At 35.6% G+C, this 124666-nt stretch overlaps 13 protein-coding genes, 1 long non-coding RNA gene and 1 pseudogene across 29 annotated transcripts; 6 read left to right on the top strand and 9 right to left on the bottom strand.

Moving 5' to 3' along the window:
• Window positions 1-8227: 8227 nt before the first annotated feature.
• On the bottom strand, window positions 8228-11685 carry LOC130988165 (uncharacterized). Of its 2 annotated transcripts, none has more exons than XR_009089996.1 (5): window positions 11123-11685; window positions 10894-11039; window positions 10536-10631; window positions 8680-8830; window positions 8228-8505 (listed from the first exon to the last, which is right to left on the bottom strand). It is a non-coding gene; the product is annotated as an uncharacterized LOC130988165 (long non-coding RNA). The 2 variants fall into 2 exon arrangements; XR_009089995.1 differs by having other exon boundaries at window positions 10536-10612; window positions 11123-11681.
• Window positions 11686-30596: 18911 nt separating this feature from the next.
• Window positions 30597-33723, bottom strand: LOC130988163 (uncharacterized). 4 transcript variants are annotated; one of them, XR_009089993.1, is made up of 7 exons: window positions 33363-33721; window positions 33003-33120; window positions 32230-32351; window positions 32061-32132; window positions 31166-31245; window positions 31050-31081; window positions 30597-30840 (listed from the first exon to the last, which is right to left on the bottom strand). XR_009089993.1 is itself a non-coding variant. In XM_057911944.1 (6 exons), exons 1-6 carry the CDS (start codon window positions 33560-33562, stop codon window positions 30803-30805), a joined length of 567 nt encoding a protein of 188 aa, XP_057767927.1. In that variant the 5' UTR covers window positions 33563-33723; the 3' UTR covers window positions 30597-30802. The 4 variants fall into 4 exon arrangements, 2 of the variants coding, with proteins under 2 accessions (XP_057767927.1, XP_057767928.1); XR_009089994.1 differs by lacking the exon at window positions 33003-33120 and having other exon boundaries at window positions 33363-33720; XM_057911944.1 differs by lacking the exon at window positions 32230-32351 and having other exon boundaries at window positions 31023-31081; window positions 33363-33723.
• A 1294-nt stretch (window positions 33724-35017) lies between these two features.
• LOC130988164 (uncharacterized) lies at window positions 35018-35851 on the top strand. The gene has a single exon (XM_057911946.1). The coding sequence runs from the start codon at window positions 35267-35269 to the stop codon at window positions 35660-35662; it is 396 nt and encodes a 131-aa protein (XP_057767929.1). The 5' UTR covers window positions 35018-35266; the 3' UTR covers window positions 35663-35851.
• A 6619-nt stretch (window positions 35852-42470) lies between these two features.
• Window positions 42471-50218, top strand: LOC130988162 (protein S-acyltransferase 24). The gene is made up of 13 exons (XM_057911943.1): window positions 42471-42966; window positions 43972-44112; window positions 44829-44941; window positions 45819-45898; window positions 46033-46196; window positions 46370-46508; window positions 46595-46694; window positions 47188-47245; window positions 47373-47450; window positions 47570-47668; window positions 47923-48001; window positions 48111-48259; window positions 48758-50218. The coding sequence occupies exons 1-13, from the start codon at window positions 42700-42702 to the stop codon at window positions 49229-49231; spliced, it is 1941 nt and encodes a 646-aa protein (XP_057767926.1). The 5' UTR covers window positions 42471-42699; the 3' UTR covers window positions 49232-50218.
• A 965-nt stretch (window positions 50219-51183) lies between these two features.
• LOC130988161 (protein PHOX4-like) lies at window positions 51184-55641 on the bottom strand. Its single transcript, XM_057911941.1, has 3 exons — window positions 52656-55641; window positions 52327-52556; window positions 51184-51572 (listed from the first exon to the last, which is right to left on the bottom strand). The coding sequence occupies exons 1-2, from the start codon at window positions 54892-54894 to the stop codon at window positions 52411-52413; spliced, it is 2385 nt and encodes a 794-aa protein (XP_057767924.1). The 5' UTR covers window positions 54895-55641; the 3' UTR covers window positions 51184-51572; window positions 52327-52410.
• A 1655-nt stretch (window positions 55642-57296) lies between these two features.
• Window positions 57297-64100, bottom strand: LOC130988158 (uncharacterized). Of its 4 annotated transcripts, none has more exons than XR_009089992.1 (9): window positions 61622-62136; window positions 61109-61251; window positions 60734-61005; window positions 60318-60472; window positions 59224-59486; window positions 58868-58930; window positions 58322-58595; window positions 57832-57997; window positions 57297-57608 (listed from the first exon to the last, which is right to left on the bottom strand). XR_009089992.1 is itself a non-coding variant. In XM_057911938.1 (9 exons), the coding sequence occupies exons 2-8, from the start codon at window positions 61896-61898 to the stop codon at window positions 58341-58343; spliced, it is 1428 nt and encodes a 475-aa protein (XP_057767921.1). In that variant the 5' UTR covers window positions 61899-62053; window positions 63962-64100; the 3' UTR covers window positions 57610-57997; window positions 58322-58340. The 4 variants fall into 4 exon arrangements, 3 of the variants coding, with proteins under 3 accessions (XP_057767921.1, XP_057767920.1, XP_057767919.1); XM_057911938.1 differs by lacking the exon at window positions 57297-57608 and adding an exon at window positions 63962-64100 and having other exon boundaries at window positions 57610-57997; window positions 61622-62053; XM_057911937.1 differs by lacking the exon at window positions 57297-57608 and having other exon boundaries at window positions 57610-57997; window positions 61622-62190.
• Window positions 64101-64125: 25 nt separating this feature from the next.
• LOC130988160 (protein OS-9 homolog) lies at window positions 64126-69239 on the top strand. 2 transcript variants are annotated; one of them, XM_057911939.1, is made up of 8 exons: window positions 64126-64471; window positions 65135-65211; window positions 66959-67162; window positions 67377-67448; window positions 67999-68114; window positions 68214-68280; window positions 68355-68461; window positions 68808-69239. In XM_057911939.1, exons 1-8 carry the CDS (start codon window positions 64378-64380, stop codon window positions 68974-68976), a joined length of 906 nt encoding a protein of 301 aa, XP_057767922.1. In that variant the 5' UTR covers window positions 64126-64377; the 3' UTR covers window positions 68977-69239. The 2 variants fall into 2 exon arrangements, with proteins under 2 accessions (XP_057767922.1, XP_057767923.1); XM_057911940.1 differs by lacking the exons at window positions 64126-64471; window positions 65135-65211 and adding an exon at window positions 65289-65815 and having other exon boundaries at window positions 65907-67162.
• A 617-nt stretch (window positions 69240-69856) lies between these two features.
• LOC130988157 (uncharacterized) lies at window positions 69857-75182 on the bottom strand. 3 transcript variants are annotated; one of them, XM_057911933.1, is made up of 11 exons: window positions 74679-75182; window positions 73708-73830; window positions 73501-73597; window positions 73052-73087; window positions 72515-72702; window positions 72319-72421; window positions 71147-71328; window positions 70996-71073; window positions 70642-70744; window positions 70462-70555; window positions 69857-70354 (listed from the first exon to the last, which is right to left on the bottom strand). In XM_057911933.1, the coding sequence occupies exons 1-11, from the start codon at window positions 74990-74992 to the stop codon at window positions 70011-70013; spliced, it is 1662 nt and encodes a 553-aa protein (XP_057767916.1). In that variant the 5' UTR covers window positions 74993-75182; the 3' UTR covers window positions 69857-70010. The 3 variants fall into 3 exon arrangements, with proteins under 3 accessions (XP_057767916.1, XP_057767917.1, XP_057767918.1); XM_057911934.1 differs by having other exon boundaries at window positions 69857-70276; XM_057911935.1 differs by having other exon boundaries at window positions 69857-70273; window positions 74679-75176.
• A 902-nt stretch (window positions 75183-76084) lies between these two features.
• Window positions 76085-78999, bottom strand: LOC130988156 (uncharacterized). The gene is made up of 8 exons (XM_057911932.1): window positions 78338-78999; window positions 77701-77838; window positions 77555-77623; window positions 77395-77466; window positions 77150-77232; window positions 76937-77068; window positions 76612-76825; window positions 76085-76278 (listed from the first exon to the last, which is right to left on the bottom strand). Exons 1-8 carry the CDS (start codon window positions 78761-78763, stop codon window positions 76234-76236), a joined length of 1179 nt encoding a protein of 392 aa, XP_057767915.1. The 5' UTR covers window positions 78764-78999; the 3' UTR covers window positions 76085-76233.
• Window positions 79000-79148: 149 nt separating this feature from the next.
• On the top strand, window positions 79149-83751 carry LOC130988155 (protein ALP1-like). Of its 6 annotated transcripts, none has more exons than XR_009089991.1 (3): window positions 79177-80615; window positions 83225-83408; window positions 83621-83751. XR_009089991.1 is itself a non-coding variant. In XM_057911927.1 (2 exons), exons 1-2 carry the CDS (start codon window positions 79305-79307, stop codon window positions 82877-82879), a joined length of 1392 nt encoding a protein of 463 aa, XP_057767910.1. In that variant the 5' UTR covers window positions 79177-79304; the 3' UTR covers window positions 82880-83159. The 6 variants fall into 6 exon arrangements, 4 of the variants coding, with proteins under 4 accessions (XP_057767914.1, XP_057767910.1, XP_057767911.1 ...); XR_009089990.1 differs by having other exon boundaries at window positions 83564-83702; XM_057911927.1 differs by lacking the exons at window positions 83225-83408; window positions 83621-83751 and adding an exon at window positions 82799-83159.
• Window positions 81685-85043, bottom strand: LOC130988154 (calcium uptake protein, mitochondrial-like; annotated as a pseudogene).
• A 12155-nt stretch (window positions 85044-97198) lies between these two features.
• On the top strand, window positions 97199-98231 carry LOC130988152 (uncharacterized). Its single transcript, XM_057911926.1, has one exon. It carries the CDS (start codon window positions 97479-97481, stop codon window positions 97926-97928), a length of 450 nt encoding a protein of 149 aa, XP_057767909.1. The 5' UTR covers window positions 97199-97478; the 3' UTR covers window positions 97929-98231.
• A 6220-nt stretch (window positions 98232-104451) lies between these two features.
• LOC130988151 (uncharacterized) lies at window positions 104452-105571 on the bottom strand. The gene has a single exon (XM_057911925.1). The coding sequence runs from the start codon at window positions 105295-105297 to the stop codon at window positions 104680-104682; it is 618 nt and encodes a 205-aa protein (XP_057767908.1). The 5' UTR covers window positions 105298-105571; the 3' UTR covers window positions 104452-104679.
• A 717-nt stretch (window positions 105572-106288) lies between these two features.
• LOC130988150 (uncharacterized) lies at window positions 106289-107364 on the top strand. Its single transcript, XM_057911924.1, has 2 exons — window positions 106289-106625; window positions 106699-107364. The coding sequence occupies exons 1-2, from the start codon at window positions 106365-106367 to the stop codon at window positions 107266-107268; spliced, it is 831 nt and encodes a 276-aa protein (XP_057767907.1). The 5' UTR covers window positions 106289-106364; the 3' UTR covers window positions 107269-107364.
• A 2214-nt stretch (window positions 107365-109578) lies between these two features.
• On the bottom strand, window positions 109579-111673 carry LOC130988149 (uncharacterized). Its single transcript, XM_057911923.1, has 4 exons — window positions 111063-111673; window positions 110742-110967; window positions 110148-110633; window positions 109579-109993 (listed from the first exon to the last, which is right to left on the bottom strand). Exons 1-3 carry the CDS (start codon window positions 111591-111593, stop codon window positions 110176-110178), a joined length of 1215 nt encoding a protein of 404 aa, XP_057767906.1. The 5' UTR covers window positions 111594-111673; the 3' UTR covers window positions 109579-109993; window positions 110148-110175.
• Window positions 111674-124666: the final 12993 nt, after the last annotated feature.

Raw genomic sequence — 124666 nt, 5'->3', positions numbered from 1 at the left:
GGATAAATTTAGGACGAGATTATGAGATTTGCTAAGCGGGTTAGCAAACCTTAAGACGGTGGATAAATTAGGATTAATAATCCGATATCATAAGATGAGCTTTAATCCTATAGTCTGGATTATTATTAACAGAACACGAGTCATGCATAATTATTTTACGCATTCTCCTTTACTGAGAATTTTTCTTAAGACAAATGTCTTACTTTATATTCTCGCATTAAAAGGTCAAGTAGGCGAGTAAAAGCTAGTCAGGAGTCACTAAGCTATGACAAAGGTTTGCTTATCAGGTGGGTTTATTTTCATATATATCAAATGAGTTAAATGTTATGTTTCAACAAGTTATTTCGTTTCAAACCTTTAAACTGAAATTATTTCAAGTATTGTCTTGCCATAAATGTTTCAATTTTAGTATGATATCTATATGCTTTGGCTTTGCCAATGATGCAATCGAATTCAGGTCCTGAGCAGTTGATAGCTATCCTGCTAGGACTAGTGTACACACCAGTGACCGTGAGTCATCTAGCGGGTTGGCCGGTCAAGTGACCGTGAGAGGTGGCCACCTCTCCGGCACATAGTTCCAGATATGATAGATTACAAGAGAACTTAGACTGATCAGTCGAACTTTAAGAATCACAAATGAATTTAGTAAGTTTGGGCCTATTTAGCTAAAACTCCCTTGTTGTACTGTTTATGATGGCATGACAATTTACAGTTTCACGAAGCATGTTTATATGTTTACTTAGGCATACGTGTCCACTGAGTATTTTTGTACTCAGCCCTGCATGTATTTCTAAATGTGCAGGTTGAGCAATGGTTGATGAAGATGAAGTGAGGAGCGGAGCTTTTGTCATAAGTTGATTGAATAAACTCTTGGATACATGTCTTCATACATGTAATCAGATTATTATTTCCGCTGCGTATTCTTAAGTAATAAGCCTTTTGAATTAAGTCGGATACATCCGAACTTACTAGTTATTTGAATCTTTGTGGCTAAACATAAGTTATTGTTCGCTATTTTCTTTAACACGCCGCAAGTGTACGGGTGCAATTGTGTACAGTAGCAAGCAAGGTCGTATTCCACAGAGACTGAATTTACCAATTCCTATCCTAAATTATCCTACTCTATCTGGACAATCGAAATTAAGAGTTTTGGTTTTAAAACTAAATAAATAAACAGCAGGAAAGAAAATAAATCAAGCTGTGACACAGAGAAACAGATAAGAGAAGATTTCCCAAGGCAAAGGTTTCAACAGATTCTCCTAACTAACATGTTCAATTCAATTAATGAGATGATTCCTAAGGCAATCTCAAAACTAGTCTATACCCACTCCCGTGGCATACAAACCGTTGATTACATGCAAGGCTACCGTCCCCGGATCGCACTTCTAACATGCAACTCCTAAAAGCTCATAGGATTAACGCCCTCACAAATATCAATTCCCTTTAGAATTAAATATATGTGTTCTATGTTCTTAGTTCAGGTAATAATTATCATCTCCCGATATCAAATTAAAACTATGATTATGCTAAATTGGTGATCAAGCAATAAAGCAAACAATTATAACAAGAACATGTAAAAAGGAATAACAATCTCAATTAATTGAATCAAACAGTCAGAAATTCAAATCATGTCTCCCTAAACCCTGGGAAAAAGGGATTCTAGCCACACATAGACATATGAACTAGAATATAATTCTCAATAAAACTGTAAAACATTCAACAATAAAACCGTAGTAGAATCGAGAATCTTTAGTTCTTGCTGTGGCTCCGTTCTCCGTCTCAGCTCTCAGGAAAAGTAAAAAATGATAAAAGATGATAAAAAGGTGCAGAGAATAAGTTCTTGGGGATTATTTATATGCCCTAGGTCTTGTAGCTCTCAAAAATACCCAAAATCGCTAAAAAAATGAATTTTGGGCGGAAATACGGCGACTCGCGCGGCCACGTCGCGCGGCCGCATGGCTGGCCCGCGTGACGAAACAGAACTCCTGACAGCTTTGCGCAGAGATTTTATTTTGGCTCGTTCTCTCTCGTCCGAACTCCGATTTATGATACGTTTGCACTCACGAACTCCTCTTGAGACGAACTACAACTTGTATTTCAGCCAATTCTTCCAAATTCTGCTTCATTATTTCTGAAAACTCGTTCAAACACAAGCAAGTAACAAGTTCTTGACCATAAACGAATATAAGCTCAAATAGACCATCAAACACACAAAATCCTCACAATTAAGCATCAAAAATGACACACCAAGAGGTAAAAATGCATGTTTATCAGTTATATTATAAATGTCCCCTTCACTGTCAATGATTAAGTTCGATCCTTCATTATATTTTTACCCCTTTCTATCACCGCTTCTAATCTCCCTCCCTTAGTCATGGTTTCCCGGCTTAATTATCCTTAATTAAGTCCGGTCGTGACAGTCCACGTATCAACTTCCCATTTGCCTCCAAAATTTTGTCCACCAATTAACTTTTCACTCTGCTTTTTGGACGTATATACCCTCCCTTACTTTTTAAATTACTACACTCTACCAATTGGACCCACCACTGCTGCTGAAATAGAAATTTTATTGAAAAATAAAGAGAAGTTCAAAACCCTTGAAAGCACAAGCGCAGACTAAGGGCCGAGCCTCCAAAAAGAGAGCTCAAACGAAAGAAAACGACAAAGAAACACCAAAACGGGAGGAGGCGGAAAGTCAACCTCAGAAGCTCCGGCCGAACCATTGCCCCTAGGAAGCCAGCCTCCAAAAACCGGAACCAGAACCCAAAAGCAAAAGCAACGCCTGAGACAGCAGGGACAGTGACGCCAGCAAGACTAAGAGAAGAATTGATCGTCCTCGTAGAACAAGTCTTCGTCGTCTAGCATATCTCCCCATCTCTTAGAAACCACAGCCGACATAGCTCGAGCTGCGTCTGAAGCGGCGCCCTTATTCCTGAGCCGACTTTTGATACTATCAATCGGGTTCGGTGGATCTTGCGGACGTTCCATCCCCTTTTTAGGTCGACCCGGTCGACGCTTAGGGTTGTCAACGAGCATTTGCATCCCCTGACTAACCTGCTCCTCTAATTTGCTAATACGACTAGCCAACTCCTCCTGATTAGAATGTGTAGGCTCAATGACCAACCGAGATGCAGAATCATCTACCATGTCCATGGACGGAACCACGGCAGATTGTATTATGACCTCCTTATGCTGTCCAAACTTCGCAACGTCCTGCAGCGTAGAACCCTCAGACCCGGCCGTGTCCTCCCTCTGTGGTCGTAGTGCCGAGCATGCGGCCTCGCGATCGTCTGCAATGATCTCCTCATCCACGGATCTGTCAGAATCCTCCATAACAACCGTGTCCTCCTTGCAAGCTGGAGCATCCGAATTCTGAACCGGCGAATCCTCTCTACGTGCTGCCTCTAACTCCATACCCTCCAGCACCTCAAAACGATTTCTGTTTTCCACAGAATTCTTCCCAACAGTAACTTCACGTCTGGGCGAAGACTCCTCAAGATTATCCAGCTTAGCAGCACAAGGCATTGCAATCGCGGGCTGTCGAGAACGGCTCCTAATTTTCTTCCATTGTCGAAATCTATTGCTATGCTTCCTGCCCCGCAAACTATTATCTTGTACTTTTTGTTTAGTCGGAGAGGCAGGCTCTATGCCCGATTTCCTGCAGTCATCAGTGGCATGGCCAATCGCAGAACAAAGACTACAGAAGTATGGCAAATTCTCATATCCAAACTCAATTTCATAAATATCATCATCACATTTAACATCAAAAACTCAGGAATTTCCAGGGCCACATTCATCTCAACTAACACCCTAGCAAAATAACCAATTGGACCCACCACACTCCACCATTACTTGTCTAATTAATCCAATTTTGATGTTAATTAAATGGAGTAGGATATTTCGAATTTTCAGTTTATTTAATTTTTGAAAAATTTATTTCCCATTTATTTATTTTCCAGTTTATTTATTAGCTTATTTTCTGAATTTTCAGTTTACTTATTTATTTATTTTTGAATTTTCAATTTATTTATTTTACAGTTTATTTATTTCCAGTTTATTTATTTATTTATTTTGAATTTTTAGTTTTTTTATTTATTTATTTTTGAATTTTAAGTTTATTTATTTTCAGATTATTTATTTATTTATTTATTTTTGAATTTTTAGTTTATTTATTTTCTGAAAAATTTATTTCCAGTTTATTTATTTATTTATTTTCTCAATTATCAGTTTATTTATTTATTTATTTTCGAATTCTCTGTTTATTTATTTATTTTCGAGTTTTCAGTTTATTTATTCATTTTCAAATTTTAAGTTTATTTATTTTCCTGTTTATTTATTTCCAGTTTAATTATTTTCAAGTTTATTTATTTATTTTCTGAATTATTTATTTATTTATTTTGGAATTTTCAGTTTATTTATTTTCTGAAAAATTTATTTCCAGTTTATTTATTTTCCAGTTTATTTATCTATTTATTTATTTTCAGAATTTTCAATTTATTTATTTATTTATTTATTCTTGAATTTTCTGTTTAATTATTTCCAGTTTATTTATTTATTTTTGAATTTACAGTTTATTTATTTATTTTCAAAATTTCAGTTTATTTATTTTCCGATTTATTTATTTATTTTCTGAATTTTCAGCTTATTTATTTATTTATTTTCTAATTTTCAGTTTATTTATTTTCTGAAAATTTTATTTCCAGTTTATTTATTTATTTTCAAATTTTCAGTTTATTTATTTTCCAGTTTATTTCTTTATTTTATGAATTTTCAGCTTATTTATTTATTTATTTATTTTCTAATTTTAAGTTTATTTATTTTCTAAAAAATTTATTTCCAGTTTATTTATTTATTTATTTTCTGAATTTTTTCAGTTTATTTATTTATTTATTTTGGAATTTTTTGTTTATTCATTTCCAATTTATTTATTTAAGTCAAGGCATTAAAATAGTGACAAATATCTAGTGAAAGATTAGTAAAAGTAATCACAATACATTAACACTACCATTTTAGTCTTTTACACTACCTTTATACCACATTTTTCAGCTTTCTTAATTTATGTGCCGACCACCAAATGAGAAGTTGATTGGTGGATGGAGTAAATAATATGTGGAATTATTTTGCCACATAAGATATATATTTTAAAGCTAGAAGCTCTATAATTGCAGAGATTTAAAATACTGAATTCTTAGAAAGCCACGTACGACCTTGAAATAAGGGGAGAGCAGGAATCACTAATCGTATTATATAATGTATAAATGTATGAATTGCGAAAAATAAATTTTTGTTATCTTTAAGATTCGAACTCAGGACCATGAATACCAGGATGATGAATCAACCGTAAATCTTAATAATCTAAGGGCAGAAAATTATTCTTATTTTATATCTTAAGAAGTGTACTTATTTCAGCCATTCGATCATCAAGATCTACGGTGGATGGATTCGAACCCAGGATCTGCATTCATCCAACAAGATGATGCATCCACCGTAGATCTTGATGATCGAATGGCTGAAAATGGTTCTCCGTTCTTCTTTTATTTAGTGGTTCTTTCTTGAACCTCTCCATATATATATATATATATATATATATATATATATATATATTTATATATATTTGAGCATAAATAAAAGATTTGATTAGTTGTAATTAGGAAAATAAATAAATATGGAAAAATTACAATAATTAATGGACGAATGATCACCGTTAGATTAAGCAAGATCGACGCACAAGATTTGGTCTTCATTCTCTATATAAGAAGTGGTCTCTCCTCTATATATATATATAGGGGAGGGCTACAGTGAGCAGTTTTAATAGGAGTAGCATAGATTTCTTTAGGTTTAGAATTTGACTTTGGACGCATCTCTCAACCCTAGCCGCCTCGATTGATGACTTCTTCACTGTCCGGTGGTTCTATAGCCGGCGACAGGTCCGGGCTGAACCTACCGCCGGTGTCTTCCAACTTCCAGCCACCAAATTCACCGTTGTCCAGTGCCGGGGGCCTTTCCTCGGCCAGATTAGGGATGAAGCCACCGCAGATGGCGCCTCCTCTTGTCGCTGCTTTGCAGTCGCCGGCAGGGGCTTCCGACGTCGTTCCTCTGAAGTCGACGGGGAAGGCACGCCATTCTTCGCCGCTGGATTCTTCTCTCGTGAACTTCCCTCCTCTCAATTCTCCAAGTTTGGGCGATCGTGAGGTCACTTCGACTACGATGCAGGTCACGAACTCTACTGATCTGACGGGGGTTATCCATAGCGCCCCTCAAAATCCTAGCGCGGACCAGAAGGCGCCCAACAACAGTAGGCCAAGTACTATTAATTCTGGTTCTTATGCAGTGGTTACCGCTCCCAAGATGGTACGGAGGCCGGATGTTTTTGCACATCGTTTCACTGCTCTTCAGGCCAAAGAATCTGGTCAGGGATACACTTTAGACTTGCCCTCTGATTTCTGTAAAAGGCGTTGGGAAGAGTTCAATTTTTCGGTTATCGGAAGGCTGCTTTTGGAAAAAGGAGACAAGCCTCGCTTAACGGTGGAGCTCAAGCAGGAGCTTCAATCTATATGGAATATCCCTTCCGAGTGGAAATTGATTCCTATGTGTAAAGGTTTCTACATTTTGAAATTTCAAACTATGGAGGATAAACAACTCGTGAAAACCAGAACGTTGTGGGATCTGTCTCATGGATCGCTTCGTTTGCGTGAGTGGGTTAAGGGATTTAATCCATATAAAGAAGTTTCTTCGGTCTGCCAGGACCAGAGCAACGGCGGCGACCAGCGAGTTTCCCACTCGCGAACGAAGATGAAGACGGACTCAGCAGAGCGGAGACCTCTGGCCAAGAAAGGCGCGGCGGCCTTGAACCAGGGCATCGGTTTCACCAGAGCCGAGAGGGCTAGGGCTCGACTCATGCCTCAAAGTGTGAGTGGCGTCGAAGGCGAGGCGCAACCTCACCGGGATTGCGGTGGTTGATTTTGGTTTGCACAGATCTAGGGTTTTGTTGGGCTGATTTTCGTTTGAATTCCTTGTCTTTTTGGGTTGTGCGTGTGTTACAGAGGGAGGGTGAGAGGCGAGAGAAGGGAGAGGCGACGACGCCGGTGACGACACCGGCAACGCCAGTGAGGAAGAAGGGAGTGGCGTCTCTGTGTGGAGAGAGAGAGAGAGAGAGAGAGAGAGCAGAAAGGAGGCAGCAACGTTTTTTTTTTTTTTTTTTTTTAGAAAAACTTGATAAAACGACGTCGTTTTACATGCCCGGCAGTTAGTCCACGTCTGCAATTTTCGGCTGCCACGTCAACAACGTTTAAGATGATGGTCAACGCATGTGCAAATTACAATTAAATCGAAAGGTGGTGTATTCTGGGGCTAATTTTGAAGGTCGTGGGCAATTTACAAATTTGATGATAGTTCATGTATTTTTTGGCTATTAACCCTATAAATTATGAAGATTATTCACTAAAAAAACTGTTAATACACATCAAACTAAAATGAAAAAATAAATTAAAGAAGACTTTCATCCTTAACATGATTTAGCGAAACGTATATTCGAAAAAATTATTTGCCACTCATACCTGCGACACGCGGATACCCGCCATCCGTGGGCTATTCGTCACCCGCTATCCGTTGGAGACCCGCCAACCACTACCCGTCGAGGCTTGGGAGGTAGGGGTGCTGCTGCTTCTCGGCGTCGACATCCTGTAATCAACAACCCAACAAATGTAGTAAACCACCCACAAATAAATCATCACAAAACTGCAACAAATTTTAGAGAAAATTTCAACTTCTTGTACACTATTATTTGTCACCCGTACACGCGACTCACGGATACCCACCACCCGCTGAGTATCCTCCAACACTACCCGTCGAATACCCGCCGAGGCTTGAAAATAACGATAAATACCAGCCCCTCGCCCTCTTTTTATTTGGAACAACTGTCTTTGAATTCTATTTGGAATACTTCTCTCTATTATCATCTTAGGTTTCTTTTCCATTGCCTAATGACCATCACACGTCACAGTGTGAGAAATAAAATAAAAACAAAAACAAAATTTCAATAGACTATTTTTTGGCCTGTTGTCAATTTGTTGATAGATGATAGACAATAGGTCATGGTTTGTTGTCAATTTGTTGATAGATAACAAAGTTTGCTTGTTGCCTATTTATTATGTTACAATAGTTTTTTGCAATTCTATTTAAATTTTTTATAGAATATATATTTCATTAATGCTAAAAACTCATAATAGAAAACTGAAAATACATACATTAATACTAAAAGTCTTACATTAACTCAAACATTGTTCATCCAACATCACATTCAAATATTATTCATCCAACATTACATTCAAACATAACTGACAACACAATAAGTTTATTCAACCTTACATTCATAACTTAAACAAAGCTCTCATCTTATGAAAACTAAGCTCCAATCCAAGCTATAAATGCCAGAACAACATCCCCGCATAGCAATTTGCAACCTAGAACAACGGGAAACAACATCCGCATATAGCAATTTGCAACCTAGAACGACAGGAAACAAAAATCAAGTTGGATCAATAGAATGACCAAGCACTTGGCAGTAGCAGGACCAAATACGTTTGAGAGCATAATGAAGCACATATCTTAAAGGATATATTTTCCTCAACAATTATAAAGTTACAACCAAATTACCCTATCATAAAAGCATATGCATACCTCGTCAGAGTTCATTAGCAAGCAGATTCAACAGGAAGGCCATCTCTCTTTCTTACATAAGCTTTGCTCTTAAATTTCAAACTTCAAGCCTGCTTTAGTTGATAAGTTGGGTACTGGCAGGGAATTATCACTCCATTTACATACTTATCACCTAAAACCATAAAAAACAAATAGTGAGCATGCATAGAGAACGATAAAATGCATGCAAGACCCACAAAACTCCATGCACGTTAACATCCAATATTGTTCAGAATTAATAAACAAACATCGATTATATATTGCTACTGCATGATATTTGCAATTAAGGCAGAACAAATTATGGATCCATCTATTTTAGTAGTTAATCTATAAAACAAACTTAAGTGGGCAAAATGCAACTAACTACTATAAGCCAAAAAAACATGTAAAAGCTATTAGAAACATAAAGACTTTTTCAATGAGGCATGCTAATCAGAAACTGGGAAGAAATAATTGCTGCTTCACTTCGATTTCTACTGAGCAATTTACACACACACACACATACAAACACACTCTTTAAAGCTAAAAATTATATAATCATTTAAGGTTTGAAGTTTTAGAATGACTATCAATTACCAGAAAAGTAAAGATACAATTAAGTTTACACTTCAAACATGTGGCCTCAAAAAACTCTGCTATTTCTTTTCAGTAAATTGATGATCAAATAAAATTTACCCAGGGAATTGATGCAACAAAGAACCGAACACCTACTTTTTATAGATTGCACCAGCAGGGCAGAAAACACAAGTCAGATTTAAGTAGGAACATAACTAAAGGAGAAAACACACTCACAAAAAACACTTCTAAGGTATAAACCAACAGATATCGACAGACAACATTGCCAAATGAATATGTATTATATTTGCATGAAAAGAAATGAAAACAGAGCAAGTAGTTTTCCTAGAATAACTTATTATAACTCCAGCAATAATTTTTTTTAGCCTTAGTTCTCTACGGGGACTTGTCAATATATGTAGTTTGGTTCAGAAACTCCAAAAAGCGAATTATTATATGATTAAATCAGAAACTCCAGAAAGTGTTAAATTATAAACTCCAAAAAGAGAATTATAAATAAAATAAGACGCACACCTTTGATTCCAAAATTTAAAATCAGTTTCTGATTAGCATAACAATAAAGTGAGAAGCCAAAGAGGACAATCAAACTAAGCAAAAAAAAAATTGATAAAAGTGATAATATGATTAGTACAAAGAGTATAGTTTATTCTTAATTATAAACTGATTAAATCCAATTTGTACATATAGTTGTATAAATCCTTCAACCTTTTGATTGTATACATTTTCTAAATTACATATTTGCTATGAAGGTGGGAGGCTCTTAAATGCTAGTTGAAAATTGCAATGGAGTATAAGACTACAACATAGTACATTTAACACATGAAACTGATCCTTTATTTTCTTAATACATGCATAGGATCTCGATTACTCTCTATAGAGTCCAAGTAGAACTTATAGCAATCAACACATATACAATTCTCTCCACAAAGCATTTCAATTTTTGGGATCATACAGACCATTAGACCTCAAAGCTATCAATTTGGGGTGATAAAGTTCTAATACATAAATGTTCAGAATTTCTTAGACTTTGATTCTGATAAACTTTTAAGATATGGTATCTGAACAAGGACCAAAAATTTCATCTCTAAATTTAATTCGTAGTTTGACAACAAACAACACATGAACAAAAGCAACACATGCACTCAATTTTAAGATTAACTAAAACTTCCGTAAACTATGAAACATCTAGTAACTTTATTAGTTTATCAGATATATTGAGATTGGGGAAAAATTATGGCGACTTAGAGGGAGAGCGAGATTACCATTGGAAGTCGGGGCAGATGGATTCATTGGAAGCTGGAATCAATTTTCGACGGTTGGATCCAGAAACAGGCAAAGACTAAGAAACAAAGAAAGTCCTATATCAATGAACAATGATTCAGATTAAAATACAAAGCATGAAAATCTAGGGTTTAAGTTTCCTTTGATAAAATTCTTTCCAAAAAAATTTCTTTCTAAAGTTAATAACCATTCTATATTTACATAATTTGCAGCAACCGAAAATTAATTAACATAAAAATCTAGGGTTTAAGTTTCCATTGTTAAAAAATCATTTCAAAATTTGCTCTTTCTAAAATAATAATCATTCTTATTTAAAATAGTCAAACATTTAATACTTACCATATGGAGGAAGGGAGGTGGCAAATCGATTTCTGTGGTGGGAGGGGCAGATCGGCGGTGAGGATTTTGGGATCTAGGGGCGCGGCGATTCGTGGTGGGTGCCAGCGAGGCGAATCCATGGTTGACTAACACATTCAATTTGTTTCCTGCGGCAATTCACAACTAAAGTCATTTCCAAAATTTCATTATTCTAAAACGCATTCAATTTGTTTCCTAAAATAATACTTACCATGGCTGATGGCGGCGGGGAGGGGAAGGTCAGAGAATCGATGAGGGGGAGGAGAAGGTCAAGAGAATCGATGAGGGTGCTTTCAAATCGCCGCGGCAGGGGAATGAGAGAGTCACTTGAGGCTGGACGACGAATTGCGGTGGGGGGAAGGAAGAATTGGCGAAGCAGATCATGGCGGTGGGAGGGGCGGGGCGCGGTGGGGCAAATCGCTGCGGGGGCCAGGCACGGTGGGTGGAGGGAAGGAGACGGCGAGGCAGATCGCGGCGTTGGGCGGGGCTGGGCACGGTTGGGCAGATTACGGCGGTGGGTGGAGGGTTGGAGACGGGAGAAAAGAGGATGGGTGCCGGCGCGGTGAATCGCGGTGGGGGTCATAGGCAGCTCGCAGCGGTGGGTGGAGGGATGGAGACGGGAGAGAAGAGGTGGAGCCGTGGAGGGATGGAGACGACGGGCACGGTGGGGCAGATTCGCCGCGGTGGGTGGAGGGGTTGGAGACGGGAGAGAAGAGGTTTTACAGATTTAGATGGCTCGTTAGAATGGAGATGGAGGTGGTGTAGAATCTTAAATGTACAATTTAAAATTATTTTTAAAATATACTATTACGTGTGGAATTATATTGTCACGTCAGCGATAGAGAATTGAGCTAGAGGCTCTAGAATTGCAGGGATTTTAAATCTTGAATTCTTAGATAGGCCACGTAGGACCCCGGATTAAGGAGAGCGCATGAATCCTTAAATCGTATTATATATTGATTTTAAGAAGTGTTTTTATTTTAGCTCTCCCCTATATATATAGGGAGAGGTTCAAGAAAGAACCTGTAAACACAAATTTTATGTATTTAATTTAATAAATACAAAATTGCGTACAATTTCAATATTTGTAGATCAAATGTATTTGTGCGGGTTGCTATCTCTATTTGTTCCTCTGATTCTTCTCTTCAATTTGATTCTTGATAGTCTTTGAGTAGTCCTTGAGATTTGTTGGAGAAATATGCCTCCGATCTTCTTGGACTTGATCTTTGAGCTTTATGACGTTGACATGGAGGACTTTGTCTTGCTTCCAAAGTATACGCCGATGTGGAGGGCTTCGCCTTGCTTCCAAAGTATGCGTCGAGCTTCAAGCTTTATAACGCCTACGTGGATGACTCTCGCCTTGCTTCCAAAGTATATGTCGGTGTAGAGGACTTCGTCTTGCTTCCAAAGTATATGTCGGTGTAGAGGACTTCGTCTTGCTTCCAAAGTATGCGTCGAGCTTCGAGCTTTATAACGCCTACGTGGATGACTCTCGCCTTGTTTCCGGATCAACTCCAACTTTAAGAAGATTCCACCAAAGAACTTCGTCGGGACACCTTGAAGAACATCTTGAATGTTGGAGAGAATTCGTAGAGAATTTATCTTCAACTCTTGAGCTCTTGAATATAATTTTTGGTGTGTTTAGAATTGATATGAGGACCCCTATTTATAGTTGTAGGAAGAGTCAGGCTTTGGGCCAAAGCCCGCATGATTATGGACTTAGGGCTGACGTGGCACGATTCTATTGGCTCTTGAAGATTGATATTAGAGTTGACTTGTTGCCAAAGAAATTGATCTCTATCTTTTGAAATATGGTAATATCTTTATTAATAATATATCATATTTAGTCTTGGATTTCATAAAATTCCAAAATAAACAAAGATATAAAATCAATAAGATATATTTATTTTCTTATAAAATTTTCGTGCCTACAAATGCCCCCTCGAGACTTGTTCATAGACGACTTGTCGTGAAAATGAACGAGTCTCGACAATTTGAATTATTAGATACTTTATACTCATATCAAGGAGTTCTTGGATTCAAATTTGTGAATAGTTTATACTCATATTCAAGAGTTTTTCAATTTGAATTTAAATTAAGATAGTTTATGCTCGTATCAAGGATTCTTCAACTTGAATTTGTAGATATTTTATACTCGTGTCAAGGAGTCTTCACTTGAATTTGTAGACATTTTATACTCGTGTCATGGAGTCTTCACTTGAATTTGAATTTGTAGATATTTTATACTCGTGTCAAGGAGTCTTCACTTAATTTTGAATTTGTAGACAGTTTATACTCGTGTCAAGGAGTCTTCACTTAATTTTGAATTTATAGACAGTTTATACTCGTGTCAAGGAGTATTCAACTTGAATTTGAGTTTGTAGACATTTTATACTCGTGTCAAGGAGTATTCAACTTGAATTTGAATTTGTAGACATTTTATACTCGTGTCAAGGAGTCTTCAACTTGAATTTGAGTTTGTTGACATTTTATACTCGTGTCAAGGAGTCTTCACTTGAACTTGAATTTGTAGACATTTTATACTCGTGTCAAGGAGTCTTCACTTGAATTTGAATTTGTAGACATTTTATACTCGTGTCAAGGAGTATTCAACTTGAATGATCATTTTGCTCGTGTTTGGGGGCTTCGTTGATAGTTTAGGCTCTTACCAAGGAGCATAATTGATAGTTTAGGCTCTTACCAATGAGCATTTGACTTTATGAATTTCAACTTGAAGATTGGCTTGTGGTTACAGTTGAAGTTTCTTCATCATCTTCACTTGGGATTTCTTCAAGAGATTTGCCCCCATGACTTGCTTCTTCGTCTTCTTGAAAGTCGTCTGACATTTGCATGTGTAGATCATCAACTTTATTTGCGATCATGCTTAACTCCATGTCATGAGCTCTAGTAGTCAATTCTTCAAACGTATTTGGTCGAATTCCTTTTAAGATGTATTGAAGGCTCCAATGCATGCCTTGAATGCACATCTCGATTGCTGAAGCTTCAGATAGTCGATCTTTACAATTTAAGCTCAAGTCCCTCCATCGGTTGATGTAGTCGATGACTGACTCTTCTTTCCATTGTTTTGAGTTTGTAAGCTCAACTATGCTCACTGTTCTTCGAGTGCTATAGAAGCGATCGAAGAACTCCTTTTGTATTTGCCCCCAACTATCGATGGAATTTGGCTCCAAGTTGACATACCAATCAAATGCATTGTCTTTCAAGGAACGAACAAATTGCTTCACCAAGTAATCTCCATATGTTCCTGCATCATTGCATGTCTCCATAAAGTGAGCCACATGTTGCTTTGGATTGCCTTTGCCATCAAATTGTTGAAACTTTGGAGGCTGGTAGCCCATTGGCATCTTCAAGGAGTCAATCCTTGTAGTATATGGCTTGCTATAAGTCCATGCTGATTTCGAGGTCCCTTCGAACTTGTCTTTGACCGTTCCCATGATGAAGTCTTTGAGTTGATTGATGTGAATGAAGCCATCGGCAGAAACTTCGATGTTCTTAGGAGACGTCTTTTCTCCATGGTGCTTCTTGACTGACTCTGAATCATCGCTTTTTTTATCTTTTCCGTCATTCACTCGACTTCCTTCTCCTTTCTCTAAGATGAGCTTTGAGATCTTGGCGTCTTGCTCCAATATACGCTTGTTCATGTTTTCAAGAAGCTTAGCTATGCTAGCAACTTGTTCCTCCAGAGTAGAAGCGTTTGTCACCATAACAGGAGCTTCAAGATAGTAGCTCACAGTTGAATGCTCTTCCATTGCTGAAGCAGACTTGAAAATCTCCTCCAATTGCATAGCTTTGTCTCGAGTGATAACACCAATGTTCTCCAAAGTGATGTTTTGGGCAGTGCTTGAAGCTTTGTTCTCCATTTGAATTTGCTTGAGTTGTTGTTGGTGAAGAGGAGAGATGAGAGGTAAAGATGTCCCACCGGGCGTGCCAAAATTTGTAAACACAAATTTTATGTATTTAATTTAATAAATACAAAATTGCGTACAATTTCAATATTTGTAGATCAAATGTATTTGTGCGGGTTGCTATCTCTATTTGTTCCTCTGATTCTTCTCTTCAATTTGATTCTTGATAGTCTTTGAGTAGTCCTTGAGATTTGTTGGAGAAATATGCCTCCGATCTTCTTGGACTTGATCTTTGAGCTTTATGACGTTGACATGGAGGACTTTGTCTTGCTTCCAAAGTATACGCCGATGTGGAGGGCTTCGCCTTGCTTCCAAAGTATGCGTCGAGCTTCAAGCTTTATAACGCCTACGTGGATGACTCTCGCCTTGCTTCCAAAGTATATGTCGGTGTAGAGGACTTCGCCTTGCTTCCAAAGTATATGTCGGTGTAGAGGACTTCGTCTTGCTTCCAAAGTATGCGTCGAGCTTCGAGCTTTATAACGCCTACGTGGATGACTCTCGCCTTGTTTCCGGATCAACTCCAACTTTAAGAAGATTCCACCAAAGAACTTCGTCGGGACACCTTGAAGAACATCTTGAATGTTGGAGAGAATTCGTAGAGAATTTATCTTCAACTCTTGAGCTCTTGAATATAATTTTTGGTGTGTTTAGAATTGATATGAGGACCCCTATTTATAGTTGTAGGAAGAGTCAGGCTTTGGGCCAAAGCCCGCATGATTATGGGCTTAGGGCTGACGTGGCACGATTCTATTGGCTCTTGAAGATTGATATTAGAGTTGACTTGTTGCTAAAGAAATTGATCTCTATCTTTTGAAATATGGTAATATCTTTATTAATAATATATCATATTTAGTCTTGGATTTCATAAAATTCCAAAATAAACAAAGATATAAAATCAATAAGATATATTTATTTTCTTATAAAATTTTCGTGCCTACAGAACCATAAATAAAAGAAGACCGGAGAACCATTTTCAGCCATTCGATTATCAAGATTTACGGTGGATGCATCATCTTATTGGATGAATGCAGATCCTGGGTTCGAATCCTGAAGGGAGCATTTTTTTTAAATTTTTTTAGTGCATTAATTTTAACAGCGAATGCATTAATTTTTATAGTGGATGCATTAGATTTGATGGTTCTCCCGTTCTCACAAATAATGTAGTTCTCTCTAGAACCACACCCTATATATATATATATATATATATATATATATATATCGATAAAACTGTCAAAATATTCCATTTATTAAATCATGATATATTGATAAAACCGTCATTTAAACATCTTTTAATCAAATAGAATGTAAGAAATAATAATTAATGAGTAATGGGGTTGTATAGATTGTACGTATAATTCGATACTTGTCCAAATTAAATTAATTAGTAGAGTTACATTGTTGCATGTAATTTCTAACAAAAGATAAACGTGGTAGAAAAATCTAGACGACAAAAACAAATTAATTGCTATATATAGAGAATAAAAATATTCAAACACAAACATATTTTATTACTCCATATGACATATGAACATATATATGCATATAGATATAAGAAATTACAGAAAATGACATCAATCTAACCAGAGCTTATTCATTATTATTGATATATATATTATTCCACGATATGATATAAGTATATTTTAAGAGTGAGAGTAATAAATATTTTATGATTGATCATTTAGAAGGTGGAGGTGCTCCTCCCAAAATATCCCCAAGAGGAAGGGGAAGATCACCGGTAACACTTCCGATGATAGTTGTAAGAGGATCGAGGACACCACCACCAAGAAGACCAGACGACAAATGACGACTTGTTGCATGACATGTGGCAATGCTCATCATCACCACCATCACACAAACAATCACAACTTTGTTGCCCATCATCTTTAACATTTTGATCACAATATATGTTTAATTACAATATTATTATATAAGGAAGACACTAGCTAACTTTTGTGATGAAATATATGTATACATGTATGGGTATTTATAGGGATAATATTTCATCTTCTATAATTTCAAGCTACATTTAGGTCTTAAGAGGTGTCAAGTTGTTTGGCATATCTATGCTAGCTAGAATTATTTGTTTATGCTAATTTTTCATCTTCTATAATTCCAATTTCCAACCTGCATTTAGGTCTTAAGAGATGTCAAGTTGTTTGGCATGTCTATACTATACTTATTTTTCAAATAGAATATCGAAATTATTCTTCGAGTGAAGAAGGAGAATACTATAATGTGATCAAACTATGGCCGCTTAATGTAGTGGTGCCATCAGGCCGAAAACCGTCGGTTCCGGGCCGACAGGAGCATGAACCTAAACCGGCCCGCCTTATTGTTCAAGGGCCAGTTTTCGGACCCTGAATCGCCAGTTCCGGGCCGGGCCAAAAAACGACGGTTTCCGGGCTTTTATTTCTTTTTTTTTTAATTTATTCTTTTTTATGAAATTAAATGATTGTGATTAAATTTCAAAATTTTTACTTAACTTAAAAATCGTAAATAATATAATAACTTACAAACGAGTCAAGTGACAATCAAAATAATTCTTATATAGTTATATTATATGTGTGGAAATTTAGAATTGTGGAAATTTATAATAAGTTATAAACATAAAAAACATGTAATATTTTTTATGTCATCTTTTTAAACTAAATGACTTGTGTTGAAAATTTATAAACATGACAATTAATATCTATGCTAGCTAGAATTATTTGTTTATGCTAATTTTTCATCTATCTATAATTCCAACCTACATTTAGGTCTTAAGAGATGTCAAGTTGTTTGGCATGTCAATACTATAAATATTTTTCAAATAGAATATGGAAATTATTCTTCGAGCGAAGAAGGAGAATACTATAATGTGATCAAACTATGGCCGCTTAATGTTATTGAGACAATTTTTATGTTATTGAGAATACTATAATGTGATCAAACTATGGTCGTTCAATTGAATATGGAATTTTTTTTATTTTTTCTTTTCTTTGATTCTTTTGGTTGGTCGGATCATTTTTGAAATCTCATCATAAAATGTATCGAGACAATTTTTATGGTTATTTAAAAATATTTATTCAGTTAATAAGGCCTTGCTCTAGTGGCAAAGCTGAGGCACCCAAAGACTCTCCTTTATGAGATGTCTTGGGTTCAATCCCACTTCGTGTGGTGATGTTTTCTCATCTCTGGATGATGTTGTATTTTCACCTGCGTGCGGGTTGCATATTTGATTATATTTAGATACCTCTTGTAATTCTAATTCAAAAAACTGTTTTCCCACCTTTGGGTGGTGTTGTAATAACGCATGCGTGCAGGTTGCATATTTGATTATATTTAGATACTTCTTGTAATTCTAATTCAAAAAAAAAATCCTTTAATCTCGACTTAAGGTTTTATTTTTCCTATTTAGTTTTTACTTATAAAGAATTTATTCTTAGATTGACATCCAAAAGCCATTTTGCATTAGTATTTAGCTGTACTATTTTCTGTATTTTTTCCATTGGAAAGTAAAGACGCTACAGTAATTATTTCCAGTTGGTTAAAAGTTGAAATTTATGCACTAACTTTCAAAAGTGTTCATTAATAACCAAATTTAATTAATTAATTAGCCATTTCAAAAGATTCCACGCTCTAAGGTTGTAATACCTCAGTATTACCAAACAAAATAACATATATACTCCCTCTGTCGTGCAAAGTTTGAGCAGAATTCATTTTTGAGTTGTCCCGAGAAGCTTGAGCACTTTTCTTATATAGAAAAAAGTTTTTTTCTTTGTTCACCTTTTCACTTTTTCACCTACCACGTTTAACATACAAAATTCTAATCCTTAAAATCTGTGCTAAAAAGAAATTGCTCAAGTTTCGCGGGATGGGAGAGTACTAATTTATGTAATTATTTAGGATTTTGCAGAACCCGAACTAAGTAACCATGTCAACACTAATAGCCAAATATGTGAAGTTATTATACATGCACACTCGAATTTTTGGATGCTAAATCAGTCGAGGTGTTGGTGAATGAAGTCAATATGGGATGTGCATGAGCTATAATAATAATAAACTTCCCCATCAGATTACCAACACAAACTAATAATTTGCAGATTCCATCGATATCTAAACATCAGCTGAAAACCATATGCAACATAAATTTGTGAATGCATAGAAGGCAAACCCATGACCAAAGAGTCTTCAGTTACCATGTGGAAACACTGCAAAGACTAACCGAGTATTATTATTACATTCACTACTTAATAAATAATTTGTGTTTTGTCACACCTTAATTCTTGAAGAAATAATTACAATTGGGGTGCAACTAATTCATATAAATAACATAAGGGAAAATCTTTGTTGAAATCGAATAGAAGATAACAAATCGGGCTAGGCCCCTTTGGATCACAAGTTTTGTTTTATGCTTCTGATAACCAGTGTTCATTATGTTAGGTCCAGAGGGTCTCGAATAGGTGTATGGGGGGGGGGAATACACCTATGGGCTATTTTTCAAACTCCTCAATAAGAGGGATCTCAGATAGAGATCAAAACGAAACTTTACACGCAAACACAGACTCCTGTTTTACTGAAAACAATTTTGACCAAACAGGGTTGACGACTAATACTGAAAGCTCTTCAGTAAAGAGTTATCAGTTAAGTTGCTGGAACTTAACTGATGCAAGTAAGGGCTTCAGTCGGGTTTGCTAAAACAGAGATGATAACACTCTTCCTGACTATCAGAAGATAGATAAGTCAGACTGATATCATACGCAGCGGAAATTAAACTTAGTTTCGCAATAGCCTCGGTGGAGCACGTTGTTGGTTTTTAGGTTTCTCTTTGCAGTTAGTCAGTGTTCAGTTTATCAGTTGAAATAACACAAGTAAGAATATAAACTGAAAGCTGTAAACAACACAGAGACTTTTACGTGGTTCGGAAAAACCCTTTCCTACATCCACGGTTGGTTGATCAGACCAACAATCCACTCTGCAAGTGCTTAACAGGTGCACTGCAAACCAAACTGTGTGCTTGCCGGGTGCACACAACCGTACCACTGAAGAAAACCCTTCTTCAGTACCCACGCTTCACTCGCGTCGGATTTCTCTTGCTCAGCACAACCCGTGCTAAGACTTCTCACTCAGAGTCAGAGTACCTTCCTGAACTCCGAATCACTCAAACACTCTTTTGGGGGGGGGAGGTTTGAACAAGTGCCAACTATACTACAAAGAACAAGTTCTTTGAAGCAAATTTGACCTTTGGCTTCTAGGTAAACAGAGGTTTGCCTAAGGTCTAAGAGAATATATGTAATCAGCAGTGACTGATTTTGGCTTTGGAATTCTCTTCTTCGATTCAAGCTTTGGGGAGTTTAAGCTTTAGGCTGAGTAGCAATTTCGGCAGAGCTTCAGCTTATGTCGTTGAATCGGTGAAGGTTGAAGTGATCATCGAGCGCTATTTGTAGGAGAACTCTTGAATAGATCTGTTGGCGTAGAACGTCATCAAGATTTCTTCCGTTGGAGAGCAATTCGAATTTGGGCTGAGGCTTCAATCTTCGAGGTTCCTTGTCTGGGTGGAAACGGCTCTCTTGATGGACAGGAGATGTGACGTCTCTAAAAAGTAACCACCAGATAGGAATGACCTCTGCAGAGATAAGGATATCCTGAGATCTCTGCATTTAATGCGGCTGTACTTTGTGAGTACGTGGCTTCCTCTGAACGTTGGAAGATCAGTCCGAGGAGGAATGTTCAACTGATACTTGACTTTAGTATCAGTCCATTGCGTGCATTAAGTAATCAGTTCCTAACTGATTCTTCAACTGATACTTCAGTTGGTATCTGCAGTCTTCAGTCTTCAGTCCTTCGTTCTTCAGTCTTCAGTCTTCGACACCGCAAGCTAAACTAGAACTGAACTCTAACACTTGAGGTCAAAACAATTCTAGTCTATTACAATTACGACCTATGAATTTTGGTATCATCAAAACAAGGGTTAGGATTAGGGGTGGGACGGTACGGTATACCTTATTAAATCAACCATACCTTATACCTTACCTTACCTCCGGTATGGAGAAAATTCATACATTTACCTACGGTATATCTTAGTTCGGTATACCTTAAGTACAGTATGAAGATTATACAAAACCTTTACCGTACCTTTATTTTGGTATATCTTACCGAATTTCGGTATACCGTACTTTCACGGTATACCGCACGTTAACGGTATACCAAAATAATCGGTATTACCAAAATCGAAAAAATTCAATACGGTAAAAAATTGATAACTTATTTATTTAAAACATGTTTAGATAATGAATAATATTTAACAAATATAATAATGACATAATAATTAAAATATATCACAAATAAACAAAAAGTAATACATTTATTATTAATGATATCAATGTAAATTAACACCCATCAGGTGTAATTTTTATTATATTTTATATATAGAAAAAGAAAATCCTAAACTTTAGAAAATATATTATATTTAGTTCATAAAAAAAATAGAAGAGATACTGAATGAAATCAAAGACTCCAATGCAGAACATATACTTAAAACTAAAATCACTATTAATCAATCATCTCATGTCCAAGTATTCAATACTTTCATATAATTAGTCTCGTATTTAAAATTCAAAACTGAATGCATTCACTTTTATATTGATATAACTTACATACTATATTATATTTTATTCACTTTTATATCATTTGATGATATTTATATTCGCATACTTGTATGCATTCATGTAATATATAGTAAATTATATAGATGTTATAAGTTACATATAATTTATATGTTAGACGTAATATTATTTATAATATAATACTAATATTATAAATTTATAACCATGTATAAGTTAGATGTATAATCTATTGTAAAACAATAATTTTAGTTATATATTATAACTATACTATAATATCAAAATAAACAATTTTATTTTATTGTATGACTTATACTATATACTATATTTTATTTGTTTTTGTTATAAGTTATATACTATATACTATATAGATGTTATAAGTTATATGAGATTTATAATTAGTTAGATGTAATCTAAGTTATAATATAATATCAATATTAATTATAACTATGCTATTATATACATAGATGTTATACGTCATATGTATAATTTATTGTAGAACAATAATCTTAGTTATAATATAATATAGAATATTATATTATAATTGTACAATAATCTTAGTTACATAATATAGAATATTATCTTATAACTGTGTTATGATATCAATATAAATATAATATTAAATTATATAACTTACATACTATATTATATTTTATTCACTTTTATATCATTTGATGATATTTATATCCGCATACTTGTATGCATTCATGTAATATATACTCCATCCGTCCCAAACGAAATGTCATATTTCTTTTCGGCACGTAAATTAAGAAATGTGTATAAAGTAGATAAAGTGGGTTGGTGGAAATTATTTAAATATTAAATATAGAGAGAGTGTATTGCCAAAAAAAAGAAACAGGACATTTCGTTTGGGCAGCCCAAAAAGGAAAACAGGACATTTCGTTTGGGACAGAGGGAGTAGTAAATTATATAGATGTTATAAGTTACATATAATTTATATGTTAGACGTAATATTATTTATAATATAATACTAATATTATAATTATGCTATTATATATGTAACTATTATAAGTTAGATGTATAATCTATTGTAAAACAATAATTTTAGTTATATATTATAACTATACTATAATATTAAAATAAACAATTTTATTTTATTGTATGACTTATACTATATACTATATTTTATTTGTTTTTGTATCATTTGATGATATTTATAAATTCATGTACAATTGTATATATTTACATAATATAGATTATATACATCATTTTATAAAATTTATAAATATTTTTAAAAATATAAACATAAAAATATATATTATATATTTTAAAACTATAGATTTTGATACGATATATACCGCGATTTTCGGTATACCAATATATACGGACAACTGCGGTATATCAGAATAAGGTATTGTACCTTATTACCGGTATATACCGAATATTAAGGTATACCAGAATAAGGTATGATACCGCATCACCGGTATATACAGTAATATTCGGTGTACCAGTAATACGGTATCATACCGTGTTCCGGTATATACCTTTAATACGGTATTTATTGATTTTTTCGGTATATACCGCGGTATCGGTATACACCGGTATACCCCGGTATCTGGAAAATTCATACCTTTACCTTACCGTAAATCTTTTTTACGGTATCATACCTTACCAAAAAAATCGGTATACCTTAAATTCGGTATTTTACAGTATTTTACGGTACGGTATGGCCGGTATACCGAGTTTTCGGTATATTTTTCCAGCCCTAGTTAGGATATTCCACAAGGTTCCCAACACATTAGCATAAAACTAGGAGTTAAGTGTTTAAGCTTAAACAGAGATGTCATTCTAAATCTAACATGAAAGTCTTAAGTTGAGAAAACAAAAGACAAATAAGAGTTAATGCTACAGCGGAAGTCTAAATAGAAATTGAACCCTAGTCTCAACTCCGTCCCATCAGCACTAGCCAGCCAACCTGAAAACATTTGAAAGTATATTTGGGCTAAATACTAATGTACTCAGTGAGCAAACATTTTCTAAAATATTTCATATTTTCATAAAGACAGTTTATCCAATCATAACTGACATAACTTAGAAGGTTTTAAATTGAAAGAACTTCTAAGTATGTTAAAATAATTTCTTTCATTTGTGCGCACATATCACACTCTCTTTTTGTTACTCGCTGTGATCCCGGACCTTTTAGCCACCGACGGATTAATTTCTCTCCATGATACTTGCCCTGAGGACGTAACTCAGACAAGTTGAATTGACCTCGGGACGCTACCCAGGCAGGCCTTACATGATACATGCTCCGAAACACATCCAGCCAAGCACCCTTATAACGCCTCTTACATGAATTAGTGCCCGATGGAGATCAACCCACTAAAACAACTAACAAGTGTACACAATTCTCAAATAACGGGTTAGACCATAAGAGAACCTCGATCAATCCATGAATTGCGAACCTTAAACAGAGCAGAGTGCACATAAACATTTTATTGGATAAACAGTTTGCATTTCATTAAATAAACAGTTTGCATTTCATTGAAATATTTAGAGCTTAGTAACTCAATCATACTTTATATATTTGGAAAGTAAGCCCACCTGTATAGGCAAAGCCTGTCGTGTAATCATAACTCTGATCGGAATAGCAGCTCTAATCCTCCTGATCTACAAGCCTACAAGAAATCTATTCTTAATAGGTCTCCTGAATCTAATCTTAAGTCATAGGAAAAATGTTTAACATTCTATGGTTCATCACGCCGGTTTTTTAAAATTTAATAATAAAGATTTAAAACTAATTCTTGAGTTAAGGGCACCAACAATATCCTTACTCGATTTTCTTTAATAATTGGATTTACAAATAAAACCGATTAAATTGTAAATACTTTTTATTGCATAATGCAAATGCAATTTCATGTCATTCTTAAAACATATACTCCCTCCGTCTAATCCAAAAACATGAATATTTTTTTCATTTTGGGGTATCTCACAAAAACATGAACATTTCTATTTTGGTACACTACCCCACCACAATCCATTTACTTTTCATCTCTACTTTTTATAAAGCGGGATCCATTTTCCACTCACAATACACTTTTATCTAACATTTCTTAAAACCCGTGCCCCACTTACAAAATGTTCATATTTTTGTGAGACGGATGGAGTAATAAGTACTCCCTCCTTCAGCCAAAAATAGGGCAATTTATACAAAAACTGGGCACGGGATTTAATAAAATTGATGATGATTTTGATGTAGTGGAAAAATGGTCCCATCACTTTATGAGATGTTTGGTTGAGATTGAATTTGGAGTGAGTTTTTTTGTAAATAAAGAGAGTTTGTAAGGATAAAAGATTAAAGTGGATAGTAGGACTATTTCTTTAAAAGGAAAGTGGTACACTCTTTGCGGACGCCCGCTACTCCACTTTTAGCGGACGGAGGGAGTAATTTCTTAAAATATGCACATAATAATAATACAATATTATTATGCAAATAACTCTTTAAAATAATTAATTAAAGTAGTTATAGAGTCTAGTTAATTAAAATGGTGCAGCCCATTTAAAAAAATTAAAATGCAGTTTATGTTTTAATAAAATCAGGCCCAATCTTGAATTTATAAAATAAAGAAGCCCAGCTTAATAAATAACTCAATGGCCCAAAAAGGAGAAAATAAATCTCAGCCCAACATCCCAGGCCCAAAAGCCACACTCTCTCTCCTCCACCCTTAACCTCACGCTGACTCGCCTCTCTCTCGGCTCTCACAAGACAAAATCCGCCCCTCTCTCTCAGCCGCCACCGCTCCTGCCTCGGTTTCCCCCTCTCTCTCCGACAACGACGGCGACCGCCGCCACCAGTCACCCCTCTCTCTGTCTCCTTGAAGTCCAACGACCACCTCTCCCTCTTCTGGACAGCAGCGGCTTCACGCCACTGCCACCGTTGGCTCCCCTTTTCTCACGCCCATGTTCTCTCTTCCCTGGTCCGGTCGACACCGTGAAGCCACTGCCGCCGTCGGCAGTAGGCCACCCAACTACTCTCAGACCCGACTCAATTCTAAAGTTAAACAAAAGTTCATATTTGTAGTTCGATAGCTTTCTGTTAAAACATTATCTGTTCCTAAATGTCAAATGATGTACATTTCGCATATGCAGATATATATGTATATAACTGAAATGAATGTATGTATGTTTGTTTTAAATTCTTTGTTTGGGCAGCAGAAGTTCTCAAAATGAGATAGGAAAATTAAAGCTTTCAGCATTTGCTAGAAATATGAGACACTATGAGAGTTTAAAGTGAAACCTTGTAGATAGTTGAAATGGTGGATTATTGGTATGTCTGATTTGAGCTCCTTCTTGAAAGATAAAATTTGAGAATTATGGAATCTTTCGTATTGAATGGAAATGGGAGATTTGTTGTAGTAACTTTGATGATGGAGGAATGGCTTTGCAGAGGTAAGGTGTGTTGGTAAGGTTGGGACTTGGGAGGGAGTAGTTGTGGAAAAGTTGGTGATATGACAATTAAAAACTCTTCTAATAAAAATTGGATCTGTAATGTAATATCGGGGTATCACTAATTAAAATGATCGTGTAAAAATCATTAAATAATCAAACTTAAATAAATATGTCATGCACAAGAATTTGAATAATTAAAATTTTACAAAAGTTTTATAAATCATTTTTGTTGGAATTTAAAATAAATCAATTTTTTTTTATCCGGCGTGAATCGTCTTAACTTTTAAGTTCAAAATATTCTAAATTTAGCTATGGAAAAGCGGGGCATTACATGTTCTTTCTAAAGTTCACAATCATTATATATTTACATCGTTTATGAATATTTTGTGTATCAACAATCGATCGAAAATTAGTTAAGGTATGATTAATTATTAATTAATTTTGTTAAATTAGCAAATAAAAAAATACTTACCATGGAAGTGGTCTTGAACCACTGCGGCCGTCGGCATCTGTAGATAGGGGGAAGGGCGAGGGGGAACCGGGGGTTGAGACGGCGGTGGCGGTTTCAATGTTTCTCGTCGGGAACTGCAGGAAGGGAGGAATGGGCTGGGGAGTCTGGTCGGATTGGCAGGAATTGGGGAGGGAGAATTGGATTGGCAGGAAAGGGGATCGACAACAATTGGGATGGGGGGAATGGTGCTGCGAACAGCGGCGTCGGCGCGGCTGGCGGAGAAGAAGCGCTGCCATTGGTTGAGAGAGGTGAGGCAGCGGGGGAATTTTATTCATAGGGAAGAGAAGTGGGGCGAAGGAATTGTATTCGCAGGGAAGAAATAATCAACATTTGTGTTTTTTAAAATAAAAATAAAATAAGCCACATATGATAAAATTAGCCACATAGGATATATATTTTAAAGCTAGAAGCTCTAGAGTTGCAAGGATTTGAAATACTGAATTCTTAGACACGCCACGTGGGACCTTGAATTAAGGGGAGCACATGGATCTCTAATCGTATCTTGAATTAAGGGGAGCACATGGATCTCTAATCGTATTATATATTTGATGATGATGATGAGAGTAAATGAGTAATTAATACACAAAGTCTGATGCTTAAGAAGCAATTACCAGTTAATGTATTGATTCAGAAATGTGTAAGATGATATATCCATTTTGGAAAAGTAAGAGTCTCCAAAGTCATTTATACGTTTCTTCTCTTTTAGTGAAGATAATCAAGTTATTATTGTCTTACAGATAAAGAGTCCAACTCTTTCCTCAACTCTTCAATACAAATATTATTATACTAGTATTTTCCATTTCGCCTTTTGTTTATTTCAATTCTGTCTATCTTCATTGTCTGCTTAGTATTTTCAACACATAATTTAAATAATTAACAATTATAAAAGGTTTAAATTTATAGAGACATTAAAATATGAGAGAAAAAATTTAATAATTCTTGTGTGGATATCACACAAAAATAGCACCGCATAAATTAATAAACTAATGAATCTCAAGACTAATCCTTAGTAATATATACCATGCAAACTAGTGAACATATAGACCTTCTCTTCGCTGAGTCCCAGGCCTCTCGCCATTTTGGCGGTTTACTGAAATTCAACATTTTGCATGTGTGTCTGCAAAATTAGGAAAAATCAAAATAAAATTCAAAAGAATATTAATTGCTGAAGTTATTTTTTTTCATGCAAATTGAGGAAAGATTAGAAGCAAAAGAAAAAAAAAAAATCAAATCTTGAATAAAGTAAATATTTTCACCTCGAAATTTTTAATTTGGTGAGGTTCGTTGTAACCTCTTATCGACTGTTTTCTTGGCTTCTCTCACCGCCGCATCAAGCTTCTCATCATCACGCGCCGCCCGCCTTATATATGATGTTCCTCTCCTGTTTTTTTCATCATAAAAAGCAATCTTAGAATCAAGAGAGAGAGTGGTTATAACATGCATGATTCGAGAGTAGCTGAAGTGAAAATTCCTGGCGTTTGGTTGCATATAGACTGTAAAACGGGAGCCTGGAGGCGGTGGCGCCGCCGTCAGTTAAATGAAATTTTCTTTCGTCTGCGTCCTCGAAGCCGCCGGTCATTTATCAAAAACAACCAATTTTCGGCCAGAAAATGAATGGTTTATGCATATACAAGTTCTATTTATTCATGTTGTTGCAAATGAATGGGGGAGAAAAATACGAGTGTGTTTATTAAAGAGTGAGATAACAAATTTGCTTAGCATTTGAAAGTTTCTCACTCGTTCCCTCATGATGAAAATTGAAATGTAACGGAATTGACCTAAGAATAGTTGGATGAATCCGAATTTACGATTTCCGAATCTATTTATTCCACTTAATTGTGATAAACCCATCTATATAGCTCCTTCGTATTTATATAGTCTAATTAAAATACTTCTATGCTTAAAAATGAATTTCTTTCTGTTCATGAATCGAATACTGCAATGATTTTCTTAATACTTATTAGGTAACCTATTCTCTGAAATAAGGTTATTTCGGTTTTAAGAAAATGTTGTAATCATATTTTCTATGTATGAGGTTTTCATTTATTTAAATTTTTATGGTGTACATGTATGTCATGTTATACATAGATCTCTTTTGCCATAGTACATAGTCTATTGACATGTACCATATTCACCACAACAAAATTCATTAGGAGGAGAGTCCTATGTACACTAGTCACAATATGTAATGATAGGACTCTCAGGAGTGTCTTGTTATAGGCAGTTCAAATCCCTTGTCCCCAAAACTCTGTCCCACTTTATGTCTAAATCCAATACTACATCGTTTTAGTCACAATAGATTCACCCATTATAATTGAACAAAATCTATTGATTATCAGCTCGGCTCATTCAAGCCGTGAATCTACATGCATCTTTCTCTTTCCTTTAGCATATCGAATTCATATCCAATCAATTGTTCGATATTCTTACATACTTTGCGCAGATAATAACTTTGGAAGCCATTAGAGCTTTCGGTTAACAAACAAGGAATTTTCAGGAACAGAAGCTAATGATGTTATTCTCCTTCGAACTAAAAGAATTAATTTTATTACAAGAACACAACAATAATTCTCACTCAATTAAGAATCACAATAATACAAAAATATACATTATGAGAGGGGGGGAACCAATCCATGACCTCAGGCCAGAAAGGAAAATCACAACAAAAATTTCAGCCAACCACAACACTATATTCTTCACCCAAATCCCGTGAATTATTTAGCGAGAGAAATTTTCATTTTTCAGTGCAGAATATGAAATTCTCATTTTTCGATGGAAAGATAAATTTTTCAAAAGAGAAAAGAGTATATTTAGTTAGAGAAAGAAAGAGAAAGAAGAAGATTTGCGGCTTCAAGTAGTAGAGCCAATCTTTGCATATCAATCAATTAAATGTTAACAAAAGAAAAAAGAAACGACCTAAATCAAAAACAATGTAGTTTTGGATTGGGACATGAAGTATGACAGGATTTTGGGTACCAGAGGATCCAAATTGTATTATAGGAACCTTGATAACTCATTTTAGGACACCGAGGCTTGCCCTATTATAGTTTTGCGTGAAAATACACAATTTTTTAGTTGATGTGCATCCTATAGCTCGTTAAATTACAACCCCCCTCCATCTACATGATTATTATATACTACAAAAGATCATAAAACTGAAGAACAAGCTCATTATACTCTAGCCAAAATAAATTAATTAAAAGTGATACATCAACATATCTCCTAAAGTAAATGAACAAACCTATAGATAATTTAATCTAAGCTTTGAACTAATAGAAATAAGTGAAATAAATAAATGATATAGATTATTTTTGGATACATCATAAGGGGAGGCAAAAGCTCCAAAGTTTATCTCTGCCCGAAAAAATTGATCTTTTAGTTTTGCAATAGTCCTCCTAGCCTTGAACTGCATTGATCATATGAAGAAGAATAAATTAGCTTTTGAGGGGAATTAAGAGAATTAATATATAAAGAACAAAGCACAAACTTGAAGAGTCTTTTCTAGCCCCATTTCAACAGCCAACATGCTTTTTCTTTTTCAAATCGCTCATGCTCCATCTCTTTTGCCAAGTTATATTAATTGACTCTTTCTCTTCAACGAGTTTTCCTGTGAAGCTCATCAAATTCTCTGGCCTCAGAATATAAACAGGAAGGGGGCATAGGGAAGAAGAAGATGGAGACAACATATCATAATCTATCTATACATGCATGGGCACTACTAAAAAAAACGCTCATACGTAACGGTAAATTTCCGTTATGTATGTACCAAAACTACCGTTGTATATAGTGGTGTTATATATGAGGGCGCTCATACATAACGGTCATATACCGTTACCTATACTATGTATACATAACGGTAAATGAGATATACATAACACTTTAATTACCGTTCTATATAAATGTAATACATAACGGTAAAATCTGTTATAAAATGTATTTTTTCCGTTATGTATTGTAACTATACATAACGGTTTTTTATATTTTACATAACGGTTAATTACCGTTTTCTTATGATAGCAAACATAACAATTTTTCACCGTTATAAAATTTATTTTTTCCGTTATAAAATATATTTCTTACGTACTGTGTGTAGTTATACATAACGTTTTTTTGAATTTTACATAACGATCATTTCTGTTATCTTTTGTTATGAAACATAACAGTTGTTTTTTCGCTTATTTTTATAATTTCCCAAATATAAATTATACAATAGCCTCAAACACAACAAATACTACAATCTAAAACATATATTATATAAATAATTAATCATCCAAACATTGTACTAAAATAAACATTGTAATAAAATTCTCATCCGAAGATAATCAAAATGCTAAGTACAATAGTTCTATCTGAAGTCAAAAGAAAACAAAAATAACATTAAAAAAAAACTACCATAAACCAATATGCCCATACAACACCTTACGAAACTAACTCTGTCCATGTCAACACCACTCAATAGATCCATGTACAGCAAGAGTACCTGAGATTGAGAGTCATTCACGATAGCTTTCAAGTTTCAACTAATAGCAAACATGAACAAACAAGCAGACAACATTATAATTTTATAATCCAGTTATGCCATCAATTTTGCTGTTGTAGGAAGAAACTTAGAACTTTTAACTCATATTAAAAAACTAATAATTGATATTTTCAATAACTTACAAAGTAGGTGGATGTAAATAGACTTACTTAGGAGATTCTTGTATAGAAGGTTTTTATATCTGCAATCATCAAATTTTGACACTCAAAATCAAATGTACCAAAAAAGAATGAGCAAGATTTTGAAGGCCAATGTCGATCCATACTTAGCAACAAAATTGTCTGAGGTTGAACCATAGCTTAATTGTGCGTCATAACACGAAAGCATAAATCCCACATGCCCATTCTGCACATCAAAAAATTACAAAAATCAGAAAAATATTTACATCAAGAAAATGGAGCTACCTGAGGTAAGAGCTATAACTCCTAGCTTATCAAGAAGTTTCTAAATTTTAACTTTCCTACAGCAAAGACAAAGACAATAAAGTAATGAGCAAAATTTAAATAAGGAGGTAAAGTCCAATGTACAGAAGCTGCAACTGTATATAGGATCACATATAAAAGATCCAATTAGGAATAAGATTCACTCAAAATTCATCCTCTATCATCTCTTATATCTAGAGCAGGTTGTTGCGTGGATCCAATTTTAATTGGGTAGATGCATTGAGGCAACAACATATGGTGGTAGGCATGGAAAGGAAGAAAGGCCCTATCTAGAGATGGAGAAATAGGAAAATTTGGTTGAATCTTATTGTTGTTTAATGAAATAATAATCAAATAACAAAACTAACTAAGAAATAATAATTAAATAACAAAACTAACTAAAGGAATAATAAAACAACTAATCATAAACTTAGAAAGTAACCTGTCAACCACTTATAATATTATTGAAGTAGTACTTAATTGTTTTCAGATCTAACATACCCTTCTGAATTCATTCATTCTGATTTGAGTGATCATAATTATAGTCTCTGATATATTAGAAGTGAATAGGCATAATATTTCTTTTTTGATTTACGTTTAAAGAAGTATCTGCATCAGCAGTTATAAAGCATAATATTTCTTTTGAATAGCATCATTGGAAAGAAATGGCAGAGCACTGGATAAAGGATGGACTCAGAGTATGACAAATTATTCATTATTAAGTAGTAGCTATCTCACCATACAACGAAGAGCAATAGGAGCCCATTGACTTTCTACGCCCAACATCAAAGATGATCCAACACTTTTTTTCTGAAAGTAACAAAAAAAGTTATTTGTGAGACTTATGCAAAGTCAGACACTTAGTCTTTAACAAGAGGAATACAAATAGTGGAGAGTAACAACCTACCTTTATTCACTTAGGATTAAGGAATGTATCTATCACACAATCTGCAATGTGAGCAACACGAAGATAATGCCTATGTATTGCCTTTGTGTTGACCTCCATTAATAACTCAAAACATAAAGTGCCTGCAAAAGCCCCATCATACACAAATTAAACATACAAAAACACTGCCTCTCTCTACTCTCTACCATGCATTCACTTGCTTCTTCTGTAAGATGAAAGAAGACTTCGATATCTACGACAAATCCATCAGAAACTGATATTTCCTCTACTCCAGCTCTCATTTTGTCAAAATCCATCTTTGCTTATTTTTATTAGGCGAGATTTACTTTAGTTGCAGATCATAAACACTATGGAAATTCAGGACCAATAAGATTGTTTTTGCCAAGACCCCTGATTCTACTCTCTGCAGTAAGTCAAATTTACTTAGTTAATCAAACATATGACTGTGCAACCAGTTCTGTAGAAACCCTAACTAGACAGCTCATATTACCCCTCCCACCCACCCCCACATTCACTCTAGAGCATATGAAGACAGGGATCGATATAAGAATCTTAGTATAATGAAATTCTAATGCCCAACAAGTTACGAAAATGACAAACCAACAACAGTGAAAATCTACTAATTTAACCAAACTTATAACTGTGCAATCAGTTCTGAAGTTCCTACTTTTTTACGACTATATAAACTAGAACTTCTGTCAAGAGATGTTGAGAGACTACTAGATTAACACTCGAGTTGATACCATTGAGTGTACGATAAAAAATGGAGCTACCTGAGGTAAGTAAATTGCTACTGCAACAGAACCAATGTAGTTTATCAACAGGAGCCTAGTTCCAAGCAATGCCATATTTCTCAGACCAAGCTTTGTTTCCAAAGTATCAATCAGAAACCTATCAATTTATACTTAAATGTGAGATTTCAGTTATCAGATAAACCTCTTATATCAGATAAACCTCTTATATCAGGAGCCCTAATTTGAATTTTACAGCATCCACACAACCACAATTACACAAACAAAAGAAATTCGAAATTCGGAGCCCTAAATTAAATTTTATAGCATCCATACAGCTACAATTATACAAAAACAAAAGAAATTAGCAATTCGAGCCCTAATTTGAGGCAAACAACTAACCTCTGGCTGGGCCGGTGACTGCCGTTGGATGGAGGTGACAGAGGTGGCGATAGCGCTTGCTGCTGATGCTGACATCGATGGTGGCGGACGGCGAGCGACGATGGAGGCGCGCTCGCTTGTGTGTGCCTGTGCGGGTGCGGCTGTTTGAGGCGAGCACTCGTCGAGCAGCTGTTCGTCGAAGAAGAGAGAAGGAGAATCATGGAGGCGCCGAGCTGATGAGGAGGCGACGGCAGCGGGGGTATCGGGCGGTGGCGGGCGACAGTCGGGGATGACAGGCTGCGGCGGCGGATGGGAGCAAAGGGAGGAGCAGTAATTTGATAAAAGTATTAGTTTATGTAATAAGGAGTTTTAATACACAAAGTTAGTTTTAATAGATATTATATTTTAATTTTAAAAGATGATAAAAATATATACTGTATATAAAAAATGCTCATAAATAACAATAGGGGATAACAGTTGGAAGTATTGTTATAAATGAATGCTTATATATAACGGTTGTCTTAACGCTAAAACAACTGTCATTAAATAAACGTTCATAGATAACGTATAGTTTAACGGTTCGATTATACTGTTATATATATCACTAATAGATAACGCTAATAGATAACACTTAATTTCATACTGTTATAAATATATTTGGATAACAGTACATATATAACAGAACTTTGTAAAACTGTTATGTATTATTAAAAGTGCGCTCATACATAACGGTTTTTGACCAAAACCGTTATGTATGAACCGTTATCCCTATTTCTTTTTTTAGTAGTGGGGTAATAACTCATTCGATGTGAGCCAAGATAATGCAGAATCTTGGAATAGAGAAAACTAACATATGCAACCAAATCTCTTGACTAAATATATTTCTAATGTCAGTTCAGAAAATTCTGAGACATGAGCAACTATGTGCAAGGATAAAGTTGAAAATAAGAATTTGATAGGTAATTATAAAAAGTTTCACTTCTTAGAGATCAATTGACGCAGTTTAGACCTAAAATAATTGCCTTCCGCTAAACCAAAAAATTAGCTATTGTTATACTAATTCTTTTGAGCACATCATGATTGATGAAAAATTGAAACTGGTCCCCCATTGTTTGAGCAACAATCCAACAATTTGCATATAGAGAAAAGATACATTTCTGTATCACCTGATTGAAAATCAGAAAATTACTATCAATGAATCACTGCTTTCTTTATGTGCCATCAATAAGAGCCATTGTTTAGCTTCAAAAGTTTCATCTTTAGAAAATCATACTAACTCATGGAAAAGATAGAATATAAGCACCTGACTCATACTGTAGTGCAATCTAACTCATGCATAAGTTTCCGGTCAAGAGCTTCTCAAAACAAACAAAATTATAATGTAAAATAACATGATGATGCTTGCTTTTTTCATATCCTAGATCAAGCTTAATTGCAAACAGGAGTAGATAATAATTAAGGCCTCCATAAGTGTTGACTCGATTTAGACATTCGATCTGGGCTCATGGCCCATCATTAGAGCATGATTTCGAGAGCAAATTCATAGTCACCCTTCTTATTTATATCATCTTACTCCAATTCAATTTAAATTTAATCTCTGGTATTATATTGTAAATATAGTTTTTTTTTTAAGTCATTTATAATTTAAATAGTTAAAGTTGTGCTAACATAAGATTGAAGACAATAAAAGATGAAACATAAGATAAATGATAATAACAGAGAAACCCAAACGCTACAAATCCTAATCCTAATGCGCATAAAAATGAGAAAGTGGATAAGATCGAAACCAGCAAAAAAGGCCACACCACGATGTATACACGGACAGCCCGCAGTATTCTCCGTGCCCTTTTTCGTCTTTTCAGCCCCTTATAAATACCAACACTCTTTCTGCACACTTCACTCACTCTCCTCTCTGTGCGCTAAAAATGGAAGACGATTCCAACCCACCGTCGCCCCTTTCCTTCAAACACAAGCTCAAGGAATCTCTCTGCTTCTCCTGCTGCTTCCGCCGCCGCAACGGAGCCCACTTCTCCCTCCACCACTCTCCGCCGTCCCCGTCCGACGACAACCCCGCGGTGGTCTGGATCAAAGCTAAAGGACCGCACGACCACTCGCTATCGGAAATCAAAGAGAAGTGCCGCACGATTCTAGGGTTGCCGGCGGCTAAGCATAAGAGGCAGTCGTCGGTGGAATTCCGCTACGATCCGCTGAGTTACGCGATGAATTTCGAGGACGGATTTGATTGTGACGATGAAGCGCCGTTGCGGAATTTCTCCGCCCGGCTGCCTCCGACGCCGCCGGTGCCTGCCGCCGTTAGTTGAATCCGTTTGGCGTTACTGTTTACGATAAGAAACTGCTCGGGGTCACGGTTTTGTCTGTAAATATAAATTTCTTCTTTTTGTGATTTCTTGGAATTTACGAGGGCAAAATTAGTTTGGTAAATTTCTTGTCTTTGTGTATTTGTGGATGAAAGAATATTTAATAATCTTTTCTTTACGGCATTATTAAAAGCTGTGTAAAGCTATAAAAGGCGATTGTAACAATTACCTTGCTTATCCAAAAATGTAAATGCAATAGTTACTTGTTCAAAATTATTAAAATTATTGAAAATAGAAAAAAGATATTAAAATTATTGTAACTAGAATAAATATATAATTTATAGGAGTTTGTTTGTACAAAACATTATTAGTTAAAAAATGAAATAAAAGTACAATTTATAGTTAAATATAGGAGAAAATGTATAATTTGATGATTCAAAAAGTTAAAGGAGATTTTTTTTATGGACAAAAAAAATAGGTAAGTATGACTCTTTTTCGTAGACGGATGAAGTACTAAATATATATATATATATATATATATATATATATATATATATATATATATAGGGTTAGGTTCAATGAAAAAGGCCTAAATGTAAGAAAGAAGAGAGAAGTAATCTCATCCGTTGATCTTATCTAATCTAACGGACATGATTTGTTCACGCCATGTTCAACGGATTTTTTCGTTGAACATATACAATATTTTTGGGGGTTATGGGTTTCGACCCCCCATATGTTCAACGAAAAAATCCGTTGAACATGGCGTGAACAAATCATGCCCGTTAGATTAGATAAGATCAATGGATGAAATTACTTCTCTCTTCTTTCTTACATTTAGGCCTTCTTCATTGAACCTTGGCCTATATATATATATATATATATATATATAGGGTGTGGTTCTAGAGAGAACTACATTATTTGTGAGAACGGGAGAACCATCAAATCTAATGCATTCACTGTAAAAATTAATGCATCCGCTATTAAAATTAATGCACTCAAAAAAAAAAAAAATGCTCCCTTCAGGATTCGAACCCAGGATCTGCATTCATCCAACAAGATGATGCATCCACCGTAGATCTTGATGATCGAATGGCTGAAAATGGTTCTCCGGTCTTCTTTTATTTATGGTTCTTTCCTAAACCTCTCCCTATATATATATATATATATATATATATATATATATATATATATATATATGGTCGCTCCAATTAGACCCCCTAATTTTAGTGAGATCTAAGGCACGATTTGGTGCGTTTATTTTATCAATCATATGGCTGATATTGTATTGGAGGGTGATTTTTTTTCGCAGGGTTCGAATCCTGAAGTGAGCAGAATATTTTAAATTTTGTTATTCATCAGTATATACTGCATTGTTCATCTGTATATACGGCCATGATCATCAGTATATATGTCTTATTCATTACGAATTTTTTAAATTTTATTTTTCATCAGTATATACATCTTGTTCATTAGATATACGTTTTGTTCATTAGTATTATATGTCTTATTCATTGTACTCATTGTACTATATAGGGGCGCGCTCCAGTGAGACCCTCTGTTTTTCGTGTAACATGAGTACAATGAATAAGACATATAATACTAATGAACAAAACATATATCTAATGAACAAGATGTATATACTGATGAAAAATAAAATTTAAAAATTTCGTAATGAATAAGACATATATACTGATGAACAGGGCCGTTATACTGATGAATAACAAAATTTAAAATATTCTGCTCCCTCCAGGATTCGAACCCTGCGAAAAAAAAAATCACCCTCCAGATACAATATCAGCCATAGAATTGATAAAATAAACGCACCAGATCGTATCCTAGATCTCACTAAAATTAGAGGGTCTCATTGGAGCGGCCCCCCCTATATATATATATATATATATATATATATATATATATATAGTTTTTAGTGGTCATTTTGTTAGTACAAAACATTATTAATTAAAAAATAGAATAAACATACGATTTATAGTTAAATATAGAAGAAAATGCATGATGTGATGATTCAAAAGTTAAATGAGATTTTTTTTTTTCGTGAAAAGAAAATAGGTAAGTATGACTCTTTTTCGTAAACGAAATAAGTATCAAGTACTCCCTCCGTCCCAATAAAAGTGGCCACTTTTATTTGGGCACGGAAATTAAGGAGGAGATAGTTATGTTTAATTAATTGTGGTCCACCAAATTAAGGATTTAATTAAAACTTCTTCTTCCTCTCATTGCATCTGGGCGACGGCGACGGCGGCCGGCGCCGGTGGTTGGCCCTCGCCGTCCTCTATCTGCCGTCGAACCAGCCGCCTGAAATCATCCCCAAATCAGACTTTCCGGCGATAGCAGAAATCATCCACAAAAAAATCAGCACAAATCATCCACAAAAACTAGGAAAACCCAAATCAATTCCCAAAAAATCAGCGGAGAGACGGAAGTTACAGAGCAAAAATCAGCACAAATCAATTCCAAATCCACAAATCATCCCAAATCCACAAAAAAATCTAGCAAAAATCAATTCGACGGAAGTTACAGAGCGGCGGAGAGGCGGTGGACTGGAGCGGCGTCGACCGATCTGACTTCTTCTCCTTCTCACTGCACCGTCAGACGACGGCCACCGCTCCCATCAAAAGCCCTAGCCCCCAAATCGGCCGCGGCGGCAAAGAGCGAACCCGCGCCGCCCTCGCGGCCCTTCGATTCGAGCGGCGGTGACATCAACGATCTACGCCTCGCCGCCATCAACCACGCCACCTCAGATCTAGGCGGCGGCGGCCACGGGGTGGCGAGAGGAAGAAAGTAGAGGCGAGGGACAGGGAGTTCAGGGGTGGGGCGAGAGGAAGAGAGCAGAGGCCAGGGTGAGGGAGGTCGGGGGCGGCGACCGACGCCAGCGCTGGTGTCGTCTGATACTCGCCGGAGAAGAAGGGGGGGGGAGGGGAGGTCCGCCGCGGTGAGGTAGAGAGAGAGGAGTGAGACGAAATGATGCTGATAGGTTAAATTAAAATTAAAGAAGGATTAAGACTTAAGTTAATGGACTTAATTAAGCCAAATAATTACCTTATTTGGAAAGTGGCCACTTTTAATGGGACACCCAAAAAGGAAATGTGGCCACTTTTATTGGGACGGAGGGAGTATAATTTTCTTTTTTCGAACAAAATAGTTAAACTAAAAGTGAATTTCAAAGTCCTCTTCACGTTTTCAATGTCAAGCTAAAAGTGGATTTCCCCAAAATTAAAGTAATCCTATCTATTTAAACTTCCGCCCGTCTTAATTAATGGGCCAAGAATAAAATATATACTCTCTCCGTCCACGAAATATTATTCTAATTTGTCATTTTGATCCGTCCACAAAAAGTTATCATAATCTATTTTTAGTAAATTTGTGGGTCCTTTTCTCCAATAAATTATTTAACTTTTCTATTGAACTTGAAGATAAACTGCAAAATATGAAGACGACATAATATGAAATGAATCTCAAGTTTCATTGATCTTCACACTTCTCCTTTTATAGAGGAGATTTACAAGAGAGGTTACACATGTGTTTCTTCTGCTTCACTCGTTAACTTACTAACTAAAGGCTAAGTAATTATGATGTTGTCAGCTGACTATTACAACTAACTTTCAACTAACTGATTGTTTAATACAACCCTTACTCAACCGCAATTAATCCTTTTTCCAATGGAAACTTGCTTACAAGATATTGAAAACGTATAATTGAAATGAGTTTAGTGAAAATATCAACAAGCTGCTCAGCAGTGGGAACATATCGAACATCTAGCTCTTGTGAGTGAGACTTTTGCGAGTAAGATGCATGTAAGTGTGCAGAGCTTATGTGAGTAATTTGGAGTTTAGAATCATTATCTACCGTGAGTGTATCTTGACCATGATAGAGAGCTTGTATATGGAGATTTGAGAAGTCTGATGTCACATGTGCTGAGGCTCCAGAGTCTAAGTACCACTCAGAACCTATGGAGTTTTGAGAAGTGGGGTATATGGTGTAGGCAGTGGGTTGAGTTTGTGATGGTGATGGATATGTATGAGTATTTTGAGTTGATGCAGGTATGTGATAGGTGGAGGAATTTGGAGATTCAGTGTATGTGAAGTGAGCTTGAGGTGATTGAGCAGATGAAGATTGATTTGTTTCAAATGTAGGCCCCGTAAAACTAACATGAAAGCGGCGATAGCATTTTAGAGCGACATGATTAGTTTTACTACACAACTGACAAATTGGTTTAGTGTTATTATTTCCATTATACCTGCCGTGGAAGAGCTTCCTCTGCCACGGTTACCTGAACCTCGATTGTCATAGCGGCCACCACGACCTCGATTGCCATTGTGTTGATGATATGCAACATTTACTTGAGGCTGTTGATTGAGGGTGGATCCAGCAAGGAAGACAGTTGTGTTGGTGGAGTGAACCTGAGCTTGATTTTGAATTCGGATCTCATGAGTTTGCAAGGCAAACTGGACTTCATCGATAGTGAGTTTTCCATAGTGTGATTGAAGAAGCACGCTAATGCTCTCAAATTCAGGACCTAATCCAGCAAAGATGTAGTTCACTAGATCGAATTGAGAGACTAACTGACCAATACTAAAGAGTTGATCAGAGATGCCTCTGAACTTGGTGATGTAGTCCTCGATAGAAGAATCAGATTTCTTCAATGTTTGGATTCAAAATCTGAGTTGAGCAGATGTTGCTTTAGAATGAGATTGGAACATAGTTTCAAATGTTTTCCATAACTGAGCTGAGCTGTTGCGGCAGCCAACATAGCCAATCATAGATGGTGATAGAAAAAGCTAGAATCCATTTGAAGATGAATTGATCTCGACGCAGCCACGTTGAGTATCCTGGGTTTGGCCTTAGATATGTAGAATCAGAGGTTGATTCAAGGAATTTGATTGGAGCAGTGCCTTGATGAAGAACATCATCAAATCCGTAGGCACTTGTTGTTGCTTGAATTTGAGTTTTCCAAAACATATAATTTGTGCAATCCAATTTTACACTAATTGGATGAATAGACGGTAAATTTGAAGCGATAGCTAAAGAATCCATGGAAGATAAGTGTAGATGAGAAGAGATGGAGAGAAAAAAATGAGATGAGCGTGGATTGAAGGATCAGATTTTGAAAGAGGGTAACTGGCTCGATACCATATTGAACTTGAAGATAAACTGCAAAATATGAAGATTGCAGAATATGAAATTAATCTCAAGTTTCAGTGATCTTTACACTCCTCATATTATAGAGGAGATTTACAAGAGAGGTTACAAATATGCTTCTTCTGCTACATTTGTTAACTTACTAACTGAAGGCTAACTAATTCTGATGTTGACAGCTGACTGTTACAACTAACTTTCAACTAACTGAGCTATTGTTTAATATTTTTTCACTTTTCTTCATTTATGGGCCCCTTTCTCTACTAACTAAATAAACAACACAAATTTTCTTAAAACTCATGCCTCTCTTTCTTAGGACAACATTTCATGGACGGAGGGAGTAATTAAATCCTAGCCCAAGAATTAGCTAGTCGGGCTTCTTTAATATTTTGCATCAAAATCCTTTTATTCTATTTTTTTTTTCTTTCGATTCCGTCAACATCAATCTCTTCAATTTTTGCACCAAAAATCAGCTTATTGTGTATATTAAATTCGATTAAAGCATAAAATAATCCAAGAATATGAACAACTAAAATATACACATCAAACATCCTCACACTTGAATCATGCTAGCCATCAAGTATGAAGTGAAGACTAAACTCAATTCTCAATCATTGTTGTTCACATCTTAATCCCCTCAAGACTCGACACGAAAGATTCAACAAAAAGAATGAAAAAATAAAAGAAGACCGACAATAGACACAACACACAAAACAACCTAATAAAACCAAACAGTCTTTGTTCACAAACTTCTCTTGCCAAAGTAGAATCAAACAACTCACAAGACAATTCTCAACTGTCAAATACTCTATCTGTCCCATTATTTATGACACATACCTTTTCGACACAGAGATTAAAGGAAGTAAGATTTTTGCAGTGGGACCATGTGATTTGTAGTATAAAATTATTACCAAAAATAGAAATGAGCCATTTAACTTGGGACACCATAAAATGAAATACGTGCCATTAATAATGGGACGAAGGGAGTAGCAATTTGAAACCTTTAAAAATTGATCATTATCATCAACTTGGTCAAAATTGAGCAAATATCGAATTTAGCTCACGGATTTCACTCATTCACTCACTGCAATAATTTCGGACAGTCACACATAGACATGTTCCATGCAGTCGCGATATATAGTGGCCAACTAAGTTCTAATTTCGCTGAAAGTTAAATTCAAGTAAAAATTGCAACAAAAATATAAATTAATATATTTTTTGGCTTAATTGAAAGTCCAAATGAAAATTTGACTTTTTCAAAGTTCGTGTATTTTTTGGCATAACCCCTATCTTTAATTTGATACACATAATTTAGAAATAAAAAAAAAAAGACAAAATATAAGGAAAATAGAAAATTTAAGGCAATTTTTAATATTGAGCTAGCGGAAATCTGGCAGAATTTGAATTTCATTACTTCAGCCCAAAGGCCCCATACCTCAGCCTCGGCCCAACAGCCCAAAACCTCTTGTGCGAACCAGATCGGTTCGGTCCGGGGTGAGTAATCAGATCGGACGAGATTGAGTATACCGGTCCGGGTCGGGATGGATGGATGAATCGGTTCGGACCGGACGAATCGATGATCCAACGGATCGGGTCGGACGGGTCTGGTTGAACCGAAAATTATGAAATTTAAAAATTAATCTACGTCTTCTATTTCAATAATTTAGCGAATAATTTCGACGTTTCTCAATCTCATCCCATCCAGTCAACTCCCTATCTCCTTGTCCTTCCGAGAAAACCCCTAAGAATTGGTCAAACATTCAAAATACATCCCTATATACCAACCAGATTTATACATCACCTATACACGCCATTGTTGATCATCAATTCGAATCCTCCCTGATTGATCTCCGCGCGTCCCATCCATATTCTCGGAAATTTGTATTATGGCGTCGGAGATCGAAGTTGTGGAGGAGGTGGAATCGAGGGATCATCGGCCGGACTCCTCGGCCGCCGCCGCCGCCGCCGCGCCGGAGGACGAGAGCTTGAGGAACGATGTTTACACGGCCGCTGCCTACGGGGATATGGAGAAGCTCCAGAGGCTAGTGGAGAGTGAGGGTTGCTCCGTTTCGGAGCCCGACGCCCTCGGCTACTATGCCCTCCAATGGGCAGCGCTTAATAATCGAACGGCCGCAGCTCAGTACATTATCGAGGTACCGGTGATTTTCTTTTGCTCTTTCGTGCGTGACATTTGCATTTTTGTGATGTTTGAGGACGGGTTCTGGATTTGGGTAATGTGCATCTGTTGTTATCGTATTCTGGCTGCTTTGATTGTATTGGGAGAAATTGATTGATTGCTATCAACGATTTAGAGTGGGTTACACCCGCCTCTGTCGTGATTTGGTCAGAATACAGAACAAACCTATAGGTTTGTCAAATTGTGGAAATCCTTGACAAACTGGATGGTCTAGCCAATGGACAAAAACTGAGCTACTTCACATCAGAGTATTAAATTGCGCGTTATAATTGAAATGTAAAAAAATGAGTACTTTTGGTTGCAATTCATGTACTGAATTCTGAGATAGTTTGTACTGGACAAACTCATTTCGTGTTACTCTCATCTTTCGCGCCGTAAGGGCACATCTCTTGAAGGTTTGGCCGGCCAAGGGGTTAGGTTGTTATATCGACTGACCTCAGATTTTATTTGGTAATTTGACCGAACCTTAAAGGCCAGGTATGCTTGGCCCAAATTCTTTATCGTTAGATAGATATTGGGGTGTGCCGGAGGTTGTTTAACATATTTACTGCCAGCAATTTTAGAAGGTACAGTTGGAGATTTCAGTATGTATGAAATTTCACAATTTTTTGTTCATGTTTGTCAAATATAGACATGTCTTTGGATTTTGAAAACAGAAGGTTGGGTGGGGGCGGGGTTACAGTTATAATCACTTGTAGCATTGCATCTGGTGATGCATTATGTTGTGTATCTTGGAAGCTTTGTGTACTTCTATATGTGAGGTATCGGTATATATTGCTCATCTAGATAGTAGATTCTATTTCTTGTTTGATATCATTGTCAACTGTTCTTAGAATTTATGGATGCAACTGTAAGCACACTATATTGGCATGCATCTAATTATTATCATCCCTTATATGTATTTAGTTTTATACCAGACTGTTATGGTTTATCTGATTGTGCTGTGGTTTGTTGTTGACAGCATGGAGGTGATATTAATGCACGTGATCATACTGGACAAACAGCTATGCATTGGAGTGCAGTGAGGGGTGCAATTCCGGTTGCTGAACTTCTGCTGCAGGAGGGTGCTCGTGTCAGTGCAGCTGATTTTAATGGTTATCAGGTTTGTTTTACATTCTTCTGTTACTAATTGCAAATAATCGATCTAAGCTTTAGATGAACTATGCAGAAGATTAATTAGTCACATCACAATCATGGTATTGATGTATTTCCACAAATATGACATTTTGTTTCAAAGTTATTTGGTGGTCGATAGGTGTCTGATGGTGACAATAACATTTTTTGCCACTATTTCTCGCAAACCTTGACAATCGACAAACTATATTGGGGTTTGTGATTGATATTTATTATATGGCTCTGAAGTAGTATTAAATTACCTCAATATTTCATTTCCAAGCAACAGAACTATTATTAAATTACTAGCTGGAGTCCTGATAAAAGATTTTAGTTATGCAATATTTAGTTCAATATATGTAATTCATAAGTTGCAAGAGCCAAAAAGGGTATACAAAAGTATGTTCATTCCCAGTCAGTTCTTAAAGTTTCGATTTTAGCACTGGTGTTCTATGCTGAAACTCAATGCCTCTGGATCTGGAATTGGTAGAACATAGTTTTCATAGAAGTTCTATTAAGAATTTTGAGAATGGTTTTATTGGCCCTACTCTTGCACTATTGGATTGCACTCAAGCGTCGTACTGTCATCTGGATTCCAGTTATACTCATTTTAATGATGTTTATCCAGTCTTTTTTTGTTGCTCCTGCAAATGTAAGGCTTCCGCATGTCTGAAAATTTCATTCTCACACTTGCTCTGGTTGCAGACGACACATGTTGCAGCACAGTATGGTCAGACGGCTTTCCTTTGTCACATTGTTACAAAGTGGAATGCTGATGCTGATGTTCCTGATAATGATGGAAGAAGCCCATTGCACTGGTACTTGACAAATGTAATTTTAATTTTCTGTTGGCATGTCTTTGTATCCATTATAGACTTTTTTTTAATTATATTTATAGATTTTAGGTGAGGAAGCATTAGTTTTTGTAGGGAACCAAGTTGATGTTTCAATTATGTGATTTATTGGATATGTTTTCTTGGGACCATTACCGTTCATGCTGGTATTAGTAGTTTTAATTCTCTTAGGGGGCACCTTTGCTCTAGATAATTATGGATATGGGCTCCCTGTTCTAGTATTGTGATTTGGTCTCCCTTTTTGGTTTGTGGTCAAGATATTTTAATGTTCTTGATTGGTCATGCAAGTTTGCCATATCTGCTACTTTCATTCTTCTTTAATGTTCTTCTCAGCAATCAATTCTATCATATAACGTTAATGTCTTCCTTATAAAAACCTGGGCCATGTTCATGGAGACGTTTGATAGATCACATGCATTGAGTTCTGTTGTAGTGTAAGACAGTAAGAGCAACTTCAACACTCAATTAAACTGCGATGGGTGTTAAAATGGAGTAAAAGTAGCTCTCCAACTGTTTGCTAAATACCATGCTATTTTTGATATATGCACGAAGCAGCATAAAAAAAAATCCAAATTTGATATATAACAAATATATGCTGTACTCTGCAATTGGCAAAGGTATTTCTTTCTTTTTCTTATTTTTTAAGAAACTTTTATTGAAGTGTAATTATTATTTTAAATTTAAGTTCATAAGGGAACTATTCTATGTGCTGTCTTTGTTGAAGACTTGCAGCTACTGTCTTTGACATTTTATTTCTCTTTCTTGCTTGTTAGTCTTCTTAAGTGGTTTAAGTTGCTAATTTCAGTTTGTTAATTTCATTGATGATTGATGATTACTGTAGGGCTGCTTACAAGGGATTTGCTGACTGCATTCGCCTTCTGCTATATCTGAATGCTCATAGAGTGCGACAAGATAAAGAAGGTTTGTTGGAATGCTCCACACTGGATGTATAATCGTGTTTTCCTTGTCATATTTGTTTTTTCTGTATTTATCTTGTCAAAAATGTGTCCTGCTAGCTGCTTCAGAAGCATCTGATGTGTATTTTTATAATCTAGGTTGCACCCCGCTGCACTGGGCTGCCATTAGGGGTAACTTAGAAGCATGCACTGTTCTGGTGATGGCAGGGAAGAAAGAAGATTTGATGGTGACAGAAAATACCGGCCTTACACCTGCACAGCTTGCTGCCGATAAAAATCATAGACAAGTCGCATTTTTCCTTGTAGGTACTCCGGAAACTATTTCTCTAGAAAATATCTTTTTCACTAGAATATATCAGTGTCTTGAACCTCTTTATTCTATAAATTTTACCTTTTCTTCAAAAATTGATTCAACCTCTATCTCTTTCAATCTGACTAATGTTGACCTACTGATTTTCTTGGATGTCATATGCAGGGAAACGCTAGAAGGTTGTTTGACAAACGATGGGATAACAACAGCTTTCTCGGCAGACTTTCAAAACTAGGACTTGCTCCACTTCTTTGGTGTATAATTTTCCTGATGCTTGCAACATATATATATTCAGTTATTACAGGTATATCTCGATGCCATTCTCAATCATGTATTTCTATGTTAATCCATTTGCTATTTTAACAAAATTTTCATTGGTTGTCTATGTAGCTTCAAATCTGCCAAGATTAACAGCTGGCTTTGGTCTTTTTGCCTGGATGGGTGTGTTCTTGGCATCAATAGGTCTAGTTTTCTTTTATAGATGTAGCAGGTAACTCGAGATATTATATGTGCTTTATGTTTTTCCTTTTTTTGGTGGGTTTTATGTGCATTATGTATTTTTGTGGAATAGTTCATTTAGCTTGTTTTATATTTATACACGGATCATATTCTAAGATGTCACTACCTGGAACTTATTTTAGTGAATTGAAGTCTAGTGGGCATATTTGTTTGCAAATATTTATATCCATTTACTTTATGGTGTTCGAATACTGTCTAAAAATTCTTTGATATTTGGATGAAAAAATGCAGCTATTCCTACAAATCAAATAGGTTGTTTATGTTCTTTGATCATAATATACATTTTTTATTTTGAGTTGTATTTTTCTGTTCTGGTCATTATTATCATGATGTTATCAGTCATTGCGCTGCCAAAACTTACCTATAACATTCCAATCTTTCTAGCAGATTTTTTGTAAAAAAGCTGTTTTTATAATAATTGGATTGCTAGCGAGTCTAACTTTGTGTCTGGCTCTAATTTGCAGTAAGGACCCTGGCTTTATCAGAATGAATGTTCATGATCCAGAAAACCTGAAAGATGATGTAAGTATGCATGGGGAATAGTTTAGTCATTCATTGTTTCATATTTGTAGCTCTTACCTTTAGTTATAGCTTGCCTTTTCATGTATGTGTAGTTTTTCCTGGTATTGAATTTATTGATTCTGTATAGGAGCCTTTGCTGAAGATCGAAATTAATAATCCTGCTTTGATTAATGGAAATTGGTCTCAGCTTTGTGCAACTTGCAAGGTACTTATTTTTCCACCTTGCATTGTTGTTCGTCTCTATCAAAGAGAAAAAAAATTATCCTGCCAACAAATTTATACATTTTTTTGTACTCCATGAGAAGTTCAAGCTTGTTTTTTCAGATTGTTAGACCTCTTCGTGCCAAACATTGTTCCACCTGTGATCGTTGTGTTGAGCAATTCGACCATCATTGCCCATGGGTGTCCAATTGCATTGGCAAGGTGCTTTTTACAGATATTAATTTCCTGTTTCCTTTTAATTGTATGAAATAAGCTAAGCAGGTGTTTCCCTATGTTCCATTGATATTGTTTACTGATCTTAAAATTCTATGTTGTTCTGTAGTGAAATCTTGTCAAACTCAGAATTCTGCTGTCTCCTTATATATTGCATTTAGATTCTCATATTTGTGAGAATGGCACCCTAAACTAACGTTAATCTGAAGTGTGTTGGTCCTTTCTTTTTGTCATCTTGACAGAAAAACAAGTGGGACTTTTTCTTGTTACTTGTTCTCGAAGTTCTGGCATTGCTGATATCTGGTTCAGTGGCTTTGACAAGTGAGAATACATTTTCCTTTGGTTTTTTGACATGAAGCTCTTTCAATATTGCTGTAAGCATCTAAGTTTTATCTTTCTCTATCATGTGGACAATTTCACGTCATTGCAGGGGTGTTGACAGACCCATTGGCCCCATCCACCTTTGGTGCCTGGCTGAGCCATGCTGGTAATCAGCATGTTGGCGCTTTAGCATTTTTAGTTGCAGATGCTTTCATCCTTTCTGCTGTTGGAGTTTTGACTTGTGTACAGGCTTCTCAGGTAAACTTCCAGAATCTTCATCTCCTCATTGTATGATTTCTTACTGGCGGGTTTACCTTAATATGCATTTGTTTTATGAAAAGACACTGTTAACACCTTTTTGCCAGATGCTAGTTTGGTAATGCGTTCAGAGGTTGCATGATTGTTGATGAGAAAAAGCACTATGGTCTCTAATATCTTATGATGTTTTCTTGGTTTTGTTGGTTATGTATTTGGTTGCCTCAGGGCCATAAGCTAATGTTTCCAGTGTTCTCTAATTTCTGGTATGCATTAAATAAGATTCCTCTTATTTGTTGAAGGTATTCTGAGAAATGATTTTTTCTTCAAAGGTTCCTATCTCCTTATATGCTCTAGGTTTATAACTTGTGCTCTTCATTAGGTGAATTATATATTCCGCCATTGGTCCTTGCAGATCTTTACATAGTCATAAATTCCACTATAACAATTTCCTTTTTTTTTTTCCCCTGATCTGAGAGTTTTTATTATATTGTGCTACAGATTGCTCGCAATATCACAACAAATGAAATGGCAAACATGCTGAGGTACAGTTACCTAAGAGGACCAGATGGTCGATTTCGTAATCCATATGATCATGGTTGCAAGAAGAACTGCGCAGATTTCTTGATAAATGGTTATAACGAAGATATAGAGCATGTCGAAGAATCAGGGGAATCCGAAGGAATCAGGATGATGAATATGACACGAGATGCAAACCATACGAATGGTGTGAGCCATACTCATCAACCAAATGGAAACGGCCATATAGTAATCGATGTGAACAAGACCTCTAATTCACATCAGGGCCACATACATTCTTCTCATTGCAGCCATAGCCCCAGCCCCAGCCCCAGCCATAGCCACAGCCACAGTCACAGTCACAGTCACAGTCAAAGTCACACTAATAGCCATGTCCCTGCAGGTCTGGGCATCGGATTAGGCCGAAATGTTTCGCGTGCTGCAGTGGTTTCATGATAAGGTGTTGTTTACTATAGGCGAATGCCCACCTAACGTGATCCACACTGTTGATAAATCGACGCATTTGTATCTTGCTCAATCATCTTGATTTTTTCCTCCCTTGTATAAAATTTTGGTGTATGTTGTAGCATTGGACATGGTTTTCTTTCCCAAATTAGCCTTGTCCTCTTCTTTTAGTGTGGTGCACTGTGGATGTTGCACTGAGTGCACCATAGGAATTGGGATAGATGTGAAGAAAAATACTATGTCATTAGATATTTCCATTTTGTGTGCACTACAATCTTTATTCAACCAAGCACTTTGTCACTTTGCTTTGTGATTTACTTTTCTTGATAATTCATCCCACAAAACAGATGTCACACTTAATCTGAGCCGATCATCGTGTGGTTCGAGGACGTTCCTGTAATTTCAGGTTTCCTATAAAGTACTAAAACAAAGCAGTCCACTATGAAAAGGTGAAAAAGGAAAAAGAAAATAGAGTGATCATTCAATTTGATCAGTAGCATATATAGAAATGGAGAAGGTCATGGTGGTGGTGCTTGTAGTGGTGATGGCGGCGGCAGCAGCGATATGTCTACCCCTCACCGTTGGCGTCCTCATCGAACAAGCCGGTGAAGCGGCTGCAAAGGCTGCGGAAGAGGGTCTTGGCGACATAGGCAGAAGGGCAATCCACAAAGCTGATAAGATCTTGAATGGAAGCAGCAACTGCAAGCTATGCTCGTTTAATGATCTGCCCTATTTAATCTTCTTCTCCTTGTTGGTTTATTTTGCATCTGCTTGCTATTAATACATGTGTTTTTTAGTTTTCCTTTTGAGTTTTATGTGTATATATATCATTACAAGTCTTGAATTTTGATTTCATGTACATATGCGAATAGTTTTACTTGTGTACAAATCATGTTAGTCTTGATCTTGTGAGCAGCCAAAAGTTGTTTGTAGCCTCCAATTTCCGATGTAAATTTCAGTTGCAGGGTTTGTGTTTCAGTTTTTGATTTGATTTTATATATCCTCCTATTTAATTCCTCATCATATATTATATTCAAACCACACATCCACCTAACCTAGTAAAATTTGAGAGTGCCTTGTGGGCTGGACAACAAAGGTTTCTCTGTACACGAAAAATAGTTTCATTATATACTAAATACAAATTTTAATAAAGTTGTTATAAGTGGAATAAATGTACAATTTGTAGAGGTAACGTTAATGCAAAAAAGTGGAATAAATGTATATTATTAGATAAAAATTGGACTAAAAGTACAATAAATATACAATTTATACATAAATATAACAGATACTGTAGGGTGTGATAGTTTAAAAAGTGAAGTGAGATTATTTTTCGTATACAAATAAAAATAAATAAGTGAGACTATTTTTTGTGGACGGAGGGAATATATTTTGTACTATTATTGAACAAAATACCACCTTTACGCGTTCCAATGGACATCCAAAAGTAGGCACTAGGCAGTGGCCGCAAAGGCATTGCCATTATATCCTGGATCACAGTAATCAAAACTTGAAACAGATGTTAGAAACATGATGCTTCATTTACTCTTCAACTCATGTACTAGTTTTAACATCCTTGTTAAGCTTCATTAACTTAAGATATGATCCTACACAACTGTTGTTTGATGCTTCTGTTTTCAAAACTTGTAACAAAAGTGAAGTTTTTATGCATCATTAGACTAAGGGGAGTGTGACATTTTGTGTATATATCATGCCACTACTCCCTCTAGTCACTATGATGTAAGGCTACAATTTGAATCTCATTAGTTATGAAAAGGATGAAATCATTAACTTCAACATCTCATAAACTAGATGATCGTCATACACTATGGATGATCAAATGAGCATATATTCCTTCATCTTACCTACACTTATTGGAAAAGAAAGCCCACAATTCATCTTCAATTATTAGCATCCATATACGATCTTGTGCAACTGAAAACATGTTATAAATAAAAAGAACGCTTGTATTCATTCGATTGATAACTAAATTCATAGTTGGAAATGGCTGGACATTTCGGAATATTGGCACACTTGCAATTGAGACAATTCAAAATTACTATCATGAAAGACCTAAAGGAAAAAATAAAATAACTAAAAAGAAAAAATGGTACGAAACAATCTTCGTATGTTCTCTAAAGGCATGCAACTGCATTAACAATGGAGCAGAAGTGACAAAAAAAATGATTTTCTGCTCATCCAACTTGCTAACCCGCACCTACAGATTGTTTTTCCTTGCTATAATTACACGAGATGCTGCACCAGCGCAACCAACGTCGTGTGTCCCAACAGGGTGAAGAAATATCTGAAGCAGAAGGTGATACAACATGTAAGCCTGCATGGAATAGGACAATGTTTATCTTAGTTTATGCAGTCTGGAGAAACACAAGCAAAATGATTAATGTCCTGATTAGAACATAGTATAATGTAATTATCTCACGATCACACAATCAGTATCATGATGTGCTGTTATGGTTACACAAAGTCGGGGGTTAAGAATGCACGTAATTTTCACCAAACAGAGCTCAACAAAATTGCTGCTGATTTTCTGATCTACCTCACTTTATCTTACCAACTCAACATCTCAAGTTTGCCGGTTTACTTCTTATTTCCGAAATAGCTCTGAAACATAAGTTTTCGCCTTATAGACTTTTGTTTAATGTTTCTAACTTTCTTAAGGTTTCATTCCTCAAGAACAAGAGATGAATTTTGTACCTCAAGCCTAGATCTTAAGTTAAATATACTGATTATAGGAAAATACAAGTTGGAAAGATATTACCATTTGAATCTCATCCAGATATATACTCCACTATACAGATATTTTCCTAACTAAATACATCTACCTAGACAATTAAGCAACCAAAGACTTTTGGAGAGGGACAATCATACAGTAAAGAAGCAGAGACGAAATCAAGAATAATGAGTTAAAAACAATCTTCTCTTTCAACTTCAAGGAAGAAACTTTCAAATGAACTTCAGGGACTAATCTGAAGTTCTAAATTAAGCAACACGAGCCCTTCCAACAAAACAGAACTCCAGATCATACTTTCAAGAAGAAAAGGCTCAGGTATTAGTAAACTCTTACTTACCCAAAATGCAAAAACACGAACCCTTCCAACCAAACGCTCTGCTGAGTGCTGAGTACTACTTGTCAGACACATCAATATGAGCAACTATGCATTTTCAAGGGCGTAATAGATTTTTGAAACTCGCCGCCGGAGCAGTGGCTCTAACCGAAATGAGGGAATGCTGCTCTGCCACTTTTTCGCTTCATACATCTCGTTCCATGCTTGTACTAATTCGTCAATATTAAATCCCCCTGCAAGCGCATTATGGGTCAGAGTATATAATAACAATGCACACTGATATTATTTTGTTAGAAAAATGCAACATATACAGAAAAGTTATTATGTATCACCTTCTGATGCCGTGCCATTGGAGATATGATTCTTTATCATAACAGCAATATCAGTTGGAGCAGCTCCAGCAAGTTCAAATTTTTCTACAGCAACCTCGAGGCATTCATGCCACACGGGAAGTCCTAGTTTGAATTCCATTATTGATCTTTCATATAGCATCGTGCCCCATAATACGTGTATCTGAGCCCGTATGTTAGAAACCTGTTCTGCAGCTTCGTCTGCTGACACGTGTTTGAACAAGTTGTTGAGTTTCATATTTTGCAATTGAATTTCGGTTTTATTAGGCCGGGATGATTCATTGACTTCCTGTTCCTCCGCCCACATTTGCATTCCCTTTTCCATGTTTTCTTCGGCCCTGTTGTAAAGATGAAGAACTTCCGACGAGGGCCATGATTCCAAATCAACATCGGTTCCAGTTGCAAAGTACCAAGAGAGTTTAGCCTGTTCAAACTGTTGCTGCCCTAGAGCTAGAATGGCTTCATGGAAATTTGGTTTAATATTTAGAGCCTCTTCGTATCTTTTTCCTGCATTCACGTACTCTGTTTGTGCCCAGTCGTACACAGACTTGACCTGTGTGAGCATAGATTCTTTTGAAGAATCTTCTGTCAAATATACTCTCTTTCTTGCTCTGGACATGTGGACATTACCCCAATTGAACAAAGCCAAGGCTGCCATCTCCTGGAATTTCTCTGCAGCACTGCAGAAAAGCTCTTGAGCTTCTTCACTAGTAACCGTCTCTTCCATGGCGTCTGAGTAGAGCTTCATCCCGACCTCATGGAGATCTAGATAGGCTTCAACATCAAACCCGACATGGTTCTTGAATAACTGAGCAAACTGTATGATCCAATCACTGATACAAGCCGACTCAGTCCGGACTTCCTTCCCGTTTCCTACATGCCCATTTTCAGTGACATTTTTCAAGTCAAGAATGTCTATCGATTCATCCTTCCTAATCTTTTTAAATAATGGATCTTGATCCGGATTAACTTCAACTATATACAGCTTCACAGAACCATGTTCGGTAGAAGCTTCAGCCAACCTCAGTTCTTCTGTTGAAGTGATAGTAACCAAATCGCCTTCTTGATCCCTATACTTAACAAGAACAGCCTTGGAGCTGGGAAAACGATCAACAATGACCTCCCTCAGTTTCAAAACATTGCAGTTGAGAGGAATCTGAGCCCATCTTATGTCTTCTCCGAATACTAATTTCACTGTTCTTGTAGGCTCTTCCTCTGCATTATTCGTAAATTTTTCTTCCTCCACCACCAATTTGTCTTCAGTTTTCCTTTCCTCAATTTGATCATCAGCCTTTCTCAACACAACATCAACATCAACTTTGCTTTCTCTCACTTTTCTTTTCATTTTCTTCCCATGTTTTGTTTTACCATCCTTACTTCCCCCTATATTGCCAACTTTCTCATCCTTCGCATTTTCCTCTATATTGCCACCAAATGTCTTCTCCTTTGCGCTCTCCTCTACATTTCCATTGACATTGTTCTCTACTTTGCCATTGACTTTCTTCTCCTCCGCGTTCTCCTCTGCATTGCCATTGACTTTCTTCCCCTTCACATTCTCCTCTACATTGCAATCGACTTTCTCCACCTTCAAATTGCTACTTTTCTTTTTCCTCGACTTCTCTTTGCTTGCCTTGGTTTGTGCCAAAGGCAGTGGCTCTAAATACTCAGGTAACGGAACCACCAAATCCACAGGAATCTCATTTTCTCTAGACCCTTGTCTCTCAATTGTCATTTCAACCCTCTCCGAAATCTCAATAGCCATGAGATTGTTCGGCTCCATCTTCAGCACAGTTCCAACATCTCTACGCGCCAAATCTAGCTTGTTGAGTGCTTCATAACACCTAGCCCTCTTCAACAGGGCCTTGCTGTATCTCGGAGAGACTTCAAGAGCTAGATTGCACTCATGAATCGCCCTTGGGTACTCACTAATACCTAATTGCATATAGCATGCGGCCATATTACTCCTAAGATACGCAACGTCTATGTGATTCCTAGGAAGCAGCTTTATCCCTTTCTCATAGTTCAACATAGCACCCTCATACTCCCTCTTCTGAAACATCCTATTACCCTCTTCCTTCAATTCCTGAGACATCAAAATGAATACGGCTGTGTCCTTATCATAAGCTCTCTGGCTAGCCTCACTGCCCTTACTCTGCCTGATATTTGATTCAACTGATTTCTGCCCACTAGATTTTTTCTTCTTCCCACCATGTTTCCCCATGCTAAATCCCAATACTTAATTTCAAACTACCAAAATCTTGATATGGAACTAACTCCCAACACTACTATTCCAACAAAAGTTTATTCCCAAAGTCAACTAATTAGCTTCAAATTGATCAGTATAGACAAGCTATCAAGCCAACAAATGCGAAGAGGAAGAAAAGGTGAATCAATCTGAGATACAGATATTGAAATCAAACCCCAAATACTATCAATAAACTTGAGATAAATCCTCCAAAATCCCACAAATGGAAAGAAAATAAAAATAGATAGCGAAAATGCAAGAAGGTCCTTCCCTTAATTAACACGCAATTCAAGATTTGGTTAGAAATGAAGATAAAGGTGGAACCTTTATTCAGCTAGAAAGAAAGTTTCAAGGCTTCTTTCCTCTAGTGAGAAAAAGAAAGAAAAAATTAAGACAAATATGGTGATAGAGAAAACTTATCTGTAAAAACTCAATCTTTATTGAAACCCCTTCAGAGTTTTGCTGGGTTTTTCCTCGAAAATCGAGAAAATTGTAGGTTTCTTAATGGGATTATGTGGATGTAGGTATTCACAATGGAAAGACCAGATAAAATACTTTCAAGGAACAAAGAAAGAATTTTGTCCAGGTCCACGTAAAAGCCACAAAAAGATTTATTCACGTTGAAAGAAAAGAGAGGGAGAGAGAGAGAGGGGCCTGCAACAATTTTCACTTAATTTAATCAAAAGTAGGATTTTCATATTGTTAATAATTTTACAATATCTATGTTTTGGCTAATTTCTAGACAGCATTTGCAAATGGACATCATGATGTGGGACCAGATTTCCGTGTATTCCAAGATTGTGGGGGACGTCATCCAAGGCAACTGTCTTGATTTGACTATTATTTGTTAACCAACTTTCTTTACAACTGTTTTTGTTTACGCAATTAGAAGATTAATTAACCACGTGTTGCTGTTGCCACTCAAGTTATCATCATTTAGAAACAAATTATCATCTTTTTGATAATTAAGTACTTTAATGTGTTATGTGTAGAGAATGGTGAAGAAATACAAGTGCTTGAGTTGGGGTGATTGGTTAAAATAATGAAGTATTTATTCAAGATGTATTCGAAAAAAATATTTTACATAAATCGAGACAATTTTGCATAGTACTATATACGATCAAATGTGAAATGGGCATAGTTTGGATGCATAATATAAAACTATTCCCATAGTTAAATGTTTAAACTCGAGCCGTCATGTATTTGCTTCAATTTGGTGTTAAACAATTTTAACAGTTAACTATCATTTTTCAATTATAAAAATGTTTCTTTTCTTTAATATTTTTTGAACGCATGTGTAAATTAAATATAATTGAGAATAAAAATATTATTGAGTCACGCAATTCAAATGAGACGTGTAACTCCATTCTCACGCGGTGAATTTTGGTAAAACATATATAGGCTTGAATTGTCCAACACACATCTGAAATCGATTTGAAAGAGAATATCACTTCAAATTTTCCTTCTCATTTGATATTTAAATCAAGGTGAGAATTGACGTCTTCTTTTTATGAATTATATAATCAAAGAATGTATCAACAATTAGAAAACAAAACATCGTCTAAGCTTAATCCAAAAAATAGAAGTGTCCGATAAAACTTGAGATGAAAAGAAGATAATCAAGTAAATCAAATATTTTAAACTTTATTAAACTAAATCAAGTTTGGAAAAAAGAAAAAGAAAAAACAAAAATGAAGAAATTATGAGCACCGCAAAATGGGTGAGCACTGAGCACGTTGTCGATGGGAATGGCAGAGCATGACATGTGAACAAAAGTAATAAATAATTGTTGTTTGCTTCACAAATCTGTCTCTTTTTCTTTTTTCTTCCAGCTATGTTTACATCACTTGCAAGACAACTGTTCTTCGCTTAAAAATATAAGTATACATATATAGAATTTGATGAAATAAACACATAAAATCGTGTCTTAGATCTCACTAAAAATAAGGGGTATCATTTGAGCGCTTCCATATATATATATATATATATTGCTTCGCACACCAAGATTTATATACTTTCTATTACTACCACCAATTCTATTCTCTTCTTTCCTTATTTATTCGTTTAAGAAATATTCTCCTCTTTATTTTGGTTGCTTCTATTGCACTCAAATTAATGTCACCTCCTTTGATTTTATTTATTAATTAATCGACGATTAAATAAAGTTACGCAAGTAGCTTCATAGGTTTGGACCATTCCTTGATTTATTAAGGTTTCAGATAGAAACAATCAAATAATATCTGATAAGTTATTATTTGATTAATTGATAAAATCAGCACAAGATTTAATTTATTTGATAAAAATCAAAATCTCCCGTACAAACAATTCAAAATATAAACATCTCGATATGTATATATATGATCTAGCAATTTAGAGAATTTGAGCCTCCAAAACAAAAGTAAATTTTTTTTGACCGGTCACGTTTTTGTTTAAAATTAAATCGAGTGGAATATGTCTAGTAGTTTTAGCACCTATAGATATCATCTAGCGACGACTACATCTACACCAAAACATACTCTTATTTCTCATGTAAAATTTTGACATTCCTAAACACATAAATCATGTTATTGATACACGTTTGAGGTTTGTCAGTGCAGATCTGCTCAAGGGCGACGGCAAATTGTGTGAGGAGGGGCGGCTGGTTCGATTGTGTGGGTGGTGAAGTTGGTGCAAACATGTATTACCTTCATCTACAAATAAACGAGCGAATTTAATTAAAGTTGCAGAAAATTTCTCAGAAAGCAGCAGCTGTGAGGCCATCTATCCTTCAGTAAATGAATATATATGCTCAAGAACTTTGTACAGGAAAGTGGTATTGGTTATTTAAGTCACAAATCTTGTTATTTGCTGCAGATGCTTGGTGTGAAATGGCCATAAAACAAACACAAGAATAAGTATCTTAAAGTGGCATACCCCAATCAGTCCCGCGAATCAATCATGGCTGGTGCAGCAAATCCAGTTTCAAGTAATGGCCTCAGCATTTCATGAATCCACCACAAGGAATCTTTTCTTGGAGACACAAGACCAAATCAGGTTTAAGAGCTGCATCGAAAGTTTCATGCCCTTCTGTAGACAGAACCTGCAATGACAAAGTAACTATCACTATGTAATGCATACCTTCCATGGTAGGAAGCATACAACTCTTTTTCACACTAGAAAGAGAGATATAGACAAGACATTGTAGAACTTAATTATTAGAGATAGCCATGCCACAATCATGTTTCATATGTCATAAGAAGAATTTGAAGCAGACATGCCACATCACATCATTGATTCTTAAACTTTCACAGAACAGTTTTTCTCATCACATCATAGAAAGCTCGTCATGTGAGAGGTTGTAGCATTTATGTAAGCTCATCCACGTATCTCATCATGTTTGCAGGTTAAAAGTTCTGCCTAGTACCTGAGAGGTGGTTTCTGAGTTAGTTAATTGATCCCTTTGCCTTCTGCAGAACATCCTTTAAGACCAAGGATATTCTATGTGACATATGGTGTTCCAGAAACATTTCTTTGACCCGAGCGTAACCCTTCATCCCCATTGTCCTTCTCATTTCTACGTTTGTGGCCAGCTGAATGATGTTTTCAGCGAGCGGTGTTACACCTTCTTTGCCAGCTGGATGAAGCCAACCGGTTGTGCTGTTCACTACAATCTCCATTGTACCTCCAGCTGCAGTACCCTACAAGCATATGAGATATAAGTTCAGTGATATTCATAGGATAACCCAGCCAATCAACAAAGATTCACCTGCTGCCTAAAAAAAATACAAGTGATATTCATAGTATTTTAAGAATCTAGATATTTCATAACAAAATCGAGATGTAAAGATAATCTACATGACCCAGTAGTAGGACCTTGACTCTATATTATACAAGTGATAACCGAGCTTCGAGAAACCCCAAGTGTTGCATGCACAACAAAAAAACATAAAAACAATAGTGCAAATCTCACCAGTACAGGTAGCTGAAAAGCCATGGCTTCAATGGTTATCCTCCCAAAACACTCACCACGGGCCTACATTTACCAACATACAATGCTTTCTTCAGTGCCAAAACAGAAATTAATCTCATCTTTACATCCAAGTGGATCATATTTCTCAATACTGCATCTCTATTATCGTTCCAAATTTTGAAGTAAGAGAATGGTTTTCCATATCTGTTTCATGATGTTACCTAGCATTAAGATCATGTGAAATTCAATTATAACAATTTTTCATCAACGAAAGAGGATATAATGATATTAAATTGGAAAATCAAACACCCTTATACCAGAATGACACATGAAACATCTTCCGATAAACTAAGTACCTGTGAGTTTTGGACAAGAATATCAATTGAAGCCAGATAAGGTGCAACATTTAGTGTTTTGTTCACAAAGTGAACATTCTCCTGAATTTTCTTGTCAGCAACAAAGTTGCGAAGTTCTGTTTCAAATTTAGTCTGGGCACTCATGTCACTACCCACTATAACTGCATGCATAGGTGGCACTTTAAGTTTCCTCTCTTTGCTGAGTTGCAGAGCTTCATAGAAACCTTTAAGAAATAGATCCTGACCTTTCCCTCGGGAAACACCTGCAGCAACAAAGAACCTATAGCTGAGAATCTGTCTAGTCAATGCAATCACAAGTAACATAGTTTTGTGTTTTTTGTTTGAAATAGAGAATGTACTGCTTTATTAAGAGTTCTGAAGTAAAGGTTAATTTCTAATCTAATAGGGGCTTTAAGTAGAGATAATATTTCTTTACTTCAACATTTACACTGTTCACCCCAAAATATATCAGCTATAATTAGCATAATAATGCACATAGAAGTTTGAGAAGCAGAGGTGTACGGTGAATATTTCCTGTGATACTGGGGCCACTAGGCCCATTCGCTTCTCCATGCAGTGTCATAATTTTTATGAGGGCATTCCATTGTTAACAATCCAATAAAAGATAGAAAGTTTGTGCTCCTTAATCTGAAGGCATCAATCAGCTATGAGCCTATGAAGCAGAAAGAAACAAGCAAACTATATGGTCCAGTGACCTATCTTTCCGCATATCCACAGTTTCAATAACCAATGCATGCTTCTCTTATTACACTAGACACAAAGCAGGTCTTTGGTTGTTTCCTATATCCACTAACACATTTAAAACCGTCAATTTACAAGGAAAAAATTAACAGTAAAAAAATGTTAATCAGTATCTGTTCAAATCCATTTAGTTTCTGTTCAATTCTTGGTAATCAGCATCTGGACGAAACATATAGCCTAAATGCATATGTGAAAACTTCTATCAAAGTCCTCTCATAGTTGAAGGTCTAACATATTCAAAAGTGCCAATTTTCCATTAAAAGGAATAAAAGCAACAATTGCAGAAGAAATAGTCAAGAATAAACTAAGCTTTGACTGTTTAAAGAGCATACTGTTGATAATGGCAAACAAAACATCATCTTTCCGTATGCCAAGAGATTCCCTAATATGCTCCCGAAGGACCCTTCTGGCAACACTGTCTTCGGCTACTTCCATCAACTCTTTGCTATTCCCAAGGTGGACAACGTAGGTCTCAGGCATCTTTATCCTGCACCATTGGCAGAGAGAGAAAATATCAATCTCTTAGAATTGTCTGCAAGAAGAAACTGGAAAATAAGTACCTAATGGGATGCATTCAGGAAATTGCAGCATTAAAGGATAAAGAGCTGAATAATAGTGAAGTCGGCTAAGATGTGAATCATCAGCTAACTGAACATTTTTCTTCTAAATTATGTTGCAGATACACAACGTTTCTTGAAATAGCCAAACAGAACGGTAAGTATCTTATACAGGACGTGAAGTGGTATACCCTAATCGTTCATGAGTTCGGTTCTTCCAGTAGTCAGCAGTAGTTTGTGAATCAATCATGGCACCTGCAACAAAAGGGAGGTGCTTAACATACTCCAGTTTGAAGTAATGCCCTCGCATTTCATGAATCCACCACAAAACCTTGGGGAGTACTCGAGCAACATTTTCTTGGAGCACAGCATCCAGCCACTTGCCAGCCACGGCAGTATTTAAAATGACTAGATCAGCTTTAAGAGCTGCGTCAACAGTTTCATGCCCCTTTGCAGACATGATCTGCATTGAATGAAAACATCACTATTATGATTCTGATGCAATATATTTGGTTGAAGAATAGTGCTCAATTAGGTTGATATCAAGATTATGAGCTGAACTATACCTCCACTCCTCTGTCAGTCATTCGTTGCTCCAAACTGAAAATCACGTCATCCGATTCAGCAGGCTTCTGATTAGTGATCCAGACAACTCGTGTACCAACAGTTCTTAACAGAAAGGCAAGCTCCATTAGAAGTAAAGGTCCACCTGTCAAAATTTGTAGGAAAATGAACTTATCATTCCAGTCTCTTACAGATTTATTTCCAAAAGATTGGTGTTGTCTAAACAATTGTCACACTACGCATTTTCAAACATAACACACTTTTCGGAGAAACTGGTTAAAAGGTATGAACAAGAGAATTTAACCAAAGACCTAAACAAACACAAACTACGTATTTACAAGTCACAACCTTTAAAAAAAAAGTCTTGCATTTCTCAGAAAGTAGTCAAAACTCATATCCACGACGTGTTGGAATATCGTACCCGGACTCAGTATTGATCAATTACGCATTTCACAATGAGTTCCTATTAACAAGATTCTCGAAAAAATTATCAATTGTAGTAAAATTAGAAGTACCTGAGAGCGAGAGCTCATGCGAGACCATAAGCACAAACTTTGATTTCATAAAATCGAGCGATTTTTCTTCATTCGCAGCAGTGGTGCCGCCTGAGTTGAATGAGTGAATCGGAGCATTAAAATTGTGGTTGTCGGGGTACTCGACAGAGTTACAGGAATTGAATGAGGCTCCGATAAAGAACGCGAAGGCGGTGGAGAGAGCGATGCATAATAATATCATCAATGACCACCGCTTTTGGACTGGAATGAACGATGCCACCGTCGAATGCTTCGCCATTAGATTGTATATGTACAAGTAGAATGATCAACGATCAAATTAAGTACCTAATTGATGCACTAGGGCTCCAATTTGGGAATCTGAAGCAAAGTTGTTGACTGGCTCACTGTTTACTGCTTGGATCTAAGCTTCACTCTGCATTGCCGCATCTTGGCCTGCAACGACGTCGTTCAGATTGGAGTGCGTTCCCACTAGAAGTAAATTTTTTTTGAGGGGCCCGCTAGAAGTAAATTAGTAGAGCAATAATTATGAATTTTACTAAAACAAAACATTAGGGCCAGTTTGATAACGCAGTTAGGGCTCGTTTGATTTTCAGTAAAGGATTATGTAGGATAATTTGTAACCAGAATATTTAGCGTGGATAATGACAGATTATTAATACTGAGTTGATGCTTGCTATCATGACTAAATGGTAATGACAGATTATTAATACTGAGTTGATGTTTGTTATCATGGCTAAATATAGAATATCCTGGTTTAAGTTAATCCTAGAGGGAGGTGGTATTATTAATCCTAAGAAATCTGGATTAATAATATTGGGTCGTGAGATTAAAAACGGGTCATCCGCATTATTACTAAATAATATCAAACACTAGACTGATCTATACTAAATTAGCTAATACAGTGTATTAGCCAATATTAGCTCCTTAACTGGGTTTATATTTTCGTTTGGTAACCAAGCAATGGACCATGGGAAACCCGAGTTTAATGACCGGCCCGGGCCTAAAACACTGTTTCAGTGTAGAGGTGGCCACGGTTCGGTTCCCGGTTCCAAAAACTGGAATCGAAACCGATCCGAAAAATAACCCTCACGGTTTCGGTTCCGAACCGTGAACCGGCGGTTCCGGTTCCGGTTCGGAACCGCCGGTCCGGTTTGAACCGTTAGAACCGTCCGTTTTTTTTTTTTTTTTATCTAATTCGTATTATTTTATGTATTGTTGTGTAAAATTTAATGAAATTTGCTTTAATAAAATAAATGACACAAGAAAATATAAAGTTCATATACATTATTTTCTAAATTGAACTTATAATTCAAAGTTATTTTCTCCTTTTTTTACAATATTTATTTTATTTATTTCAAAGCAATTATTATTATGATAAAAAATAACTATCAATATGAAAAAATGTAGTAATATTTTTTTATAGATTACCTTTCATCATATTAATAGTAAAGGATTTTCTTAGGACAATAATTATTTGATCAAATATTTTCTTTATTTTATTTTAGTAAAGGATTTTCTTTATTTTCTTTTATTTTTTCGTTAATTTTTTATTTTCAGATTTTTTATATATTTTTTCTTTTTTCCAATTATTTCATCTTTTCTAAAAATATTACATTTATTCATATCACTTACGACAATAATTATTTGACCAAATAACTAAAATTACAAGTTTTCATGCGTAAAAATAACAATTATCGTGAAAAAAAATATTAATAATTTTCAAATATTACATTTCTTCATATGAATAATTAATTTTTATTAAGTCAATAATTACACTTTTTCTATTTTTTTTTATTTTTAAAAAATATTACCTTTATTCATATCAATGATTATTTTTTCTTACGACTATAATTACTTGACCAAATCATTAAAATTACAAGGCGATCTTGGGGGGCACAGTTCCACGGTTCTAACCGTGGAACCTTCGGTTCACGATTCCAAGGCGGTTCTGGGCACGGTTCCATCCCGGTTCCTGGTTCCACGGTTCGGTTCCGATTCGGGACCGGGAACCGGCGGTTTGAGAAATCCGAACCGGCTGAGCACGGTTTCGGTTTCGGTTCGGAACCATGTATCACGGTTTCGATTCCAGAACCCTCCCGGACGGTCCGGTTTTTCGGTTCGGTTCCCGGTTCCGGTTTTTTTTGCCACCTCTAGATGCGGCAATGACAGTAGATCTAGTTTAAAAATTTTCTCACAAATTTGCCCCTCAAATCAAATGGAAGAAAACACAACTTCAACTGCACTTCAATTTTCTCAAGCTAAAAGATCGGAGAATTTTGCAACTGCAACTTCAACACACTTCAATTTTACAGATCAGGGAAATTGGCAAGAAAACCCAACCTCAATTGCGACCTTCCACCCCTCGAGCTCGTTCGGGAAGCAGATAACCATGGACGACTTGATTGCGAAGCAGACGGGGATCACGCACTAGGAGATGGAGGCGATTCTTCTTGGAGTGGGTTCTGCGATTTGGAGTGTGAATTTTTTTTCTCCAAGAATTAAGACGCGCCTGAAATTTCTAAAAAATGTTGGGGGTATATTCGACTATTCATTGTATAATAACGATTCACTCATGCGCTATCAAACGCATAAACCGTGGCTGATGTGGCTGATTTTTATTGGCTTAGTCACGTGTGATTGTAAGCAGTCGAACTTCTCCGATTTCGTCCTCGGCTCTGATCACCGTCTTCGTTTGGGGGAAAAGTTAACATTAGGGCTTCAAAAGTTTCAGCTTCGGAAAGGCAAGTACCAAGACCATGAGATTTACGCGGTGCTGGATTTCCGCACTTCTTGTTTTTGTCCTCTTATGGGAGGTCGTATACTCGGATCAGACCATTTCAGCTCATACAGGTACCAATAAATAAAATTTTCATAGATTTTATTGCTGTTAAGTTTTCATTATGCTCAATCTCAATCTTTGCAGCTACTCGAAAATTTTCAGTGTTTCTTTGATTGTTTGCTCTTACTTTTTATGCCGTCTCAGAAGAGAAAATTTATAATCTGGAGAATTTCACAAGTTTTTGTTTAGAATTGTAATTAAGGGAATATAATGCTATTGCGCTAGTCCGTTTTGACTGTTAGCTACAATTTTCAATCTATTGTTAGACGTATAATTTTGTCATATGGATTGAATTTCAATGTATCATATGGGAATGTCTGGAGCTTCTGCAGAACTATGTAAAGCTAACAAATCAACGAATTAGAACTCAAGAGACATCATAATTTGAACTAAATAATTTGCAAATTCATTCATTTAATTTATAGACTGTATTGTATGCTTGGTGTTTGAGATAATTTGGGCAAATATCTAAGTATGTCCATAACCAGGACAATGTAGTTTATTAGAAAATGCTCTTACTAAGTAATTATGATACAACTGCGGCATGTGAAGTTTCCATTTAACTTTTGCCTTCCGATTGTTCCCAAAGTTATCTCTCGCCATCGTGGAGGTCTTTTCTCAGTCTGTGATATATTGCAATTGCAACTCCTTTTCACATGTATCATTGGATTTAGGTAGTAACTTTGGTCGGAGCTCTCGAGATCCGAAATTCAAAATTGAATTCCATACAGAGGACTCACCTTTCCCTCCAGTAAGTATCTCAAGACTGAAAAATTATCATTTTAACTTCTTGAATTTTGTGTCATTGCTTAACTTTTCCAAGATGGTATCATCACTTTCAGTTCTGATTGACATTCCATAGATGTGGGACATCTTGTGATGTCTTAAAACCATAGTTACCGGCCTAACTTGTTTGGATATCCAACCGGTGGGAAAAATATCCAATTTTGCTACTACTTGCTCAAGAGTTGACATTCTGTAGATGTGGAACATCTTGTGATGGCTTAAAACCATAGTTACCGCCTAACTTGTTTGGGTATCCAATTGGTGGGAACATATCCTGTTTTGCTACTACTTGCTCATGACTATAAATTTGTCCTAGACTTGACCATGATTGAGTCACTTCTCAAGAGAAAAGTCACCAGATCTATCAGTGTTGGTAGAAAAATAGTAATGGTTTCTTTTTGCAGGCAGAATTCTTTATTTCAATATAAACACTGTTAAAAAATCCTGAGAGGACTTACATCATGCTCCTTATTCCGAAATGTTCTTCAAAACTGTTTACTGGCTGTGGCAGCATGTATAAGGATTTGAAGAAAAAATTGTAGCATAGATGGTGGCATCCATGGAAAAAGGTTTGTTTCAAATTGTCACTATAATGACACCATTGAGAGATTTAAGATCATGGAGTAACTGCCATTTAATATTGTGACCCTTGGTTAGCAGGAACTAAGATTAGCAAGCACTGGGTTGGCTCAACTTACACCTTACCTTTCTATGAGTGGAAGAGGATCTATTTTGTATTCTGGACAGAACAATCAAATGTTGTGTTTTATTTGCAACATGCTTCATGACAGACCTTATACCTGCTTCTAGAATCAGCCCTTGTGATTGTTCTTTAATGCAAATGAATATAATATTAATCTTTATTAAAATCACTGTTAGAATAATTATAGGCTATATGTTTGTATTGTATGTGTATTTTCTGTGTGGGTTAATACTAGCATCAACATTTTTAACGTGTTAAGCAGTGTTGCATGTCTTTTAGTTATTTGATCATCAACATTTCTGCTTGACTAGGCTCATGCTAAGCTTGGACCTTCTACGTTGGCATATATATAAATCACATTTACTGTTAAGAGATTCTAGGCTCTAGTAGTTCGCTTTCAATTAATCTTAGGTTCATGGCACGAAAAGTTCTTCAGTCGGGTAATGTGTATTACACATGCCTTTTTTTATTTGGAGCTGCAATTGTTTTTAAGTCACATGAATGAACCATGTAATTCTCGCTTGCAACGTACTACAGTCACTAGAGTAGTTACATTTTCCCTCCTTTGAGGGTTATGTGATTCTTTTTGTGGTTTATGTTATTTCTCCCCATTGAGGAATAGCATTTTTTCATAAGTTCTGGTGTCACCTTCACTGAGTTGCTCTTATATCATAGGAATGTAGAGCACAATTGCCCGTTCCTAGGAACATAGGAACTTTAAAAAAAAAATCAGTTAGCCTTTGTCAATATTACATGGTAACTTCCCTCAGAAACAACAAAATTCATTACATGGTTACTAGTCTATGCCAATGGTATAGGTTTTGTCACTTTTCATCATAGGACAGCATTTTTTGGCTCAGCCCTGATACAATAATGGGCCAGAGAAGCAAGTTAAAGAAATGGGAAAAATCAGTGAACCCTTCATAGAATCGGTAGATGAGTAGATATGTAGTACATTAGTTTATGTATCTGCACACAAAATTTTATGGCTAATTTTCTATTTTCCCAGGATGAGGACCAAGAGTCTATTATCATGCCCAACAAGAATGGAGAAAAGTTCCTTTGCTTTTTGCCTAAAGTTCAGAAATCCAAGAGTGGGAAGCCAGTTGCTCAACAGAACTTAAGTAGCATGATTATGGAATCTGAGACGCATATGAAACTGAAGACACCAGATGAGCTTCTAGAAGTGCTGAAAGATCGGTGCTTTATTAGGGTAAGAATTTCATCACCAAAATAGAGAATAAATCATGGAAAGCTAGAAGGATTCAATTAAAGCTTAATTGATTTTACAAATGAGCTAATTATTGTTATTAAGGTTTCCTTGATTTTTAAAATTACTGGAGATTTCATTATTTTTGTTTCTATACTATTTGCAGCCTTCTTTTTACGGTATGGATAGGCTTACATTGTACAATATTTGAGTGCAGCAAGAGGGATGGTGGTCATACGAGTTCTGCTATCAACGGCGATTGCGACAAATTCATTTGGAGGATGAAAAGGTAGCACTTTTCTCGAGCAAAATGTACACAGCTTCTTCTCATATATATTTAGATATTGGATTCTTCTACTTCTTCCAGCAACCCTTGTTGTTTGTCTTATTGATACCCTGAGGATTTGCAACAAATACCAATTATTTTGTAGCCTTAAGAGAACAGCATCGGCCATCCTCAGCATATTGTGTATCTTAACATCTAGTCTACTTGAATATATGTGAATCATTTAATCTTAAAAATGTCTTAACCGATTTTTGTGTTATATATCTGTTACTCTGGTCTATTTTTTTTTTTTTTGATCGGTCAAAGTCATGTTAGATGTTAGTAGTTAGTTCCCCATCCACTCCAAGAACCACCTTATCTCTCCATTCACCAAACTCCACCCTTATATCTCCAATCACCAATTCGTTCCCAAGAGGAATCGAACCCGGGTCACTTCACTTAAGTGAGGACCCGGTGGCCAGTGGGCTAAGTGTTACTCTGGTCTATTATGTCTCTCATTTTGGTCTTGACTCCATGTCAATGTAAATGAGGTCTCACCTTTCATGTTTTGTAGGTGGTTCAAGAATTTTTCTTGGGAGTATATGATTCTGAAGCTACAGAGGCTCACAATCAAAATCTTTCTGATGTATCCATATTGAAGGATCCTCGCTCAAAAGATGCATCTCAAAGGTATGAATTTCAGTTTTACATTCAAAGGACTCCCTGGAAATATATTTAGCTGCTGAAAAACTGTTGCATAAATCCTAACCTTATTGTTACAATGTACAGGTATCATGCTCATATCTTTAATAACGGAACCCTCTGTGATTTAACAAATCAACCACGGGAAACAGAGGTAAATGTTTATTTGTGTGTGCCTATCTCAAATCGATCGCCAGGATAATCATATTATCTGGCTTGTAATTTCAGGTCAGATTTGTGTGTTCTGAACCCAGAGCTATGATAAGTTCGATTACGGAGTTGTCAACATGCAAATATGCCCTCACATTTCAATGCCCGACACTTTGCAAGCACCCGTAAGACTCTCTGCCCTGCTATCTCTTGTAATACATACATATGCAGTGTGTGTCTATCTGTGGTCAGGAATGGATGGTTTGAAATATCATTCAAAGTAGAATTTCACTTTAGCTTTTTTAATTTCATTACTTTATCATCTCATTAGATACAAGTTCTTTACTTCATTTATCTTCATAAATTGGTTAACAACGGACATGTAGATCCATCTAAAGTAAAGGTTGATTACTGATTGCAGTAACAAAAAGTTAATATACATCCTTTAAATTTATCCACTTGGATAAAATAGAATGTTTTGGATCTCTGTTATGTTCTGCTTCTTGTTAACTGTTCTTATTTCAAATGTAGATTATTCAACGAAGAAAGACCAGTGTCGCACACCATTCACTGCAATGCTCTACAAAAGGAGGAACGGAAGGCACAGGCAGAGGATGTCAGTTCTCGAGGTGGGAAGATAACAATGGTCACTGATGTCGGGTATTCCCATGCTTCCACTCCAGAAGAATATGCAACATGAACTGTAACTATTATCGTGAGATTAATTATGTCAACAAAATGGCTGGGAAATTTTCGTCGTGGCATTAATGTTGGAGCTTTCTGAGCATTGATCTGTATAAACTGTATAACCGTAGTAACCCTTTAGGTTAAAAGAGAGTAGTAACTAAATTGATAGGTTTACAGTACGTTTTCAGAATAGTAACTTCTGGTTCAAACAATGGAACTTCTAAATGCATATATATTTTCATGATAAGTAGAATAAATGTTGTGCTTCAAACTTAATTTTTGGCCATCTCTCTATGGTGTGTTTTGTTTTCATCCCTCTAAATAAAGGGATAATATAATTATATATAAATTTATCACTTAAAGTGATTATATTTTTATATCTTGTTTGTTTTGAATGATAATATATTTCGCGGTGTAAAATTATAACATCCTCTCTTGGGTATAAAATTATTCCTTGTTCAAGGGAAAATACATTGCCCGGATTTTATACGGCATGTTTGACTTTTATTACGTCAAAATAAACAGATATAAGATAACTAATATCTTCCTTGTACCTCAAAACAAACACACCCTTAATCTTAGTGTTTTGACAAAAGCATATTAACTGTTATTAAGTTTAAAATGCAAATTCTGAAGATACTTAATTTTCGATTTTGCATCTTGTTTATCTAAGCTTATTGAATATAGGAAACAAACAAAAAATTAAGAGACAATATCACTTTTTAGACCAATTATCACTATTTTTTTCAAAAAATCTAGACCACAATTTTCATATTGTCAGTATTGGACCTGATGAGTTGAAATTTAAAATCTAGACTGGGTGGCAGTACTCACTAGATTGTTGCGATTGCTGCTGAAAAGAAGACTCAATATTTGGTTTGAACTAAAAATAATGACTCAAAATAACTTAATTATTTAATTTTACTAGTTTTACCAACCACCATCAGATATAAGTCGAAAATCCTAAGTAGACTAGGATAATAACTACCATAAAGACTGTACACAAGGAAATAAATTAGGCCAATAATTTTTGGAAGATGGCACTTTCTAGGCATTCTCAGCAGAGCTGATCAGTGCTAAATACTCATTGATGGCTTCACCTTCTTTTGTGACTTCAATATCGTAGTCTGAGTAAGCGTCTGCATTTTCCAACTCCCCAGTCAGTTCATCCTCCATCTCTAGGTCCCGCTCCTCCACTGGCTTGTTTCGACTTGATGACCCTCCAACTTCGTGGCCTGCACCTACGCTATCTGTGCCGCCACTTTCTTCAGCAGTTGATCCACCAACTTGTTGGTTTGCGCCTGCGCTACCTGCTGCATTTGTGTTGGGTTGTGAAACTAGATAATTTAACGCTTGCTCTTCAGAGCCAAACGCACGAAGAGCTGCTTCCACTGAGTACAGTTAAAGAAGCATGGGAAAACTATAAGGAAACAACTTGATATGAAAAATGAAGAACAGTAGGCAAATAATATCGATAAAACTTGTGCATATTAGGTACCTGATGCTCTGTCGAAACCCAATGCTGCTAGATTTTCAGTCGCTGATTTTGTTTCTTCACGCAGTCTTTTTCTTTTCCTTGAAATAACTTCATTCTACAAACCAAGTAGAAGAATGATTGGAATTTGGAGGAGAAAAACAAATAAATAAATAAAATGGGGAAGTGCACATGCAAACTCACCTGTAAGGCAGCATTACTTTCAGGATTTGTTAAATCATCCAGAGCCTTCTCGGCATCATTTTCATTTCTTCGAAGAGCCTCAGCAGCGACTTCTTTCTGGAACCTGTGGATTGGACGATTATCAACATGTTTCAGAAAATGAGTGAGTTCCATACAATCAATGGTATTAACTTGAAGAAAAGACAAACAACTCATTCGTTATCAGTTTCTTTCTTAAGCAAATTAAATGTTTGGTAAGCGACAAGCTCCAGACAATAACCATATTTTCTTCCCTCCTGTCTAGTTCAGTGAAAGATTTAAGACCCTGCAGAGTTTTTGATAAAGAACGTTCTTACAATCAAACAGCCTACTTACCCAATGGAGACCAATTCGTTCAGCTTCTCTAGATTCACAGCTTTCCTAAGTGGAGTTGTTCCATATGTCTTTTGCTCTCTGCATACAGTAGTTGTCAAGACATTGCACTTAACATAACCAGAAAATTAGCATGATTAAGTCTAAAACCCACAAAATTTCCTTCTGCCTTTGAAGATCCTCCTTCCGCTTCTGTGCCCTTTTTGCTTTCTCCTCAACAAGAAAATCAAGAGCACTTCCAACATCCAAATTGTTCATGCGGAGGGCCCTCTTTGCTTCACGTTCTTTATACCCCATGCTCAGTAAAAAAGAAAGGGATTCATCTGGTACCTGAAGCTGTTAGACAGGACATATAATGTGAGATGAAACAGGTAAGTGTAAGAGGACTCCGACTCAACAGCATAATGTATTTAAGGACAGAACGACTTGTATGAAGAATCATGTTGACGGGAATGAGGTTGTGGACTCTATCCAAATGCACACAAATTTTGAACTTGTTCAGCACAAGGGATATACTCTACGGACATGTAACCAACTTTTAGTCACACTTACCTAGTTGAAGGGACCTGGTATTCTCAAGGTACTTTAATTTTTTACACGAGAAACTAACCAAAAACCATTACAAGGAAGATTCTTTTCAGTTACTTTCCAGAATCAACCTTGGGAGGTTCTAAGAGATAGAAACCTACAAATCTAGTCTCGAGCACAATTTCAAGTTGAAGGGAAAAATGCACATTTTTCTGCCAAGCAATTCTTGTCCTTTTGTTGTTGGAGACAAAATAAGTCCAGTTCTTTATCAAGTGGTAGTAGTCTTTCAAACTAAGTACAGTTTTCTCATCCGATCTCAACCCATAGCGAGAACAGTTGTCTTCACTCTTCAGTCACATCTTTAACTCAGGTTTCCTTTGTTTCTTTAATTTCTGTTTTACATCTGCTTTTAATTGTTTTGTTTCTTCACCCTTCTATGTGTCTGGACTAATAGGAATGCAACCAAGATGATATGCAAAGTAGTTTATTTTTCTTTGGTTGACATAGAGCCACAGCTTTCTTATATCTTGTCATTCAGAGAATGCTACCAAATTATGGACCAAGAGAGAGCACCCAAAATCGAGGAATAACTAATAATGAGAATAGGATAACCAGAAAACACTAGTAGAATGAAAAACCACTCTGTTTTCTTCCATGGTTGGCCATGGAGGAAGCGAGATTATGTTAATGGTATTGTCAAAGAGAATAATATCTATGTCAAAGACAAATACGAATGTACCAATTACTACCATAACAAGCATGGATGGGTATAAATAGAAAAGGCAGAGACCAATTAACCTGGAAGTATTTAGTTTGGGCTGAGCTCAAGGCATTCTTAGATTTTTGCAAATGACCGCGGTGATATGCAATCACACCTTCTAACAACTCCATCCTCAAGTGTCTACAGAATAACAAAGACATAAATGTGATGAATATGGGGCACCAAGGTGCTACAAAAGTAACAAGATAATGAGGGTGATGATAGATGACTCACAAAGCTAGCTCAGGGTAGCGACCTCCTTGGAGAATTCTGAGACGAGTAGATTCCTTTCCATGAGCACGCTCAATACCTTCCCTGGCTTTTTCAAGGCGAATCCCTGCTACTGATAGCCAACTGATATCACGGAGCATAAAATAGCACCAGACCATGTCTATTTGAAGAATTGGTACGTTGTCAACCATCTGCGACCCATACAGCAAGGCAATGTTACATAAGTATGCTGCATAAGATGTGATCTTAATAGCAGTCTTGCATCAATACTTTCCAAGTTCATTTGATATCCATGCCATCATATGTTTCTATCAGGATAGGAAAATAAAGAAGAACAAGACATATTAGAGAGCTATTTGATGTGATACATCTACAGTTTCTGATGTGGTTAGGAACCATTGAGTTTTTAAACAACTCCCAGAAGCAAATAATTGTTGATGATAACAAAGCTCAGCATGATTAGTCACGGTGATTGAATTCATCAAAATGGAAAATACTTTTAGCATATATACTATATCAGCCTATCATGAGAGGGCTCACCTCAATCACCTTTGGGTTGCACAGAGAAAAAGATTCCTACAAGAAACAAACTCCAATTTAATATGACAAATGGATGATAAAAATGCAAAATGAGATGTAAATTTCTTCTTTCTATTATTTCCCATAGATAGCAAGAACTTCAAACCCAGGAACAAGGTATTCAAAATCAAATAATGAAAATTGGAAATAATTCCAAGTTTTCCAGTCAGGCACTGAACCTTCAAAGTGAAAATGACGCTTCACAGTAGGGAATGCGTGCATAAGTTTTAAAAAGAATTAAGAAAATTCTACCTCTATGGTTGTTGAAGAAAAATTGCGGTTAAGTATAAGCATTATCAATAATAAAGGTAACCCAGAATGTTCAGGTATATGATATTGCTGATTAAAGGATAAGTTCCATCATTTTTTACTTTCGTATTGTGTTTGTGCACGAGGTAATATGCACTCACCTCACCCATGTTAAGCACTTCTAATGCATCTTTATATTGTTCCCTTCTCATTAGAGCTTTTCCATTTGCATGAAGCATAAGTCCCATCATTATTGCCCTAAAACAAGAAAGCAAACATCTTTAGAGAAACAAAAGCACCCTTTTAGCTGGTAGATAATACCTTACATTCAAACACATTCAACCAAACTATTAGTTACTCGATTTTACCGTTGGTCAGTCTCCGACCCCAACTGCACCTTTTGTCCACTCTGATTTTCAAGCTCTAGATTGAAGTCCTCAACAGGTAATGAACCATCCGCATGTCTGGTGGCCAATTTAGTGGCAGCTGTCCTGAGATTCCAGTAGTGTTAGCACATAAATAAATGCAAGAATCTGCTGGTTTAAATAGGGACCATCACATCAGACACTCTTTTAAATAGTAGGGACATACTGCAGAGTAATCGAGCTACAATCCTGGTATGACAATAGCCTTTACAACCAATCATACCAAAAATCTAAGCATAGTTTTCACCCAAATACCAAAAAGCATTAGCAACCGCATGCAAAAAAATTCAATTTACAATATCACAAAACTTATAGATATTACCACCAACCATTATAACAATGAAAAAGTATGCATTCACTGTGGCTATGCAATTAAATACACACATAATGGATTAGGGATTTTCGAGAAAAAATCTTCACCCATAAAAGAAGACTTGAAACAAATGAGCACAAATTAGTAAAAGAAGTTTGGGAGTTCAAGTTAAGATCACGGCACTCATCCAGAACCAATACAAAAGAGACACCATCAAACACGCATTCACACAATATCTAACCTTAAAAGAACGCAAGCATACACTCATCTAAGTACACGTCGCAATCAATTGTCATTGCTTTTCTCAAACAGAAACAAATAGTTCGCCAATGATTTATTCTTAAGTAATTTGTAATGTGTTGGAGCTATATAATCTATGAAAATGTTACTATTATGCTTGTTTTTAAAGAAAAAATGCCTAAAATGTACGAATATGGGGGGCTCCGCCACTGCTCATCTCGATCATGCAGAGCCCCCCCCCCAAAAAAAACCATAATCAGATGATCACGCAATCAAACACGCAGTTGAAGCAAAAGTCCACAAACCCCACGTCAAGTTAACTTCCCCAAAAACCCAAAATTAAACAGAAAGATCCGCTTACTTGAGTCTAGAAAGCTTATTGGCGCGCTCCTCCTCCGCCAGAAACTCGTCTTTGACGGACTTGCCGTCTTGATCAACGGAAACCTTGGCGGCGAGAATCCTGGCGTTGTTTTTGAGGCCCAATTGGGTCAACTTGTCGGAGCCATCGCCGTCTCTCAAGACTTTGCCGGCGCAGATGAGGTTTAGGCAGTTGGGGGTGGCGCAGCCGGATCGATTGGCGACCTCTTCGCGCAGCATAGAGACAGTCCAGTCGTCCAGTTCAACTTCCAACACCCCACTCCATGCGCCGCCAATTTTGAGTTTCCCCATCACCATCTTTATCTTTCACTTTGAATCGCAATCAACACCCAAGGGAAACAGATATGATGAGGGGTTTAATTTGTACGTTCGATTTCGTTGATGATGAATGGGAGTCTTGTTTGTTTCTTGAGGACCAAGGCTTTTATTTTGCCCACAATCAAGGGCCCACATCTCTTTTTTTACTATTGATTTTAATAATAATACTCCCTCCGTCCATGATTCAGTGCCCTGTTTGGCCTTTAAAAAATGTCCACAATTGAATGCCCTGTTTTGCTTTTTGTACCCTTTTACTTTCCTACTTTTTCTATATTTACTACCCTTTGCCACTAATGGACCCACCTTCAAACACCTTTTTCACTTTTATATTCTATATTTACTACACTTTATCACTTTAGTCAACTACCTTTATCACTTTAGTCAACTACCCTTATATTTCACCACAACACCTTTTTCAGCTTTCTTAAGCTCCGTGCCCACACCCAAATGGGGCACTGAATTGTGGACGGAGGGAGTACTGTTTTTTCCTGAAATTTATCTCTTCCTATATCACACTTTCGCTTTTTTTGTACTGATAACTGATAAGTCACATTTTTAGTGTGTCCATATGAATGAACAATATATGTGATTTAAATTTGTATTTACATTTCTATTTCATAAAATCATGTGTATTTGTAAGTGACACAAATTTTAAGAAATATTAGATAAAAATGTACTGTAAATAGAAAATGAGTCTCACTTTTTGAAAAGTTGAGATAAAAAATAAAGTGATTGTTGTTAGATAGTACATAAAAATGGAACTGTGTATATTCTATTGAAATGATCTAAAATGACTAAATGTTTATGTTTTTATGAAACGAAATATTATACTAGTAGTAATAGTTAGTGATCAATGTGGAAAGGTGGATCATCATGGTTACATATTGTTAAATAAACTAAATGTTTATATATATCCCAAACTATTATAATTATGTCAAGGGGTAGTTGTAAATAAATTACGAATTTGTACTAATTTTTGCAAATTAGACCTTATTTTTAAATATTTGTAACGAATACCATTTTTTTCTTTTAATTTTAACAATCACATGAAAATGTATGACCAAGACAACATGAAAATGACTACTACTTTCCATACACTACCAAAAACTTTACATTTATTTCAATGTAACATTACATCTTTAGCACAAATCAATAGAAACTCAGATGAAAAATATAGTATGTCACAACTCACGAGCAATGCAGAATCAAGATCCTCTGCTTCAGTCCAGCATAAACTCTTCAAGCCATATAAGCACTTCATTCCTCTTCTCGAGCAGCAGATGCAATATAAATAAACAGTGTCAAAAACTCTTCATCAAACAATTCAAAGCTAAGATAGCACATAAATGAGGTATAACGTAGAACAGCAAAAACTCAGCGCCGCATTAGGCCTTGAGATCGCATAAAGATCAATCGCCCTTTGCAAAGAAAGTTCAGAAAATTGGAGTCAAGCTCTCAGGTTTGGACTTGTGCATGAAATCAGCATTCTAAGCACGCTTTGTTAACTGATCATTCTTTCCTTAGCAGTCGAGCAGAGCAGGACACTTGAAAACACAGACAAAAGAAGACGACGAAGATAAAGTAGTACTATTTCTTACCATTGTAAAGCTCCATGTCCTCCCTGGATCGTTGTAACGCGCTAACAAACAGCCCTCTTTAGCTCTAAGACCGTCGCTCACAAGATTTTGTCTCAGGGCCTTTTCCTTGGCTCGAACAATATCCTCATCTGGCTTTCCACTGAATTTCGACACTGCAGCTACACCTTCTTCCACCTTCCTCAAATTGATTTCTGCTTCATTTGGAGCTGGCAAACTGCTCAATTTTTTTTAGCACCATTTATATACATAGAAAAAAATGAGATTTAGACAAATATATTTTTCAGAAAAGTGAGAACTAAGAGTGGCAGAGATGAAGAAAGTTCACCTGTTCATATCCTTCTGCGAAGGAAGAACTATTTGAATGGATACTTTGGAGATTTCCGGGTTGAGTGCTTGAGTAAATACAGGTGTTGTCATCGGTATCTTCTCTGCTGTAGAATTCTTCCCAAATATATACCTTATCAATGAATAATTACATCAGATCATCCACAAACGTAAGAATAAAATGATCGGCCACGACTGAGTGAAAAACCCTTACCCAGCCACAGAATTAAAGCCAGTTGAACCTGACAACTTGTCACCACTTGTTTCAACAACTATAAACGGATCATACTTTCTCACCTGCAGTTACATCTCAGGTCTAGTCATTAAAGATGAGTTCGAGTTATTGGTGAGCCAGAATAATCAATAGACTCGTAACATTCAGATAAAATGATGCAAGACATTAACTCAGTTTAGTGACATATATGTGAATTTGCATCAATGAGGAAAAGGAGTAGGGACCTCATAATTCGCTGTTCTTTTCAGTATCTGATATCTTGGTGTTTCCAGGTCCGGAGTCTTGTAAATCCAAAGCTACAAGTTGAAAACTTCCCCACAAAGTCAGGAAAGGATAAAACTAGGCGTAGCTGCGCATATTTTTAGAATTGTCACCAGACCAGACCTGCTTTGCCACATCCACTAAACCTTCTATAGAGAAATAGTCATTGTTCTTGATGGAATCCCAATAGTCCTTCACAAACAAAGGAACCACAATAAGCTGCACGTCGGTTTAAGTACTCTAAAATCTCTTGCACGACAAAAGCTTACCACATGACTGCAGAACTTCATGTTTTGAGGGTTAATGCCCATAACAGAAGTACCTGTGAAAACTAACTCAGGCTTCCAAGGTAAGAGAACAAACTTCATCACCATAGTCCACCTCGTAGTTATCTCATAAGGCCCTGTCTACACAAACTCAATCAATCACTGTAATTTGCTTTTAACCAAAATCATGCAAAATTTTACGCGGTAATTAATACTACCATAAGCTGTAGGAAATTTTATGCAGTAATACCATAACTTGTGCCATTAGAGTGTCTAATGTAGGAACATTTGATTAATTAATAAGTTATTTTTACCTTGCTTTGCATCCTCTGCAATAATATAAATCTGTATTTACAGATAACTAGTTTTAAAATTGCAACTGCAGTTTTTCCAAAGCGGTGTTTTAATAATCAGAAAATCGGAATTTCAGCTGGAATCAATAAATTCAACAGAAATGGGCTAAAATTCAGCTGTTATCTTGCATTGAATTATTTAAGTTTTAAGCAAATTTCGTTTTCTGAAGGTGGTTCTTAACAATTATACCTTGCTAATCAATTGCTCTAATACAAGAACAATTGAATCCAACTCTCTCTCTCTCTCATACACACACAGTGCACAATCAGCGACGGTAAAATCGAACCTGTTTGACCCAGTGCAGCTGGAAATTAGGGCTGAAAAGCTTCCTTAACATGGCGATGTTGAAAAGATAACCACTGATGGTGTCGTGCTTGGTTATGGGGTCTCTGAACTTGACGCGCTCGTCGTACGCCGTCGGATCGATTCCTTGATCATCGAACAGGTGGGGAAGGTCCTCGTACAGGAAATCAACCAACCGCTGCACGTCCAAGGTCTCGGGTTTTGGCGGGAGTTGTTCTTGGGCGACGCTTCTCACCCACTTCAAAGACTTCACTTGCTCAGTGGTTCTCAGCGGCACAAAGCTATTGCTTTTCTGCTTCCGTGCTGCGGGGAAAAAGGAGGCGGTGGTGGTCGGAAGCGAATGAAAGTTGGCGGCGCACCGCCGTGTGGTAGACCGTGGAACGGTGGCGGGGAAGTGTGAGACGGCCATTTGTGGTTGCAAAGGTAGTTTTTGGTTGTTGATTGATTAATATTTGGAGGATTTTTTTTTATTCTGCGGCTGTGCTTCTTCTAAACTAACAACATGAAAAAGAAAATAATACAAAACCAACAACATGCACCCATATCTTCTTGTATGTTTCTATGAATAATTTATATATGTAATTCGTCTTGAAAATTCATAATGCACTGTATGACTCGTAATTTATAATGCTATTTTTAAATTGGTACGTGGATTAATGTTTGAAATTAAAATGTTAAATTTGAGTTCATCGTAATGATGTGAACTTGGTTATTTAATTTATTCAATTTATAGTATTAAAAAACTATTTTTTTTTTTGAGAACCAAAAAAAAAAAAAAAACTATAGAAATGGGAGGAAATTGGCTCTCCCAATACCTAAAAAAATTAAAGTTTTTTGCATATTTGGTAAGGTTCTAAAAAGAAAAAAAATTGGTAAGCGGGCAGCTGCCCCAAACCGGCAAACCCGAAGAAGATCCAAGCGGGAAATTAAATCGCGCACCGCCACCGGCGATGACCATCGGCGGAGCCACCAAGAGGCGCCGCGGCCGACGGAAAGGCAATAGGAAGAGACTCAAAACCAAGCCCCAATCCAAGCTCCTCCACCCCCAATCCAGCCACCACAAACACCTCTCCACAGCGATCTCCACGCTCATCTCCGCCACCTCCGCCACCCGCTCCTTCCTCCTCCGCCACGACCTCCACCTCCTGCCCTCCCAAACCCTAGCCCTAGAATCACTTCTCTCCTCCACCTCTCGCTCTCTCTTCCACCTCCTCTCTCTCGTCTCCATCCCCGCACCCCCTTCCCCCACCCCGCCCCTATCCCCGCCACCTCAGCAGAACTGGTTCGACCGCTTCATGGCCACCTCTCCCGATTACGATCCCCGGTGGGTTCAATTCTTCAACCTCTCCAAGCCTTCCTTCACTCTGCTCCTCCGCCTCCTCACCCCCTCTCTGACCTCATCTCTCCACCCCCTGCTCCCAAATGCCGCCCTCGCTGCAACCCTCTTCCGATTATCTCATTCGGCGTCGTTCTCCGCCGTCTCGCGCCGCTTCTCTCTCGACTCCCGGACTGCCTGCACGGCGTTTTACTCAGTCTGCAGAGCCATTGTAGAAAATCTCGGCCATTTGTTTGAATTCAACTCGGATATCAACAGAATCATAGTGGGGTTTGGGTGGATTTCTCTGCCCAACTGTTGTGGCGTTCTGGGGGTTGAGAAGTTCGAATTGGAAAGCGATTTGATCGGCGAAAACAGGCGTTTGCTAGTTCAAGCTTTGGTGGACTCGGAAGGGAGGTTCCTAGATGTCTCTGCTGGCTGGCCGGGGAGCTTAAAACCCGAAGATGTGTTGAAACGATCAAAGCTGTTCTCCGGGGTTGAGGAGTCCAAAGAGTATTTGAATGGGCCATCTTTCAATTTGAACCCTAGCGATGCAATTCCTCAGTATATTTTGGGTGAATCGTGCTATCCGCTTCTCCCTTGGCTTCTGACACCGTATGGTGGCAAGAATAGGGAGTTGAGCTCTTCGGAAATGGAGTTTAATGGGGTGCATTGTAAAGGTATGGAGTTGGTGGGGACGGCGTTTGCCAAGGTTAAGAAGAAGTGGAAGCTTGTGGGGAGGAAATGGAAGGAGCAATGCATCGAGGCTTTCCCCTTTGTCATTGTTGCTTGTTGCTTGCTGCACAATTTTCTCATCAAGTGCAGCGAGGTGTTGCCGGAGGAGAATGCAGAGGGTTGTAAGGAGACGGTGTTTATGGAGTTTGATGGGGAGGACAGTGAGAGTGGGAAGAGGACTCGGGATGCACTCGCTTCACACTTGAGTCGGGTAAGCCAGAGATCGTAAAATCTTGTAGCACTTGTTTCAGATGGGATAGCTTGTAACGTTTTTATGTTCAACTGCTCTAAATTTTGAAATGCATTTCTGGTGCTGTCTTTTGTATCTTGTGCTTAATTTCATGGTAGGTTTATTTCACCAATAAGATATCTGGAGTGTGTTGTTCAAAAATGCTCTGTGTTTTGCTTAAGAAAGAAAAGAAATGTAAGAGAAGTATAACTAGCACCATTGACAGATTATGTTCATTTTAGGATCTGAAAAGGTCGTGCAGGTGTCCGGTATCCTGTGTAGGGTAGGAAGGAGCACTTGGAGATATAAGTCGAATGCCTTTAGGTTTTGATGTGGTAACATGGTTAATAGTGGTATGGAATATCCAGTGCACATGAGGGGGGATCCACCATTGATGCACGGGTATTGTACCCTGGTTGTGAGAATTTATAGTGAAACTAATACTAGGAAATAATACCAGTTAGTTGAAATGGATGCATTCTCATACGGAACTGTTCAAAACTTTGAAGAATTCCCTGCAGAAGCTATGGGTTTGAGCTACACTATGTTCCATGAACTCGAGAAATATGACGGGACAAAGTGCACTGACTACTGATGAGCTCCTTTGTGAATACCTAATTCCATACATGTAACCGTCCTTGTTACTTTGTTAGTAAGTTTTTGAGATCCATGGTTCAGATTTAATGTCTATGCAAATCGTTGGTGCCATAGATGCCCACAAAATAGTAGTCCTCTGTATCTGTTTACCAATACTACAAGTAGTCAACTAAATTTTTTAACTGCTGAAGAGTTGAATATGCTTTCTTCTGATATATTAATTGTAAGAGAAGTATCTCCCTTTGTTTACTTCGTTTGAGAATGTTCTTGGGACCTATACGGGTCAATATTTTTCTCATGAATCTCAGCTCTCCAGATTCTTGTATTTAGTTCATGTAAGCCAGCTGCCAGTTAGATCGATCCTTCAACATAGATTAAGAATGTCCGCTCTGCTTCAAACAGAATTTAGTTGTTTATATTGAACATTAAAATTTTTGTTTCATGCTGCCCTGGCCCCTTGCGCACTGGATGCTTATTGTGACATTCAATTTTTGCTGATAGTTTTGATAGTTATATAGCTAATGTTCCTTAAAGTAATATGACAACCTCAATAGTATTCTCGTGGGTCTTCCACATCACTTGGTTGTGATGCTGACAATAAATAGTTTTGAACAGTATAAGTACAATTGAGTTACATTTATTGATGCAGCAGATATGGCTGCTTATAGAGAAAGATATATTGTGGTGTTCTATGCTATGAGAAAAAATCACGAATCATATAAACTACTTAATAGTTGGAAGTCTAAATTTTTCGTGTCTATACATCTTCACGCAACTGTCTTACAAACTAGACTACATTCCTGCAAAAATAGTTGAATACCACATAAAAAAAGATGGCAATAGGTACATGCAGTTTTCTATATTGAAGAAAGGGTGACTGCAATTCTACAGTTATCACCCCTGTTTCTATACAATATACGGTTGTCGCCATTCGATCAGAACAACTTCTTTGAAGAACAGTTTCTTGTGCAGTCTAACCAGCAAGATATCAGACCAGCAAGGCCTGCCTCCTGCGGCTGAGAGATGTCCATTTCTCGTCTCTCCAGAACTCTCAGGAACTCGTCCGAACTCAAGCTCCCATCCCGGTTCAGATCAAAGACATAGAACACCAGATCAACCACTTTGTCGGAGAGGGAGATGCCACAAACCTTCCACAAGAGTTTTGGAATCACTAAGTGAGAGAATAACAGCAGGTTAAATCTAAGAGAGAAGAGGGAATAGTTTTATACTTGATAAGCAGCTCTTTTGAAATCCTGCTTCGACAGTAGGCCGTTCACTCTGCCATAACTGAAGAGGGCTATAGAGAATTGCTCCAATCTTTTCCGAAGCATTGCGAAATTCGCGAATTCTTCAAATGTTACGCGCAGGTGTCTGAGGGAGGGATCATTGTCTAGCTCGTCGGCTTGATCAAGAAACTTGTCTATGTATCTCATGTCAGCAGATGCAACCATTGATAACACAAAATCTTTGGCAGAGATACTCCCTTGTGACTTGAAATCATAATGTGCAAACTCCAATCTCAGCATCTGTTGATAGAAAGTGCGTTCATCACATCATCGTCTGTGCAGATACTGATGGGATATGAGTTGAAGGGCATCGCACGAAAATTACATCAAGCATGTACCTGTACTACTACACTAAGTCACTAACCCACGGATTTTGCGACTGGCGACAATTGGATGTAAAACAGTGGGTCCAACTGCTGCCTGTCGCAAAATCAAAGGGTTAGTATAGTACATAGGCATGCCTGATGGAATTTCCCGGGCAGTCATACCTCATTTTGCAAGTCTCTCAAGAACTCTACGAATCTGTCGTGTTCGAGGCGTCGAGTCCCGTCTTTGCCGAAGAAGTACTTGACGAGACCCCCTTCCTCCACAGAACCCGAAACTTTCATCCCGATCCTCATGCCATCTCTGTGTGAAGCTCCTTGTCTGTTTCGGCTACGCATAAGTGTCATCACCTTTTTGAATTCTATCTTGTCTATACTTCTGCAGGGAAGTGCAGTGCGGAAAAGTTCAGCAAACAACTCAAAAATAAGGTATGTTTCCTTAACCATTTGTAAATCGAGGTGAAGTGATGATCTTTTGCTATCAGTTGTATTGAAGAAGAGAGGGTCAGAGACGCGCCCGTTGTTGTCAAGGTCAAACATTTTGAATGCAACAGAAAAGCTTGATTCTGGTATGCTCAATATTGTGACAAAGAAGATGTACCTGTTAGAGCAAAGAAAAGTTAAAAATTTTAAACATTCAGAAAGCTGGTTTGATGTGATGAATGTAATGTGATAGTACTAACTCTGGAAATGATATAAGGCCGTCGTTGTTGGTGTCAAACAGCATAAAGAACTCAGATGGAGGACAATGCAGCTCACTGCTGATGAGTTCGCCTTTCAGGTATCCACCTCTAACAACGTCTGCTTCGGATGGAGGAAATACGGGAACCACTGCTCTCATCAGGTCTGATGCAGTCATGTACACTTCTCCACAAGGGGGTTTGAACGATGCAAAGTACTCGAACACCTTCAACGAGCATACTCAATTGATTAGGTATGTTGCAAAAAACCAAAATGTGCCCACATTAATGTTCTTCTTGCCTTTTACCATCTGCTTCAACAGATAGATAGATCAGGGGCTGATATATGTGTTTATTTTTATAAATTCTGCTACATCTTTTTACAGGTACAGTACCACTAGTTGCTTACTAAGCCTTATCTATCAGCATCTTGTATGCAGCAACATGAAGAGATATAGAACAGTTCGACAGGTGCATCTTAACATCTTATAGGCATGCAAATAATACGTTAATCGTAGCATAGGCAATAAGTTTTACCTTTTCGGGAGGGCTTCGTGTTCTTATCCGTTTCTCATACTTGAAGAAAACTTTTCTTCGGTATGTATCTGAAATTATAGCAAGGAACATAAATCTTGGATCAAACACATGGAGAAGTCGAAGAAAAATGCTAATTGTGTTGTCATATATAATCATCAATGCATACTTTTTCGACCTTTTCTCTCTTTATTAATACCATCTCTTATTCTTTCTCAAAAATGCTTAGCTAGAAGTTGAATCCAATTATTGATGACAGAAAATTGATTGTTTCCATTATTAATGATGGATTAACCTAATCAGTTGTGCATATTAAGAAGGGAAGGCCATATCTATACCTTTAAACAAGAAGGTAGGCGTCTTCTTGTCCTGGCTCCTCCCTCTGCGCTCCAGAATCAGCATACGACTGGAACGAACCTCCACCGTAGAACGAAGAACAACAATAAAGGCCTAAGCTGGAGGCAGCAGCAACCACCACCCCATAAGAAACTGATCTCAGAAACGACGATTCATTCCTGTGGGATCTTCTCGATGATTCCACCAACGAGCTGTTTGATTCGGTGGAAAGGGAACGGCGACAACTCAAAGTTTTGGTTGCAACAACTCCAATCTGTGCTTCGGTTTTTCTCAGTGCAGATGCCCAAGAATGCATAGTATGCATGTAATATTGCACTTCCAAATGTGGAAAAATTTGCAGCAGGGAAAAGCCTTATAAAAGAGGTTCGTTTGTGATTTAATTGTGTGGTTGTAGTTGTGATTGTGATGAGGTGAGGGAAGTAGAAAATTGTAGGGATTCAAGTGACCGAAAATCAAGGTGGTATCAACATTTGGTATTGAGACTTTTTCTTAACGGTATTCAAGGTAGTTTGGTTTTATCAACTACACTACATGCATATATGTATGTGTGTGTATTTTTCAACACGCACATCAATTTGTATTAATACACATATAATATGTTTTCTCGAAAATAAAACTTATTATCAACTTTTTAGATTCTATGCACATTGACTGGTTGCTAGTAGTAATTAAAGCTGTCAAACGAATAGGGCCGGGGCCGGGTCGAAAAAATTGTTGTCTTTCTCAAAAGAAATCTGATATTTTTTTTTTTAGAATTATAAGAGGTATTTTATATTATCAAAATAAGCTATCCTTACATCACACTAAGATGGAAAAATTATCCACATACATGTAGGATTATTTTAGAATTACAAGAGATATTTATTTTTATTATATATATATATATATATATATATATATATAGAATTACAAGAGGTATACTATATAATTAAAATAAGCAATCTATATATTATATAAAAGAGCAGTTTAACGACTATTTTTTTCCGTCGTAATTTAAAATTTAGTTATTTTTAAATTTTGGTTATTACATATCAATTAAATTCTACCAAAAAGTGTTAAACAAAAAAGATTCTACCAAAACGTGGGTAGCAGTTTTTTGTTTCCAAGTTAAAGTTCTTTTTTTTTTTCTTTTATTGTTTTTTCAATTTTTCTTTCTTTCTTTTTAAAAATCCTGTAATTTAAATAAAAATAAAATATTCAATATACATGTCAAATTAAAGATCATGAGATTAGCTTTAATTTGATATATAATAGATATAACATAGATTTAAAATAATAAAGATATTAAAATTTAAATTTTCAAATTAAATTGTCTTCTCTCTCATCTCTCTTATTTTACTTCTTTTTCTTAAATGATCTATTTTCATTTGATATTTTGTTTTATTTTTTGTTATATCATTTACTTATTTTTTTCATTTCAATATTTTTTATCTTTTGTTAAAAGATTTATCTTCTTTTTTGTGCATAACATGTTTAAGTATGATTTCATAGATATATTTGTAACTTTTTTTGCTACGATTTCATGAAAATTTTAAGAATTTTTAAAATTTCAAAATCATACAAAATAAATTATGATAATTCAAAATTTTTAAATATTTTTTTTAACTTTCCTCCCTACTCTTTAACGAATTTTTTAAACCCTCCCTCCTTAATGAAATGTTTACTTTTTTCTACTAATTTTTTTTCTATATTTGTATTTATTTTTATTTTTGTGTTTTAAAATGTAAAATAAGTAGATACCATGTTTTGTGTTTTACATATTATTTTAATTCAATAGTTTAAAATATAAGAAAGGTGAAGGAAAATATATTGGTTCATTATATAACTCTCTTTTCTAAATTATATTAATTTTAATATAACTTTGTAGATGAATAATTAGTTATAGATATAATAAAAATATAATTTCAAATATAATTTTGTTATTTATGTTTGTGTTTAAAAAGATTTATTTATTTATTATGACTTGTAATATTCTATAATAATAGTAATACTAATTTTATCAAATAATTTTCAATTGTTTAATAACTATAATTATCATTACATTTTATATAAAGTCGAAACTTTACATTTTCAAATTTGAATTTTCATTGAGTAAATGATGTTGATTAATTATTTTATTTTTAAAACATAGGAGTAGTATTTAACATTTGCTTATATTTTATTCTCTTTAATATTTATATTTATTTATTAATTTTATTTATATATGTCGTATAGTTTCGATGCTTGCCGTGCATCGCACGGACACGGACGGGCGTACTAGGATAATCAAAATAAACAATCCGCTCTACACCAAACAAAGGTTGAAAAACTACCTACACACAGATGAGATTATTTTAGAATTAAAAAAAGTATTTATTATATAATTTTTTTTAGAATTACGATAGATATTTATTATATAATCAAAGTAAGCAATCCGCTCTACACCACACAAATGTGGAAAAACTACACACACACGCAGGTGTGATTATTTTAGAATTAAAAGATGTATTTATTATATAATCAAAATAAGCAGACGGTCTACACCACCGAAGGTGGAAAAATTACTCACACGTAGTGGGATTGAAACCAAGACATTTCACAAAGGAGAGTCTTTTTGAGTGCCTCAACTTTGGCACTTAAGCTAAGCCTCATTTATAAAAACTAGTGATTTCTTACTTTTTACATTGCATTATCATTTTTATAAGATATAAAAGCGTAAATTCATTTATAACAAGAGTTTGACAAAAACTTGGGTACAATCGGCTTTTATAAGATATAAAAGCGTAAATAATACTGTAACATTTTAAAATGTTATAGTGCCATTTAAAATATTATAGTGTCAATTATAGAAAGTGTCATTTATATTTCTGAATAGTGTCAATTATACATATTGTCATTTACAATGTTATAGTGTCATTTATACGCAATATCATTTGTATAACATAATAGTGTCAATTAGAGACAGTGTCATTTGTATAATCGAATAATGTCATTTATATGATTTAGATCCGAATGTGGATTCGAATCAAGATACGGGTCAGGATTTGGGTGCAGATCAACTTTGTTATACGTTACACTCGATTGTAGCCAAGACCACCTCCAAATTTTTTTTGAGTTAATAGAATTTTTGGAGATTGTAATAGACTTGATACCAACCTTGCTAGTTTTGTGCAACTAGATCTATATAGATTGTATCGGTGGTTTTCTTTTTTTGTCTAAATCTTGTATTTGGTAGAATCTATACTCATCATTTATCATTTACGATGCATTCTCTTTGATTGTAAATTTATCATGAGAAAAAGAGGGATAAATAAAATTTCACCATTTAAATATTTTATTCTTCTTTCTTTTCAATACAGAGGAGGGATAATATTATCACACCAAAAATAGAGGTATAATATTTTGTAGTGAAAAGAAAGAAGTGGGAATTATCACATATAGCCATTTTTGTTAAAAACATAAGTTTTATAGCCCTAGTTTATAATAGATAAGTTATATAGCCATTTTAGGCTTAAAAGACTATAACACCCTTTGACTTTTTTGAAATTTCGAGTACTCGATGGTGTACTCGATGGCACCATCGTGTACACCATCGAGTAATGAAAAAAATGAAGATTTTCTACAACACTATCGAGTAATCGAAGTACTCGATGGTGTACACGATGGAACCACGAGTACTCGATGGTGTACTAGATGGTGTACACGATGGCGCCATCGAGTACTCGATGGTACTCGATGGTGCCATCGAGTACACCATCGAGTACAAAAAAGTCAAAGGGTGTTATAGTCTTTTAAACTTAAAATGGCTATATAACTTATCTATTATAAACTAGGGCTATAAAACTTATGTTTTTATGAAAGAGGGCTATAATAAGATTTCTCTCAAGAAAGAATGAGTAAGGATCAAATTCTATTTTATTGAAAATGAGGGAAAAAAAGAAAAAAATTTAAATGATGAAATTTTATTTATTTCTCATTTTCTCATGATAAATTTACAATTAAAAAAAACGCACTCTGCGGATTCATTCACTTACGAGTTAAAGTTATCTAAAGATTTCATATTTAGATTGCTTTTTCGATATCCTGTGAGAAGAAATACTATTATAAATATCCACAATCGTATTGGTGCATACAAAATATCGATCTAAATGATTTATAGGATAATAATAATAAAATTAATTAAAAAAATTATATGTTGTACGAAAGAAAATATTATCGATTATTGGAAAGGTTTAGTGTATTCTTCTTTGATTGATTCTTTGGCCTCGACTTTTGAGTAATTTTGCCGATATGTTCTCAATAATTCTGTATTTTTAATTTATCTATATTATATATATATATATATATATTATAAATATATATAATATAGGGGAGGGATAAAATAAAAACACTTCTTAAAATATAAAATATAAACAATTTTCAGCCATTAGATCATCAAGATCTACGGTTGATTCGTAACCATATTGGATGAATTCATGTGTATTCTACATAAAATTTGTACATTGAAAAACGTTTTTATTTTTATCTTAAAAAGTGTTTTCACGGTAATCCTTCCCATATATATATATATATATATATATATATATATATATATAGGGAGTGGATCAAAAAAGAATGCTAAATGTAGAGAGAATGAAGAATCAATCCTAATCATTAAAATTAGTGGATCCAACGGATCACATTGATGCGAGTGTTTTAATTCCAAAAGGATATGTTAGTAATTGTCCTATATAGTAACTACATATGCCTACAATTAAGATAGTGCGAATCTTTATATTTATGGAAAATTGGTTCAACTAAATCTTTACATCAATTTAATTTAAATTGTTGCTTTCTTTGTTCCCTCACATATTTGATTTCTTTCGGCAATATCATATTAAAAAATAAAATTATTTATTTCAATTGATGATTCTCGTAAAAAAATTCAATCATCATTTACATCAATTTAAGATTGCTGCTTTATTTGTTCTCTCACATATTTTATCTCTTTCGGCAATATCATAATAGAAAAATATATATATTTTTTATTTCTTTCAATTGATGATTCTAGTAAAAAATCCAATCAATATATTTTTATTTTATTTTATTATTATATTGAAATTGATATTTTAACATCATATGATTTTTTGCGAGAAGAATAGAATTCTACTTATGTTCATCATTAAAATAAAAAAAATAAAAAAAACTTAACGAATATATATTTGTTATTTAAAAAATTTAACGTGTATTTATTTGTAAAAAATTAAATTAATTCAGCTAATAGGTCCATATATATGATAAAAAAAATTTCAAAATATTTATTATGTTGTTCATCAATTTTTCCTCTATATTCATATAAAATATATTATGTACGAGTTATTTAGTGACATTGACATGTTCAGTATTGCACAATAATTATTCATCAAATTAATTGAGTTGTTCATTATATTATATACGTTATTCAATATATCATGTGTATTATTCTGCACAATTGGTATATCGTCCACTGATTAACTCGTTGTTTGGAAGTTCTAATAGTTTAGGACCTCACAATAATTATTCATTAAATTAATTGAGTTATTCATTATATTATATCGGTTATTCAATATCTTATGTTGTTTAATTTTCTATATAAGATATTTTATGAAAACATATTGTTATAAAATCTAGATCTACATGGTATTCTTGTATCTTTGCAGTATTGTTACGAAGAATGTATACTTCTGATTTTGGTACGACCAATCCGTTGGCTCTAAAGTTTGAATTTTACATCCTCGACGTTTTGTTCCTTGGCCAAGTCACCATCATTTTTCTTCGATGATCCCTCTCCACCCTCGTTGTCATCGACCCTTCTAGTGTTTACCTTAAACCCTAACATTCAACGAAATCCATTCCCATATGTACTTAATTAGGTTATAAGATAGACTCTGAATAACTTATCAAATATACTGAACAACAAGACGACATTTCCTGAATAAAGTTACAAATATTCTGAATGTAAACTACTATTTCACTGAATAACTTGACAAAATTGAACAAATAGCTTACGCAAATACTCAAATACTCAAACAAGACAGACTCTGAATAACTTATCAAATATACTGAACAACAAGACGACATTTCCTGAATAAAGCTACAAATATTTTGAATGTAAACTGCTATTTCGCTGAATAACTTGACAAAACTGAACAAATAGCTTACGCAAATACTCAAACAAGACAGACTCTGAATAACTTATCAAATATACTGAACAATAAGACGACATTTCCTGAATAAACTTACATATATTCTGAATAATTTTCTTATATATACCCAACTACTACGAATAAATCAACAAACAAACTGAACAAAAAAGCAATATATACTGAATATATAAACTTAGCAAATATCCTGAATAACTACAAATATTTCTGAATATCCTCATAAATATATTGAATAACTTTATATAATATCAGTATTAGTGATATACAGAATGTGTACGCAAATACTCAAACAAGAGCAATTTTAGCAATCAACTATCAAATTGGAGAAAAAAATGAGTTTGTTGTGCGCACTTCCACACAAATTCTTAGCAAGTGAGAGAAAAGAGGGGTACTCAAATCCACCTTTATGAATATCGATGGAGACAAACACCGGCTCCAAATCCGTATTCATCTTCTATGAGAAACTCTTTTATGAGCCACAAGAAACTGGTGAATCTGCGGATTCCACAGAAGACAAACAAAGAATTGAGATCGCGCATGCGATAGCGACGATCAGCCACAGCACGTAGCTCGCCATTGATTCTTCAATTTCAAATTGTATTCCTTCGTTTTCTTTCATTGTCAGTCGCCTCCCTCCACCATTATTAAATAAACCACGAAAAAAAACTCTAATTTTTGTCCAGAATTCTTCCATTATTCTTCACAAAAAATTCGAACTGTTCAGAAAATTTCGAACAAGCAAGTAAATAAAGTAAACACTTACACTCTTTTCACGGAGCGCCGCCGGAAAACCACACGATTCAAGTTGCAGGTGATATTTCACACACCAGAGTGGAATCGCCGCTGCTCTGTAGATGGGTAGTCAACGTTTCTGTATGCCTAGGGTTAGAGACGTGGTGGAGGTGGTTGGTAAATGGAGCAAATTAAGGGATTTATTTTTGGCTGATTATTCAGTAAAAAATATGATACCAATTATGACCTTCACCGAATTTACATCGAATTTTTCAGCCCTTTAATTGAATTAAAAAACTGAAATTATGAAAATTCAAAATCTGATCTTGACCGTGGATTTCTATCGAACTAGTGGTTAAGATATGTTCTTTAATCTTTACTCTAAAGGGATTCTTTATAGATCTCAACCCTATATATATATATATATATATATTCTCGACAATGCTCTGCTACTTGAATTCTTCAAAATTGTATGATTGATTCATTGATCATTAGTCATTTAGTTGAACTAGCATTTGCATCCCGTGCAATGTACGGAAAATATTTTTATATTTCTATATTAATATAAAATTAGTATCAGCTTAATTATCATGTGTATGAATATAATATCAAAATAACAATTTTAACTGAAGACATTTAAGTTGAATATTGAAAAAATAAAAAAATTAAAGAAAATTCACAACATTAAAAACAAATATTATAAAAAAGGTAAAAAAAATAATAAGTTAAAAAAAGATTTATTCAAAAAAGATGTGAGAGGAGAGAGAATTTTAAAACAATTTAATCTTTAAACAAATATAACTGTTACATTTTAAATTAAATATTTATATAAAATATATCAAATTAAAGCTCTTATCGGGATCTTTAATTTGATATGCATATTAAATATTTTACAATTAGTCAAATTTTAAAATTTTAGAAAGAAATAAAACGGAAAAAAATAAGAAGATAAAGAAAAAGGAAAAAAAAAATACTATAGTTTACAAATAAACCTTCAATTTTATTATAACTACAAAATTGTCATTCAATTTTAAAATTGATTTCAAATTGAGAAATGGTTTTTTAATATATTATAGATTATAGATATACTAATGTTCATGTTCTATATTTTATTGCGTTCTCAGTTTTTAATAGAGTTCCCAACATCAAACTCATGTGGAGAAGTTATTTTGCAATCATATTCAAGCTATAGTAACTATATAATATTTATTGAAGTTAGTCAGGAAAAAATCTCAATCTTCAGACTACTATAGAGAAAATATGCAAAAGACATGTGTTCTTACCTCAATCAAAGGATGTACTAGTAATTAACCAATTTATTAAGGAAAATTAGAGTTGTGTGAAGTGTTAGCACTTAGCATAATAGCATCTTTTTTACTTTGGGCTTCGATCATTGCTATAGTCTGGGCCTCAACTGTATTTTGGCTCCATTGATTATACAAAACCCTAAAACTATAGTATATATCGAACAAAACTTTTGTGCGGATATGCGGACGTTCGCTTATATTTAGATAGCACTCACTTCGTTCTAATTTAATAGGTCATGTTTCCTTATTTGAACGTCTTACTTCAATATGTTTCTTTTAAAAATGAAAAGTCAATACATAATAAATATTCTCACACAATTCATTATTTACATCAATTGCCATTGTACTTCACACATAATTATTTTTTCCTTATTTCTCTCTCTTACTTTTTGGATACATATATCCTTAATAAAAGTTGCTTTCTCTTTTCTACTCGCTCCGTCCCATTGATCTTGTCCCGTATTCTTTTTTCGTTTGTCTCATTGATCTTGTCTTATTTCTATAAATAACCCTCCTACTTTATCACTTTATCTCTCCTACTTTATCACATTCTCTCTCCTTCTCTCTCCTACTTTATCTACACACTTAACACTACTAATACTCTCCCTAATAACCGTGCCGAAATCAAATGGGACAAGCCCAATGGGACGGAGGGAGTATTTTATTATAAATTATTTGTTTCTTAACATTCGTGTTCAAACCTTGTGACCTATTGAATTTGGACGGAGGGAGTAATTTAGTTACTCCTTCTGTCTCACTTTAAATGACTCAATTTTTATTTTGGATTGTCCCACTTCCAATGACCTAACCTAAATTTAGAAATAAAATTAGGCATTTATCACTATTTTTTGGGTTGTTTCACTACCACTTTACACCTTTATCACATATTTCTTAATCTTCATGGCCATTTTTTTTGAATCATTTAAAGCGGGACTGAGAAAGTATTAATTGGTAGAATTTATTTAGAATTTTAATTAGAGATTAATTTTCAATCATGGTTTATTGATCACAAATAAAATTTAATTAGGGCGGATATATCATACATAATTTTGAATGCATTGTGTTTGAACGTAAGGATCGAGAGAAAAGAGTTAAATTGTCGAGAACAAAGGAAATCTGCTGTAGTATTCAAGTAGAGAGCGTGTGTTTACAAGATACGGATGCATGAGTATTTATAGATTACATGCTAGGGGTAAAATAGTAATTTCATCTCTAAAAACATGCTCCCCGCGTGGTCAGGGGCATAGTAGTAATTTTGCCCGTAGGCGGGTGATTCCTCTGCTCTGGCGCGTGGGTAAATCACCTTTCTGTCTTTAGCGATTTCTCTGGCGAGGGCCATTCCTCTGGCGAGGTTCATTCATCTGGTGAGGTCCGTCCCTCTGGCGAGGTCCATTCATCTGACTAGGGGTGGTAAAACGGTTCCGGTTAATCGGTTTTAACCGTAACCGAACCGGAAAAACCGATTTTTACCGGTTCGGTTCGGTTATCGGTTAGTGTGTTCAGGTTAACCGGTTAAACCGATTAACCGGTTTATTTTATATTAAATTAATTAATTTATATTTTAATATTTTAATTTAAATAATATATTAATATTTCAAGTATCTATAAATTTTTTTTGTTCTAAATTATCATAAGTTATGAATTGGTGCAGTGGATAAGACCTTATTCTTTCTTTCAATGGTCAAGAGTTCAAATCCTATTGCACACATTCTACAAATTTGAATTTTTTTAAATAAAAATCGGTTAATTCGGTTAACCGGTTAACCGATTAACCGGTTAAATTCGGACAAATTGAGAAATCGTGGATTAATCGGTTTTATCGGTTAACCGATTAACCGGTCCAATAATCGGTTCGGTTATCGGTTAGGGAAATGGCCCTTAACCGGTTCCGGTTAACCGGTAAATCGGTTCGGTTTTAACCGAACCGACCGGTTTACCAGCCCTACATCTGACCTTAGTGATTCCTCTGCTCCGCATATATTACTTCTCATCACATTGTGTGTTGCATATATGTTACGGGAGGGGGAGGAGGGTATTAGGATTAACTTTGATAGATAAAAAGATAATAAAATTACTCCTTATTTGTTTAGGTGGATTGAAACTTTAGAATATTTCAATTTCCTTGATTATTTTAATAATTTGAGCTAATTTTATTTAATTTATATTTATTGAAATGGTGGGATTGGAGAAAATTCTAATTTTAAAGATAAAATATTCAATCATACATCTTATTAAGCATGCAGAGTAAATTCCCCTCATATGTATCCTACATAGAATTCAGACATTTAAACAACAAAGTCATACGTATTCTATATAGAATTCAGACATTTGCATGCACTGCGATTGCCAAAGATTAAATCTCAATCATTAGTTTGTGGGTATATCAATGGTGTAAATTTGCTCAAATTTTATACTCTAAGAGTGCGTTTACTTTGTATGATTGATAAGATGCATGATTGAGTATTTTTATCCTTAAGATTATGATTTCTTCAATCTCACCTTTTAAATGAGATAAAAAATCAAGGAAAACTAGCTCAAATGATTGAAATAATCAAGGGCCTTGGGATCCAAAGTTTCAATCCACCAAAGTAAATAAATGATTAGTCTTACTATTTTTATCTATCAGGCTAATCTTTTAAAGTAAACCTCTAAGAGTGATTTACAATTATAATTAATGCATCCGTTGTTAAATTAATGCACTCGAAAAAAATAAAATATTTGCTCCCTTCAAAATTCGAACTTAAGTGATGCATTCATCCTACAAGATCATGCTATAAGATAATTATGTATTTGTTCATGGTTCTCCGCTGTCACAAAAAAAAAAATGCAGTTCTCACCCGATCATAATTTTATATATATAATTAATCAATTCGCAAGATTAAATTGAACCCAATTTAAATTACAATGATTCATTAGCTTTTGATGAATCACTGTGATTTAAATTGAGTTCAATTTAATCTTTTTGAGAGCGAATTAACTGCTTCCTCCTACCATATTCACCATCTAATAGAGCTCAAAATAGACACTGGTTCCAGCCAGATTTACATACATTAGCTATTACAAATTTTGTAGCACTATATATTAGGCATATTGTTTTGATCCTTTCAAGAAATGCAGTTGATGGAGCTCAGTTTCTTCAAAGAAAGTAGTTCAATGTGGGGTCTTATTTATTACCACAATTAATTAACATTAACACACTCACCGATTTTTCTCAGATGTGTACAATTTCCGATCGAATCACATGTTCGTGAAATGCGTCAATTTTAATTCATTTATTTCACATTATGACTTAATATATATCCAGCATATATACCTTTTTCCTCATTTCATTTTCGGTTGAAAAACAATATGCATGCATTGATTTTATTTTCTTTGAGTATTTTTTTAAACGCATTTGCTGGGAGTATATTTTTTTAATTTCCATAGTTTACAGATTCTTCAAACTCCTTGTAATTTAGGATCATTTATATTGAGTGATAAGATGAATTGATAAAATATAAAATTGAGTGATAAGTGTAAATTAATCAATCCATCAATATAAATAATAAATTAATTTGAATTATTTTTATTAAATCTATCATACACTCAAATTAGAGTATGATTAATAATTTAATCATGGCCCTCGTTCAAACTTAAATTCCGTGAATATGTTTTGTATGTAAACAATTCAAGAAAGTTGATCAAAGATTCAAAGAATAAAGTTGTATAACAATTAATACACACCTAACACAAATTAAAATTCAATAATTTCCTTTAAATAGGAGAAAACCAAAAAGACACACCAATCAGTAAGAGGCCTATGAACCCTAGTTTCCATGATCTCTCACCTACCTCTTGAATTTCACAAAGTGAGAAGATAAAGAAATAATATTTGTCATCTATCACCATACCCACCACATTCATGCATCTTTTAACCTCATTATCTATTTCATTTCTTATCTTATATATTAATTAATATTAATTGGAGACGCACACGCACACAGATTAGGCCATTAATTACCCTTTTGGCGCTCAAATCATCAATTTTAGTGATTTCTTTAATCCAAAAAATCTTGTATCATGAACCATATATAACCGCATACATGATTAATCAAATTATAGCGTTTTTGCTAAAAGAATCACCAACTTTGATTCAATTGTGATTTTAATTATATACTTTTATAAATCATTGCGATAAACACACATTTATTGATTAGCAGCCAAATAGACATAATCAAAATTTCTAACGACCGAAGAAATTATGCAACATGAATTTTTTAACATAAAATTTGACATATGCTTATACGTTAGGGTGGAACAACATCATGACATATTTTTTTCGATCTCATTTTAGTTGAACATGGTCTATTTTGTTACAATTCAATAAAATACTTCATTCGTTCACAAAAAAATAGTCATAGAATAGAACGACACGAGTTTACATAGAATTAGTTAATGTATTATGAGTGGAGAAATGATCCTACTTTAAAAGTAGTATTAATAAGAAAACGGCTCATCACGTGATAGAAAGTTTTTAGAATTAAGAATGGACTAATTTTTGTGGACATCTAAAAATAACAAAAATGAATTATTTTTTGTGGATGTCCCAACATGGCAAAAAGAGACTTTTTTTTTTGGTTGACGGAAGGAGTATATTATTATTGCAACGGCTTATGAAATATATATGGTCTAAAATAAAAAAATTGGTGAACTTTTTATGAATAGTTAACTTGAAATTAGAGGTGTGAGTAACTTGAATTAGAATGAAAGATATGATTACAACAAAATCTGGCGAGTGAAGTGGTATAAAGTGTAGTCGTAGCATGTATAAATAAATGTGGGAAACATGAAAGTGGTGTGAAAGAAACAAAGTGTGAGTGTGAGCGAGGATGGATTGGTACGCATGGTTATCGCAAACAAACCTAGACGCGAGCCTAATCTACGAGTACGGACTCGCACTGGTTCGGAACGAGGTTGGGGAAGAAGACCTTCCCTACTTCAACCACGACTTCCTGCAGAGCCTCGGCATCTCCGTCGCCAGACACCGCCTCGAGATACTCAAGCTCTGCGCCGGAAGAAGCGGTCTCTCCCTCTCCCGCCTCGTCCTCGTCATGAACAACACCAGGAAGCTCTTCGCCCGCAAGCTAGGCTTCCGCAGGAACCCGCCGCCGCAGGAGGTGTCGCCCTACCGGAGCAGGAGGAATGTGATGTGGTCGGGGCCGCTTGATCGCCGCTTCATGGATTTCAAGATGCATCCAAATTGGAGCCCCATGCCCAGGCAGAGGCAGAGGCCGGGCCATTGTTTGTCCCAGCCCGGCTTTGTCCGGGCCTATGGATAGGCTCGGCCTCAGCCCCAAACTGGCCTACTATAGGCCCGAAACAATGGATGATAATCACGATCATGATCATGATGGTGCGGCTCACTCGCTCTGGTCCATAATGTTTCAAGATATGAAACCGACTTAAGTATTAACTTAATTCTCACGATATTTTGCGTTTTCTTCCAATTATTGTTAGTAATTTTTTTTTTAATTTCGTTGCATTGTGTTGCTCCTGAGTATTGTCTTGTGTTTGTGTACATTTTTCATCTTAATTACTCAGAAAAAAATAAAAAAGAGAAAAGAATCAGATGATTGAGATTAGTGGCTGAAAGGAGTTGCATATTGCTTCCTTGTATTTTGACTTTAAACAATTTGAATTTATTGAAGTATGTTGTTTGAATTTGCATATAGCTAATGGTGAGTATTCGATAAGACATCAAGTCATATAATTTCAGGATAGATTGTTATTAAAACATAGTAGTACTATTTTACAACCTCTTGAAAGCTTAGTTTGGAGTTTATGTCATTTTCTTTGTCATACACATAATGAGCTCAAAATATTGTACTATAAAGTAGTGAAAAGAAGAAGAAAGATAGCATCGCTCGTTAATCTACTAAGTGCAAAAAGCTATTCCCTTAAATATATATTTTATTAAATTTTATAAATCATAGTAGTACATTTTTTTTATCTATCATAGAGAATTAGACATACTAGACATAATTAATAAGGCCTAGTCCAAGAAGTTATTGATTAAATTAATTTCATGATATGATATGTTGTATCTAAAAAAATGTAGTGTTGTATTTATAATTACAAAGCACATATAGATTTTTTATAAATTGATTCGTCTCAAAGTTTCATGAGTATATAACCTTACCTTGATCTCAATCATCACTGAGGGGAATATAAGTCTGTTGGGACGATATTGAAATTCTTTCATATCTAACTATACTAAATTCTGAAAATTTGTATGAGTATTAACAAGAAGGATTTCCAATACAATTCCCAAAAAATAAAATCAAATGTTTGCACAATAACTTCATGGGCTCATTTAATCCTTCACGCGTCTCCAACATCAATTACCTGAAATATTAGATATGTCATAAGCATACAGAGTATATTTAACGTGGGATATAATGCAATAATTATTCAAATAATTAATAAAATGGTAACACATACGTTTTGCTGTAACATTCATAACTTAAATTCGCACTATAACATACTAAGGACTTTAATGTCCTGGACCCATTGAGCAAGCCTCTAGGGATATATAGTTCATGACATATATAATAAACATATAATATTATAATGGATAATAAACAATCATAGCATATATAATTAAGTATATCACACACTTGAAACTTGAAGTTGATAGCTAACTTTTATAATTCAATCAAAACTTTCGTCCTGATCGCGTCACATCCTAGTCGGATGAAATTCAAATAATAAAATATAAGGTTTAATTCAACTTTAAAAATAATTTAATTAAAACTAAGAAATTTATTTTATAAAGCCTTTAAAAACATGGGTTCAATTAATAAAATTAATATTTAAAATCTTTTATTATGGAGAATCAGCTCAACTTTTAATTAAAATCAAATCCAATTTCAATTTGTAAAGCAATCCCAAACTTTCAGGCCACAATAAATTAAAGCTTAAGCAACTATTAGAGCCCAATTTAATAAATAAAACAAGGCCCTACAACAGAGCCCATTTCTCCGCTTCAAAAAAAAAAGCAGAGCCCATTTCTCCCTCTTTAATATACGTACATACAGCAACCTCCTTCCTCGTTTCTTCTTCACCTCCCTCTTTCTCTCTCAACCTCTCGCTCCCTCTCTCTGAGTCTGACGCCGTTGCCACCTCCGACGAATCCGCCGCCAGCCGCTACATCTCTCTCTCTCTCTGCCTGAGCTCGTTCGGGCTGTGCGACTCTGCCCTCATCTCAATCTATTTATTTTCTTTGTGCAGAAGATAAAATTTTGTTCATTTGATTTCTTATGAATTCAGACAAATTATCCAATTAAGGATGTTCGGTTATGTGTAGCCGTGTATGTGCTCTTAATCAAAGGAAATAAAGCTTTAAACTTAAGGACATGAATTATGGTTTGAGGCATATGAAGCTATGTGTTGAATTTACACAAAGTAAATGAAGAACAGGAGATGATAATTGCTCATGAATATTTTACGGAAACAATAAAAATTACCGGTTGAAGCTCTGTAGGGGCAAGGACAGAGAAGAATAGAGTCTGCTGCACAAAGCTTGAGGTTTGGTACATTTCAGCAAAATGAGATAAACAAGCTGGTGCAATAATAAATGTTGGAAATATATCTTGGGCATTTACAAATGAAATGGAAAATGTAGAAAATCAGAATTACAGGGAAATAAACTATATTGAAAATACAAGAAAAAAATCAAAATAGAAGGCCGAGTCAAGGAAGATCCTCTATCCGCAAGACGAGATACTCCTCGGTAGTGCTCACGGTTTGATGTGTCGTCTCCAAATAATAATCCTTATGGATATGTAAATATACTAGTTTTCCCTTAGGGCATGTTTGTTTGGCACGGATTTTGACCTGGGAAAGTAATCTGATTCCAAAATATTAAATTCCTGTGTTTGGTTAAATTTTTACGAGTCAAGGAAAGTAATAAGAATCCTGAAAACAAGGAAAGTAGTGCAACTTTCCAGGATTCTTATTCCCTAGCTTTTCTTAGGTATTCTTTTTCCTCATTCTCAGGATTCTTATTTATTTGTATTATTTTATAATAAAATGTAAATTATAATTTTTATTTAGTTGGAATTTAATGTTTCTATTATTATTATTATTATTATTATTATTATTATTATTATTATTATTATTATTATTATTATTATTATTATTATTATTATTATTATTATTATTATTATTATTATTATTATTATTATTATTATATATTGATTAATTATATTTATTTAATGATACAAATCCAGAATACTAATAAATATTTTTGGTATTTCCAAACACTGGAAAATGAATCTATTAGGATTCATTTTTCACGGAATCATTTTCCTGGGAATAACAATCCCAATTCACATTACTTTCCTGGCAAACAAACATGCCCTTAATGATTTTTGTAATAATATAATTCAAAAACAATTATAAAGAAAAATAGATATCTCTCATCTCTCTATTCCTGAAAACGTCACACTCATCTCTCCATGGCAGCGCCGCCCTGCCCCCGTCGGGCACCGTGATAACTATTTTTATAGAATCAAAAATACCGCAAGTAACACAGTATAATCGTAGTATAAATAGCAATCAAGTATCATATCCACAGAGACTGATAATCGAAAGCACTCTAAGTAATCTTAATAATACTACTACTACTGCAATATTCAGGCAACAAGAAAAATATGATGGAGAATAAAACTAAATTCAACACAAAGCATATAAAAGCAGAATAATAAATCAAATAATAAAAGACTTTGACCCTAGGGATGTACTATCGTTAATCAAACACATGCATTCAACCTATTGATTCAATTGTCAATTTTAATCCAGTCCTGATGAAAGATCACTAAATTATTCATAATCTTCTCTAACGAACACTATGAAAGTAGATTTATAAATTTACCATACCATTCAAGTCTCAAGAGAATAAATTAACTCCCAATAGCACACAAAAAATAGTTTCCTATAGCCCAACTATCACATTCAAGACTCAAGGTAAAACTATATCATGCATTCTTGAATCGACTAACAATTATCACATTTAAGACTTAAACTGAACAGCTAGACATGTAACTTATTGATCAGATAATTCACAAAAAATCAAGCACCAAGAATCATGAATCACAAGATAAAGGGCAAATTGATATCAATAAATCAAAAACACATATTCAATCACCTATGTACAAACCCTAGGTTCTATAAAGAAACTAGTCAGACATCACAAAATAAATCAAAACCATAACAAACATGAAAGCAATAAAAGTAATTGAATTAATAAAATCCGGAATAAATGTATGAAGTAACAGCTTGAATGTTGAAATCTTCAATTTTACAGGAAAAGAAATCTAATCTATGAAAGCAATAAAATTCTAAGTCTATAACAGAAAAATATAAAAAAAAGGAAGAAGAGAGGTAAAGAGATGTATAATAGGTCAGGAAAAGGACCTATATATATAGATAAAGGGGAAAAAATACAATTAGAGCTCGAAAAACGCATAAAATAAGGTTTCTCGAACGAGCGGCGATCGTCGCAGTCCTAGCCAAAATCTGCCTTTTTCCTGCGACCATCGGTTGGGTCGCCGCCGTCGCCGAGTTTCCGGCGGCCGCCGGCAGGGTCACCGACCTCCGTGCAAAATTCCTTCTTCATCCGGCGGGTCGTCGGTGATTTCGCTACTACGCGCGACTTTCTTATTTCGGCCATATCTCCCTTGTCCGAACTCCAATTTGCGCTCACGAACTCGTTTCGAGATGATCTACAACTTCTATTTCAGACAATTCTTCAAAATTCGGACTTAATATTTCTGTAAATTCCATCAAAGTTCGAGCAGGTATCATAATTCTCAAGATAAAGCAATATAAGCACAAAACAACTATCCAACACTTAATTTCCTATAAATTTGACATTATATGAGCATTAAAAACCATGGAAACATGAGTGTTATCACACCGCCACCCTCGCTGCACCCCCACCTCCACCAACAGAACCTCCCCCGCCGCTGGGCACCACCACTGCCACTATTTTTTGCCCTCCACCCATGCCGAGCACCGCCGCACCTCCCACCCCGCCTCCACCAACAGAAACCTCGCGTCATTCCCTTTCCTAAATTTTCGCTACGCCTACGCCGACGCCTTTTCCCCGACGACAAGGCACATGCGGTTGCAGTAACATCCATCTTTCCTCGCCTATCTCTCTTCCTTTTTTGTGCCGTCGTTTATCACTCACTCTATTGTGCGCCACCGATGTCCTCCGCCACCACAGATGTTGTCATGTCGTCTCTATCCTCAGATCTCCACTGCTCTCTCTCTCCTCGCCAATCTCTTTCTCTCCCCCTCTCCCAATCTTCTAATTTGAAATCCCCATTTTTTAAGGTTTCATTATCTGTCGATTCTCGATTTCCCGATGAGTTCCGACATAATATTAAACTTTTGCCAAAAAAAAATGCGTAACAATGTAAAATACACGGTTACACGATTTTCACAAAAATTAATTTGCAAAATTGTGCAATAATAGTAAAATTGTGTAATTACGAAAAAAGTGTGTAACAGTTCAAATCACATGATTACACACTTTTTCGCGACTAAAAAGTGCGTAACAATCTATTTTATATTGTTACACACTATTAGGAGGTGTGTGGTTTGAATGATAAGGCGTGATTGATAAAATGATTCATCTTAATCAAGTGTTTGATTTGCATGATTGGCCTCGTGATTGATAATTCAGCCCGTATCTAATCATCCAATTGAGTGATCATTTATCACTGAAAAGTTTGATGGATTATTTAATCACTCCTCCACTTCTATTAATTTTATCTGTCTCATCCACCAAACTCTTTTAATTCTATTAATCTTATCGATCATAGCTGTCTCATTCACCAATTCAAATGCTCTTTAAGGGTATTTTAGTAAAAAATATTATTATTTCTACATTTCTATTTGGATGGCTAGAATTTCCAATTTTGGCTAGATTAGTACTCAATATTTAATCATCAAAAAATCATGATAGACTTAGCATTTACTCTCTCCGTCCTTGAATTCAAGGCCTACATGAAAAAACACTGATTTTAAGAAAAATAGTATTTTTATTAGTTGAGTGGAGAAAGAGTCCCACAAAATATATTGTTTATTGGTTGAGTGGAGAAAAGGGGTCCACAAAGTGTATTATTTATTTGTTGAGTGGAGAAAAAATGTACTCCCTCCGTCCACGAAATGAATACTCATTTGTGGACGACACGGGTTTTAAGAAATGTATGGAGTGTGGTGTGAATAGTTTAAGGGTCCCACTTTTTGAGTGTATTAATTAAAGAGATGTGTGGGGTACACTTGCCAAAAAGAGAAATGGGTACTCATTTCGTGGACGGACGAAAAAGAAAATATGGGTACTCATTTCGTGGACGGATGAAGTATTATTTATTGGAACTCACCAATTAAAATATGAATAAAACTTATTAAAAATAGATAGGTCTTGAGTTGGTGGACAGACCAAAAAGGAAAGTAAGTCTTGAATTAGTGGACGGAGGGAGTATATATTATCATATCTTCTTCATTAAGGAGATTTAATATTTTCATATTAAAATTTGTATGTAATTTGTTAATACAAGAATTAAACTTTATGTGCAATTATGAACAAATTGATAGTACATTCTGTCCTTTTTTGTGTTTTGGCTTTCTTTCTAGATGAATATTCTTCTTTTTTATTATAGTTTTTTTATTGAATTTTCTATAACAAGATTTTAACAAAGCTCGATCCTGAGCTTGCGTCTTTGTGCATTCAAGGGTTTCTTTAGGTCTTTTTTTTCCCCTTTCTTAATAAAATTGTATTTTAATAATGAATTAATTGATAATAGTTCATATATTTACGTGATATTATTTCTATAAATAAACTAATATTGCTGTACATATATTGCCAAATGAAAAAATATGTCGGCTCCTTCTCCGATCAAATTGGGTCGTCGGTCGCCGGATCTAAAAAATACCATCCCCGTTAAATAACCTTCAGCCGGCGCCGCGTTCTTCCGGCATCACCGCAGCTCGCGATTCACACCTTTCATTACCACTTAATTAAGTCTTCGACACAGTCGATAGCCGGCTAGGGCGCGGCCGGAACTCCCCGCGGCGCCGCTGGTGGTGGGAGGTGGGGCGGATCAGAGCCGCCAGTGCTCTCATCACCAAATCCCCCTCGACGGTGCCGATCCGCACCAGCGAATTCTTCATGGCGGACCGCCGGAGAATCAATCGGCTGGAGCTCCCGCAGGCCGGCGTCCGCGAGCTGTTATTGGAAACCTGGCCGTTGACGCCGCCGCCGCCGGCCGCTTTGTGCAAGCTGCATCGGAATGAACCGGGGTGGTTTGTGGGAGAGCACATGCACGTCCTCCTATGAGGAGCCGCGCCGGCCGGAGGCTTCGCGGACCGGCTGGAGCATGAGACAGTCTGGTTCCGAGAACCGGACCGGTCCAGGGAGAAGCTGATCGAAGGAGTAGCGTAGTTGTAGAGGTTCACGCGGGTGGGGGAGGCCGGTCTGCGGAAGGAGCGTGACGAGGTGTAGGCAGAGGTGGAGGCGGAAGCGAAGGAAGAAGAGTTGCGCGGCGGCGATTGGGCGGAGAAGTGGCGGTTCAATGTTGAGGAAGGGGAAATGGACCGGATGACCGGTCCGCATGATTTACGAGCTGCAGCCGCCATTTTTAACCGGTTTTGTTTGGAATGTGTAGAGAGAGGATTTTGAGTAGTGATTTTGGCAAACCGGACTATACGAGTGCAATGTATTTATAGTGGTGGAAAAAGGCGGTGGTGGTTTCCGAGGGGCCGGGGCTGTTTGTTTGGTATTTCTGATTTTTTTCGCAGCCCATATTTTACTTTATATTGCATTTGTGGCCCCTCATTCTAGAAAAACGAAAATATGGTTGAACGCTTTTTTGTAATTAAATTAAACTAAGGGCGTGTTTGGTGTAGCTTTTCGGATTAAGACATATTAATTATCTATGGATATCTTTTACGGATTTAAGCCAGATTAAATTTTCGTATGGGTGTTTGCTACCAATAAAAGATAACTCATTAATCTTTACATATTGTTTGGTGCTCAATACAAAGGCAAAGATAAATGAGTTAAAAGACACAACTATCCCTCCACTAAACCCATAATCCCAAGCGTACCCCTTTGATTTTCAAAGGGCGATACTTATTCCTATTCCTTCATATTCTGTATATTTCACTTCTCGCGCCATAGCTAGAAACAGTAGTTGAAACGACTCGCCTGGAAGTGGAGTGTTTGCACAGATCTGCGCCGCGACCAAAATGAGTTCAGCCACTCAAGGTGAAAACGCTTTGAACTTCTTCATATTATTTCTGGAAATGCAGATCTGTTATATGTGTTGGTTTGAATTTTACTCTCTACTTTTGATATTTGTGTCTAAAACATATACGAAATATGTTATGCTCATGTAAAGCAATGCTTCAAATATTTAAAGATCTGAGCTTTTTTTATGTTTTGTTGCCGGAAAACTTGGGTGTTAGGGGTGATGCATATGCTAACCTTTTTAGAGAGGGGGACTACTGTTCCATTGATTATTTTTGTGTTGATGCTACTGTCTCAACATGTTAAAACCCAAACACTCCTGCTGTTCCAATGTTATTTTCTATGGCGTTTAGCAACAGGAAGCAATGGATTCGTTCGTGGTGGTCGAATAAACAAGACCGACAAGACCCGACGTAGTTGGTCGGTTCGAGAGGAGGAGGTTTTGTTGGCTGCTATGAAAGAGTTGGTTGCGCAAGGCTGGAAATCGGATAATGGTTTTCGCGCCGGATATTTGAGTAAGTTGGAGGAAGCGATGAAGAAGGAATTCCCAAATACGGATTTGAAGGGAATGCCTCACATAAATTCCAGAATCACAATATGGAAGAAGAATTACTCTTCGCTATCGGGAATGCTAGGGAAAAGTGGATTTGGCTTCAACTTGAATGGGAAACACATGATCGATTGTACCGATGAACAATGGGAGGAAATTATGAGGGTAATAGGCTGTTTTTATGTTGTATTTTATAATTTGTGGGGCTGCATTAACTAACAATCTAAACTTATTTCAGCGTGACAATAATGCGCGAAATATGCGCAAGAAGAGTTGGCCATACTTGGATGATTGGAGTGAGATCTTTGGAAAAGATAGGGCTACCGGCGATGGTGCGGAAGATATCATGGAGGCTGCGCACGAGATGTACCGTAACATCGACCTCACCGAGCCACACGTTGATGGAGATTATCATGTCACTCTTGATGACATGTACGAAACTACGGATGCAGCTGATAGTGTGAGCCAAAGCTTCAAACCAGCACCTGAAGTGCGTGCACCGGCGAGGAAGAGAAAACGAGATGACGGCGTCGATAAGATGTATGCCGCACTGTCTGAGATAACAAGCATGACGGGCGAGCATTTGAATACAATAGCAAGTAGGATGGGGTACGATTTCGACATCTCAAAGGCGAGGAAGGAGGTCTTTGCCCAACTAGGCTCCATCCCGGGACTAACCCTCACGGACAAGTTCGAAATCACCGACTTGCTTGCTAAAGAGGTAGAGCGCCTTGACGTTTTTACCAGCCTGCCGGATGAAGCGAAATCCGAGTACGTGCACTACCTACTTCGCCTGAAGTTCAAGTAGCTTGCTGTTTGAATTACTCGAAGTTGCTGCTGTTTTTTGTGGAACCCCTAGGTTACCTTAAGTACTCCTTGTGTGTGATGATTTGAATCTGTTTAATTTGGGGTTTGTGTTCTTTTTTTTAAAGTACCTAGAATGCTATTATGGACATGCAGTATATGTTTGGCTTGCTAATGTTGTTGGATTATTGATGACATTTTATCATTTGAAGTCATTGGCAGATTTCTTCTTTGTTTTAGTTATTCAACAAATGTGTATTGTCCATAAGAAGAAACAGGTACTTGATGCGAGCAGTTAACCCAAGAAGGCAACAATGACACTATAAATATAACAACTCTAATACTTGATTTGTTTCATTATAAAACCTCCAACTTAATTATAGAAACCAAAATTAGAGGACAAAATCTATGCCCTCTTATAGCTGTTGGAGTATCAACAACAAAATAAACTTCAATGAACCAACTACAAAAGGAAATTTAATGGACCAACAATACATGCGTAGCAATGCATGTTCGGTTTTATTTCAGGTCCAAATAAAAAACATAGCTTCTCGAAAACCTGAAATCTATTTAAAAGGTGACCACGACGCACAAGAGCTACCGCCAAACCCACCTTCGCTGTTTTTGTCATCTTTCGGTTTAACCGAAAATGCATTTTTGGGCGGATACTTGGAACGAGACGGTGCAACGAACTTGTTTTTTATTTTTGACCATGGGACGTTGGCTGAACCTTTGACGTAGTTAGGGAGCGCCGGAGAGACACTAGAGCAAGCGTCATCATGAAATAGCTTACGGTAAACATTGGGCGAATTCACTTCATCTTCCGATGAACTACCATCAGGATTCATATGAGTGCCTCGGTTTTTTTTAGCCGTCGGCGAAGAATCCTCTATCACAATGACTGTATGTGTTACCTCCGCCTTCACATCATTAGAGCCAAACAACAAACACATACGGTAGAACTCGGGCTCGCCGCGATGATAGTACGCTTGGTAGAATGGGTCGTCCTACACGATGAAAAAAATGTTGTGACTATTTTTTATTGAAATTAAAATAAGACAGCTGAAAAAAAAAATCACGACGAGACATATTTACCTTGAACAGCCGAGACCACACGGCGTCATCGGCGTGGACAACATTTGTGAGTTCATCCCAATCTGTTTCGGGCATGTTCATGAGATGCTTGAACGTCACATAACGACGTTGGAGAAAATCCACCCGATCCTCGACGTTGGCCAATGATAAATCGGCATTCAGTTGCGAGTTTAGTGATTTCATAGCGTAGATAAGTACATGTGGTGCAAGCTGCGGCGGCGTTGGCTTGCACTCCTCGATTTTCTCTGTCAGGCATTGGAGTAGCAGTTCATCTTTCGCGGCGTCCCAGTTATGAGTATAGAGGAACCATGTTTGGGGACCAACAGGGGGGAGTGACATTTTGGGTAGAAAGCAACGATAGGAATAGCAATGGAGAAAGGTGAAGATGTTGTGTGTGATGGTGGATAAAAACGATCATCACTAGTGTAGCTTTTATAGAAGATCTCAAGCAGTATATCACCAATTGTGGTAGGATGAATTTATTTCAGTAATTAATTTGGTGGTGGGTGGAAGTTAGTTTGAATATGCATAAACATTGCAGCAGAATTTGTTCGACTAACAAATCAAAAAAGGAGACAAACAAATTTAATGCATTAATATCAGTCAATGCATTTGGGAAATACAAATGTCTCCAAAATTCGAAATATTTGTTTATCTATTTTATGATAATTGTTGGAAGGTTATATTTGTTTTATAGAAACACAAAATTTTAAAATTAAATTATATATTCATTAGATATAAAAATATTATAAATTGATATACTATATTAACATATATTAGTGTTGTGTATATCTTAATATATCTTATTGCCGGAAAATACATGTAGTTTGTCACTTTACTGGTTTATAACATGACCTTATAAATATTTATCTATTTAAATTATGAAATGTATCCATAAATCCTCACATAAAATCTGTCAGTCATAAAATCAGTCAATGCATTTGGGAAATACAAATGTATCCATAAATCCTCACATAAAATCTGTCAGCCATAAAAGTACACGAGTATGAGATATTATACTACAAATTACCATCTTGAATTAAAAAAATAAAATAAAGGCAAACCAATCGAGACAGAGAGATATAAGTTCGAAATATTATAACGAAAGGTTCAATTTCTGAAAATTCAATTTTCCCAAGTGCGGATAAGATTCAACACAAAAACGACAACACAGAGGCACAAGAAAGTTAGGTAGTCAAGTACATAGTCAATGGAGCCATGAACCATCCCCTTACATAAATTTGCCCATCACAATTCCAACAACAACTAACACGATGGCCAAAAACAGGATCAAGGTTATAAGTTCAAGATATCCAAGTGGAGAATGCAGGCCAACGCTCCAATGAACTATATCTTGAGCCGTATCAAAGACAGCAGGTGGCATGAATTGAGAATGCGCTCGTGGTTGATAGTTCTGAATTGGAGAATTGGTGGAAGAGGCTGACCTCCTTGAACACGTACCGTGATACTCATCGTACCAATAGAATCCATTGGGGTGATTGCCTTTTAGTGGACATTTGTAGTAATATCGACCCGGAAAATTTGCTCCGGGACCAGCGCACTTCAGTTTCATTGCTCCGTGACCGCAACTACAAAAGGGGGTGGTATGTGAAACTTCAGACATGGCCTCCATTCTGAAATTATACACAACACAACAACAAGTATATATCAAATTTACAGAAAAACACAACAGTAGCATTTGAATACTTGTTAATGGCAGAATTTACATAAGTTCCATCATCAACTATACGCATAATCAACATATATAGAGATAACAGTTTACTTAACCATGAAATCTGTTGTAGGGAGACATATTTTAGGCAGAAGTAATATACTGCTGCCACATTCCTTTCGCCAAAGTATCTCTAGCTGTGTTCCAATGGGGAGAAGTCTCGACATTATCAATAAAGTTAGGAGGTTCAACCTCCACATCACCATCTTGAACCATCGAATCGTATTGCTCTTCAATTGGGTCGACAGCCATTTGTTTGCGGATAAAGTTGTTAATTAAAAATGTTGCCATTATTAGCCTATTTTGGACCTTTATCGGATAAAATGTTGTAGATCTTAGTATCCCCCATCTCATCTTCATTATCCCGAAAGCCCTCTCAATCACATTACGTGCCTTAGCATGTCTCAGGTTAAAAAGTTCCTCTTTGTTTTGAGGTCGAGCAGAATTAGGACCCCACTCTCTGAGGTGGTATCGAACACCTTTAAAAGGTGTTAGAAAACCCTCGCTATTTGCGTAACCATTGTCATACAAATAGTATTTTCCTGTTGTGAACACAACAAAGCAACAAAAATAGTTATATTCCAGCAATTATTAACAACCATCAATGGCAGCTATAATCACTAATTAAGTATGTGAGTTTTTGGATATACCCTTGGGAACTTTTAATCCGTGTGGTATGTTCAATGCGTCTCGCAAGATCCTACAATCGTTGGCTGAACCTTTCCACCCGGAAAGGACGTAAACAAAGTTCAAGTTCTGATCACAAACGCCTAAGACATTCGTAGAGATCTGCCCCTTCCTTGTCCTATATCGAGGTTTGTCACTATTGCTCACTGTTACGTTGATATAGGTCCCGTCTAATGCGCCTAGACACCCCTATTCATGAAATGAAGTTAAAACAAATTTATATTATTATATATTAACAATTCCACATAGTTTAATATGGAATAACTATAGTTTAATTTAGTTACCTTGAACCATTTCCATCGCGTGTCCGTGCATTCATCTGTGACAGCCTCGGGCTTAACCAAGAAGATATCATGTAATCTAATAATTGCTTCTAATACCGCGTGGATATAATGCGATATTGTTTGCCCAGACCTCCAAAAATCAAATCTCACTACCCTATTTTTTTTATGATGGGCCAACATAGACAAAAATATGGCAACCTGTTCCTCTACTGTAACATAATTACCATTAACTAAACCCCCTCTTACCCTCAAGATTTGACATAGTCTCCCAAAGGTACTACGGTCCATACGTAAGTTAGAAATACAATCAATGTCCGTGTAACCTATCATTCGATCTAGATGTTTTATTTGGTCAGGCATCCTACAAATCATGCCATATTTAGGTACTGCAGTCCCACGTTTTCTTTTCCTTGATTCAGCCTCAGCTATATATGCAATGACAATACCAATTTGTGCAATATGATGAAGCAAAATGTGTTGTAGTACCAAGAAAAATATGTCTTTATCACAAGGACGTATTCTTCCAGCCATCTAAAACAGAAAATGGGTATTTGTAAGTCACAACTATATTTTTCAGCATATATTTCTGCCTATTGCAGCACAAGATCCACATTAGGTAATCACAAACTTTATTTTAATTCAACACCAATAGATATAGAAGCAACAAGCCATGTAATAACAACAATGGGGCCAACGAAGTAGTGTTAAATCAAGCAAATTATCTCATATAGTACAACAACACAATTGTAACACTAGCTATATCAAATTGATAAATTTTCCTCAATCAGTTTATCTATAATGTCGAGAAACGAAGAACAAACTTACTTAACCCAATATTAGGAACAAAGAACAGATGAGCTTAACCCAATATTAGGAACTGAGATAACCCAATATCTAGGTGCACAACTGCCAAATATGTAGATGCACAAATGCCCAATATCTGGGTCAGAGAGTGGCCAATTTGAGATTCAAGTTCTTGTCTTCCTAATTTCAGACACATTAATCGCTACATATGTAGATGCACACTGCGTGGCCGTTTATCCAAACCAAATAAAAATTATTGTCTTCCTAATTGCAGAAGTTCATGTGAAACAGATAGAAACATTCAAAAAATGTTGAAATCAAAGCAAATAAATCAACTTATATCTTGCGAATCAAACCCTAAAAATGGTTGGGGAACCTTAGCTCTCAAAAAATGTTGAAATCAACTTCCATATTACGAATCAAAAAATGGTGGGAAATCTTAGCTCTCAAAATCAAAAGGACATCACAAACAATAGGAACGAAAGATTATATTGATGAATTCAAACCAATTTCTAAAGTTTGGGTTCTTACCGTTCTCCAGCAATTCTTCGATCTGCTTCTTCTTCGTCGCGAGTTTCAGAGAGTAGCGAATGTGAAAAAAAGGTGGCTGGGAATTTTTGACCTAGAAATCGAGTTTTGAATAAAGAAGTCGAAGGGTAATTAAGGCACCGAAAATTGTTTTCTGAAAGCTGGAAAAAGAATCGGAGGGGTGAGGCGCGAAACGTTATACGGAGAAAACAATGGATTTTCACCGGGCCATGTGTTTATTGCGGGCTGCTCATAAAATGTTTAATGGGCACCAAACAATTGTAAAGTGCCCGAAACCATTTCTTATTAGCAGTATTTGAGGGCACCAAACACGCCCTAAGCGTACTTAATTTATTCGGAAGCTTAAATTAAGTGTACTTCATCACTAAGCATCAAAGATTAAGTCCTAATAGCGCGTTTTAACCTTGTCCTACCTTTGCTAATTTGCTAGTGTAAGGTAGCTTATTTGACTTCAAAGTTGCTCATTTATGATTTTTTTTCCCGAAAACATTTGTGACAACAACTAATTATTTAATTAACAAAATATCTTTTCCCCCGAAAAGGGTCCAAGAATCGGAAGATGTGCAATTAGTACAATTTGGCAATCTATTTTATTTTAATTAGTTTATATGTATAAATTATAATTAAAACACTATAGAAAGTTAAATTAGCTTATATAGAAAGTTAAATACGTCAAATAACATAACCCTACAGCTTCTAAGATAGTGTAATAATTACAACACTATTTTTTCTTCCAATCACCACATCGTCAATCTCTTCACTACTAAAATAGGTCGGTCCATTAAAAATTGTATTAATGCGAGGATAAAACCTTGATAAAATAAACTTCACATCTTTACACAATAAATTGGCAAAATCTCTTTCTTGCCCATTTCAACTCATTTTTGGTCAAATATATAAATTTAAGAAAATAGGGGGCCCAGCTACGTGAAATTTGACATCTAGCAAGTGGTATTCAAAATTTAAATAGTGTCATAAAAGTTTGGAGGAAAATTGTGGATTCTTGGCCAAGAAAACTCAACCATATGTTACTATCTTTTTAAAAGCCTAAACCTATAATTCAACTCAACCATAGTTTAAAAGGCATTGGAAAATGCAAAACAATGGGCTGTCAGCCCATCACGATGGGCGAGCAAAACGACAAATCACATAGCCGTTTGATTAACCACCTTTTCTGTGTGATACATGCCACGTACGCCCCTCTGATTTGGTGACTCGCTCCTCATAGATCCCACGTATTGGTGTTGCTACTGTTTTTTAACGTATTATTCTTATATAATAACCTACAATTATAAAGTTCAGTAATAAAATAATCTGCAATTATAAAAATTTATATTCGGGCATCATTAGCTTGTGGAGTAATATCATGGGGTGCTGATAATATGATCATGTGAGGTTGTTCCAGTCTTGTCCATTGAGATCGGTGAATATACGACTTTTTAATTTTAAGACTCATTCTGTTTAAAAAACAAGGATTAATTACATACATAAATTATTAAACTTTCAATAAATTCTATTTTACACATGAACTTTAAAAATTTTATTAAAATTATTTAATTATTATTTTCTTCTTATTTTATATATTTATCCATTTTTCATTGTAGTGACATGGCATAAATATACTAATTGAACATAAATGTATTTGTATAGCATAAATATGATCGTGTGAAAAAATAGAATTGATATTGTAATGTATAGTTAGATGAAAATGACGTCATTTTAGACCCAAATTTGACCAAAAAATGAACAAATATGCAAAATGAGAAGAAATTAATAGTTGAGTAATTTTATTAAAGATTTTAAAGCGTGTGCAAAATAAGAATTTGTTGAAAGTTCAGTAATATATTTATATGCAATTAACCCTTTATAAAAATTACAGTGTGATTTGGAAAGAAGAATTTTAATAATAATGATTGAAAGACGTGTATAAAGCGAAGAAAATTAAAATGTTAAATGGTTGAATTTTTTTTAATTATTGAGTATAAATAAGGTTTAAAATGTAAGAGGTAGTTTCTAAAAAAAAGAAAAAATTACAATTTTCGAGAAACGGAGTCCTCATAAAATGTACTCTCTCCGTTCCATAACAAGTGTGCTAATTTCCTTTTTGAGCTGTCTCATAACAAGTGTCATATTTCTAAAATAAGAAAGTGAACTTCATTACCTTTCACCTTTCTATCTTTAATCATCTCCACTTTAATTCTATTTCTCTCACAAAATAAAAGTGAGTTCCACCACTTTTTATTTTATTTTTACTCTTTAATAATACTAATTTTCCTTGCCGAAATAAACTGTAACACTTGTTATGGAGACGAAGGGAGTATATCAAATTTGTCAATTTTATTTGTACTCATAAAATGTATTCATTCTATTTTTGATAAATTGTTCACTCACAATAAAGTGTGACCCTTGCCCCATACTCACAATATATTCAATTATTTTATTAAAATTTATGTCATTTAAAAATGAATTACATTTTATGAGGATGGAGGAAGTATTAAGATTATAATTTTCACATATGGATGAGATTTTTGTGGATTTGTTCATTTTTCAGAAACTACCATGATTATCCACAAAAACAATTGATGATTTGGATAATGAATTGTTGATTTTAATCAATTGTTTTTGTGGATAATCATGGAGCATGCAATTATAAGCCTCATAATGATGATGTGTTTGTTACTTTAGGGTGGTTGGGGTATTATAGTTAGCAACTGCTAATTAATTATTGGATTAGGTCGATTTGTATTAGTCCAATATGGGAAGTTACTACATGAGTGAAGCATGTGGTTAAGTATAGAACTAATTAACTTGGTATTTTGAACACTTTGTTTGACATATTAGATATAGATTTAAATAGATATATGTACTTCATAAAACATTTTCAGAATCAGTAATAATTATATTGATATGTCATACCACATTATCTTTTAATTTAACCCCTTTGATATAATAATAAAAAAATATAACAGCAAGTTAAAACTTAAAAAATGTCCTTTAGATGTCATATAAAGTGTTGTGCATTGACATAACATAAAAAAAAAAAAAAAACCTTCATGTACTGCCATTGCACAAATGCTCTTTGTGTGATTTGAGGGATATATTTTGGATAAAAAATTATATTTCTAGTTAGGATATAGAAAGTAATACATAAATAGCAGTAATAGAAAAAATAATGCATATATCATATTATTTATTATATGGACAATCATTGATTAAAAGTTTAAAAGAGGCAGAGTCTCATATGGGGAAGGTAATTCGACGTGGAAAAGATCCAATTATATAAGTATGTTATATTTTTATATGGATGGGTTTTAGGACTGTAAGCCTGTAACATATATCAGGTTCTAGAAATAAACTTTGGTGATAATTATGATATGTTGTCTGCCTATGATGATGGAAGTAGGTGCTAATTTAATACTCTTTTCGTCCTAGTGATCTGTTTTTCTTGAAGAAAAAAATGGTTCCATTCAATTTGATTTGTTTATTTTTCGAATAAATCAATTTTTACTATAATAAATATGAACTCACATATCTTTACACTATAGTTTTATTTTTCTAAATAATCGTAAAAAAATTAGGTCAAATAAAATGAGACCAAAGGAATTATATATATATATATATATATATATATAGGGAGAGGTTCAAATAAGAACCACTAAATAAAATTAGAACGGAGAACCATTTTAAGTCATTCGATCATCAAGATCTACGGTGGATGCATCATCTTGGTGGATGAATGCAGATCCTGGGTTCGAATCCTGAAGGGAGCAAAATTTTTATTATTTTCGGATGCATTAAATTTAATAGCGAATGCATTAATTTATATAGCAGATGCATTGATTTTAATGGTTCTTATGTTCTCACGATAAGTGTGGTTCTCATTATAACCACACCCTATATATATATATATATATAGAGGTGGGCTAAAATAAAAACAGATTTTTTTGCATAAAATAGGAACGGATCTCGGCCCTTTATTTTCCTAGATCCTATGGCTTAAAATCATCCTAAAGATCAGCACCAAAACTCACGCCTATTGCATTGGAGGATTTTTTTGTCATTATAAATAAAACTAGCGCTTATAACATATATTTTTAGATTCGGTAAATTTTGTTTCATTAATCTCTTTCCATATCAAAACATATCTTTTCATTGCTCAAGAATTAAAATATATCTTTGCAATTCAAATCACAACTACACATAAAATACATCATATTCTGCAATTATATTTTCTACACACGCGAAATTCACAATAGGTTTGATTCTGCAAAGCATTTCGTAAGTTTAGAGTTGGATATCGAGTCGTCTGGTACGTTGTTAATCCAAGTTCTCTCTTTTAATTATCCATGTCTACTTGTTTGATTCTATCATATTTTGTTGAATTTGTATAAATAATTAGTTCACCATTATCGCACGTGTAGAGAAAAAACTTGATTGGTAGAGTATTGCTTCTATCATGTTTTTTGGAATTCTTCTGAAGTTACTTCTCACGACATGATTTGCTGGAATTATTAGTCCCAGATATGTTGCATGAATCACGTTATGTTGCAAAATTGAATCGAAAATTATTTTGCATGAATCGCCCGTGTTTCAGCACGAATTCAAAATAGATATTAATCCGATTCAGCTCATTTAAGCTGAATTTCATGCAATGATCTTTGTGATTCGTTCGATTAATGTTTTCGTAATTCCCATAATTATCTAATAACATGAATTAGAATGCATTTTACGGTTTTTTCGTAGTATTATTTAGGATTTTTTATTAATTCAGAATACTTAGTTATTTGATTGATATGTAGATAACTTCTTCATTTTTTTCCGTATCATGTTTAATTTGAATTTTGAATCTGCATTCTTTCCTATTTTTTAGGAAATACAATCGAGCAGTCTATAGTTTGAGGTTCTCAATCATACTTGCCAAATTGTGTTGGCCCTTCGTATTGTCATTGATATTGAGCAATTTTTCTATTTTCACGTTTGAAACTTAGATATTTAGATATTTGGTATTTTGGATATTTTTGTTGAGTATGAATCAAGTTTTACTGATGTGTAACCATGGCACACTTGGAGTATTAATTTTTTTATTAAGCAAGCATTGAATCATTAAATATTTGTGTTTAATCCACTGCCTACTGGATCAATTTATGCCGCTAAACCTATATATTCATGAACTTACGACAATTTCAACGCACCACATGTGTCAATGATTCATATCATTTTCTTGTATTTAAACAAATTACACACACACAAGACTGAACCATGTATATTCTTTGAAAATTCAAACTCCATTGGATGTGACTCTTGTTTACAAATTTTCATTCAAATTAGAATGCAAACTATGATTTTGCTAGCCCGTTATGTTGCAAAACCGATTCAAATTAAAATTATTTTGCTTGAATCGCCCGATTTTTCAGCACGAATTCAAATTAGATATTAATCTGGTTCAACTTATTTAATCTGAATTTCATGCAATGATCTTGTTCATTCATTCGAGTAATGTTTTCATAATTCCCATAATTTAACGTTTTAAATTTTCGTGTAATATTTTTTATTGCATGAACTTTTTAGTATGTCTTTAAAGTATCAGCAGCTTTAAGTCCATACATATAAATTCATGTTAACGGTCTTAAATATTCATCCCATTATACAAAATGTGGACAAAAAATTATAAAATTGAACTGTACCAATAGTTGAAGAAAATGAAAATGAAAATGAAAATATAAATATCAAGTGCTTATTAAGTTCATAATTCAAATGACTACACAAATTAAATTCTGCACCCATATAAAAGCTTAATGCACACTAAACAGTGCACAAATGTCTGACAAAATAAAACGTCATATGAATAGTAATATCAATATTGTTGTCATCATACGGTCATCATCCAAGAAGTGTAGAGTCGATATTGATGCATTTATACATAGTTATTACAACGATCGGCCATAACGGCTATTGGCGCTAGCTTGAATAGCTAGTCGTTTTCCTTATTCAAAAATGTATCTAATCCAACAATGAAAAGCAAATACCTCCTTGCAATTAACAAGAGGAGATCCAAATGCTTTGCTCTTTTTAAGAATCCATAGAGATGGGGAATTCGGAACCGGTCGATTCCTAAGCCATTCATTCTCCAATCGAAATTACTGAATTTTTTTTTAAAAATGCTCATTTTTTTCCCCCAACAAGCAGCCATGGGGTAGAATGCAATTCCGTCGCGTGTCGTCCAGCGGAGCCTATAAGAAGGTGAATCGCGTTCATATCCGTTAGGAATTGATCATTCTTATGCTTTGTCTGTGCTGCAAAAAAATGGATGATTGTGATGTTTTCAACGTTTAAAAGAAAACTAAGTTAGTGCATGATACATAAGATCAAATCTTGTTTCTTCCTACTTTCATCTGTACTCGCATTACTTTCACGAATTATAATGTATTTCCCCTTCTTCTGAGCAATGTACGCTGCAATTCACACCACAGATGCAATTGCTAGATGATGATATGGTTCACACAAAAATTGTTCTACTTCACACCGATCCATGCATATATACATAGTGATTCAAACATCACAAACACAAGTTAACATCTTTTGCTCAGATATTCATTTCATAATAGTTCCCACCAAGCAAATACACATACTAATTCATGCATTTATACATAGTGATTCAATCATCACAACACGAATTAACATCATTTGCTCACATATTCGTATCATATTAGTTCGCACCATGCAAATATACATACTGATTCATGCAAATGATAGACTAATTCACGTCATTATTTCATAAATTCATAAATTTAATATTTCGATTCATGCACATGTATATAATATTTCATGCCACCCACACAATGCTTCACATTATTTATTCATACAACTGTCACGACCGTGCTACGCCCAATATATTAAACGTGCAAACCATACCATGAACAACCTTACTTCATGCACAATCAGATATTAATGTTCATAACAAAACACTAATTCACAACAAGGACCTAAACACAAACCATGCATTCCACCATATATAAATTTCCAGATTACAAATAAAAAGAAAAAATCCTTCCTAATCGCACTCACCAGATTTACTTGCCTTCGTAACAGCCATTATAAATCAATAAAGCTCAAACCCTCAATGAATCTTAAGAATTTTCGTAAATTCTGGAGAATGAATCGCGCAGAAAGAAGGAGGCGCCGTCTGGACGAAAATAAAATAAAATAGAGCCCTAGAATTGTTATTTCATCTTCCTTACAAGATTTTATTTTTAAGCATTAATTGCATTGGTGTTCGCTAATATTTTCACCACGCCGCAAGTATACGGGTAGTTGTAATATATGGAAGCAAGGTCGTATCCCACAAGGATTAGTAGTTCAATCTAGTGATTATCCTAAGTCATTATGCTATAGCTATTTAGACTAAACAATGAGGTGAGTGGTTTGATTAACTAACAAATTCAAAGACAAAATAAGAACAATCAAACAAAGTGGATTAATTAAGTGATGAAGGTGGTTTAGGGATTAGGCATCGATGGATTAGCAATGGACTTCAAATTAGCTCAATATTAGTCTTGATATTCCTATTTATCTAGAGTGATCTCCCCACTAGTTCTAGCCCCCTCCCGGACGACTAAAACGGTAGATTACGGGTCATAGTTGCCGTCCCCGGTCAACTTCTAACCTATAACTCCCAAAAGCACAAAGGATCGGTAAACTCTCACCCAACTCTCAACCTCCCGGTTTATTGAGTCAATATGTTTCAAGCTCCTAATCTATTATGATTATCCTCTCCCAATTCAAATCACAAATTAGAAATGCATAGAAAGTGGCCAACAATCCATACAAGAATTAAAGCTAGGGCTTGAAAAGATAATAACAAGGAAATAATCAAGACATATATTAAGCATAATAATCAATCCATCACATAATCAACTAGCCTAATCCCCAAACCAATGGGGGATTTATTCAAACATGTTCACAAACAACAAACCTAAATCAAAGAAATACATAAATGAAAGAGAGAGTAAGAAGTGACAAATCCTATTAATGAGCTTTCTTCAATCTTCTCTCCTCTTCAATGCATTCAATCTTGGTAAAAAGATGTGGTAATGGAGGCTAGAGTTTGGTGTGGAGGAATTGGGGAAGATGGAAATGGGTGTGTTGAATGTTGGGGATGATGAATAATGTGAGGAAAAGGGGGAGAAAGGGGTTTAAGGGGTGAAAAACCCGACTGGGGCCCACTTGGGGAGGCTCCGCCCTTTTCCCGCGGTCCTGGCCCGCGCCCGCGGCCGGCAAACGTGGGGGAGAGTCAGGGGACCCGCGGTCCCACCCCGCGGCCGCGGGTGGTGACCGCGGGTGTCTCCTGAGTCGGGGGCAGCTGACCCGCGGTCCCACCCCGCGGGCTACTGGGCGTATTGCGCAGGCCGCTCGTTTTGCTCCGTTCTCCCTCGTCCGGACTCGGATTTGGTCGCCGTTTGTGCTCACGGATTCCTCTCGAGACGTACTTCAATATCATATCTTCAAAATCCTCCAATTAATCCTTTATTTTTCCTGAAATTACTCCAAAACTACACAAAGATATCAAATCTTCATAAAACTAAATATTCAGGCACAAACAAGCATTCACAAGCAAAACATGAAGGGAAATGACAACAAAACATGTGGAATTGAGGTACGAAAACCATGTTTGTCAACCCCCCCAAACTTAAAGTGTTGTTTGTCCCCAAACGACGAAGAGAAGAGAAATAAAAGTAAACAAACATGTAAGCATGAATTGGTGTCATTTCAAGGGCTTCAACAATTTTAAAAATCTTTCAAAAGTGTATCACAAGCAGAAATGCATTCCAAGAAGTCACAAGTGATAGTGAGTTCAATATTATAGCATCGAAGCTTGAATCCTCACAAGGTGGATGTTTCAATGACGCACTCAACTCTCAAGTGTTTAGAATGGACGTGTTTGCACTCAAATTGAAACAAGTATGCAATCTACCATAAGCTTGCCATTTATCCTAACTCTCTATACTTCAATGTGTTATAAATAAAGATCAACAAGGGCTTTTCTTTAGGTTGCAATGAGAGCTCTTTGGTGAGGTGAGGTGTTTATAGGCAAAGTGACTCATATCCCATACAATTTCCAAATTGAATAAGTCATATTCACCATTGTTCTTTTCTAATCAATCAACCAATATCCCCACATTTCTTCTTTTTCACCCTATGAATACTTATCAAGACCATGATTCAAAAGGCAAATCAATCCCCTTTATACTTCTTTTATTCAACATTTCTTTTTGCTTTTCTTTTTCTTTTCTTTTCTTTTGGAGCTCATAGGGGACTAGTGATTTTCACTCAATCAAAGTTAGACAAGTAATTTCAATCATTTCTCATACATTTTCATCAAAGTAACCACTAACAATCTAAGTTCTACCCATCATTGGTTAATTCAAAGAAAGGCTATAAGGCACAAAGATGGTAAACTAGGATCGCATGAGAATTTGGACACAATTTAAGTCAAGTGGCTAACAAGGATGGCCTTAAATCACTTCAATATTAACAACACATCTACTTTTATTTTCAAGAGAAGACTCATGGCAAGTTCTAGAGATTAACACACATGCTCAAATGATTTACACTCAAGAACAAAATGAGATTGTAAATGTATGACAATCAAAGGCTCAATTCTCACAAGCTCATTTTGTTTTTCAAGTTCTTGGAGGTACAACATTTAGCTCACTTGTCACAAGTTCAAACTTTTCATGCATAATCCACAAGTGATACACACAATTTTTCCAAAAACAAAATTCATATCATAAGCCCAACACACATTTCATCCAACTCATGTTTTTCAACAATCAAGCTCAAACTCAAGAGACATGGAAAAGCTCAAGAAAATAGACAAAATCTCATTATTCAAAAACTAAACTAACTAAATAAATAAACAACGGAATAAATGAGATAAGTAACCCATCTTCACCCTCCCCCCAAACTTATTTCACACAAAGGAGAAATAAGTCTGGATGAAGGAGAAAATGGTCACTTGTCTCGTACTCACAAGCGAGGTGGAGGCTTAGGCGGTGGCCATTTCTCATCAAATTTGCAAGCTCCATCCGCCGCGATCCAAAAATATGGTGGCTTTGCAATTCTTGAGACATCCCGGGCGTCATGGTAATCTCGTTCACCATCTAGAGTATCACCACACTCAAACAATTCCTTATTAGGCAAATCAAAATAAAAATCAAAAGATGAACATAAATAAAAGTGAAAGAAGCAAGCCTTCGTAGAATCGCCCGTGTCGAGGTAAGGATCGACAAAATTTATGACTTTGCATTCTTTGAAGCTTGTGCAGTCTTCATCTTTTTGGAATTGTAGAGGTTGCATTGGAAAAGTTGGGCTCTCGACTTCAAGGGATTTGGAGAATTGATCCTCATCTTCTTCAACTTCTTGAGGCTCTTCACTTAGCATTGGCATTGGTTCCTCATACAAGGTTCCATTTTGTAGGCTAATGGCCATGCACACATCATCAATTCGCTTTTGATTTTCCATAGTGGTAGCCAAAGACTTTCTTTGCTCTTCTAGCATAACATCCGAGTTTGCTATACTTTTTTCTATCCAAGCTTGTGTAGCTATGAAGCATTGTAGAAGATCGTCTCTAACATTCGGTTTCTCCTCTTGATAGTACCGATTTCCCCCTTGAAAGCTTTCTTTAGTGAAATAAGAATTTTCATAATTCCAACTATTGAAATGGTCCTCATACTCCAATGGTGATTGCCACTCCATGGCATTGTACCCCATGTCATAATACTCGCCATAAGAAGGTGTGGGTTGGAAGGCTTCTTGAATAAATGGTTGCCTACAATTTCTTTTTGCTTCTAAAACTCGCAACTTAAGTTGCATCATCGCCAATTGTAGTTCGAGTTGCTCAACCAACTCATTCCTTCCATCATCCATTTAATATTTTTGGTGTTGTGTAACAATTTTCTTTTTCATCACCCTACCAACCAACAAAACAACGAGTCAAAACAAACATCTTAAGATAGAAAACAAAAATAAATCAAGTAAAATGTCTAAAGTAGTTAAGCACAATGATTCAAAATATCACAAACAATCAAACTAAACTAATCCCCGGCAACGGCGCCAAAAACTTGTTCGCTAATATTTTCACCACGCCGCAAGTATACGGGTAGTTGTAATATATGGAAGCAAGGTCGTATCCCACAAGGATTAGTAGTTCAATCTAGTGATTATCCTAAGTCATTATGCTATAGCTATTTAGACTAAACAATGAGGTGAGTGGTTTGATTAACTAACAAATTCAAAGACAAAATAAGAACAATCAAACAAAGTGGATTAATTAAGTGATGAAGGTGGTTTAGGGATTAGGCATCGATGGATTAGCAATGGACTTCAAATTAGCTCAATATTAGTCTTGATATTCCTATTTATCTAGAGTGATCTCCCCACTAGTTCTAGCCCCCTCCCGGACGACTAAAACGGTAGATTACGGGTCATAGTTGCCGTCCCCGGTCAACTTCTAACCTATAACTCCCAAAAGCACAAAGGATCGGTAAACTCTCACCCAACTCTCAACCTCCCGGTTTATTGAGTCAATATGTTTCAAGCTCCTAATCTATTATGATTATCCTCTCCCAATTCAAATCACAAATTAGAAATGCATAGAAAGTGGCCAACAATCCATACAAGAATTAAAGCTAGGGCTTGAAAAGATAATAACAAGGAAATAATCAAGACATATATTAAGCATAATAATCAATCCATCACATAATCAACTAGCCTAATCCCCAAACCAATGGGGGATTTATTCAAACATGTTCACAAACAACAAACCTAAATCAAAGAAATACATAAATGAAAGAGAGAGTAAGAAGTGACAAATCCTATTAATGAGCTTTCTTCAATCTTCTCTCCTCTTCAATGCATTCAATCTTGGTAAAAAGATGTGGTAATGGAGGCTAGGGTTTGGTGTGGAGGAATTGGGGAAGATGGAAATGGGTGTGTTGAATGTTGGGGATGATGAATAATGTGAGGAAAAGGGGGAGAAAGGGGTTTAAGGGGTGAAAAACCCGACTGGGGCCCACTTGGTGAGGCTCCGCCCTTTTCCCGCGGTCCTGGCCCGCGCCCGCGGCCGGCAAACGTGGGGGAGAGTCAGGGGACCCGCGGTCCCACCCCGCGGCCGCGGGTGGTGACCGCGGGTGTCTCCTGAGTCGGGGGCAGCTGACCCGCGGTCCCACCCCGCGGCCGCGGGTGGTGACCGC

Source organism: Salvia miltiorrhiza, chromosome 6 (assembly GCF_028751815.1).
Source record: "Salvia miltiorrhiza cultivar Shanhuang (shh) chromosome 6, IMPLAD_Smil_shh, whole genome shotgun sequence".
In the NCBI taxonomy this organism is placed as follows: Eukaryota; Viridiplantae; Streptophyta; class Magnoliopsida; order Lamiales; family Lamiaceae; genus Salvia; species Salvia miltiorrhiza.
The sequence above is the reverse complement of the archived record's forward strand: the minus strand, read 5'-3'. Positions and strand labels throughout refer to the sequence as shown.

Excerpts from the sequence above, each read along its gene's own strand:
- LOC130988163 (XM_057911944.1), bottom strand. The coding sequence starts at position 33,562 with ATGATTCTCCTTCTCTCTTCTTCGACGAACAGCTGCTCGACGAGTGCT. Across the intron at positions 33,121-33,362 it reads AGTCACCGGCCCAGCCAGAG|GTTTCTGATTGATACTTTGG; the intron begins GTTAGTTGTTTG and ends ATAAATTGATAG. Across the intron at positions 30,841-31,022 it reads TATTTACATCCACCTACTTT|GTACTCTTGCTGTACATGGA; the intron begins GTAAGTTATTGA and ends TCTCAATCTCAG.
- LOC130988164 (XM_057911946.1), top strand. The coding sequence starts at position 35,267 with ATGGAAGACGATTCCAACCCACCGTCGCCCCTTTCCTTCAAACACAAG.
- LOC130988162 (XM_057911943.1), top strand. The coding sequence starts at position 42,700 with ATGGCGTCGGAGATCGAAGTTGTGGAGGAGGTGGAATCGAGGGATCAT. Across the intron at positions 44,942-45,818 it reads GGAAGAAGCCCATTGCACTG|GGCTGCTTACAAGGGATTTG; the intron begins GTACTTGACAAA and ends TGATTACTGTAG. Across the intron at positions 47,669-47,922 it reads TGTCCAATTGCATTGGCAAG|AAAAACAAGTGGGACTTTTT; the intron begins GTGCTTTTTACA and ends TCATCTTGACAG.
- LOC130988161 (XM_057911941.1), bottom strand. The coding sequence starts at position 54,894 with ATGGGGAAACATGGTGGGAAGAAGAAAAAATCTAGTGGGCAGAAATCA. Across the intron at positions 52,557-52,655 it reads CAATGGCACGGCATCAGAAG|GGGGATTTAATATTGACGAA; the intron begins GTGATACATAAT and ends ATGCGCTTGCAG.
- LOC130988158 (XM_057911938.1), bottom strand. The coding sequence starts at position 61,898 with ATGGCGAAGCATTCGACGGTGGCATCGTTCATTCCAGTCCAAAAGCGG. Across the intron at positions 61,006-61,108 it reads TGACTGACAGAGGAGTGGAG|ATCATGTCTGCAAAGGGGCA; the intron begins GTATAGTTCAGC and ends CATTCAATGCAG. Across the intron at positions 58,596-58,867 it reads CTTTTCAGCTACCTGTACTG|GGTACTGCAGCTGGAGGTAC; the intron begins GTGAGATTTGCA and ends ATATGCTTGTAG.
- LOC130988160 (XM_057911939.1), top strand. The coding sequence starts at position 64,378 with ATGAGATTTACGCGGTGCTGGATTTCCGCACTTCTTGTTTTTGTCCTC. Across the intron at positions 64,472-65,134 it reads GACCATTTCAGCTCATACAG|GTAGTAACTTTGGTCGGAGC; the intron begins GTACCAATAAAT and ends CATTGGATTTAG. Across the intron at positions 68,281-68,354 it reads ATCAACCACGGGAAACAGAG|GTCAGATTTGTGTGTTCTGA; the intron begins GTAAATGTTTAT and ends TTGTAATTTCAG.
- LOC130988157 (XM_057911933.1), bottom strand. The coding sequence starts at position 74,992 with ATGGTGATGGGGAAACTCAAAATTGGCGGCGCATGGAGTGGGGTGTTG. Across the intron at positions 73,088-73,500 it reads AAGTGCTTAACATGGGTGAG|GAATCTTTTTCTCTGTGCAA; the intron begins GTGAGTGCATAT and ends TGTTTCTTGTAG. Across the intron at positions 71,329-72,318 it reads CCCAAACTAAATACTTCCAG|CTTCAGGTACCAGATGAATC; the intron begins GTTAATTGGTCT and ends CCTGTCTAACAG.
- LOC130988156 (XM_057911932.1), bottom strand. The coding sequence starts at position 78,763 with ATGGCCGTCTCACACTTCCCCGCCACCGTTCCACGGTCTACCACACGG. Across the intron at positions 77,467-77,554 it reads TAGTGGATGTGGCAAAGCAG|CTTTGGATTTACAAGACTCC; the intron begins GTCTGGTCTGGT and ends TTCAACTTGTAG. Across the intron at positions 77,069-77,149 it reads GGCTTTAATTCTGTGGCTGG|GTATATATTTGGGAAGAATT; the intron begins GTAAGGGTTTTT and ends TTCATTGATAAG.
- LOC130988155 (XM_057911927.1), top strand. The coding sequence starts at position 79,305 with ATGACCATCGGCGGAGCCACCAAGAGGCGCCGCGGCCGACGGAAAGGC. Across the intron at positions 80,616-82,798 it reads TCGCTTCACACTTGAGTCGG|ATACTGATGGGATATGAGTT; the intron begins GTAAGCCAGAGA and ends TCGTCTGTGCAG.
- LOC130988152 (XM_057911926.1), top strand. The coding sequence starts at position 97,479 with ATGGATTGGTACGCATGGTTATCGCAAACAAACCTAGACGCGAGCCTA.
- LOC130988151 (XM_057911925.1), bottom strand. The coding sequence starts at position 105,297 with ATGGCGGCTGCAGCTCGTAAATCATGCGGACCGGTCATCCGGTCCATT.
- LOC130988150 (XM_057911924.1), top strand. The coding sequence starts at position 106,365 with ATGAAAGAGTTGGTTGCGCAAGGCTGGAAATCGGATAATGGTTTTCGC. Across the intron at positions 106,626-106,698 it reads AATGGGAGGAAATTATGAGG|CGTGACAATAATGCGCGAAA; the intron begins GTAATAGGCTGT and ends AACTTATTTCAG.
- LOC130988149 (XM_057911923.1), bottom strand. The coding sequence starts at position 111,593 with ATGGCTGGAAGAATACGTCCTTGTGATAAAGACATATTTTTCTTGGTA. Across the intron at positions 110,968-111,062 it reads CGCGATGGAAATGGTTCAAG|GGGTGTCTAGGCGCATTAGA; the intron begins GTAACTAAATTA and ends TTTCATGAATAG. Across the intron at positions 110,634-110,741 it reads CGGATTAAAAGTTCCCAAGG|GAAAATACTATTTGTATGAC; the intron begins GTATATCCAAAA and ends TGTTCACAACAG.